Raw genomic sequence first — 144,179 nt, 5'->3', positions numbered from 1 at the left:
TCGTGTTGACTGAGCACTGCATTCTTGGAACAGATATAAAAGGCCAGTACACTCCCATAAACTTCCTAATCAATGGCCTATGACTAACTAGGGTATGGTAATAGAGTCCGATTAGTGATGGGTGGCAAGGGCTCATGACTTGAAAGGGGCAAAGAGAACTTTCTGGAGTGCTGAACATTGTGTAAACCTTGATATGCTTAGTGATCTTATGGAATACATATGTGCAAAAATTTAGGAGCTGTACACTTAAGAATTGTGCATTTTACTGTAGGCAAATTATACTTCAAATCTCTATTAGCCAAAAGAGAAAGAGAAAGAGAGAGAAAAGAAAGGAAGACTCGATTAGTTCAAAAACCTGTCAGCAGAAATTTATGTGCCATTGTTTCTATTGTGTTATGTGTTAGAATTTGCTAGCTAGCTAACATGTTTTTTGTTTGTTTGTTTGTTTGTTTTAACATAGGCTCCACACCCAATGTGGGGCTTGAATTCACAACCCTGAAATCAAGAGTTGCAGGCTGTACCAACTGAGTCTCACAGGTACCCTGCATATATTTATGTGTTTGTTTGTTACTCTAAAAAAAAAAAAAAGGATTTATGGGACACCTAAGTGGCTCAGTGGTTGAGTGCCTGTCTTCGGCCCAGGGCGTGATCCTGCAGTCCCAGGATTGAGTCTGCATCAGGCTCCCTCCCTGCATGGAGCCTGCTTCTGTCTCTGCCTATGTCTCTGCCTCTCTGTGTCTCTCATGAATAAATAAATAAAATCTTTTTTTTTTTTAATTTTTATTTATTTATGATAGTCACAGAGAGAGAGAGAGAGAGGCAGAGACATAGGCAGAGGGAGAAGCAGGCTCCATGCACCGGGAGTCTGATGTGGGATTCGATCCCGGGTCTCCAGGATCGTGCCCTGGGCCAAAGGCAAGCGCCAAACCACTGCGCCACCCAGGGATCCCCAATAAAATCATTTGTAAAAGGATTTATTTATTTATTTATTTGAGAAAGAGAAAGAGTGCATGTGAGCAGGGGGAGGTACAGAGGGAGAGGGAGTGAAAGAATCCCAAGTAGACTCCTCACTGATCATAGAGCCAGAAGCAGGACTTGATCTCATGACCTAAACCCAAATCGAGTTGGATGCTTAACTGAGCCACCCAGGTGCCATCTGTTGTGTTTTTCATTATAGTTTTTAAAAATAGTTTAAATGTATTTTTATTTTTATAAGATTTTATTTATTCATGAGAAACACAGAGAGAGGCATATACACAGGCAGGGGGAGAAGCAGGCTCCATGCAGGGAGCCCAATGTGGGACTTGATCCCAGGACTCCAGGATCATGCCCTGGGCCAAAGGTAGGTGCTCAACCCCTTTGCCACCCAGGCATCCCTAAATGTATTTTTAAAATGAAATCCATAGTCATTGACCTGCACACAGTCCAAAATCTGACCACAAGTTTGACTCCTAAAAACTTAACCACTAATAGCTTACTGTTGACTGAAAGCCTTACTGATAATATCAACAGTTAACATATTTAGTGTGTTATATATATATTATGTACTGTATTCTTACCATAAAGTATGCTAGAGAAAAGAAAATGTCACTAAAATCATAAGGAAAATGCATTTATAGTACTGTACTGTATTTCTTGGGGAAAAAAATCTGTGAATAAGTGGACCTGCACAGCACAAGCCCATGTTGTTCAAAGACCAACTATATTTTATTTTAATTTTATTTATTTAGACCAACTATATTTTAAAAATAAAATTCAAATAAAATATATTTAAAAGACGGAAGCTAAATCATGGCCTGACAATCATTCCTGGAAGTCTCTGACAAATCATGAAAGATTTAAGAAGCACAGGGGGACAAGGGATGACAGAGGACAGTACGCACGATGGAAAGTATTTGGGCATTTGTATATACCAACCTGGGCTTCAATCGTAACTCCGCCACTTACCTAAAGTCTGGTAGCTAGTACGCTATCAAAGTCACGGCCCCAGTTTCCTCATCTGTAAAATGGGTATTATGTCACCTGCCTCAGAGCTGTTGGGAGAACATAACAAAAGTGTCAGCACATGTAGCCAGCCCCCAATAAATGCTAGTTCTCATCTCTTCTGTGTCCCATAATGTGGTAAAATATACTGGACTGAGAGGGGGTGTGATTGCCTTGAGAAAGGGGCACCTCTTAACTTGTTCTTCCAGAGGCAAAGATGGACTTGGATCTGTCTGTCCACACCCACACCTGCCCTCCTTGCTGCCAGTGACACATGTGCAAGCCTGCACACAGGCCCCAGACAGAGACATTTAACACAATGGAGGTGCTGGCTGTGCTCGTTTTATTTTATTTACTTTTTAAAGATTTTATTTATTTATTTATTCATGAGAGACACAGAGAGAGAGAGGCAGAGACATAGGCAGAGGGACTCCCCTGTGGGGAGCCTAATGCGGAACTCAATCCCAGGACCGCGGGATCACGACCTGAGCCAACGGCAGATGCTCAACCACTGAACCACCCAAACGTCCCTGGCTATCCTTAGAGAGACAATGACCAGAGTGTGAGGCCCAGGCCCCCCTAAGCACAGGAGCAGAACAGAACTTTGTCAGAGAATGGGTATTTCATCTTCCTGGGTTTCTCCTTTCTTTTCTTCTCTGTCTCCCCTCAGCACAGCTCAGGAAGCAGGAGAAAAACAGCCAAAGGCAAAAAGGCAGAAAGCGTCTGTCTCCCAATACTTTGATGGTGAGAGTGAAAACAAATGTCTCATAGCTCATTAAATGTCAGGTTTAAGATGTCCCCTTGGGAATGTAGGGTGTGGCCACCACCCCAGTGCATCCGTCTGGGCATTCTTTGCTCCTTGCCGGCTCCCACCATTTGGTCTATCAGAAACATTTACTCCTAAGGTTGAACATGTAGTTTGGTCTCAGGGCCAGGTGTCTGCCTTTGGACCACTGCCTGGAAGAAATGGTCTGAGCGACGAGGAGAATTAAGGTAAACCTGCCTCAGCTTGTCAGCGTGAGCCTTCCCGTTCCAGCACACCTGCCTCTCCGCTGCTGTCGACCCCTAAGAAGATGGAACTTCGTCTCCCAGTTCAGAGCCCTGAAGCGATTATGCCCTGCAAACTGATCTCAGTTTCAAAGCACTCCTCCTCTCTGCCTGGTTTTCAGGGGTATGAAGGGCTCCGTTTGGCTTTGGTAAAGATTCTATCCAGCTAGGAGTGCAAGACGAGGAGTAGTTAAACCTGAAGACCAGAGGCTCGCAAGAGACTTGGCTCAGGTTCGAGCCCTCCATCTGCCAGGACCTGCAGGCCCCGGAAGAGGCCTCTTCCTCTGCTGTCCCCGCCAGTCACTGACTAACCTGACTTGGTGTAGTTCTAACTAGCCTGCATTTGGGGCTCTGGTTCTGCTCGCCTTTTATTTCTTTTTTTTTTTCTCTCTCTCTTTTCGCCTTTTATTTCACACTCACAGAGCTACTGAATGCCTTTGTGAACTGGCCTTGAAAAAGTTTTACAGAATCCACAATCTAGATGTTCCCTGCCTGTACTCTGTTTGTTATGTTGCAAGAATGCGGCCCAACAGCCTCCACACCCTGATGACTCAGCCTAGCTCTAGTGAGTCGTGCTTTCCAGGCCTTCCTGGGGCGGGAGGAGGGGGGCAGCGCCTCCTCTAATTTTGGCCAGGTACTGCTCCCCAGCCGTCTGGAGTGAGCCAGGATGGGAGTTAGAAACACTGCCCACAGGTGGGCAAAAGGAGAGGGAAGGTGAATTCTGGTTTGTTCCACTCCACCAAACTGCTGTCACTCTTGGCCTCTTTCCAGGCACAGCTGAGGACATAGAAATGAGAAGTTAGGAAGAACTTAGAGGGATCGATTTTGAAGGGAGCGCAGAGTGGCTACCTGTTACTTTGAGAAAAGGCAGTGGATATCCACCTATGGAGCCTGTCTTACTTTCAGAGAATTGGTCTTTGATTTGTGGGGCATTTGCTGGGGGGGTTGGGGGTGGGGAGCTCTGACTGTTAGGCTTCCGGGGACAAACCAGAGGAAATCCTATAATTAGCAATTTGGAGATTCTTAGAATCTTCCACCAAAAAAAGAAATGACAGAAAAATCACTGTGCTCTAGAGCCATGGCAAAAGGCCAAGCATTGAATAATGGCTGTGTAAAAGAGATATAAATGAATTATGTTTAAATGTATGTTTCTCTTTGGAAAGGAATTGGGTAAGTTTATGCCTTAATTACTACTCTTAGTAAATGGGAAAACCTTGATTTTAACTTAAAATCCTTGAACCTTAAACTCTCTTACCAGATTTTAAAAACTCAGGCCTCCTTACAAAAATGCAAACACATCTCTATTTCTTGATGGGCTGTAACAAAAGTAGGAGACTTGAACAACAATTCTTTTTATGAAAAGATGAAATCCGAGCACAGTTCACACATTTGCCAATGATTCTTCTCTGTTGCATGTTATCTATGAATCATCTGACACAAAACAGCTGTAAGGCCTCTCTGCTGTAAGGACAGGGTGGCCCTGCCAGGAACTGCACCCCAGCTTGTGGTCTAGTCGCTGACAGAATTTACATAATACTTTTTCCAGCTAGCTAAGCCTACTCTGCAGAGTGGCTACCCCTTACCTCCTGCAGGCCCTGGAATGGCCATTCTTGGGGCTGGCTCTTGCCCCAGCAGGAAGCACAGGCCTCCTGGCTGCCCACCACACCCATAGGTTTGTTTGCTTTGTTTTGCTTTGGGGAGGATTTTTTTATTTTGATATAACTTCAATTTTACAGAAAAAGTACAAGAACAGTACAAGGAACTTCTACAGCCTTTGATTCATTTGTTTGCATTTTTGCCTTATTTGCTGTATTATTCTCTCTCCCACTCTCCTCTCGCATTTAAGATGGAGATGTAATGCCCCTATTTGTTCCAATATTCATTTTCCAAAAAGGCATTCTCTTAATAACAACAATATAGTTACACAATCAGGCAATTAAGCATTAATACAATACTACTATCTCTTTCATTGATTGCCCCCAAAGCATCCTTATTTTCTTTCCTCCCCTGAGTCCAGGATCAAATCCAAGATCATGCACAGCACTTCGTTGTCAGGTCTGTTTATTTTCCTTTATTCTGGGACATGTTTCAGCCTTTCTTTGTGTTTCTTGACCCTAACATTTTAAAAAAGTACAGGCCAGTTATTTTGTAGAATGTCTTCCAATTTAGATTTGTCTCATATTTCCTCCTGATTAGATTCAGGTTATGCATTTTTGGCAGAAATATCACAGGTTTGAGAGTGTGCTCTTCTCCAGGCACCCTAATTGGGGGCACACAATATGGGATATTGGTTTGTACCAAGATAGTGATGTTTGGTCTGATGACTTGACATAGTGGTATCTGAAACTGTGGAGTTATGATAGTTCCCATTCAATAACTAATTGGGGGGAGGCATACTTTACATCCCTGTAATTATTTAAATTTCAGTTAGTTAACATACAGTGTTATTTTAGTTTCAGGTGTATAATACAGTGATTCCATATATACCTGGTGCTCACCACAAGTGCATTCTTAAACCCGATCAACTGTTTCACCCATCCCCCACCCACTTCCCCTCTGGTCACCATCAGTTTGTTCCCTAGAGTTAAGAGTCTGTTTTTTGGTTTGCCTCTCTCTTTTTTCCCCCCTATCATTGTTTGTTCTGTTTCTTAAATTCCACATAGGAGTGAAATCACTTGGTATTTGTCTTTCTCTGACTAACTTATTTTGTTTAGGGTAATGCACTCTAGCTCCATCCATGTTGTTGAAAATGACAAGATTTCATTCTTTTTAATGGCTGAGTAATATTATATATATATATATATATATACATATACATATATATATATATATATATATATATATTCCTTTATATACACCCAAACACACACACACATACATAATACATCTTCTTTATCCATTCATCAGTCGATGGACATTTAGGCTCATTCTGTAACTTAGCTATTGTAGATAATGCTGCTATAAGCATCAGAGTTCATGTATCCCTTCTAACTAGTTTTTTTTTTTTTTTTTAATTATATATGTATCGGGAGCAGCCCGGCTGGCTCAGCAGTTTAGCGCTGCCTTCAGCCCAGGATGTGATCCTGGAGACCCGGGATCGAGTCCCACCTCAGGCTCCCTGCATGGAGCTTGCTTCTCCCTCTGCCTGTGTCTCTGCCTCTCTCTCTCTGTCTCTCATGAATAAATAAATAAAATCTTTTAAAAAAATAAATAAATAAGTTATTTATTTTGAGAGAGAGTTGGTGGAGAGGGGGGAAGTGCAGTGGAACAGAATCTTCAAGCAGACACCCCACCGAGCTTGGAGTCCAATACAGGGCTTAATCTCACATCCCATGAGATCATGATCTGAACTGAAATCATGAATTGGATGCTCAACCGAGCAACCCAGGTACTCAAATTAGTATTTTTGTAATCTTTGGGTAAACACCTAGTAGTGCAATTGCATATCCTTTTATTTTTTTTTTAAGTAGGCTCCATGTCCAACATGGAGCTTGAACTCACAACCCTGAGGTCAAGGTTCACGTGCTCCACCTCCTGAGCCAGCCAGGCACCCCAGCAATTATCCTATTTTTCCTTTTTTTTTTTGTTTACATAATTATCCTATTTTTAATGAAACTTTTACCCATCAATTTTAGCATCTAATGATGATTTTCTATGTCTCTCATTTTGGGATTCCACTGTAATGAAGAGGTTTCCCTTCATCTCATTAATTGGTTCCCCTGCTTCTGAACACCCATCTTCAACTTGGACCCTACTCTGTGCTCTCCCCCTCAAGGTTTGTGCCACCTCAGTGCCTGGCCTTAGATTTTGTTTTGTCTGCTCTTCCTTAGCAATTCCAGATTTGATTTCCAGTTCTGCTTCCAGTCTTTCCTAATCCCTGGTGCCAATGAGTCTGCCACTCTTCTGGGCTAGATACTGATTTGTTCTTGCATTAGTCTACATTCCTTATTCTTCCTTGTCTTTTGATCTAGCCCCAGAGGACCTCTACTTGGAATGTGCTTCCAGGATAACACAATTTACCAGATTGTTTCATAAAAAGATGCATAATTACATGAAAAGGATCCTTAAGACTTGGTGATATCAACCCTGTCAGATCTTGCCTGGATTCTTAGCCACACTTATTCTCCTGTTTCTTTCTTTCTTTCTGTTTACTTAAATATTTATTTTGAGAGAGAGAGAAAATCTTAAGCAGGCACCACGCCCAGGGTGGAACCCAACATGGGGGTCGATATATCACAACCCTGAGTCAAAATCAAGAGTTGGATACTTAACTGCCTGAGCCACCTAGGCACCTCTGTTCTTCTGTTTCTAAATCTTGCTTCCTTACCCTACTTGGATGTCTGTCACAATCCTCCCTTTCCTAAGACAGCTGGAGCCAGAAGCTGGTGAGTCTTTTCTCACAAGGATGCCTTGTGAGCATGACTATGATAAATAGAAACCATGCAACTTGTGGGCATTTAGTACATGTGAAACCACTCAGCCCACCACCAAGATATGGCAAATGGCCAGAATTGGGGACATAGACAGAAAGGTGGGTGGATACCTATGCACCCTGTCAATGCTTAATGAATAACTCCCTTTCAGTAGTGCCCAGCCTAGCCAGATCTATAGCGTGTAGGGTAGAAACTAAGGTGAGGTCTCAGAACCAGGAAGTCACACCCTTGTTAATATTTAGAAAACAGTGGGATTATAATAGCTTCTTTTCTAGGCTCCCTAATGAAAAGGGGGTAGTGTGGTTCAATCATGAAAGCTTCTGAAAAGACTCTTTGACATGAAGGCTCTTAGCTCCACTCTTCATGTTGGCCCTTGATTATATCAGTGGTTTAATAAGTAATTGCTTGTTCTTCTGCCTGTTGTGTGCTTGTCCACCCCCTCACCCCCCTGCAAGGCTAAGGGCTCCTTGAGGGAAGTGACAGCGTTGTACATTTTTTTGTTTTCCTCCTGTCTCAGCACCAGCTCCCTGTCAGGTGACAGGAAGTGTTCAGTAGATACTTCTGAATTGAACGGAGTCTCCTTAGTCACTTTAATGGGGTCATCCCTCCATAGTATCCCAATTTCTACTGCAATTCCAAGCACAGAGTATGTACTCTAATTGGATGAGTAAATCATGAACCAATTCCAGGAAATTGTTGAATCAAAGTGTGATTCCTTTCAGGAGTCTGTGTTTTAGAAGAGGGCAGCAATGAATGGACAATGCTTAATAACCCAAGTGGAATTGACCCAACTAGTGGAATTACAGGCAACAGAGAGCCAGATGAGGACATTTATGAGCAGGGGGCTCTGCGGTGCCCCATCAATCATGCCACATCATGATGTTACTCTGAGGCTCTCAGAATGTCGGGCCATAAACAGATCATCATAGTCTGCTGTTGGACCCCCTGTTGATGCTTGCTTTGGCCCAATAGCAAATCAGCTGTAGCACCTTCTTCTAAAGAGCCTGGTAGACACAGAATCTCCTAGCGGCAAACCTTTTAGGCTTTTATTGCTGCCAGCAAGACTGTAGAGATTGACAGTGGCAGGCCTGCAACCAGGGGCTCTGGAGGGCTGGATCACCTCCTCAACAGGCCACATACATTCTGGGGTTTGGCTTCAACTTTAGCTTCTCTTATTTGTTCAGGTGTCCAGTTGTATACAATCCGCCTCTGCATGCCTCCCACTACTGGGCTGACCCAGTTCAAGCCCTTGCTTGCCTCTTACCTAGATTATTTCAACCATCTACCTCTTTTTTTTTTTTAATTTTTAAAAAATTTTTATTTATTTATGATAGTCACACACAGAGAGAGAGAGAGGCAGAGACATAGGCTGAGGGAGAAGCAGGCTCCATGCACTGGGAGCCCGACGTGGGATTGATCCCGGGCCTCCAGGATCGCGCCCTGAGCCAAAGGCAGGCGCTAAACTGCTGCGCCACCCAGGGATCCCCATCTACCTCTTAATGACTCTACCTGCTGCTCATTGTGGTAAGATGGAGTGCTATTTGACCATGATCTCAAATTTATGATTAGCCTCCTACTGGGATTGCTACCTGGCAATCTCTAGTCAGGGATAAGGGGCCCGGAAAACACAAGCCGTTTAGTACCATCCAGGGGAGCTGGACTGGGCCACACCTGAACTGGGAAGTCTCATTTGGACCCAGGGCCAATGGTGCTCTCTCATCCTTGACTTCAGTTAGAATCATCTGCGAGGGCGGCCCCAGTGGCTTGGAAGTTTGGTGCCGCCTTCAGTCCAGGATGTGGTTCTGGGGACCTGGGATAGAGTCTTGCATCTGGCTCCCTGCGTGGAGCCTACTTCTCCCTCTGCCTGTGTCTCTGCCTCTCTCTCTCTCTCTCTCTCTGTGTCTCTCATGAATGAATAAATAAATAAATAATTTTAAAAAAATCATCTGAGGAAACAAATTTTCATGTCTAGTCCCCATCCTTTGAGCCTCCTGACTAGGATGAGGCCTGAACATGTTTATTCTTTCTTCTGAAATGAACTTTTGTGTAAGTACAAAAAGTACTTTTGTCCAAAGAAATGTTACAAGTTCATCATTAGTACATGTTTAACTTATTATTACAAATTTTCATTATGGGGCATCTGGATGGCTCAGTTAGGTGTCTGCCTTAGGCTCAGATCATGATCCCGGGGTCCTGGGTTTCTTGATGAAGTCTTTAGGGGTTTTTTTGAAAGATTTTATTTATTTATTTGAGAGAGAGAGCAGGGGGGAGGGACAGAGGGAGACAGCATGAGCAGGGGGGAGGGACAAAGGGAGACAGAGAAGCAGGTTCCCCACTGAACAAGCAGCCTGATGCAGGGCTCAATCCTAGGACCCTGGGATCGTGACCTGAGCCAAAGGCAGATACTTAATCAACTGAGCCACCCACATGCCCCCCAAAAGTAAAATCTTTAAAAAGAATAGAAAAGAAAGTTTAAAAAAAATTTTCATTACAATTTTGTTATAAAACGTTCCATGGAGTACACCTATTTAACCATTCACCTGCCATTTTTTTTTTTTAAAGATTTTATTTATTTATTCATGATAGTCAGAGAGAGAGAGGCAGAGACACAGGCAGAGGGAGAAGCAGGCTCCATGCACCGGGAGCCTGACGTGGGATTCGATCCCGGGTCGTCCAGGATCGCGCCCTGGGCCAAAGGCAGGCGCCAAACCGCTGCGCCACCCAGGGATCCCTTCACCTGCCATTTATTGAAGATTTAGTTTGTTTCTGATTTTTAGCTATTACAAAAAGAAACATAATGAGATCATTCGTCACATAAATTATCCTTATTTGAGCCAGTTTGCTTTTTGCCAGGAGAAATTTCCAGAAGTTTTATTACTGGACAAAATAATATGAAAGTATTTTAGACTCTTAATATCGTCTAATTGCTTTTCAAAAGGCTCCTAACCAATTTACACACTTTTGAAAATGGATGAAAAATTCTACTTTTATCCAACATTGGTCATTTGCTAACATTTAAAAAATTGTATTCTCTATTTCAGTGTATACAACTATATTTAAGGCTTTTTTTTTAGATTTTACTTATTTATTCATGAGAGAGCCAGAGACATAGGCAGAGGGAAAAGCAGACTCCTTGCGGGGAGCCTGATGTGGGACTTGATCCCAGGGCCCCAGCATCATGACCAGGGGAGCCTGATGTGGGACTTGATCCCAGGGCCCCAGCATCATGACCAGAGCCAAGGCAGGTGCTCAACCACTGAGCCACCCAGGTGCCCCAGAGGTTTCTATTTTTTCAAAGCTCCCCAGGCAATTCTCAGGTGGAGCCTGGGTGGAGAGCAATAGTAGAGCTGTACTGAATGTTGCCAAGCGCTATGTCCCGTTTTCCTCAACCTCTGGAGATCCTTTGCTCTGATACAAATGCACATGAAAAGTGTCCCAAGGAAATGGGTACCAAGGTAAAGAGGAGGTTTTTTCCTAATTAAGGCTTAGGGCCAAGTAGGCCCAAGTCATCCTCCCTGGCTCTTCTTAGGGAGGGGCCTTTCCACTCGGTCTGCCTAGGGTTGGAAGTGACCCAATGAGAACCAAAAGTACATGGCCCCAAAGAGAGAGAACAGAAAAAAAAACAAAAAAAGGAACTGTTCTGCATCATCAGGAGCTTGGAGCCTCTCTCCAACTCTCACAGAGTCTACTTCCTGCCCTTGGGCTTGAGTCACAGAAGCCTCTGGCCATGCTGATCACCCACATCAAATGTGCCTCCTCCATACTATATCCCCATAGTCTTGGGGGTTTTTAATTGCTTTTTTATTTTTTATTTATTTTATTTTTTTTGCTTTTTTATTTTTAAAATTAATTAACTAGGGACGCCCGGGTGGCTCAGTGGTTGAGCCTCTGCCTTCGGCTCAGGGTGTGATCCTTGGGTCTTGGGATCGAGTCCCACATCGGGCTCCCTGCATGGGCCTGCTTCGCTCTCTGCCTCTCTCTCTCTCTCTGTGTATCTCATGAATAAATAAAATCTTTAAAAAAATCCTGAAAAAAAATTTAACCTAATTTAGAGGGAAAGAGAAAGAAGGAGAGCATGGGTGGGGGGACAGAGGGAGAGAGAGAATCTTAAGCAGGCTCCACGCCCAGCACAGATTCTGACTCGGGAGTCAATCTCACTACCCCAAGATCATGACCTAAGCCAAAATCAAGAGCCGGAGAGTTAATTGACCCAGCCACCCAGATGCCCCAATTGCTTTTTTTAAATTATCAAAGAGCTATTATTGGTCTAAACAAGTAATATAGACACAAATTTGGCAAAAACTGGTAGTTTTCCCTTACCTCTCTATTTGCATTCTCTTCTACAGAGGTAATCTGAGAATAGTTCAGTATGTATCTTTCTAGATCTTTTCCTAGTAGATGTGAGACTGTGTGCACACACACAGGATTTTTAAAATACAGAAATGGAATTATGCTATATAGAGTTTTCCCCAACCTGCCCGTATCATTTAACTTTATAGTATAGACCACCTTCTGTGTTAGTTAATATACAACAGGCTTCTTTTTCATGACTGCATGATAATCCATGTTATATAACGTACCGTATAATCGAACACAGTTTGTTGCTGGGTGCTTCAGTTGCCTTTCATCTTCCTCTGTAACAACAATGCTGCGATTAGTTCCTTTGTGTACATGTCTTTGTGCCATCTACCTGGCTTTGAGGATCGCCGCTGCCAGAAAAGTCCTGGTGCTAGGCTCCAGGTATGCACACTCCAGAGTATCTCTGCTACCTTCTGGACTCTTTCAGACCCTGGAAAGTCATCACCTCAGCTCAGTCCTGGCCTCTGCTCTTGCCCTGTCATTCTGTGGTTGTGTTCCCAGCATGCCTATGGGTATAAATTCTAATAACTCCACCATATCATGGAAAGGTGCAAAAAGTACCTAGTGTCCCCCCAGCCACTGGGAAGAAGGAAAGAGGAATAGCTCCTTCAAACACAATCTGGTTGGAGAAAGTATGAAAGTGGTTATCTATCAAAATGGTTTTTGGGGCACCTGGGTGGCTCAGCGGTTGAGCATCTGCCTTTGGCTCAGGTCATGATCCCGGGGTCCCAGGATCGAGTCCCACATCAGGTTCCCTGCTTCTCCCTCTGCCTGTCTCTCTGCCTCTCTGTGTCTCTCATGAATAAACGAATAAAATCTTTAAAAAAAATAGTTTTCAAGATTTTCAGTCTTTTGCTCCTGGGAGAGAATATGGGACTGAAACAGCAGTGAATCACTGAGGTAGAAGCTACAAGAGCTGCAGAGCTGGTACAAGTGCTCCAGAGCAGCAGAGAGAGTGAGCGAGTATGGTGTGCTTGCATGTGCTTAACTCTGAACCAAATGTCCTTGGCCCATGGACAAAGATTGCCAACCCTTGATCTAATATGTTGTTGTACTCTTGTCCTTTAAGATTTTCAAGCACCATGGTCCTGCAAGAAGCAATAATGGCTAATGAGAAGCAGACAGTACCCTGGGAAACAGGAAATCTGGTTCCATTTATGACTTCACCAGGGCCTGCCAGGGAATTCTGAGCAGCTTTGGTTTGCTGCTCCATGCCCTCTCTTTCAGAGGTGCCATCCGCACCTCCAGCATGCAGGGGTTAGGTTTCTTGTTTTTCCTGCAAAATAGTGCTAGTGTTAAAAATGCGACAGTCATGGTTGTTTTGGCAGCACATTTACTAAAAAAAAAAAATTGGAACGATACAGAGAAGATTAGCATGGCCCCTGTGTAAGGATGAATGCAAATTTGTGAAACATTCCATAAAAAATAAAATTAAAAAGGGAGCTTTTTCATTTCGATGAGCTGTTTTCTGTTTGGCTTATCCTGCTTGGATGTTTCCTTTTCTATGTTTCCTTTTCCATACTTTTTGGACACACAGAAAGAATACATGTTCTTAGTATTGGAGGCAAGGAATGAACTTCCTGGGGGGCAGCCCTCCTGAAATGTATTCTTGCATGCACAAATGCAAAGGCAGCTGTTGACCTGCTCTCTCTCTCTCTCTCTTTCTCTCTCTGTGCTTTGGAAATTCTTTGGGGAATGGTAATGTGGTCACTGTTAGAACAAAGCAACAAACAAATCTGCTGTAATCAGGGATAAGCTACATTTGGGCAGTTCTAAAGTTTGCTTATAAATCCAAAGTGATTTATTTAGACAAATCCGTATTTTAAAATTGTTTTCTTGAAATGTAACAGATACTGAAAAGCACATGCACTGTAACTGTACAGCTTAGTGAATTTGTACAAAGTGTACACACCTATGTTACCCTGGTAACCACTGCACAGGTCACAAAGTAGAATGTTAGAGGCACCCTAGAGGACCACTGCCCCACCCTCCACCCCTGTAACTCGTCCTTGAGATATAAGCACTAAACTGACTTTCAACACTTTATGTGTTTGCCTGTTTTTTCATATTTTGTATAGATCTTGGTCACTTACTCGGATTACTCTATGGTATTCCATGATAGAAATATGCCACAGTTTATGTTGATGAGATTTGGGGTTGTTTTCTGTTTTGGCTATTTCAAATTATGCTGGTATGAATAGTATTGCACCTATCTATTGGTGCTCATTCCCTCATTCCTGTTGCACACGTTCCTACAAGTGGAATCACTAGCTCACAGTGTTTGCATACATTCAGCTTTAATGGACCCTGGAAATAGCAGTCAATGAGAGTTAGGAATGTATTTTTGATAGGGGACAAAGCACAAAGCTAAGATCAAGCCCCAGGTTTCTTTTTTTTTTTTTTTTTAAGATTTTATTTATTTATTCACAAGAGACACAGAGAGGAAGAGACATAAGCAGAAGAAGAAGCAGGCTCCATGCAGGGAGCCCAGGTGGGATTCGATCCTCGATGCCAGGATCACGCCCTGAGTGAAAGGCAGAGGCTCAACCTCTGAGCCACTCAGGCATCCCAAGCCCCAGGTTTCTGATCTCCTCTAAGGCTTGGATTACAGGGAAGCCAGAGCAAAGCCCTTACCCGGTGTTTCCTCAGCTGTAAATAGGAAGTAATTAGTACCGGCTCTATTACTTGCTGTAGGATGGAAAAGCCCTCTGCAAAATTTCAAGCTGTACAAATGGAAGTTGTCATTAAAATGGAAGCAGGGAAGGGAGATTTTTAATTATTAATGAGAACTAAAGAATAACTATACTTATGTGGATTTCCATTCCCAATTAAGAATCCAGAGACTAGATTAACTGCGCAGCTAGACAGAGTTGTATTGCCAAAGGGGTCTGCACTATTATTCTCTCAAACCCAGACACAATAAGTAACTTCCCAAACCCATCCTCTGTATCTTGCTGAAAGATTCCTCAGCCGCCCCAGGGGTCCTCCCAGTTCTCTCTCTCAGGCGCCAAATGCCCTAGCTTTTTTCTTTCCTTCCCCCTGCATCAGCCTGAGTTGGCTTACTCTAGAGAAAACTGGTTTGTTTCTGTCTGACTGAACCAGTTATAATGTACCAGGAAAGCCAAAGGACACAATCCTTCCATGTCTTCCTGCATTGTTGAACGTAAAATGTGAGTATTGTCAATGAGGTTATTTGGTCTCCCAGTACAACTAAAAGCTCACAGCATTTATTTTACCAAAGGCTATGCTAAGCTAAATCAGGGACTGTAAAAAATAACAGTTGAAAGTGGTGTCAACATTTTTTTCCATCCTACTGGTTCCCTTGCAGATGGTTATACAAGTAGAAGGCAGTGCCCTCTTCTGGCCAACCCCACACTTGCATGGCTGTGGCTAAGGGGATTGCCAGTTCCTGGGACTGGTTTTTAACTTGGGAGGGAGCTGGCTCAAATGTGAGCAAATCACATTTGGAGATCCACCTTCTCTTTCTTCAAAAGAGAAAACTCAGAACTGTGATGGTTGCATTGTATGTGTGATTAACATTTAAATCGATAGACTTTTTTTTTTTTTTTTACCTCCATAATGCAAAAACTAGGTTTCTTGAAGAATAAAGAAAGTCTGCTTCATGACTGCAGAAATAGAAACCTGGCTAAGTGTTTAGCCTTCAGATTTTAAATACAAGGCTACAACATCAACTCTTCCCTGAATTTCTAGCTTGCCAGCCTGCTCTGCAAATTCCAAACTTGTCAGCCCCCACAATCCTGTGAGCCAATTCTTTAAAATAAATCTGTGTGTGTGTGTGTGTGTGTGTGTGTGTGTGTGTATCTTTTAGTTTTGTTTCCCTGGAAAACCCTAATACAAAACCTAACTCCAAAGCCCATTTTTATCAGTGACATCTCATTTGGATAAATATAAGGGTACACAAAGTATTGACCTTCTGAGTTCAGGTTCAAGTCCCAGTACCATATCATTTACTAGTTTCATAAACTAGCTACTTAATTATTCTTCACCTTGGTATCTTCATTTGTATAAAGGAAGAAATAGTAACATTTACTGAAGAGACTGTTTGAAGATTAAGAGAAAATATGTGCTTAGAAGAGAGGGACACCTGGGTGGCTCAGCGGTTGAGCATCTGCCTTTGGCCCAGGGTGTGATCCTGGAGTCCTGGGATTGAGTCCCACATTGGGTTCCCTGCGTGGACCCTGCTTCTCCCTCTCCCTCTGCCTGTGTCTGTGTCTCTCATGAATAAATAAACGAAATCTTAAAGAAAAAGAAAAGAAATTGGCTCAGAATAAGTACTCAACAGGTGTTAGTAATTATTATTATTACTAAGGTCATGAAAACTGTCAAAGAAGGATGACTTACAAGATGAGGGGTACATGGAAGAATAGCTAGTCTCATTCACTCCCCCACCCCTTTTCCCCCAGACCCTCAAGTATAGTCTCTGCTTTTCACTATCTGTTCCTGGGTGATATTATAAAGCCATTTCTTGTAAAGTGTCCTGTCTTGGGCAGCCCGGGTGGCTCAGCGGTTTAGAGCCACCTTCAGCCCAGGGCGTGATCCTGGAGACCTGGGATCGAGTCCCACCTCGGGCTCCCTGCATGGACCCCGCTTCTCCCTCTGCCTGCCTCTCTCTCTCTCTGTGTGTGTGTGTGTGTGTGTGTCTCATGAATAAATAAATAAAATCTTAAAAAAAAAAAAAGTGTCCTGTCTCTTCCTATAGGAACCCAATCAGTATTAAAAGTTGGATTCCACCTTTCACGAAGGCGAAGAAGGAAGCCTCTGCCCCTCCCAAAGCCGAAGCCAAAGCCAAGAAAGCGGTGCTGAAAGACGTGCACAGTCACAAAAAAAAGAAGATCCGCACGTCACTTACATTCCAACGACCCAAGACCCTGCTCTCTGAAGGCAGCCCAAATATTCTCGAAAGAGCGTCCCCAGGAGAAACAAGCTTGATCACTATGCCATCATCAAGTTCCCCCTGACTACTGAGTCAGCCATGAAGAAAATAGAAGACAACAGCACACTTGTGTTCATTGTGGATGTCTAGGCCAATAAGCACGAGATCAAACAGGCTGTGAAGAAGCTCTATGACATTGATGTGGCCAAGGTCAACACCTTGATCAGGCCTGATGGAGAGAAGAAAGCATATGTTCGACTGGCTCCTGACTATGATGCTTTGGATGTTGCCAACAAAATTGGGATCATCTAAACTGAGTCCAGCCGGCTATAAATCTAAATATAAATTTTTTCACCATTTAAAAAAAAAAGTTGGATTCCAAATAAAGGGCTAAGTCATAGATTAAACCATTATTATTTTACAAAAGCAAACTTCAGTAAATCTTGATAATCATTTAACACAATAAAATTATTCTAAGTCCTAACACGAGGCTTCCATAAATTTTAATTTTCACTCCATGACACAATTTACCATTTAATTAGCAGTTTTGTTTGCCTCCCCACAATTTAAAAGGTCTTCTGTGAGATGATTTGATTGGTCAAAAACTTGTTTTTAAAGTTAGCCAAGTAGTTATCTCCAGGTATAAGGATTTTGGTTAATTTGTATATATCAACATATATATTTTTATATATTTATCTGTGTATTATTCAGTGATTCACCAGAAGGACCCACAGGACTCGATGAGATTTATTATAGCAAAGGATACAAAGCAAAAGTGGCAGGAAAATGATAAGCATACATGAGGTCCAGAGATATTCAACACAAACTTGCAATGTCTTTCCTGGTCCAAATATTCCTTATCTGAGGCCAGACGGGAGTACTCTTTTTATCTTGCCATTAACTCTGGGACATGTGTTAATGTCCCTCAGAATGTCTGGCCAGAGAGGTTTATTTGTCTCAGAGTTTAAAGGTTTTATTGGGGGCTGGTCACATAAGTATATTCTGCTATGTATGCAACCAACTATGGTGATCAAAATTCAACCCAAACAATGAAACTAGGTACATGTTATTGATCTTGATGTTTATGCAAAGCAACCTTAGAAGCACTTATGGTATGGTCCATTGGCCAGGAATATATATCAAATCCATCAACTACTAACACAGAGAGCACTCTTAAGGGCTGCCAAGAGTTAATCATGAGTCCTTTGGAAAAAAAAAAGACATGTAAAGAGCAAGCAACCATACCTGCTGTGTTAACTCTTTCCTCACAGTCTGTATTTTCTAAAATGCCTATAATTAACCTCTATTACTTCTATAATGAAAAAAGTAATTATTAATATAAAGGCATCCAAAGTTAATGATATTCCTTTTTAGTTAATGATGTTGTTTTATAATCTCAGTACATTTCCCTGTAGTCAGCAGAGCTGCTGAGAGAAGTCAAGTCATCCTACTAGACATTTCATGAATGGCCTTCATACTCTCTTTGGGAAAACCATAAAAACAGGCTAGAATAAAGCATGTGAGACATAGTAGGAACAATGGCAACACCCAGTTCAACTTCCCCAGATGAGGAAGCGGAAATACTGAGCAATGAAAGGACTCATCTAAGGTTCTAAATCTTAGAACTTTCCATTAAAAACCTCTCTTGGAACTCCTGAAATGGGACAAGGCAATGTCTGCTCAGTTGCTTCTGTTTGTCTTTAACATAGCAGAAACTGGAGAAGCCCTGACTGGTGGGGCTGTCCGAACTGAGTGTGCATGTTCCAATCTCCTTTAGTCTAGACAGAGGCTTCCCATCCCTCCTCAATCCCCCCCTTGTCAAGTGGCCTGACAGAAGCACCAGGACTCTATATCCAGAACCTATGCCACTGGGTCAACGGTCTAGTTTGGAGCCTTGCAAGAATTAGTTTCGTTTTCACCAAATTTCTGCCTTTTCTCCCCTTCATTTACTCTCTTATAGGTTGGAGGGTGGTGTCTCTCTACTGGACTGCAAATTCCTTGAGGGCCTCCTTGAACCAGGTTAATAAGAGGTTATGATTGTGGGTACTGTGGGACCCAGGAAATTTAACAAAAATCCCCTACCCCTGGACAAGCAGAGCAGGACTAACTCCATTTTGTGCTACACCGGCCACCTCCTGTATGACCCCCACATGACCTGCTTATTGCTTAAGGTGCTGCCCCACCCTAGTCAAGCCGCTGGGCACACCCTTACCGGAAATCGGCTCATAACAATGTAACCCTGCCTTGTGCCCGCCAAAACTGCCCGCCAATTCTGACCAGAGCGAGAGGCCAGTTCAAATGGTCACTATAGGGTGAATCGTGATTCAGTTGGCCACCTGTGTGTGGACCGACATGACTGTGCAACTTTCTGTGTATGTTACAATCCCACAGGCCCCCATAAAGCTGCTACGCCTCTTAGCCTCGGGGTCCAAGTCCCTGCTCCGCTGTGTCGGGCACACTTGGACCCAAGCTCGAACTTATAAATAAACTCTCGTGTGTTTGCATCGGTGTCGGCTCCATGGTGGTTTCTCAGATTCACAATCTTGGGCACAACATTTGGGGGCTCGTCCGGGATCCAAGAGACCTCCAGGACCCCATCCGGAGGGTTTCACGTGTGGTGAGTGCACTCAACTTTTTCTACCTTTTGCGCGCATATTCTCTGAGAGCTCTAAACTGTACTTTTATCTGTAGGAATTCCAATCTGTATTGGGTCGGCATTGGCTTAGGCGGACACGCCGGCGGGGCCATCGACTGGGGGTCTTAAGGAGACGTCCCTTGCCCCCGCCTGGAGGACAGGGTCCTCATCTGTAAGGAGGGCGGAGGTCCTCATCTGTAGGAGGACAGGAGTCCTCGTCTGTAAGGAGGACGGGGATCCTCATCTGTAAGTAGGGCCGGCTGCCAGCCCTTCAGGTTACTTTCTGTTTTGTCTCCACGGCGGCACTGGAACGTTGGTCTGTGTTACTATGTCCTTGTTAACTGTTTGTGCATTTGTCTGTGTTGTTGGGTCCTTGTTAATCATCTTTACTGTCTGTGTCTTGGTGTGGATTGGGGACATAATGGGAGACAGAAACCACTCCCCTGTCTCTTATGCTCTCCCACTTCTCAGATGTTAGGGAAAGAGCTCATATTCTGAGCATAGACATACAGAGAGAGAGATTCCAAATTTATTGCATATCAGAATGGCCAACCTTTGACGTGGGATGGCCCCGAGAAGGAACTTTCCACCTACCTATTATCTTACAGGTTAAGGCCGTGATCTTCAGGGACAAACCGGATGGCCACCCTGACCAGGTGCTCTACATCCTGATCTGGCAGGACATGATCGAGAATCCCCCTCCTTGGCTAAAACCATTTTTACCCCCCAAAGCACACAACTCGGCTGAAGGTAAGGAGAGATGCCAGGTCCACTGCCAGACTCTAGGGGCAGGTCTCCAGGCTGCCGTGCGCAAGCCTCCCAATCTGGCCAAGGTCTATGATGTGAGACAGGGTAAGGATGAGAGTCCAGCAGCCTTCTTAGAGAGAGTCATAGAGGCTTTTAGGCAGTACACCCCTATGAACCAGAAGCCCCGGAAACAAAGGCCGCAATTATCATGGCTTTTGTTAGGCCGCTCCAGACATTAAAAAGAAATTGCAAAGAGTAGAGAGACTGGGAGAGAAGAGCTTGCAGGACTTAGTGATAGTAGCAGAATGAGTCTATAATAATAGAGAAAGTCTGGAAGAACAACAAACCAAACTAAGTGACCGGGAGACCCGAAACCTGGCCAAGATCCTGCTGGCCACAACCATGGATGACCCACAGGACAGATGGAGGCACCTCAAGAAGCTGGCTTCAGGGACAGGTAAGGAGGATGGCCCTGGTCCCCTTTGGGAGCTCCCAAGCTGAACAAAAACCAATGTGCTTATTGCAAAGAAGAGGGCCAATGGGTGAAAAGCTGCCCTAACAAAAGATCTAAGGCCCCTGCCAAGAACTTGGAAATGGAGGACCTGGACGATTAGGGGAGTCGGGGTTCGACACCCCTCCCCGAGCCCAGGGTAACTCTCAGAGTGGAGGGGCAACCTGTTGAATTCCTAGTGGACACTGGGGCACAACATTCGGTTTTATTACAACCCCAAGGGAAATTGGCAAACAAGACTTCACAGGTGCAAGGGGCCACGGGCACCAAACAGTACTCATGGACTACCTGAAGAACTGTGGATCTCGGCATGGGCAGGGTATCCCACTCCTTCATGGTCATCCCTGAGTGCCCCTACCCGTTGTTAGGTCGGGATTTGCTCACCAAGATGGGGGCACAAATTTGCTTCTACCCCGAAGGGGCAAAAGTCCTAAACAAGGAAGGGCACCCGATTCAGGTGCTTGTTCTGAGTTTAGAAGACGAATATCGCCTCCACCAACAACCCTAAATCTGGCAATGCTACTCCCTAACCCAGACTGGGACCCCCCTCTGCATGACTGTCAAGAAATTTTGACACAGGTGCACGGAATCAGAGCTGATCTCCAGGACCAGCCACTGCCCAATGCGGATGCCACTTGGTACACTGAGGGCGGCAGTTTTGTCCGAGGAGTCAGATATGTGGGGGCAGCCCTAACCACGGAGAGGGAGACCCTCTGGGCGGAGCCACTGGCAGCCAGATCGTGGGCTCAACGGACAGAACTGACCGCACTGGCCAAGCCGCTGACCATGGGGGAAGGTAAACGAATAAACATCTACACCGACAGCAGGTCCGCCTTCGCCACCGCTCACATCCACGGAGCCCTTTACAGAGAGAGGGCTTCTGACCGCAGAGGGAAGGACTGTGAAAAACGAAACGGAGATTCCTGAACTCCTGAGGGCCCTCTGGCTGCCCAAGGCCCTAGCCGTCATCCACTGTCCGGGGCACCAAAAGGCAGACGCGCCAGTAGCCAGGGGAAACCGGCGAGCCGATTTAAAAGCAAAGGAGGCGGCCCTTTTGGTGACCCAGGTCTTAGCAACCACGCTACCCGATCGGGGGGCACGGACCCTGCCGGACACCCCCAGCTATACTGATGCTGACTTACACTGGATCAAACGCTTGCCTATGACCCAGTGCTTGCGTGGCTGGTGGAGGGCCGCAGACTCCAGCATCATCTTGCCAGAGGAACTAGGACGGCGAGTCCTATCCAGAATGCATCGGAGTACTCACATGGGAACAAGGAAGATGGAAGACCTCATACGACATGCAAAGATCACTCTTAAAGACTCTCGAGCAAAGATCGAGCAGATTGTGGCAAGCTGCCATGCATGCCAGTTAACTAATGCCACCGCCCATGGATCTAATCTAGGCACCCGGCTCCTGGGGGTACTGCCCAGGAGCCTACTGGGAAGTGGACTTCACTGAGGTAAAACCTGGAAAATGTGGGTACAAGTATTTACTAGTGTTTGTAGATACTTTTTCAGGATGGACAGAGGCATTTCCTACCAAACATGAAACAGCACAGACCATGACCAAGAAACTGCTGGAAGACATCTTACCGAGGTATGGTTTTCCTGTTAGGATTGGATCAGACAACGGCCCAGGATTCGTCTCTAAGGTAACACGGGGAGCGGCACTAGTACTTGGGGCAGATTGGAAGTTACATTGTGCATATAGGCCCCAGAGCTCAGGACAGGTAGAGAGGATGAACAGAACATTAAAGGAGACCTTAACTAAATTAGCCCTGGAGACTGGCGGGGACTGGGTGACTCTCCTCCCCTTCACCCTATATAGGGTGAGGAATTCCCCATATAAGATGGGACTGACTCCCTACGAGATCGTGTTCGGTCTTCCTCCACCTATAATCCCCAATTTAAAACCTGAGGTGCTTGCTGAATTTGATGATCACCAACTTCTTTTCTCCCTCCAAATGTTACAATGAACCCATGAGCAGGTGTGGCCTAAGCTGAGGGCCCTCTACGAGACTGGGCCATCCCCGAACCCCCATCGATACCGGCCAGGTGACTGGGTGTACCTGCGGAGATACCAACACCAGACACTTCAACCTCGCTGGAAGGGACCTTACATTGTGATCCTGACCACTCCCACCGCTCTCAAGGTCGACAGGATTACTCCCTGGGTCCACTACACCCACGTCCAGCCAGCTGACCCACACGCCGTTCTCAAGGACTTTGTTCCAGAATGGAAAGGCCAACCGGACAAGGACAATCCCCTAAAGCTAAGACTGTGCTGTTCTCACTTATTTCCCACCTCCAAGACTCCCTAGTCTGAGGTTGTCCTTCAAAATAAAAGGGGATTATACTTAGTCTTCTTACAACAAAGAGGGGGGGGAGGTTATGTGCTGCCTTAAACGTAGGATGTTGCTTCTTTGCTGAAATGTAAATGGGAGTGAGAGCAGCAACAAGGTTGGTTCGAATCCTGGTTTAATCATTCCCCCTGGCTGACTACCATGTTATCCTCCCTGGCCGGCCCACTCGTCATCCGCCTCCTCTTTCCAACCTTTGGACCCTGCCTCATTAATAGACCAGTAGCGTTTGTCAAGGATCAAGTCAATACAGTCCGACTCATGGTACTCAGGCAACAGTGCCAACCACTGCCTCTTTCGACAGAAACCCAGAACCATGATTGGGTCCTGCATAGGATCCTCTGAAAAAGGGGGGAATGTGGGACCCAGGAAATTTAACAAAAATCCCCTACCCCTGGACAAGCAGAGCTGGACTAACTCCATTTTGTGCTGCACCCGCCACCTCCTGTATGACCCCCACATGACCTGCTTATTGCTTAAGGCGCTGCCCCACCCTAGTCAAGCCGCTGGGCACACCCTTACCGGAAATCGGCTCATAACAATGTAACCCTGCCTTGTGCCCGCCAAAACTGCCCGCCAATTCTGACCAGAGCGAGAGGCCAGTTCAAATGGTCACTATAGGGTGAATCGTGATTCAGTTGGCCACCTGCGTGTGGACCGACATGACTGTGCAGCTTTCTGTGTATCCCATTGGCCACTGGCCCCTATAAAGCTGCTATGCCTCTTAGCCTCGGGGTCCAAGTCCCTGCTCCACTGTGTCGGGTACACTTGGACCCAAGCTCGAGCTTGTAATAAACCCTCGTGTGTTTGCATCGGTGTCGGCTCCTTGGTAGTTTCTCGGATTCGCAATCTTGGGCACAAGAGGTACCAAAGTCAAATGGTCCAAGTTTTGAATTCTGGCTTAGCATCTCATTGGCTTGTGTAATTTGAGTGAGTAACTTAACGGAAATCATAATACCTCCTTCATAAGGTTGTTGGGAAGATGAAAGGAAGTAATAACTTAAAAAAAAAAAAAAGTTCCAAGGGATCCCTGGGTGGCTCAGGGGATCCCTGGGTGGCTCAGCGGTGTAGGACCTGGTTTGGCCCAGGGTGTGATCCTGGAGTCCCAGGATCGAGTCCCACATCAGGCTCCCAGCATGGAGCCTGCTTCTCCCTCTGCCTGTGTCTCTGCCTCTCTCTCTCTGTGTCTCCCATGAATAAATAAATAAAATCTTAAAAAAAAAAAAAAAGAGTTCCAGCTGCTCCACATCCTTGATAACAGTTAGTGTAGTCAGTCTTCCAAAAGGTATCTCTATGTGATTTTAATTTTAATTTCCCTAATGACATTTTATTTATTTGTTTGTTTATCTGAGGAGTGTGCAGAGGGCTTAAGCAGGCTCCATGCCTAGCACAGAGCCTGATACAGGGCTCAATATCACAAACCTCAGATCATGATTTGAGCCAAAATCAAGAGTCAGACGATTAACCAACTGAGGTGCCACCGAGGTGCCCCATCTAATGACATGGTAAATGTTTTTTGTTTTGTTTTGTTTTTGCCACTTATGTGGCAAAATTCATCTTTTTGATGAATTGTCTGTTCAAATCATTTGTCTATTTTATCTGGGGATTTGTTTTTTGTTTTTTTAAAGATTTTATTTATTCATGAGACACACACACACACACACACACAAACACACACAGAGAGAGAGAGAGAGAGAGAGAGAGAGGCAGAGACACAGGCAGACAGAGAAGCAGGCTCCATGCAGGGAGCCTGATGTGGGACTCGATCCTGAGACTCCAGGATCATGCCCTGGGCCAAAGGCAGGAGCTAAACCGCTACCCAGGGATCCCGGGATTTGTTTTCTTATTGCTGAATTTATAAGTCCTTTATGTGATTTACAAATATTTTCTTGAAGTCTGTAACTACTCTTACCATTTTCTTAGCAGTATCTCAAAGAACAGAACTCCTTAATTGTAAAGAAATAAGATTTGTCAATTTTTTTCTTTTATGGATTGTGCTTTTGGTATCCTAATCCAAGGATCTTTTCTATAATAAATCACTTTACATGTTTGTTGGAAATCAATTTACCATGTATATCTAGGCCTGTTTCCACACTCAGTTTTTTTCCTAGAGATTTATTTTTATGCCAATACCATACTATCTTGATTACTGTAGCTTTCCTAAATTTGTTTAGCTATTTTATTTATTTATTTAGCTATTTATTTATTCATTTCCAAATGAATTTTAGAATTATCTTGTCAATTTTTACACAAAAAAATGCTGGGGTTTTAATTAGGATAGCATTGAATCTATGTGAAAATTTAGAGAGAACTATCTTCTTAACAATTTGAGTCCAAAATTAAGTCTTCTGGTCCATGAATATAGAATATTTCTTCATTTATTGAGGTTTCTTTAATTTCTCTCAGTTATCTTTAGTAGATTTCAGGGTACAGGACTTACACATCTTTGTCAATTTATTGCTATTCATTTGATATTTTTCGTAGTAGGGTAAATGGTATGTTTTCAATTTCTTTTTTTTTTTTTTTTTAAGATTTTATTTATTTGTTCATGAGACACACAGAAAGAGAGAGGCAGAGACATAGGCAGAGGGAGAAGCAGGCTCCATGAAAGGAGCCTGATGTGGGACTCAATCCCAGGACTCCAGGATCATGCTCTGGACTCCAGGATCATGCTCTGGGCCAAAGGCAGACACTCAACCTCTGAGCCACCCAGGGATCCCTGTTTTCTTTTCTTTCTTTTTTTTTTTATTATTTATTTATGATAGTCATATATATAGAGAGAGGCAGAGACAAGGCAGAGATAAAGGCAGAGGGAGAAGCAGTCTCCATGTACCGGGAGCCCGACATGGGATTCGATCCCGGGTCTCCAGGATCGCGCCCTGGGCCAAAGGCAGGCGCCAAACCGCTGCGCCACCCAGGGATCCTGGGATCCCTGTTTTCAATTTCAATTTCCAATTGTTCACTAGGATACAGAAATACACTTTATTTTTATATATTGAAGTTGCATCCAGCAACCTTACTAAACTCACTAGTTTTAATAGCTATTTTTATAGACTTGATAGGATTTTCTGCATTGACAATTATGTCATCTATGAATAGACAGTTTTATTTCTTCATTTCCGATCTGCTTGTCTTTTATTTCTTTTTCTTGCCCTGTTGCATTGGCTTGAACCAGTACAATTCAAGTAGAAGTGGTGAGAACAGATGTCTTTGCCTTGTTTCTAATTTTAGAGGGAAAGCACTCAGACTTCCGCCATTTAGTATGTTAGCTGTAGATGACCTATAACCAGTTGAGGAAGTTTCTTTCTATTCCTAGTTGGCTAAGTTTTTTTTTTTTTTTTTTTGAGACATTTATTTTAGAGAGAGGGCAAGCACGCACATGATCAGGGGGAGGGGCAGAAGAAGAGGGAGAGAGAGAGAAAGAGAATCTCCACCAGACTTGCCACTGAATGTGAAACCCAGCTGAGATCATGACCCGAGCTGAAGTCAAGTCACATGCTTAACTGAGTGAGCTACCCAATGTTGGATTTTGTCACATATTTTTCTGCATCTATTTATTTGATTTTTATTTTTGTCTCTCATATTATGGTAAATTACAAAGATTGACTTAAGGATAGCTTTATTGAGAGATAACTCATATAGCATAAAGTTAACCCATTTGGAGTATGCAATTCAGTGGTTTTTACTATATTTGCAGAGTTTTGCATCCATCACTACAGCCAGATCCCATAACATTTTCATTACTCCAAAGAGAAACTCCATTCCTATCAGAAGTCAGTCCCAATTTCACCCTTTCTCCCCAGGCCTTGGTGACCACAAGTCTATCTTTATGGATCTGCACATTCATATAAATGGAATCATACTCAATCATCTGTGACTACATCTGTAGTCATCTGTGACTGGCTTCTTTCACTTGGCATAATGTTTTTAAGTTTCCTCTAAGTTACAATACATATCAGTATTTTGTTCATTTTCATGGCTGAATGATATTCCACAGTGTGGATATACCACATTTTGTTTATCCATTGATCAGTTAATGGACATTTGGTTTGTTTCCACTTTTTAGCTATTATGAATCATGCTGTTGTGAAAATTTATTACAAGTGTTTGTGTCAACATATGTTTTCATTTCTCTTGAATATACACCTAGGAATATAAGGGTCATATGTTTAACCCTTTAGAGAATTGCCCTACTGTTTTCCAAAGTGGCTGTAATATTGTGAGGAAGATTTAAACTACCACTTCAATTTAACAGATATGGGCTATTTAGATTATTTATTTCATTTCTTTATTTCTTTATTTCTTTATTTCTTCTTGGGTGAATATTGATAGTTTATGTCTTCCACAGAATTTGTTCCTTTCATCAAAGTTGTTGAATTTATCAGCATATAGTGGTTAATATTTCCTTAGTCTTCTTTTAGTATCTTTATAATGTGTAGTAATATCTTTCTTGACATTGATAATTTTTTCCCTGATCAATGTACTCCAAGTTTATCAGTGTCATATATATATCAGATGTTTTAAAAATCTTTGTGTCACTCTGTCATGTGGAAAATTACCTTTATTCAATAGTAGGCTCCAAGTACACTGTGAGGGAAGCTATCTCAGAGTTCATGGAATATAAAGGCTCACACACTAAAGTAAAACGTTTGGATCACATTGTTTATTAAATCAATGCAAAACACACTGAAGGAAGCAAGGGGCAGGGGGAGATTGGCTAAATTAAATATTTAGGATAGGGGGACGACTGGGTGGTTCAGCAGTTGAGCATCTGCCTTTGGCTCAGGGCGTGATCCTGGAGTCCTGGGATCGAGTCCCACATCGGGCTCCCTACATGGATCCTGCTTCTCCCTCTGCGTGTGTCTCTGCCTCTCTGTCTCTCATGAATAAATAAATAAAATCTTTTTTAAAAAAGAAGTAAATACTTCGGATAGGGAACAAGTGGTATTGATAGGAGGAGGATGCTGAAATCCTGAGGTATGTGATGTTTTCTCTCTCTGCTGCATCAGCTTTTCCTGCTGCAGATATGAAGACAAGAATTGAGGTTCCAGCAAGGGGGTCCTGGATCAATGTTACTTCTTCTGTTGGAGAGATGCAATTAGCTACAGTTGTAGCTTGTCAAGTAGTCTGTTGAACAGCCATGGAAGCCTCATGGAACCAAACTAGGTATAGCTAGTGGGTTGTTGAATTAAGGATTCATGAATATTGATATTTAATATATAGTGAATATATAGTGCCTAGGTGCCCCTCATGTGTGTTTATTACTTCAGGTACTCTTGGATCTGTAGCCCTTTTCATTGATGTTTAACCCACACATGCTCTAATTACTAATTACTGATCTATACTTGATGCATCTTGTGAGTTCATCCACCCATTTCTTATTTTCCATAGAACTGAATATTTTGCAACTATACATCAAATGTACTAAGCCCTCCCCCATTAGTGCTGCTTCTTTCTGTGACACACTTACTCTGCACATAGTATCCACTAAATAAATGTTAAATAAAAAATAAGCAATGCCCTCAGGTAGTCTTGCCTTAGAGACACACTTACTCAAACAGAGTTCCTGTAGTTACATATGTGTGGGAAATATTGGGTTTCTTTGCCATAGGATTTGTTAGTGCCTTAACACACTACTGTGGTGGTATCTTTCTATAAGTGGATGTCACATGTGACTGACAGACCCCTTACTTCGGGTGCATCCCTAATGATAGTGTTCTACAGAACAGATCTTGGGAAGTGCTGCCTTGGGAACTGCTCTGTGCTGGGAAATTCGATGTTTACTATAGTAGGTGTAGGCCAAGAAGTTGATCTGAAATTACCTCGTATACTTTATAAACATTCTGTTTTTCTGGGTTAGATAGAAAACTATGACAAGAAGCAAGATAGGGAAATTGAAGTTACTGGGGGTATGAGCTGACTAAACTATTCAATCAAGGGTTTCTCTAATTTCCCCTTTGGCATAAATCCAGGGATGATGCCCCCTCCCCCAATCAGCACAGTGCTGACAATATTTTTTCACAAATGGCTTATAGACTGGTGCTTTGGCATTAGGCGGGCACTTTGAAAGATATTAAGATTATAAAAAAGAGACTTCCTCTTCCACCAGGATGGGAAAATATGCCTATTGAGACTTCAGGGAACCCAGATCTCTATGCAGAGGATCTCCTTGGTTATTATTCTGGGTGGTCAAGGGATTCTTAAGACTTGAAACTGAGTTTATTGGAGCACATTTATCAATGGGAAGATAGCTTGCTTCATTTAGTACAACACAGAGGAAAAGTAGAGCCCATCATGTCTTCTACCCTATTTGGCTCCATTTCACATCCTCTGACCCAACAACATCAACGTGTAGGCAGGTACTCCCACTTCTGGCCCCTCCTTCCCTTCCTGCACACAAGGGTGGCCTTCGTGCCACTCTTGTATTCTCTTCCCGGCACCCTCTCCCAATTTATTGCCTGCCTAAATCTTGCTTATCCCTCATGCTGCAGCTCAGATGTTTCCTCTGGTGAGCTTTACTCGACTCCTACCTACTAAGTTATGCTTTTTCCTCCTGTCACTTATCACGAGTGTAGTTAACATTATTTAATGATTGTCTTTCCCACCAGGTTGTGAGGGGCCTGAGGGCAGAAATTGTTTTGACTAGTTTACTATTGAATTACTAGATATGGCAGAGAGTAAGTGGTTAATAAACCCAGCTGAATGATCAAAAACATCAGTGCTGATATATTTTGGAGTTAATTTAGGGCTGTTCAGTTTTCCTTTGTCTTAGGTCAAAGGCTTCTCAATTCCCTTTGTCTAGGGCTTGGATCCTCCTAAGATTCATCTTAGATACTCATTCCCAGAAATGCCTCTCTTATCTATTCCCTGATCAGAGTAGCGGTTGACATCGGTGAATACAGGTAAAGTCTTTTACGTAATCTGGAGCAAAGGAGCTTCAGAAAAGCAATGATTTTCCTTTTAAGTATGAGGTGTTCAGAGTTTCCAGTGAGCTTGAGACTCTGCAGTGAATAGTTTGTGGATTCTCCCAAAACCCAGCATGAAGGAAGTATAGCTGCGGGCAGCCATGAAGCAAGTCATATTTGCAGTTATGCTGCTGATGTCACTAGAAGAATGCAAGAAAAACCGTTCCAGTGTGGGGACATTCTCTGGAATATTGGGAACACAGCTCCTTACAGGTACAGCAGTTCCACTTGACCTACTTCCATCAGTTCTTCCCCAGGGTACTGACCTGCCTCGCATCTCTCCCTCAAACTCACTCACATACCCACGTCTGGGGCTTGCGATTTCCCTCACTCACCCCAAATGGATAGATGTGATTAGGCAAAAATGGCCTGGGGCAAAGTGGCAGAAGGTGAGGACAAGTCTCTTGTGCTTTCTCTTGGACTTTTTCTGGGGTGCAAGTTTTCTTGAAGCACTAACAAAGACCTGCATCACAAAGGGGAAGGAACCTAGCTCTGCACTGGATGGAGCGGACTTAACCCTTATTGTGAGGACTCATGATAATGTGATTAAAGCCCTTAGGAGACTGGCTCCCACAATAGTGCTTAAGACATGGTAGCCATTTAATTCTTAGGTGCTCATTGGGTATTCGCAGAGGAATCTGTGGCTCCTGCCTCAGTAACATCACACTGGATGGAAATGGCTCGCTCAACTTTTCTCTTTCCTCTGTAACATCCTTGCAGGCCCAAAACCTAGAAAAATGCTTTCCAGGTCCCATGATAAGCTCACATTTGTTGAGTGCTTCCGATGTCAAGCACTAAATGCTTAACATGGATGACTTCATTTAATTCTCAAGACCCAATGGAGTTAGTAACTACTGTTTTCTGCATTTATAGCTGAAGATATGTAGACACCAAAAGGTTAAGTAACTCACTCAATGTGATGTATCTAGTAAGTGGTGGAGATAGTATTTAAATACAGCTTGATCACGTTCCAGAACCTGGATTCTTTACTGTTGCATTTACACTGCCTCAATGCTTACTCTCATTATATTTTCTTCATTTTTCTCTACCTACACTAATTATCATCATGGAACATATCATCCCTATTGTCTCCTACTATGTTTGTGGGGCTCTATTTATTCTGTGATTCTCTTTGTGCTAGCCCCACACAATGTCTCATGTAATCCCGTGCTTTACGATTGCTTCTCCATTTGTCTATTGCTGGCTTTGGCATATGAGGTTTATGTACCAATTATGCTTTCACAAAACATCTCTTGGTTCCATTGTCAGACTGGACCCTAGACTGAGCAGATCACTGGGCAGACCCTTTATGCTTTTGTGTTCTTAATGACAACCATCTGTTTCCTAAAGCAATTGAAACCTTCAGTTATTAGGGTAAAGGAAAAACATTCACTCTAGGCATAGGCACAGCCTCACACTGCTGTTAAATGGTCGGAGAAATCAGCTACCACTCAGGTTAGGCCTGGTACCTGTCTCGGAATCTGGGTGACACTAGGATTTCAACATTAGATGCATAAGCCCCATATGCTTTTAAAAAGAAGATCTAAGTTGTACATAGAAAAGACTATTATATATCTTTGGAGTTACATAGAATACTCATATATATCTATTGCCCCATTCAATAGAGTATTATCAGTTCTATCAAGTCCTCCATGTACCTCCCTCCCCAGCTGCAACCCTCTCCTGACCCTCCCCCAGTAATGCCAACACGCTCTTCATTACATAAAGAATAGGAGTTGAGAGCAATACGTTTTGGATGAGTAAGTCGGATGTGATTCCCAGGTACTTTGTTGTGAAAGGGGCTGGCAGCAAATGGATATTCAAACTTAGTAGTATTTTGAGGTTTCACATCCTGTTCAAACTGATGCTTTCAGTGAGCTGTTTCTAACTTTACGACCACTGCAGCATAATAGTGTGCTGAGAACAAATGTGTCAGCAAATTGTGGTCAATGTGCAAAATTAATTTTTGCCACAATTAGGGACTTGAGGACTTCTAGGGCAATGGCTGTCAGAACATTAATTTGGCGGCGTTGCAGATGGCGAAGAGCAGGATTCAAACTGCAGGGGGAAAGAGGGCATACACCATGAAGCCAATGTCAAAGAAAAATCTTTTCTGACAACGTGCAAGAACTCTGTTGTGAAGCTATGTGAGAGAACTTGGTCATGGCCACAGACATTCTACTCAAATAGGAATATTAGTGGAATATTAGCATGCCAACCCCTGAAGAATTCACTCCTTACAGGAGAGCCACAATGGACCTTTTGAAAAAAATTTCAGTCTGCTCCTTCCTACCATTACTGTGAATTAGAAACACTCATGTCAGCCCAGGGCTGGAGGAAATGAAATACAATTCCACGACAGATTTGGTCATGTTTGTAGGCAGCAGCTAAAAGATTGCAAAAATTGGGACATAATTTTCAGTGCTATTCAGTGTGTGAGAAGTTCAACAACAACAAAAAAAAAAACCAAAGAAACTTGGAACTTAAAGGGAAATTGCTTTAAGAAGTAGGGGGAAAAAGACACATTTGAGGCCATGAGGCAGAAACCCTTGGAGAGATGCCCAGAAAAGTAGTACCCCCATCACTCCTTCTCTGTCCACCTTCTTTAGCCTAAAAAAGGCATGGTTTCCTATTCTAGAAGTTGAATGTGTGTTCTTCTTGCTTTTGGGACTGGCTGAAGACAATGTGCAATCTACAGACCAAACCGTTTGTATCTGGCATCACTTACTAACACATGCCCTGTGGCTTTTTCTGCGTCACCTGCAAGGACAGTTGAGAATGTCGGTATACCGGTATAAGAGAAGGAGTAGAAAGTTGATACTGTTTTAAATAATCTGTAATTTTTTTTTTTTTTTGCTGAAATACATTATATTGTATGTTTGAGATAATTCTAGTACAAAGTATAATAAAACTAGATGTATAATAAACCCTTTAAATCACTGGTAAGTGTACAAGTGGAACTGAAGCATTTACTGGACAAAGTCATGTTACTATAATGGTTACTTGCTCGTGCGTTGCCACACTGTGTTATATTTGATTCATTACCTTGCTCTTTGATACATAGTGTGCATTTCTTTGTCACTGTAACGATTGTAATGACAAAATTTTCATCTTACTGCACAATCAAAATGGCATTGATAGGAATGAACTCCAGAGGCCGGGCCTGAGCCGAGAAGTGGTCGCTCCGGCCTGGCGCTCAGTCGTCCGACCTGTACCTCTCAACTTTTGTCCTGTTAAATATATGCTATGTCATTAAATGCTTTTAAATCTAAAAAAAAAAAAAAAAAAAAAAAAAAAAAAAGTGACTGGATAAAAAAAATTTAAGTGACTTGGATATTTTTCTTCACTCTTATAAAATGCAGTATGAATCGCAGCCCAAATGATACATGACTCAAAGATTAACTTCTATGTTAAAACATGTTCTTTAGGATTGGTTTGTATCTCGGGAAACAGATACGGAAAATCTTCACTTGCATTCTTTTTTGTTATAGTTAGGATAGCCATATAATAATTTATCCTCAAAGCCAGGACACTTGAGAATGTAAGGAGGGTGCTATTAATTACACCTGGACAACATAAACCAGAACTGTTTCAGGCAAACTGGGATATATGACCATTTACAGTACAACCTTAGTGTTCAATTGTTCAGTAAGTATGTTATCACACTGAGTAACTTTTAGCTCTCAAACATGATAATCTAATTTAAGGTACATTCAACTAGATAGTATATATATATATTTTTTTCATCTAGATATTATGTATTAGAGCTACAATCTTTTAGTTATGCTACTACCCCAAATAGATTTCTATTTTTTTTAAAGATTTATTTATTTATTCATGAGAGGCAGAGACACGGGCAGAAGGAGAAGCAGGCTCTCTGCAGGGAGTCCGATGCAGGGCTCAATCCCAGAATCTCGGGATCAGGCCCTGAGCCAAAGGCAGATGCTCAACCATGAGCCATCCAGGTGCCCCTAGATCCCTTTGGCTAGGAGGAAGGAAAAGTGTTCCTTTTTTTCCTTCATGGTACTTTGAGCATTATGATCTGTTTTACGGTAAGGTTAAGTGAGCACAGGGAGCTAATCAATTGCAACAAATCACACCACAGAGCTGAGCTCAAAGCTCAAAACTCTGCTCCCTGAATCCCCAGCAGTTGTGTTGCTCACTGAAACCATAGAGGGTCGCCTTCTAGAATTTGATCAGATTTCTATTGCAGATTCACCAGAGGTGGAGGCTTATTACTGCCTTTCAAATAAGAAATCCTGTAGTTTGTAAAGAGGCCTTTCCTAGTCTGCATTAATCCTCCTCATCCCACTTCCATAAAAAGCCTGGGTGCCAGTCCTAATCATTAGTCATGTACTTTTGGTCTTTTTTTGTAAAGATTTCTTTGGGCATTCAAGAAAGGATCCAGGTATTCATTAAGTTTAGTCCTTGGGATTTTTGTGTGTTGCAGTAACTAGGCAACGGTTAAGATGTTTTAACTTAGCATGTCCTGTACTGGCAAGTTTAAAAAAAGAACTGTCAAGCCATACTTGGCAGAACCTTCCTTGGACTCTCCCACCCTCTGTACGGTTCTCCTGAACATCTTGGCTGCTCCTCCACTGCTAACAGAGACCTCTTCTGTCTCAGCCATTCCGACGGGCTTCTCCAAGTCTTCCCCACTACAGGGCAGCTGGATATCCAGTGTCCTCAATAATCGGTAGGACTACAACTAGTGGTTTGGTGATCCAGGACCTTTCCTGACAACTCTCACAACCACATCTTAAACCTACTCTTAACTGCGACACCTTTGAACATAATTGACCTTTGCTTATGAAAATCTAGGTAGGTTTTAGGTTCGTAGTTTAAGAACTGTGCTTATTCATCAACTACTATAAGGATGTACATTTCAGACACAAACTCTAGCTCTTTAAAGTGACACCCAATGCAAACTCCTTCAGTGACATGAAACACGTGAAAGGCCTGCCTAACGTTCATGTTAGATGGATTGGACTTTCTAGGTATACAATTTTGGAAGCAGAACCACTGCCGAACTACTGCCCACCTGGGCACCCAGGACAGGCCCATGTAGGATGCCGTTCTTAGAAAGCAGCACACTGTAGTACAGTGCTATGGAGCAACATCTTTGGGAATAATCACAGCTATGAATCTAATCTCGGTTCCTTACAGTTTCACTAGCCTTAGTTTCATCATCTATAAAATGGGGATGAGAACTGACCTTGTCCTAGAGGTTTGTGAGGCTTAATTGTTCAGGTCCACTGTTTAGTAGTGTCAGCTACTTGTTTTTGTCTCCTCCTAGTTTTTATGTATCTCAAAAGTGGGAGATAACGAATCGAATGAGCCTAAGTATGTAAAATGTACATAAAAGCTATCATTAGCTCCCTGGAAATTAAGCTAAGTAGGAAAATACATGAAGTTCAATTTAACACCACTTCATTAAAAAATTAACCAGTTCAGTGTATTCACCAGAGTTTTCCCATAGTTTGGGACCCTACCAGTGACAATTTAAGGGGACATGGACAAATCAGGATGTCTTGTGGAAGAGAAAAGGCAAAGGTCTAGGCTGGTAAGCAAGCAACTGCATAAACAGGTTATTGGATGCCTGAGCATGAAACAGTGGACAAACCCTAAGCTTGAAGACAGAACTGGCATCATCCTTTTTACTGTGGCAATTTACTTAACCTCTTCATCTCTCTAAAAAAAAAAAAAAAAAAAAGGCTCTTTTTAATCTGCCTCCTAATCTTTTAAGGAATGCTCGTCTAAATGACCATTTAAAAAATGAGGCTTGGGGGATCTCTGGGTGGCTCAGCGGTTTAGCGCCTGCCTTTGGCCCAGGGTGCAATCCTGGAGTTCCAGGATCGAGTCCCGCGTCGGGCTCCCAGCATGGAGCCTGCTTCTCCCTCCTCCTGTGTCTCTGCCTCTCTATGTCTATCATAAATGAATAAGTCTTTAAAAAAAATCATCTTTAAAAAATAATATAAAATAAAAAATGAGGTTTGGGATGCTTTGGTGGCTCAGCAGTTGAGCACCTGCCTTTGGCTCAGGGTGTGATCCCAAGGTTCTGGGATCGAGTCCCACATCAGGCTCCCTGCATGGAGCCTGCTTCTCCCTCTGCCTACGTCTCTGCCTCTCTGTGTCTCCCATGAATAAATAAAATCTTAAAAAAAAAAAAAAGAGGCTTGACATAAAATAGGAATGAAGCAAAAACTGAACAAAGTGTTTCTTTTATATGCCACGAACACTTCAAGCATAGCTTAGAATTCTAGGTGGACTAAGATTGCCTTATACTTGTGAATGTAGGACCATAATTTTGGCAAACCTCAACTAGGAGAGAGTCATCCACAACTGTTTTTGAAATTTAAAAGCAGGGATCCCTGGGTGGCGCCTGCCTTTGGCCCGGGGTGTGGTCCTGGAGACCCGGGATCGAATCCCACGTCGGGCTCCCAGTGCATGGCGCCTGCTTCTCCCTCTGCCTATGTCTCTGCCTCTCTCTCTCTATCATAAATTAAAATAAAATAAAATAAAAATTGAAATTTAAAAGCAGCAAAATATTTTGTTCCCCCAACAATGTACTTGTTAAGAGCTATGAACCAATCTGTTTTCCCCAAAATGAGCATCAAACCCCTAAACATGGATGTGATGATATTTAGGCATGGAGCCTTTGGGAGAATTCATTTAGAAGAGGTCACGAGGATGAAGCCTCACAATGGGATTAGTGTCTAAGAGACAAACACAGCTTGCTTCTCCTTCTCCACCATGAGAAGATGGCCATTCACAAGCCACAAAGCACCCCTAGTGGGGAACTGAGCAGGGCAGCACCTTGACTGTGGACCTCCTAGTCTCCGAACTGTGAGAAATTAATCCCTGTTGGTTAAACTACCCAGTCTATGATGTTTTTGTCATGGCAGCCCAAGCTGATAAAGTAAAATGGAAGAAAAGTAAAGTGGAAGACTGCAATTGCTTGAGAGAAAGCCCGGAGGAGGGAGGGCCTAAGTTCTACCTGCTTTGTCTCTTTCTCATCCCGGGAACCCCTGGATACCACTATACAGAGTGAAAGTAACTGTCTAATGCCCACATGAGAACCGTGTTCACGTGCTGACAAACTATGGCATGACCTCAATTCTGATAGTAGAATGCTACTGTATTGTCTTACTGAAAATAAATGCATGAAGAGGATTCTATGTTGCTTTAGAAATCTGTTGCAGAAGGATTGGTGCCAAGTTTTAACATGCTGGTAAAGAACCTGCTTGGGTCAGGTACCCAGGAAAGAATGTGTCTGCTGCTGAAGCAGTGTCATTTCATGATGGGGGAAAAAACCCCCTAGCCCTGCTCCAGAATGATCTTCTATTTCACTACCTATTTCAGAGCTCCATTTTTGGCGGGTACCTTTACGGGATAGGAAGTTATCAAATGCAACTTAAAAATTTACAGTTATACTTTGTCCAATTATAAGGCAAAAAGTGGAAGTCTCTTTCAAAAGCTGATGTATTACGAGTGACTCATTTTACAGCCTCACTCACAACAAGGTTCAAGACAGGCTAGCAAACCCCCTGTGGTAATGGAATGGCAAACTGTACTGAGTTTAATACCGTAACCCTCACCACAGGCATACCAGTTATGACAAGAATAGAACCACCTTTCATAAAAGAAAGCGGGGGTGGTGGCAGCTGGGGCAGAGAGGGAGGGTTCCCTAACTCTGCATATACAGATAATGTGGTTACAAAGAACGATGTCGCAGCCTTGAAAGGAGAAGAAACCCAGAGTGGACAGCATGTTGCCTAGAGAGGGTCTGTGGAGGGTTTTTCCCAGGCACCCTATTTAAATGCCTTTGTGAATTCAGGTCACACACCAGGGAGTGTCTCAGGCCCCTTTTTTCTTTTTGACAACAGTTTTGCAGTAATCAGGCTTTGGACTTCTCAGGGAAGCCCAGAACTGGGCCTAAAGAATAAGATACATGGAAAAACTGTGAAACCATGAAAATACATTTTTTTAAAAAGTTTTCAGGTATAATACACAAAAGCAAACAAGTTTATCTTAAAAAATATCAAGTATCACATCCATAGACTATTCCTAATTATAATTACTTCTTAAAGCAACATATGTCTTTGTTTACAAATACAGCAGCAGGTGATAAAACCTAACGTCTCCAACAGATTGCTTACAGTTCATAATACAAACAAATGTCTATGTCTCAAATCACATTTTAGGCAGTTTAACTTAAAATGCATAGACAATTACATACATTAAATTTGTCATTATTAGGTCAATTTAAAAAATCACAATATTAAGAAAAAATACAAAAACCCTTTATAGAGCACGCATAAGAAGTCAAGTTTACTTAATGGCAACAAATCAGTATCTGCTAACCAGTGACAGGCAGTTTAAGTGCCTTCATCCAGGGAAGAGGAAAAAATCCCGTTACTTTGCACACATGAACAGTTGCACTGACAAACACTACAATCTTGAGAAGCATTAATTTCTTACTTTGAAAAAAAGTATACCAAACTTTGCTCCTTAAAATGTCCAAAGGCTGGCCTCTAATTTCCACCAACAGCACACTAAAATGTTTATCTAGGTAAACCAAAAATGGGTGTACTAATGAATTCTGTAATGCCACCCCCTAGACTGTAAGCATCCGCGGGACAGGCATTCTCTTTCATCTCTGTAGCTCTGGAATCTGGCAAAGCACTGGGATCAGACACTTAAGTGTCTGTTGAATGAATATAGTTCTCCTGTTTTCTACAGCCAGAAGCTTGCATGGCATTTCTTTAATACTGATTATTTTGTTGGCAATTTTAAGTTTACTTGGCAGAATTCTGAAAATAAAAAGTGTCTGCCTTCAGTACTAAATATTGCTTTATTGAGATTAAATTTTAGTCCTCCTGAAAGCTACCCATCACTTTCTTTCTATGCATAGTACCTATAACAGTATGATTTATCTGAATTTAACCTTATGTTTTTCAAAAACATCTGAAGGTCTGTGTTTAGGTTTAATTTCTAGGGTTTATAACCGTGGCATTTTATAAAGCTAGCACTGGATTATTCAGGGTGAGGAAGACATTGGCACTAATCGTTTCAAAGTACAGGCAACTGACTGACACGCAAATGAGTCACCGTTTTTAATTGAACTGTGACTAGAGTTTAGTTCTTTATTAATTATTTATTTTTTTGGTTCTTTATTTTTTTTTTTTAATTTATTTATGAGAGACACAGAGAGAGAAGGAGAGAGACACAGGCAGAGGGAGAAGCAGGCTCCATGAAGGGAGCCCAATGCGGGACTTGATCCTGGGTCTCCAGGATCTGGCCTAGGGCCAGGATCTGGCCTAGGGCCGAAGGTGGCGCTAAACCGCTGAGCCACCTGGGCTGCCCGAGTTTAGTTCTTCTATACAAATAATTTCAAAAGCTGTCCAGCTGAGTACAATAGGTAGCACTTATTATTTGTGAGGTAAAATTTTATGGCAAAACAGGCTTTCTTTCCTAGAAAATATGCCAATATTCTGTTGTAGTGGTGTGCCAGATGAAGGCCAAAAATTCACCCCCTTTCTTCTCTCCTCTTTTATTATTCTCTAATGAAAACAGGAAAACTGACAAGGAAGGAGGACCTTGGGTAATTAAACAAATATATTGCCTATTCCTGAATACTCAATGTATTACTTTATACCAAACAGGGTTGTGGAGTTCGAGCTATAAACAGCCATCTTTTGTTCAAAAGCATGAAAAGGCGTCAGGCCGAGTCCAGCATAGACAAGCCAAGGGATTTCAAGCACTCCTTTAAGGAGCCTTGATTCTTGAGAACTGCGTGTGTGATGAGGACGTAAAGTCTTTATTTTCATTTTTCCTTGTCATTTTTTGGTTTAACATGTCAAAACCTAAGACTCCAACTCCAGAAACACTAATCCTCAAATACATCTCAATTCTCTCCACCAAATTTGTCTTTAAGTTCTTGTTCTGAGAGAGTCCAAGTATCAGCATATTCTACACGATCTTCTCTTCTAAGACCAGACAAACTTTCTAGGAAACAAGCTCTTCCCTAAACTGATGCCAGCCTAATAGGACTGGTTTCAAAAGCAACACCGTTCCCTTGTAAACAGACAAACCTTCCCCCATGCTTTTCCCCATTACTCCACCAGAAAACTTCTGCTTTTAACTTTACCCTGAACCTAAAAAGACATTTTGTCCCGGAGTACTCACAAGAATCGAGACTTCCCCTGCAAGTTGAGAAATAATGCTCTAAGAAACTAAATGGAATATAAAAGCAAATTCTAGTCCCTTTGATTTCCATTCTTATATATATATATAAAAAAAAAACCTCACAACTATCATTTGGAAAGTCCTTGAAAAGCAAAGAAAAGGGTACACTGGGCAGTATGGGTCACTAGTTAAGTTTATATACTTATTGGGAATAGTAATTCCAAATCTCAGATACATGGTCCTTCAAATTCTTCAGCAGATTTTCTCATCTCATAAATGGACTCCACAATTAGATTCCCAAACGTGCTATTTCTCTTAATCAAACACTATTCTCTAGTGTTACATTAAATATTGTATCTAAAGCCAGAGTTGTGAACTTGTCCCAATGTAACACAACCAAAATAACCACAAAGAATATCTTTGCTATCTCACTTTTCCTCTTAATCCCTCCAGTTAGCTGAAATTGCCTGATAATTTAAGCTAAAATACCTTCTAAGGCTACTTACTACTTTGTAAATGGGAGGCTACTCTGACAAAAGATTCCAAGAGTGTCATAGATCGTTGGGGCTTGTCCTTGCAAGGAAGCAAAAGAAAAAAAGACCGCTTGTGCCACTAAGTAAGAGCTGTCTAACAACATTCCCCAGTCTCAAAGTATCTAAACAAATCAGTTTCAATTCTGAAAGCCTGACTCTATCATCTACTTAAAAGGGAGCTTAAACACTGAATGTTCTTCTCAAAGATGACCATCTTGCGTTCTTAAAAAGAGGTAGCTATCAAACCATTAAATTGGCAGCATTTGGCATTCCTGACATTTTAACTGTAAGAGAAACAAACTACTAAATATTTCTCTAAGCAAAAACAAGAGCTCTAGCATAAGTCTCTCCTATACTAGTCAAGAAATTCACAACTTACTTTAGTAACCCAATGGATACATTCAAAGTTTCAAAATGTTATTAACAAATAACATCGTCAGTTCTAAGAATCTAAGAGTCTGATTTAAAGGTAAGGTGCCAAGAAGCTACTCAGGCTATTTTGGTGGATACAAACAACACTAATTTAAGCAACAGTCACACTGCCTTCAACGCAATTGCAGAGATCTACACCTTATTATTATTTTCAGTGTTAGAGCTAGAGGATAATTTTTAAGGATGGCACTCGAATTCTACCTATTTACCTGTCAACAAACAGAACTGAACTGTTAGCCATAGCACTTTACAACAGATGTAGGAAACTATGCAAAAGACAATGACACAGCTTAATCAGACTCTGAAGACATACACACTTGATCGCACTTGTATAGAGAAGAGGTGTGCCTAAATGACTACAGTTCTTGAAACATAACTGCTATATGTGTTTACAACAACCCCTACAGTGTGCCAGTTTTCCATATCAGGGAGAAACTAAGGGATGTGCTCCTTCTAAAGAACTGAAGGAGAGGGATCTACACGGAAGGATCTGGGCAGAAGAGGATTTTGTGGGGAATGCAAGTTACTTGTCACTATGAAGCAATTTCCAGGGTTTCCTCTGGCTTGAGGTTCAAGACAAAGGAGAGAATTATTTCCTTCTTCGAGTTCTTCCCAAAGCAATACTGACACCTCAAAATCTATTCCAAAGCAATACAGAGATGACCAATTCTCTAATAATTTACACATATGTTGGCCTGCCATTAAAAAGAAAAAAGTTTTCATAAATGGCAGATTTTAGAGCTGTGTGACCATCTAGCTAAAAATAAAAGCAAATCAGGTAAAACTCAAAATCAAAGAAAAGTTTTTACTAAAAGCTCAAGGATAAAAATGAACACTGCCTGGCTAATGAGCTCAACATCTGACAATAATTACCAACAGCTTTAAAATATATATCCAAACTACAACTTCAAGAGGACCAGGTTTATTTATCCTATAGACAGAGCAGTTCAAGATGTTGAGAGGCATCATTTGTTTAAATTATGACAATGTGATTGTTTTCAAAGTGTGTTTATTTAGGGGAAAAAGTGATTATAGAAAAATACTTGAAATAATTTGCCAATGAGGTTGCAGATTCTAACAATAACCCACATTTTAGGTTTTTAAGTGTGTGGTTTCATAATTTAAACAAATCGAAAACTTTTTTAAACAAATTATATCAAAGAGCTATCAATATACTTCACGTTAACGTTCAATAAAAACCGAATAAAAATCACATTTGAATGATTTACTTTTACATTTTTATCTGATTGTATCCATCAGATGTACTATACATCCAAGTACAAGAGGCAGATATCTTCTCTGAGAGGTGCAAGAGTTGTTCTTTCATGAATGCCCTCTAAGAATAATGAAACCAGCAATTTTTATATATGCATTCATGTGCATATATATGTACTTCAAAAAGCAAAGCGTCCTCTCTTCATCCATTAACTTAATGGTAAGACTGCAATAGAAAAAAGAAAAAGTAAACCTCCAGTTTTTCTAAGTGGAGTTTATTAACTCCTTGCTGCGGTTTAAAATAAACTTATTATTTAACAAATCCAAACACCAAGTCATCCCATTTATTTTGGCATACAATTTGCAAAAAATTTAAATAAAATATGTATAGCAAGAAGTTATACTAATGAAAGTAAGTTTAGGGGGCATTTTATTAAGATTCTTTCTCCTTTACAGTTAAGGTAGACATCTGATTAATCTAGTCGGAGATCTGATTATTTTGTTAAGTCATTTTTTCCTTCAAGGAGAAACATGACTATTGGAAGACTCACTTGACTTACTTCTGGGGGGAAGTGGGATGCTTTTCTATTTGGTCAAATGCCCCCAACAGGTTCTCCAACTAAAATGTCAACCCTATCACTCTGGCTTGGCTGACAGTAAAGCATCACATGGCATGCTTTCTGCATGACAATGCAGAATAGTGGTATAACCTGGAGCTCAATGGTGCTGAGGATCTAACAAAACTTTGGCTGAGAATTATAGAAAGGACAGGCAATGCTACATACATATTCACTGTCCTAGATTTTCTAAAAATCTACCTTGGTAGATCACACAGGCAGAGACTGTTTTTACTGAACTGTGCTTTGATGTGATGTCATAAAATGTGGTATTAAAAGAAAGTTAAGTCCAATGAACTGCAACTGAGTTTACCTCAAAGATGTTATTGAAAACATTGCTTACTACATTTCAAAGTCTTTGGGGATCTCTGGGAAATTTTTCTATTTTTAGTACCAGGAATAACTATTGTCACCCTTCTAAATGGTTTTATCTGAAGCTTGAAATGTACTCTTCTCTTATATACACATAAGCCCCTCTTTTTAAAAGTTTAAAATGCTTTCTAATCTTCTATCTAAAACTGGAGGCAAATAATCTTTCAGTTGTGCTCATGTGACTATTAGTGCATTTTAAATAACAAATTTAACACTCACATGGGGGCCACCAGGCATCGGTGGAGCACCAGAAGGTCCTGAAGGCACTTGAAAAGGATTGTTGGGAGTGGGATAGAGTCCTGGTGTGGGATATGATCCTGCAGGGGCAGGATATGGTGCTGGTGGTCCCCAGGCTCCTGGTGGAACAGTGCCCCATGGAACAGGTGGCGCTGCCCCTGGTGCTTGGGGAGGGGGTGCAGGATATGGCCCTGGAGATGGATATGGCATATTAGGGGTAGGATACTGCCCTCCCATTCCAGGCGCCCAAGGTCCAGAAGACATGGATCCCCATGGACCTAAAGGACCAGCAGCAGCTGGATCTGTGGGTGCACCATATGGTCTTGGAAGCTCTGGAAAGGGCATATTTGGTGTAGGATATGGCCCCGTGGGGCCAGGGCCTGGCACGGTTGGGGCTGGATAAGGACCACCAGGTGGGGGACATGATGGTCCAGAAGGAGGAAAGGGTGCTGGGGGTCCTGGAGGTGGTCCGGTGGGAGGCACAGAGGGATACATTCCTGTTGGTGCTGGTCCAAAAGGCACAGTGGAGGGTGTTGCACTTGGTGGGAGTCCAGATGGCACAGAAGGTGGAGCACTTGGGTTATTCCAAGGGTTGGAACTTGGCCAGCCTTGAGGAGGTTGGCCAGGTTTTGTATTGCTCACAGCAGACGTTTTGGCAGGGGAGTGTTCAGGTAGTGCATCTGCCAACTGGAATACAAAACAGGCATGTTTTATCAATCTTATTTAAAGACAAATCATGTCAAACATGATTATAAACCCATAAAGAATAGTAAGCTACAGAGGGATTATAAACTCCTAGAAAATCTTCAAAAGCTAAATCGCTCAGTTTAAGAACAATCCATGTAACATAAAAATCAACTTTACATCAACATTACAATGCAAACTCATTAGAGCCGACCAAATTTCCTAAATACAACTACTCAAAATACTGTGGATCTGAATCCTGGCTTTACCTCAAACAAGCAACATACCCTCTCTGAGCTTTAGTTTCCTCATTAAAAAAAGAAAAAAAAAAAAAAAAGTTCAGCATTAAGTTGAGGTTTAAAGGAGATAGTTCATGTAATGCTGGCCATTATTAACACTGCCTGGTTAAAAGAGAATAGGAGTAACTTTACACTTTAATGTCATTTTCTTTTTTTTTTTTTTAAGATTTTATTTATTTATTCATGAGAGACACATAAAGAGAGAGGCAGAGACAGGCAAAGGGAGAAGCAGGCTCCATGCAGGGAGCACGATGTGGGACTAGATCCTGGAACTCCAGGATCACGCTCTGAGCGGAAGGCAGGTGCTCAACCACTGAGCCACCCTAGGCATCCCTGTGTCATTTTTTAAAAATTTTTTTTTTTCCTGTGTCATTTTCTTAAGAGCCAAAATACTTATGAAGGATAAATGCATCAACTTACCGAAAATTCATCAGACATTTTCCTAAAAAGCAGAAAGAAAGAAAAAAGAATACTTCAAAACCAGTGCTTACCATTTCTCATATATTCCTTAAAGAACTTTGTGTACACCATTTTTTACCTAACCATATATGCAGGGTTTTTTCTTTATATACGGAAAACTTCTATAGTAGTTATATAGTTCTACAAATGTCATCCCTTTTCACTAGCTGCACATTATATAAAAGTGATCCACAATATAGTTCACTCTCAATTTTGATGGTAGTTTGTTTGCATTTTGAGCTGTTTTAAACAATGATACAGTCAACACTTCTGAACACATATGCTTGTGAATGTGTCATCAGGAAAAAGTCCTGGAAGTAAAATTTACAGAACAGGTAAGGCTATCTACAATCCATCTTAAAAGTCCATGCCACAGGGGATCGGTGGGTGGCTCAGTGGTTTAGTGCCTCCCCCCTTCGGCCCAGGACATGATCCTAGGCTCCCTGCATGGAGTCTGCTTCTCCCTCTGCCTGTGTCTCTGCCTCTCTCTCTCTCTCTCTCTCTCATGAATAAAAAAGTCCTTTGCCAATTTACATGATCTTTTATTTTATTTTATTTTAAAGATTTTATTTATTCATGAGAGACACACACAGAGAGAGGCAGAAACACAGGCAGAGGAAGAAGCAGGCTCCATGCAGCAAGCCCAACACGGGACTCAATCCCTGGTCCCCAGGATCACACCCCCGGCCGAAGGCGGCGCTAAACCTCTGAGCCACCCAGAGTGCCCAACTTTTACATTTTTAAAATTAAGTGGAAACTAGAGCATCTTTTAAATCCCATATTCAATTTAGAATAAACTTTTGTGAACTTGCTCATAAATCTTTGTACCACTTTTGTCAAATTCTAAAAGTGAAGCATAATTAATACTCAATAAAATGCACAGATGTGAGGTGTTCAGGTCAACAATTTCTGACAACTGTATATGCCACTAACCAAAATACAGAACATTTTCCTTCACTCCAGGTTTACTGATGCTTTCCAATCAACTCCCCTTTCACTCAGCAATCATTTCCTCAGTTTTTGCTTATTCTGTGACTTCATATAAATGCAGTTAAGACAGTATGTACTCCTTTTGCCTTTGATAATTTTACTTGTTAGTAGTACATTTTTTAAAGGCTTTATAAAATTGTAAGGAGATTAATCCTGAAGTATACGAGACAAAATATTCACCTATGCTTTCTAACAATGCAGGTTTTAACTTAAAAGATGTATTTTAAAAAATACTTAGAGAGAGAACATGAGCAGGGGGAGGGGCAGAGGGACAAGCAGACTCCCTCCCTGCTCAGCAAGGAACCCCATGGGGTTTGATTCCAGGACCCTGGGATCATGACCAGAGCTGAAGTCAAACACTTAAGCAACTGAGCCATCCAGGTGCCCCCAACTTAAAATATTTGTTTTTCTTTCAAACAATAATTACTGTATAATCTATCTTTTCTCAATGGATATGACAAGCTACCCTTAACACATTCTACTGCCACTATTGACAACAAATATTTCTTTTTTTTTTAATTTTTTTATTATTATTTATTTATGATAGTCACAGAGAGACAGAGAGAGAGAGAGAGGCAGAGACACAGGCAGAGGGAGAAGCAGGCTCCATGCACCGGGAGCCTGATGTGGGATTCGATCCCGGGTCTCCAGGATTGCGCCCTGGGCCAAAGGCAGGCGCCGAACCGCTGCACCACCCAGGGATCCCGACAACAAATATTTCTGACAACAAATACTTAACGAATATTTGCCACAAAAGAGGTACTGTGCTGTAAATGTTTTAGGCAGGTAATCTCACGGAATAAATGCAAATTTTTCACTCAGTTTACAGCTTGAGAAAAGGAGGCTCATCAAGTTAACTTGTTTAAGGGTACACAACAAATGTGACAAACAGAAAAGTTCAAATTCAGGTATGGTCTGATTCCAGAACCAAGGCTCTTAACCACCAGGCTAGAGACCTCTGTTCTTTTCCACTGATCTGCACCACAACATTCCATCTTAATTTCGGTAGCTTTATATTTTAAATAAATTTTAATATCAGTTGATCTATTACTGTTGTCTTTTTCCCCTGGACTCCTGAATATTATTTTTTTCCAGATCATTTTATAAAAAAAATAATCTGTTGGTGTTCTGGTTGGGATTGCATTAAATTTACAGATTAGAGAACATGGAACATTCAAAATATCGAATCTTCTCATTCAAGAACAAAGTATATCTTCCTGGTTTCCATCATTGTCATTTATCACCCAATAGTTTATTTTTTTAAAGTAAACTCTAGCCAAAAAAAATAAACTCTAGCCTTAACGTGGGGTTCAAACTCATGACCCTGAGATCAAGAGCCACACATTCTGACTGAGCCAACCAGGCACCCCTAAGTGAAAGGCTTTTTAAATTTTAGTGAATTACTTTTGTAAACAGTGATGTTATTAAATTATTTTATTCCTGAAAGTGTCACAGTTGATTCTCTGGGATTTCAGGTAACGAATTCTATCATTTGCAATAAACAAATATGCAAGTTTATTTTACATTCTCTCTCTTTTTAAAAGATTTTATTTATTTATTCATGAAAGACACACACAGAGAGAGAGAGAGAGAGAGGCAGAGACACAAGCAGAGGGAGAAGCAGGCTCCATGCAGGGAGCCCAATGTGGGACTCGATCCTAGGTCTCTCCAGGATCAGGCCCTGGGCCGAAGGCGGCACTAAACCGCTGAGCCACCTGGGCTGCCCTACATTTTCTTTTCAATATTTACACCTCTTTTCTCCTTTGCGTCAGCTAAACTTTACAATGAAACGTTAGTGATAGTGAGCACAATGGTCTTGTTCCAACTCTCCTGGAAATGCTTCTAACGTTTACATAAAATTCCCATTTTTTAGGGGCACCTGGGTGGCTCCATAGGTTAAGCGTCTGCCTTCAGCTCCGGCCATGATCTCCATGTTGTGGGATGGAGCCCCACATTAAGCTCCCTGCTTAGCGGGAATCTGCTTCTCCCTCTGCCCCTCATCCTGCTCATGCTCTTTTTTGCTCTCTCAAATAAAATCCTAAAAGCATTCCCATTTTTAGTTTAAGATGGAAAAAATTACATTAAAGATGTCTATTTATGCCTATGTTGCTATATTTATTTATTCCTAGTTTGCTAGTTAAAAAACATTCGAGAAGACACTGCATTTCTTTTGATCTTTTTGACATCTAATGAGCTGATCACAGTTTTTCTCCTTTGATCCATGAATAGTTAATTACACATGAAAACTGCTTAATACTGAGCCATCCTTGCAGTCTTAGTTTTATTTTCAAGTACAATTGGCTAACAGGAATGATAAAGACAAAGTGTGGAGCCTACAACTGCCATAATCTTGCTATTTATTCAGAATATCAAAAAACACATTCTGAATATATAGTATATACAACTATCCATTCATTCCCACATTAAGGTTTTGTACTAAAACCTTACATCACACAAGAGTAAATTCTTAGGATGAACACCTGAAGAAACTTTATCAGTGCATGACAAGTTTAAAGTCTACATAAGACAGTAACATGCTTTTCAAACAGGGTGAACCTTTCTGAAACAGAAAATGGTTCTGTATCAAAGTTCACATTAATTCTGGAGTGGAGAACTAACAAAGCAATCCATTCAAATTCATGTGCTCTTGCTTGCTGTTCAGGTTTTCAGAATTACTCTTTTCCCTCTTAGTTAAAAAAATATATATATACACAAACACTATATAAAGTTAACTAGTTGTAAAATTACATTAGAATGTAAGTTATTCCGTAAGTTAATAATATTAAACTGACTCACAACTCTGGCTTTCAAAATTTGAAGTTAAAAATAAAATCCTGAAAGTCAAAGGAGGTATTAGAATCTTATGATTAAGTAATGAAGCCCTCACTAAAGGGATTAGAGGTAGATCATTTCTTGTTCTATAGGAACTTTTAGTAAAGTGACCTTCTCTCCATTGTCTAGAATATGCAGTGTCATATTAATGGGAAACATTCTAATTTACTTACTTGCATCATAAAAGGTAAAAAGGAGAGCTGGACAGCAGTGTTTCTTTTTAAGAGTTTATTTATTTATTCATGAGACAGAGGCAGAGACCCAGGCAGAGGGAGAAGCAGGTTCCCTGCAGGGAGCAGGGAGCTCAATGCAGGACTCGATCCCAGGACCCCAGGATCACCACCTGAGCCAAAGGCAGACGCTCAACCACTAAGTCACCCAGGTGCTCTGACAGCAGTGTTTCAATGTAAGAAGACTTGCGTAATTTTTTAAAATTGAGACTTTTCTAAAAAACTATTCCAAAATACCTAGAATATGCTATTTGGGGAGGGTAGGGGTAGAGGCAGAGGGATAAAGAAAGACTCTTGAGCAGGCTCCACGCCAAATGTGGATGGATCCCTACGTGGGGGTCCATCTCAGGATTCTGAGGCCATGACTTGAGCCAAAATCAAGAGTCAGACACTTAACCAACTGATCCACCTAGGCATCCTGGATTATGCTAATTAAGATGAGGCCAAAGTAACCCTGAACGCCCCCTCCCCCAGTTTATAATCATAATCAAGATTTTCATTTTTTCTTTTTGGAATACAGTAAAGCTATTATTTCTAAAACTTTCCATTACTACTTTATGGCAGGATCTATGATGTATCCACTGAAAGTCATTCTATTTTCTGAGCAGTAAAAACAGAAACTTAAAAGCAGAACAAAATTTCTTTTGACATACCTTAGAAAAGTAAAACATTTCTGTAATTCTTATGGCTTTTTTTTTTTTTTTAAAGATTTTATTTATTTATTCATGAGAGACCCAGAGAGAGGCAGAGACACAGGCAGAGGGAGAAGCAGCCTCCACACAGGGAAGCCCATGTGGGTGGGACTCGATCCTGGAGACCCCGGATCATGCCCTGGGTCAAAGGCAGGTGCTAAACCGCTGAGCCACCCAGGGATCCCCACTCTTATGGCTTTTAAAGTCAAATGGAAATCCAATTACCAGTAGATTTTATTTATTTTTTATTATTCATTTTTAAAGATCTTATTTATTCATAAGACACAGAGAGAGAGGCAGAGACATAGAGAGAGCAGCAGGCTCCTCACAGGGATCACACCCTCAGACAAAGGAAGATGCTCAACCCCTAAACCACCCAGGCATCCGACCAGGAGGTTCTAAAAACAAGTTAAACTCTGTAAATTACTAGTGACTACCCATCAAGGAATATTTCAAAGGGCCATCACAATTTGTGGTGGAGTGTCAAGAGCACAGGACTAGACAGTTATGAAATGTGGAAATCAATCCTTTGACTCTTTTGACTAAGGCAAGCTTAACCATAGATCACCGCTCATCTGCAAAAGTTTTAATTCCTGACTACTTCACAGATAAATTAAAAGTAACATGTTTAATAATCTATAAAGTACTACAGACAAGTAAGATGTTTATTAAGAGAAACTAAGAAGGATGTCTGGGTGGCTCAGTTAAGTTGATCATCCCACTCTTGGTTTTGGCTCAGGTCATAATCTCAGGGTCATGGGGTCAAGCTCCCAGTCGGGCTGGGTGCTCTAGGAGAGGAGTCTGCTTGAGATTCTCTCTTCCCCTCTGCTCTCACCCCGCCCACTCTCTCTAAATAAGATCTAAAAACAACCCCCGTCCCCACGAAACCTCTCCTTTTGGCCCTCCCCACCTCTAAAAAAAAAAAAAAAAAAAAAAGAAACTATGAGAAATCAAGACTTTGGCATTGATTTGTTTAGTATGGGGGAAGATGAAGGTAACATATTGAAAATATAAATTTCTGATTAGAATATTTGATTATGGGCACCTGGGTGGCTCAGGGCACAATCAAAAAGGGTCCTGGGTTCAAATCCCACATCCGGCTCCTGACAAGGAGCCTGCTTCTCTCTCTGCCTACGTCTCTGCCTCTCTCATGAATAAATAAAATCTTAAAAAAAAAAAAAAAAGAATATTTGATCATTTTTATTATTGGCTCTTTTATCAGATACATTCCATTTTATATTTGGACAACTCAAGGAACTGAGGACTTAGTAAAGTTTTTGAATATTTTTAAGCTTTTGAAAGACATAATTTTTATTTTTTTAAAAGATTTATTCATACATGAGAGACACAGAGAGAGGCAGACACAAATAGAGGGAGAAGCAGGCTCCCCGCGGGGAGCCCGATGTGGGGACTTGATCCCAGGACCCTGAGATCACAACTGGAGCTGAAGGCAGATGCTCAACTGCTGAGCCACTCAGGCGTCCCAAAAGACAATTTTTTAAAGTATCTTTTTTTTATACTTATGCCTGGAATATACACACCAGGCACTGTGTTGTTAGGCTTTGGGGAAATGAAGAGTACTACACAGAATAGACATTTAAGGAATTCACAATCTGGTGAACTACCCTTTATTTATTTTTTTTTAAGGTTATTTATTTATTTATTCATTCATTCATTCATTCATTCATTCATGACAGGAAGAGAGAGAGAGGCAGAGACACAGGCAAAGGGAGAAGCAGGCCCCAGGCAGGGAGCCCGATGCGGGACTCCATTCTGGGACTCCAGGATCACACCCTGAGCCAAAGGCAGGAGGTAAACCGCTGAGCCACCCAGGGATCCCCCTGGACTATCCTTTAAATAGTAACTACCTTACTTTGGGTAAGCCCAGGGCACCAAGTTGAGTACCTAAAGGGCACCTAAAGGAATCAAGGAAAGGAGAATAAGGGGAGGAACCCTGAGAAGAGGTTCCTTTGCTGTCTGGGAGAACAATGAAGAGCTGGCAGTAGGGGATGATGGGACAGGCCCCAGGAAAGAGCAGATTGTGCAAAAGCTAAAGCAGGCAAGAATACGCAATGGGAAATATAAGCAGTTCGAATTGGTTGGAATACAGAGAGGGGAGGCATAGAAGTTTTAGCAGAGAGCCTTTAGACTGAGGTTTGAATGTCTCAATCAGATTCAGCTCACCCCAGTGACTCCGTTTCTTCAACTATAAAAGGGCTAGTGATGTGAAAGACTAAATGGTATTCATAAATTAAGTGTCTATAATAACAGTGCTCTAAAAAATAGTGGATGGGCAACAGATATATTCCCTTGTCTTTCTTCCTACATGGGCATGGCAGCAGAGCTTAAAAGAATGACCCTGAAAGTTATGGCTGCGTAGATAAAACCCTAGCTCTTCACTGGCTGGCGATGGACAGGTTGAATTCTTCAAACTCCAGAGGTTTAAGTACACAGGAGTAGTATCCACCTTGCAGACTGGCCCTGAGACTGACAAAATAAACAAATCTCCTGGTCTCTCTCTGGCACTCAAGGAAAACTCAACAAATGTTAACTTTTACAATTGCGGTCACAGGCATGCAAACCTTTATCTGCAGTTCTCGATGCGGAAACTTCTGAAAAGAAAAGGAAAATTCCAGAATTTGGCATAAAACTTAGTTGGTGGCGAAACGTGACCTGAGGATATTTACAGTTTCCATGAAGTCACACCTATCCCTGCACCATTATTACCGTAGTCTCAGGGATGCTGCTGGGACCTTGTGAGGGTGATACCTCTGGTCTACACATCTTACTCTTTCTAAAATCTGAAGACACAATTCGAAGATTGCTGAATTCCAAAACATACCGGCCCCGAGCCTTGCAGTTAAGGAATGGGTCTCTCTCTGTTCCTTCTGGAGAGAAGAAAAGAACATTCTCACACACACAACCCAACTCAAGTTGCTGAGACAAACTAGTTTTAAATAGGAGGTTCAGAGACGCCAGTACCAGAAAAATCCCTGTTGCTGCCCAGTGAATACAGCCGAACAAAGAACTTCTCAAAGCTCTCCGAAGGCTACCTTGGCCTGTAAAAGGAGGCTCCTTTACAGAACATGCCTTCACAACCATCAGGTGTGCAAGAGTGTGTATTTCTTCAGCAGTAAGTTTTTTTTCCCCCGTCAGGGGAATATGGTCTGATGCCTCAACATTAGAAATTTTTAACCAGTAAAAGCACTGCTTTTGGTTTTCGAAGAGGAAACGGTTCAGCTATTTATAAGCTTCCATGCGTAACGTAAGCCCCCAAATCCTAAGAAGGAGAGTATCGCCGAGCTCACGGCTTCTGTCATGTGTATTCATCGAGTATGATCTGTGTAGCAACTCCGTCGGCAACTAACGACCGGAACGTTGTCACACGGCGGACAACCTTATTAAACAAGTGCCAGATTCCTCCAAGGCTGTTCAGGCCCCTCTCTCCCGTTTTATTAGAAATTAATGAATGGGGGAGGGGACCGAGGGGGCGCGAGCCGGGAACCCTTCAGGGCCCAACGAACAAAGGGAGTCCGGGATCAACCGGAGCGAACCGGCCGCCGAGCGGGTCGCGCCGCCCGGAAAGGGGTGGGGGTGGGGGTGGGGAGGGTGGGGGAGGGGCCGGGCCCTCTCGCCGCCCCGCCCCCAAACCCGGCCTGACGTCAAGTGCGGAGAAACCCGTCCGGCGCGACGTCAGCCGCCTCCGACGCCTCCTCCCCGGGGGGCGATCGGGGGGCACCTCGCAGCCTGAGGGAAGATGGCGGGGGCCGACGTTTAGTCCCGGCCCCTGAAGAGGCGACTCGAGGTTCCTCTGTTACCGCGCCCGTCTCCCGCTTGGGCGTGCTCCCCTGCCCCCCTCCACGATACCCACTAGCGCCGAGGCAGCCTCACCCGGCAAGATCCGAGCCCGCAGCAAAGTCTAGAAGCGGCGATGGGTCCGGGGGAATCGGGTGCTGAAGAACCGAACGCGGACTGACTGACGGCGGCGGCGGCGGCAGCAGCGGCGGCGGCGGCGGCGGAGGCGGCGGCGGCGGCAGCGGCAGCACTAACAGCGCGCGGCTCCTCCTGGCGCCGGAACAGGAAGCGCCGAGCGCGCCGCCCCCGCGCGCTCCCCCCCTCCTCCCCGGGCCGGGTGCGGCCGCGGGCGCCCCCCGCAGGCTTCGCGCGGCACTGCGGCCTGCCCGGCGGGGCGGGGCGGGGCCGGGCGGCTGCTCCTGCGGCTCGCCCCGGGGCGGCTGTTTTCCTCCCGTGGGAGGGAGGAAAGCTCCCCGGTTTTCCGGAATTCTGAGCGCTCGGAGGAAATGCCTGTAGCCAGTGACGTTCTGGGCACCCCGGCGGAAACTGCTAACTTGTTTCCTGGACTGGTTGAGGACTGCTTCTGGATTTCCTACGCTTAGAGATTTTTACAGCCGGGCTTGGATGCCGGCTGCCTGTGAATGCGGCCAACCAGTGAATCCGGGCCCTCGGGCCGAAATTGGGGAGCGCTACAGGCGCGATACGGGGAAGGGGACCCCACATGTTCATCTTTGAAAGAACCTTTACCTACTTTGGGTCAGGTCTGTAGGATGATGGACACATTCCCCCGGCTGTCAAGGAATCTGCCGTAATGATATAGTGTGCAAAATGTATATACATACAGTATGTACATAGATTTTTATATGTAAAACTACACTAGAAATATGCGGTATCAGTACATTTGCTTCTTTGGGTAACCCCTTAGTGGGTCACTGGGCAGGGGCATTTTATTAGAAATGTCTTAAAGGAAGACTTATTCCTGGGTATGCTCCCAGAACCCACACTTCTCATACTGGAAAAGAGGCAATAGAGAAAATGCAAATACCCAAGCCTGGGGAAGACCTATTTTTGGACAGGGAAATGGTCTATGGAAAATGACATTAGTGTGAACAACTTACCCTGCCGTCAGGAGGCAGTGAATCTGTAATACCTTACGGAGCTATAAGGAATCCTGAGTCAGCAGACGTCAGTAAAACTACATTTAAAATCTTGACCTGGGACGCCTGGGTGGTTCAGCAGTTGAGCGGCTGCCTTGGGCCTGAGCGGTGATCCTGGAATTCTGGGATCCAGTCCCACATCGGGCTCCTGTATGGAGCCTGCTGCTTCTCCTTCTGCCTATATCTCTGCCTCTTTCTGTGTCTCTCATGAATAAATAAAATCCTAAAAAATAAAATCTTGACCTTTTTTCATTAGGTTGTTTTAATTCTGATTTTTTTTTTTAATTTATTCATGAGACACAGGCAGAGAAAATGGCAGAGGGAGAAGCAGGCTCCCCGCTGAGCTGGGATTCCCAATGTAGAACTTGATCCCAGGACTCCAGACCCCAGGATGACGACTTGAACCAAAGGCAGATGCTCAACCACTGAGTTGCCTGTGCCCCTGATTTTATTTTTTAAGATTTTATTTGAAAGAGAGCGGCAGAGAAAGGGGATCATGACCTGAGCCCTAAGGTGGAAGGTGCTTAACTGACTGAGCCACCCTCGGTCCCCTTCTGATTTTAAAATGTATTGTTATATTGCTTTTCATTGCTGAGATTTTGGGTAAAAAAAATTTTGCGCTCAAATTGTCTCATTCACTTCACCTAGTCCAGGTCAGACATATCAGGGTGACTGCCTCGTTTTCCCATATTTTCAGCCAGTAGTAGCATGCTGAGTTCTAGAGCTAGGCCATTCCTGTCCCACGTGGGCTGCCCTTGTCAACCTTTGCTTGGTAACTAAATCCCCACCTAGCTTTTCATAACTGCACTGCAGTCTGAAGCCCACCCTACCTAATCTTTGCATTTTTCATGTAGGTCAGACTTGCAAAGTGACAGGAAGGCTTCCACATCTTCTTCCTTCAGTCTCTTGCACATTTAATCACATCTTGCATCTGCTTTTGGAAGACCTAAACTGACACACTAAACGGACATAAAATGTATTATAAATTAGAAAACGTGTAATTTAGATTTTTAAAAATTTTCAGTTTTTTTTTTAAAAGATTTGAAAGAGTGTGAAAATGAAGGGGTTGGGGGGAAGGAAGGGCAAAGGGAAAGGGAAAGAAACCCAAGTAGAGTCTGTTTGGTGGGGCTTTTAGGACCCTGAGATCATGACCTGAGCTGAAACCAAGTCCGATGCTTAACTGATGTCCCCACCTTTTTTAGATTCTAAGTTGAATGTGCGAAGTCTGGATATAGTGTTTTTTGTTTCTAGAGAGAGCAAGTGTGCACAGAGAGGATGAGATAGAATCTTCAGCAGGCTCCACCCCAAGTGCAGAACCAGAGGCAGAGGTTGATCTCATAACCCAGAGATCATGACCTGAGAATTCATTCAGATGCTTAACTGACTGAGCCACCCAGCAGCCCTAGGGCACACAATGTTTTATCTTTTTTTAAAAAATATTTTATTTATTTATTCTTGAGAGAGAGAGTCAGAGACACAGGCAGAGGGAGAAGCAGGCTCCATGCAGGGAGCCCAACGTGGGACTCAATTCTCGGACTCCAGGATCAGGCCCTGGGCTGAAGGTGGCACTAAACCGCTGAGCCACCCGGGGTGCCCATGTTTTAAAAACAATATACAAAGCCTTTGGATTTTATGTATGAAGTTTTAATTAAGAAGTGAAAATTTATTCAGATCAATTTATTTGAACTCACATCCAAGAAGAAACATTCAACTTCAGGATTAGAAATAAAAATGCAAACAGTCTACTTTTTGGGTAAGAGGAGGATTCATACAAGCCCAACTGACAAGAGTACTAACAGCTTTGTGAAATTACTACTTAAACTGTATATTCAAGTATATATCAAGTTCATACTTGGCTTACATAGAATTGAGTCACTCACTCCTAGCAAAGTCAGCATAATTTAAGTAAACCCCCGTGAGTTTTACTTTAAGTCTGAAAGCTTAGATTTGATTATAACCACAGCAAAAGTGATTATCTTTACTTCCTGCAAATGTAATCAACTTTAAAATAACAGGCAAACATCAATTTTACTAAACCTTATTAAGGGTAGGAGGAAACTAAAATTGTTCATCCAATTCCAGAGTCTAAACTATAAATCCAAATTGTACTGTTATCTCTATCGTCAAATCAAGCCAAGAAAGCCTATTACAGACTATCAGAAGTGAATGTGAATTTGCAGGGTCTACTTTGAAAATCTATCATCACATTATTTTTAAGAAATTACAGAAATTACTTTAAAAGTATGCTTTAATAGTCACCTCTTAAGTGGAGAATTAGCCTTCAGGAAATCAAGTCACAAGTATTATTTATCTACATTTTATATGCTAGGAGATGAAGATCAAGATTTAGGATTATCTATTCAAAATTAAACAAAAATAGATTGCTTATATTTGAAATAGGATTCATGTGCCCCAAATCCCTTTCCATTGGGCTTTATTCATTAGTCTACATTTCTACATAGAAGCCAATCCATTAAAAAGTTACCTCCATTGTGCCCAATATGTTAATGTATTAGAATGGTATAGGCAGACTCTTGTAGCATTGCTTACCTCTAGCAGGTCATTAAAAAAAAGAACTTTGTGCTTTCTGTTCATTCTTTAGAAATAAAATTTGAAACTGATTATGGTTAAAGCAACCAAGATATTTTACAAAAATATCTTGTAAAGATATTTTTTTTTCCAAAATAGAAACAATAGTCTGCTTGACTTAAAATCTTTTATTCATTTAGGTATTACTTAACACACAGGTTTTTGTAGATTTAAACATTGTTCTCCCTGTGCTGTCTCCAGAAATAATTGTCTACTTTCCTGTGAAATTTACTAAAATTAATATATAATCTGACTCATTATAGCTAAAAGTGACAAAAGTTTTTAAATGAAAACTTAGAGTATATTTATGAATTAGGTTTCAAGGTTTTTGTTTCATAGGAAGAAACCTATTACATAGGCCTATAAAATGATCCAAACTTCAAAGAGACAGGAAGCTGGTAACTTGATTTGTCTTCTTAATGGCTTTGGCTCATGAATAAATGATAATGGTTTGTGTTTTTCTTATAAAAAGGAATGGAATTTGTATGAGTTCTATTGGCCACATTTACTCTACTTTTTAAAGGATTTCTAATTACTAAGACATTCTTTGTATTATTTATAATAAGTCACAACTTTAACTGAAAGCCATTCTTTGACCATTAGCTGAAATTCAGGAAAGAACACAGTTCTGTTCACCAAATCAATAAATCTAACCACAGGCTGACTAAAAGCTTCCTTTAATCTTCTTCCTATTAGGTCTTCCTTTAAATTAAACCATTCTCTCTATGAATTATTTAAGTGAATGGCTTGGCTATAGAAAGATCACATAGGATTCTTCATACAAAAATGCTCAAGGAATCTAAAAAAAGAAATCTATTCAGCATATTTCAAGAATTGGAGTATGAATCAAGATGCTATAGCTTAAAAAAAAAAAAAAAAAAGCATAGTGGTGGTGGTGGGGTTGTTCCAAAAAGCTTAAGAAAAAGAAAAGTCAAGTTTATTTCCTGATTAGTGCAGGATGATTCCCAAAGCGCAGTTAAGTGTCTGGTCCAGACCAGCTATTAGCAATTAAGTAGTTCCCTTTCACTGTCAAGGCTCTTCCCTGAGGTGATGCCTAAATTCTTAATTTTAATATTTTATCTTGTTTCTTTTAGCTTCATCCTCTCTCACCAATAAGCTCTACACATTTCCACCATGCTGATGCTTTCTCAACTCTGGAATTTATACTTTTCAAATGCCCACAAACATTAAGTTACAAAATTTATAGATCTATTTGAATCTTTCCTCATGTTCCTCTCAAAACTTAGTCACTTTAGTTATATATTCCAATAATTACATATTTTACATTTTTAAAATTAGTTTGTGAATTCTGGAGGCTCTTCCAAATGTGTCCTCACAAAGTCAGAGAAAGGGATTAACCTTTCTAAATTCCAATCTTTTAATGCCTTAAAAATTAATTTATTATTACTCTTTTCTTTTTCCTTCATGGTAAACAATTCCATTCTCAAGTCTTTATGCTTCTACTTTCAGATTTCTTTTCACTGTAGCAAATATGAAAGGAAAAATACAAACCATTTCAGAATAAATGAGTCTCTTCCCTGCTCTCATTTATTAGATCATCTACTTCAAGGATATATATGGCAGTATTTTGAAAATGTTAACAGCTATTAATACCTTGAAGTTGAAAAAATAAGAAAGCCAGAGAAAATATACCACAAGCAACCAGTTTGAATATATGAAAAGCTACTTATATCTTGATTTTCATATAAACATTTTTACCATTATAAAAGACAACATAATTATATTTCATTTTTCTTTATAAAATTACTCTTTAACAGAATATTTGTTAGCTAGTCATCCCTTAGGTTTTTCTGTACTGATAAAAAGTTACTTTTAAAAGAAAAATATTTAAAACAATAATTGTTTCACAGAAACAGAAAGTCTCATTATCAAATTCTGATAAAAAACTATAATCATGGGTAGAGTCTTACTATACTATTAATGTTCTTTCACCAAAAAAATGCATATTTAGGAAGTGTTTTATTGGTAAATAAGACAAGCTTCTCAGTGATCTACAAAAGTGTCACAATAAAGATGAGGTAGTATGAGACTTTTCCACTTTTGTAAAAGGGAAATATCATCTATAGAAGAGATATTTATCCTGATATCGGTGTTAGTGATATCCTGAGCCTCATTACTCCACAGATAGGTGCCATAATTAGTAGTTACCCTTCACTGGAACCAAGACAATCTTGAGATCACTGAGAAAAAAAATCCTAGAAAATGGTTAACAGATTTTCTTGGTTTAATTTTGTTGTAATTGCTAAAAATTTATTTTAAAGCTATTACTGAAAAGTTCCATCTTTATGCTACCAACAGAACTGCAGGAAAGGGAAATGCTACTTCAACATAAAAGCAATGATACTTAAGAAACATCTATTCTAACTTGGAAAGTTGAGTCAAATTTCTTTCAATCCAGGCAGAAGCAGCTTCCTACTGGACCTAAATTAGCAGCAAGAAATCAATTACTATGATATTGAAAATGCCAATTTGTACAACGGGTTAGATAGCTCACCAGAAGAAACTGTCTAGGAAATTTATTATGCACGGACCCTTTAAAAAAGCGGAGTTTGATAGGATACCACTCCATTTACCCTTATTATACAGGGATAATGACGTTTCTAAAAATGCTTCTGTGCTGGGATCGTAAATTTAAAATATTACTCCTAGTGCCCAGTATTGTTCGGTATGGCATTAAAGCATGTAGCTTTCAAAATGTTTTCCCTTTTTAGAAGCTACAGTAAAGACATGCTAATTCTGAAGATAGGAGTAATTATTTGAAACCTGAAAATCAAAACCAACATTAAGTTTTTCAGAAAACAGCTCCATGTTTACTTCTTGAATCTTTAGTGAAGCTCACTTTAAAATAATGAAGACTACTTAGGTCCTCTTTGGTTACCAATGGAAATTTGTGGCTGATTATAAAACTGTGGCATCTCCCCAAGATAACAGGCTCAGAGTTTCTATAAAAAGGCTAATTAGAAGCAACAGTTCATAAGTAAATACAGAAAAACACCATAGTTGCTTTAATACGTTAGTAACTACTAGTTACTAATAGTGTTATATTTTTAAAGCTTCCAGTGAGAAAGAACAATATTTGTTCTGAAGATAGCAACTCATCTAGGTTGAGTAAAAGACTTATTCAAAAAGAACAAGTGACCATGCTACAGTGTAGAAAATAAATTCACCTCCAAAAAGTCATGTTCTCATTTGATTCTTCCTCATCAGATTAATCAAACTGAGTAATACTGCTTTATAGTTAGTATTTAAAATGAAAACACTTCAAGTTTAGTTTCAAACCACCCTGTTACCTTTAGCATCCCTATTTGTTACAAAACTCAACTACACTGGCATGTATTGTGAATTACAACACACTCCACTTTACTGATCAGCTTCTGAAAAGGGGGATGGAGAAACTGTATTTTACGTACAGGAATGCCAATGGCAATAACGAGGATTGTACATGTAGGAAAGGACAGATTATTTTTAAAGAAAAGTATGAAATATGGATTTAACTGTGTTGGTAATGCCTACCAAATTTCAAATATCCCTGGATTTTAAGCAAATTACAGTTAAGAAAAAAAAGTAAGTATATGATCTATTTGGTAAAAACAAAAAACAAACACCTGGTCAAAAATATTCATTAACCCCTAGTATATAACTCTAAACAACTGATGTATCATAGGAAAAATAAACTGATCTAGACGTAAACTTTAGGGCAGAGATTTATTTTGGATTTCAACTGTCCTTGTAGAAAAATTCAAAGTGACATAAGAAAAATAAAATATTAAATGAAAATATGTATATAATCATTCCCATATTCCTACACTTTTCCTAGCATTGTTCTGGTGCATCAATCCTGAGTACTCTAACTTTTGATTTATAGTGATATTCCTTCAGATATAATTTCATAGAAGGAGGAATTGGAAGGGCATCAATGCCATCATAAGTTGTACAGTTACAAATAACTGTTCTGCATATATGCTGCAGGGTAAAGGGGAAAGTCCGAATTAAAGGAGTGGATAAAAGGGGTTCGAAAAACATACAGGCACTCGGGTCCTTATAATGTTCTAGGAGCCCTGTAATGTCAGGAGAATGGAAGACACAAGGATCATGTGCATCAAAGCTAAAGTTGTGATTCCACTGTTCAATTCTAGCATGAAGAGAACGACTATAGCGTCTAAAACTAACTGAGAATAAATAGTCTTCCTGTGCTGAGTCTCGAAGTAAAAAGGTACCCTCTGGTTTTCCCTCTAGTAGAGCTTCAGCTGCATATTTATCCATAACTCCCCAGTAACATGGATTATTATTGATCTGAAGGAGGTCTGGTACAAGACAGTGGACATAATCAATCTGGGTATGGTACTTAGGAGGTGTTTCCAACTGCAGGATTTCTTCATCCATTTCCCATTTGGGTTTGTTTCTTTTCCTGGAACTTGTGCAAAGTGTTATAATTTCATCATCTGAATCCATATCACTATCTTCTATACTGTTATTTGAAACCAGGTTCATCACAGAGCCAGTCACAGGACCACTTCTACATGAAGCACTGTTGGTGGTTATGACACAGGGCTGAACATTGGTATGTGTGAAGCAGTTTACCTCTTCTTCTGCATTTCTTCGTTTTAGATGACCATCCCTCAATTCATTCTGAGACAAGTCTGTGCTTACCCATTCATTGGATTTGGGATTTATAGGAGCAGTGTGTCGTTTAATAAAATGCCACCTAAAGGCTAAATCTGATCGAGGTGGGAAAGGACACTTATCTAACATGAGTTCACTGATATGAATTTTCCTTTTAGATGGAAGCCCTGAAGAGTGCCGACCACTACAATTCTTTATTGGAAAACACTGCCCCACAGCATCTTGCAGTTTCTGTTTAAGAGATCGGCCTAAAAATCTATGCCCACAGGAATGATCTAAATCCAACTCAATGGATGAACAGCTGTGCTTCCTTTCTTGGCTCCTTAAAGGAACTTCAGTTTTCTCTATAGCATTCACTGCTTCAGCATCTGAACAACTTTCACTCTTTTTTGACCAAGATAATTTCTTTCCACTCCACACATAACCGTCCTTTCTGTCAGCACTTCTACTTCGACTAGTTTTGGGCCTTACATCTACATTTTTGCTATTACTTTCACTATTTTCTGCCATTTTAACAAATTATCCGCAAATTCCAGTGTTATAAATACTGCTTTTTCAGTTTTTCCAGCAGGAAGATTCTTCTGGGCACTCTCTGGATGTATCTAAAAAAACAAAACAAAACAAAACACACTAGTCATTTGTCATTCACTTTTTTTTTTTTTAAAGAGAGAAGAGAAAGAGAGTGTGTGAGCAGGGGAAGGGAAGAGGAAGAGAGAAAATCCCAAGCAGACTCCATGCCCAGTGTGGATCTGCGCTTGATCTCATGACCCTGAGACCATGTTCTGAGCCAAAAATCAAGAGTCAGATGCTTGGGATGCCTGGATGGCTCAGCAGTTGAGCATCTGCCTTTGGCTCAGGTCCTGATCCAGGGGTCCAGGATCGAGTCCCACATTGGACTCTTTTCGGGGAGCCTGCTTCTCCCTCTGCCTGTGTCTCTGCCTCTCTCTCTCTCATGAATAAATAAATAAAATATTAAAAAAAAAAAAGTCAGATGGTTAACCAAATGAGCCACCCAGGTGTCCAACTGTCATTCATTTTGCACATATAGTTTTACATAGTAAGCCCCAATCAGACATAAGATGAAAAAGCATAATTAGCATATGAACAAGATAAGAGTATTGGATATGTTGGAAGGCAGTTCCAAGATATTTTGTTTTCACTTAAATGATCTGCTTTACTACATACTAATAATTTCATAGTACCCGGGAGTCAAGAATCTGAATTCTTTCCCACAGTTAATTTTTTTTTTTTTTAAATTTTTTTTTTATTATTTATTTATGATAGTCATACAGAGAATGAGAGAGAGAGGCAGAGACACAGGCAGAGGGAGAAGCAGGCTCCATGCACCGGGAGCCCGAGGGAGCCTGACGTGGGATTCGATCCCGGGTCTCCAAGATCGCGCCCTGGACCAAAGGCAGGCGCCAAACCGCTGCGCCACCCAGGGATCCCTCCCACAGTTAATTTTCAATGTAGATTAGAAAGCGAGGCCTCCTCTCTTAGCCCAACTGTATGCTCAAAATGTAAACAATTTCTAGTCTTGAGGTGTATCTTCTTACTAATCTCTCCTTTCTTTATTTTTATTTCACAGCAGACCAGTGAATTGTTGTAAGAGACAGTGAGAAATATATGACTTGGTGTTTGAGAACTACTACCCTGTAGTGGTTCCTTACTTCCCTCTCCTTGCTTTGTTTTCTATTGATTGAAAATATAAACTTTTTTTTTTTGAAAATATAAACTTTTAAGTTACAAAAGCTGTTAAGAATTTATTAAATAATAAAAAAAGAGTATTTATTAAATAATCACCACTGAACAGCAGGAATGCCATGCAAAAATTCCCAATGCAGTTCTGACAACTCATTTCAGTAATTGGTCAACTTCACTATCAGTTTATGCAGTTTTTAGAAAACATGGAATTGAATAAAAATTTGTTATTTCACATACACACTCTTGTGTTTTTCTTGGTAATTTTGAGAAACAAGCAAATAAATTTCTATAGAGCAATGACTTTCCTTTGAAATTGGCTAGATATGCTAGAATTTACAATGTGAAATAGAGTTTTATTAAGACGAATAGTGATAATAGGTTGTAAATGGGATTAACTTAACTATTCTTAGGTGGAGTAAGATTTAAGCCCAGAATTGGGGGTTAGGATTTTATAACCTCAAACATTTTACAAATGAAACTTGAATTTGGAGACTGAGAAAATCAGTCTCACTCAGCATGCTGATTATGATTAAGTTTCTGATTATGTCAGAGGAACATTACAATCCTAAAAGTCAAGTAAATGTTTAGAGCCATCTGAATGCATTTTCAAAGCAACAGGATTTGAAACAAGCAACTGTAGTAGCAAATGATTGGCAAGTACTTAAAAGTGTGAACTAATTAATTAGACTTGCCAAATAAAATATTCCATTTCTAAAACTGAATAGCACCTGGCGATTATACAGATTATTTTGATTTAGTGAGCTCACTAGTATATACTCATTTAAAATCCATAGGGAAAAATCTTTTTAAATATAATTTTGGAAAACATATCATTACTTATTATACCAAAATTATATTCAACATTATGCTTTGGCTGTTTGTTGACCAAGTTCTACTGAGCAAAAATAAACAAGAAACAACAAAGCAGGCTGAAGAATACTACACTTTCTACTTTTTTTATTCAGTTGTGAAAAATATATAAGATTTGAAATGCCTGGTGATTTACTAAAAAAAAAAAGCAAAATAACAGTTTGTTAAACTCTATGACCAACTTTACTCCACTGGATATGAGCTCCCTCATCTCGCTTATTACCTCTACATTGTATCATTTCTTCCTTCACTTCTATTATCAGAGATAAGCTCTCTCTCTCTCTCTCTGTTCCTGATGACATTCCCACCTTTAACAGGGCCTGCTTCAGTTTTTCTTTCAAATGCTCTCTGCCTTCAATAACAAATCTCCTATAAAATCCTTTAGTGCTTCTAATGCTTCCTTTAGCCACTACACCTGCTACTTCCCATTACTAAATTTCTTAGTATTATAACTTCATTTCCCCTTAAAATGAAAATAGCTTTTTTTTTTTTTGAAAGTAGCTTTTTTATTCTGATTATAAAATAAATAATTGACTGGTTTGAAATGGCCAAGTGAAAATCTTTTTGTTCTATCCTCCCAAAAAGTCAACCCAGAACAAGGAAAAATGAGAAATAAAAACACAATCATAACATCCATGAGACTAGGAGGTGTCTATAATCTAAATCACAAAATATGAAAACAGAGTACGAATGGAGGAGCAGTAAATAACTCAGCATCAGAGAGGAGGGTAACACTAGGCACAGAGGTGACATGGATGAGAAGCAAGCCAACAGAGTATGCAAAGTCCAGGACCCAAAGGTACCAGATGATACAGAAAATGTGGGTGGAGAACAGGGTGGAAAATGGAGAAGCAGGTTGAAAATATGCATAAGTACAGCTGGATTTCTCCAGTTCTTATTCCTACACTTAGAGGAGATGGGATATTTATCAGTTGGAGAAACTAAACTGAGAGGCTAGGACTTTGAATACCAGACATAGAGAGAGGGTAGAAGAGAGATTTGGGACTAAAATCGTGAAAGTTCTTACTTCCTTCTCCCAGCCAGCTCCCAGAACTCTGGTAGCCATATTTATAGCTCTTAATAAGGGACTAAAAGATACTTTGGTGAAAAAAATAGAATGGTCAAAGAGAAAAGAACTCTAGATACTAACAGTTGGGACTCCTACAATAGAAAGCTGGGAGGGAGGGCCTGGGTGCCTCAGTTGGTTGAGCGATCCACTCTTGATTGAGCGTCTGACTCTTGATTTTGACTCAGGTCATGATCTCAGAGTTGTGAGATCAAGCCCTTCACTAGGCTCCACGCTCAGTGGGGAGTCTACTTGAGATTCTCTATCTCCCTCTGCCCCTCCCCTGCATGAGCTCTCTCTCTCAAAATAAATGAATGAATAAAAACACCAATAACCCACAAACCTGGAATAATCACCCAAGCATGCAGAAAAGCTTGCCAGCCACAAGCCCCACCTACTCACACACAGCTGTCAGGCAGCATTGTTGTGCTTTATTCACTCCAGAATATGAATGGTCATAGGTCATCAGACTTTTGAGGAAAGTGTCTAATATAAACAACAGCAGAGGCCAAAACATAAAAAAAAAAAATACTTTAGAGAAAAACAAGAGCCACAAAAAGAGCAGAAAATAAACCGATTTCTTCCAAGTTAAGAGAAGATATTACACCTATGAATGAGTAAGAGGAGTTTGGGACAATCAGAGATTAAGAAAGTTTTATAAATTAAAAATATGGGATGCTTGGGTGGTTCAGCGGTTGAGCGTCTGCCTTTGGCTCAGGGCGTGATCCTGGTATCAGGATCAAATCCCACATCGGGCTCCCTACGGGCAGCCTGCTTCTCCCTCTGCCTATATGTCTCTTCCTCTCTCTCGGTGTGTATCTCATGAATAAATAAAACCTTAAAAAAATAAAAATATGGTCACAGAAATAAAATATTCAACAGGAAAGTTGGAGAAGAAATTGAGGAAATAACAGGAAATAGGAAAAAAATGGTTAATTAGACAGAAAAGGTAAGAAAACTAGATGATCAATACAGACATTTCATAGAAAATAATAAAATGAAGGGGAGAAATTAAAAAAGAAACTATATTAGAAAATTTCCCAGAAAAAAGAAAAGAAAAGAAAAAAAAAATTTCCTAGAACTGAAGGACATGAGCTTCTATACTGAAAGAGTCCAAGGAGTACCCAGCACAATGGGGGAAAAAATATAGTTACATTGTTCTAAAATTTTAGAACCGTAGAGATAAAGGGGAGATACTTAAGAGAGTAGATGTTGTGCTATCCAAGTCAAAAAATATGTGAAAATTAAAAAAAATCTTCCCGACGGAATAAAAGTCATAAAGGACTACAAATAAATGGCATCTGGTTTCTCAACACTAACTATGGAAGCTAGAGGCTAGTTTTGGAAGCTAGAGGCTAGTTCCAACTTTGAAGAAATAATCAGCCAAATTATCATTCAAATATGAAGATAAAGAAATTTTCACACATGCAAAGCATCAACAACTTTACCTCATACTAGAAGATATATAGTCTTCTATTTTTTTTTTTTTAAGATTTTATTTATTTATTCATGAGAGACAGAGAGAGGCAGAGACACAGGCAGAGGGAGAAGCAGGCTCCATGCAGGGAGCCCGACATGGGACCCGATCCCGGGTCTCCAGGATCACGCCCTGGGCTGAAGGCAGCACCAAACCACTGAGCCACCCGGGCTGCCCGATATATAGTCTTCTAAAATTAAAGTGTACTCACAGCAAAAGACATAATGCAGAAAATAAGATATTTAACACAATAGAGAGGAAATGTGAATTCTTAAGATGTCAAAGAAGAAAAGTTTCTAGACAACATGGTATTCAGAGCAACTAGTCCATTCCATATAACCATACAGGGCCATTGGCTCCAAGGTGGAAGTTCTTGAAGAAAAAAAAAAAAAAAGAAAAGAAAAAAAGAACTGACTTCTGGAAAATTCAATTGAGAAGAATGAGAAAAGAGAATCAGGTAATTCTTAATTACACAAAAATTCAAGAGTTAGACAAGAAAGAAAATAAAGTTGTAAAATACTTGGCTCAGCAATGAATGATATTTACATATTCACCAAAACTGTGATACAAATGCAATAAGAAAATGGAAAGAAAGGAAGGAGACTAAAAGATAACTTCTCATCTATCATAAAAGGAACTCAAGTGATAATAATGTCTGGTAATCGACGAATCAAGAAAGAATAAGCATATGATTTAGAAATATAAAGGTAAATATCGGAAAAACAGTTAAAAGATTCGACGTAGATGCCTTTGTAATTGGTAGGACTGTAGAATTTATCTTCCCTAAGCTTTCAACTTAATTTTTAACTTGGGTGCATATATCATTTTGATGAACATAAACAACAGTAATTCATACTAATCATGATTAATTCAAACTAAGCTTAAGTTATGGAAAAAAAACCCCAAACTATGCATAATCCTACCATCCAGCTGTAACCATTTTAACATTTTTAGTATCTCTATGCATGTATATGACAAGGATGCAGTTTCACAGCACAATAATGGCAGCCATTAAGCAGTATATCGTTGTTTTTTGTTGTTGTTGTTAAGATTTTATTTATTTATTCATGAGAGACACAGAGAGAGAGGCAGAGACACAGGCAGAGGGAGAAGCAGGCTCCCTATGGAGAGCCTGATGCAGACTTGATCCCGGGACCTTGGGATCATACCCTGAGCTGAAGGCAGATGCTCAACCACTGAACCACTCAGGCACCCCTGCAGTACAGTTTGAGTCCAGTTTATCTGATACTCGCCATTTGATGTGAAACCTCAGTTTTTTTTTTCATCTGTAAAAACAGAGATATTGATGCTATCTATTTCATTTGGCTGTTGAGGATTAAATGAAATAATGTATGTAAAGTACTCAGTTCAGAGCCCAAATGTATTAAGTAATCAATAAATTAAAAAAAAAAGAAACATATTAGATATAATTTTATTAAGCACATAAGACAGTTTATTTTATTATTTTTTTAAAAGATTATTTATTTATTCATGAGACACGCAGACTGAGAGAGAAAGGCAGAGACATAGGCAGAGGGAGAAGCAGGCTCCTTCCAGGGAGCCCAATGCCAGACTCGATCCCAGATCCTAGGATCACGACCTGGGCCAAAGGCAGGTGCCCAACCACTGAGCCACCCAGGCGTCCCAAGCCAGTTTACTAGAAATGGTTCATGGGGAGCCTGGGTGGTGCAGTAATTTGATCATTCAGTTATTGGTTTCTGCTCAGGTCCTGATCTCAGGTTTGTGGGATCGAGCCCCATGTCGGGCTCTACACTCAGTGCAGTGTCTGCTTGAGATTCTTTCTCCCTCTCCCTGCCCCACTTGTTCTTTCTCTCTCAAATAAATCAATAAATCTTTAAGAAAATAAAAAGAAAGTTTGTAAGACAACATCACAGAATACTTCTATCTCTAGTCCAATCCTAACTACAAAGTTTATGAGCAAATATAATTTTCAGGGGGATAATGGTTCAGTAAAAAGGATCAATATTCCAGATATCGCTGGAACTCAAAGAGACCATGAAGCTAGAAAACAATTTAACACTTTCCCCCAGAGATCTAATTTCCAACCTTATCCTGTGTAAGTTTTTTTTTAATTTAATTTAATTTTATTTTTTTTAAAGATTTTATTTATTTATTCATGATAGAGAGAGGCAGAGACACAGGCAGAGGGAGAAGCAGGCTCCATGCAGCGAGCCTGATGTGGGACTCGATCCCGGGAATCCAGGATCATGCCTGGGCCAAAGCAGGCGCCAAACTGCTGAGCCACCCAGAGATCCCCCTTGTGTAAGTTTAGATGCAAACATAACAGATATACTTGGCAAGGCTTACCAACTTGTATATAGTAAGTACTAATCATTTAGGTATCTCCGGATTTTAGGTTAACTGTTCTTACATGTGCTAATGCTGCAGATGTCCATAAAATCAAGTGACATACCATTGCCCTAGATGAATGTTCCATACATTTATTTGTACTTAGTGAATGCACAGAAAATCTTGACTTATTTTTGTATGTATCTTAGAATTAGTGTTATATAAATTTCACATAGCTATTGTTTTTTTTTTTTTTTTTTTACATAGCTATTGTTTTGCTACAAAACTAAGTTCATGCCTCAGAAGTCCCTTCCACTTTTATAAATTATGGCAAAAAAACTGATTTAGTAAAACATATCATATCAATATATGGTCCAAAATGCCATTTAATGTTGTAGTCTTCAAAATAGTAAGAAAATTTAACTTCTATTTATATTTGTATAGACTTTAGAAAAGTGAAAACTCATTGATATTGAATACATGGTTGGCAATGTTCCCATCACTCATTGTCAAATAGTTACTTGTTGGATGCTGTGCTGCTCCTAAAGGAAGAGTGTGAGTTCCAAAAAGCTGGAGACTTAATGGCAGCCCTCTCCATTTCTTTATTTACCTTTAGTGGACTGCACCTACTTCCATGTTTGTGGATTATATTACCTTAAACAAGAGAATCTTTAGAATACTTTGCAAATAGACATGATCATAGATATTTTATAACATACTAGATCTCTAGTTAACTCAGAGCAAAGTACTGAAGCTGTTGAAATTTAAGGTGTTCTAAAATTGATTATCTTTACTGGGATAAGTGGCTCTCTAAAACTATTTAGCGGATAAATTAAGAAGGAAAGGCAAAACAAAACATTTAACTGGTCACTTCATGGTATAGGTAACATCTTAATTACAAGAAAGTAACTGCTTAAAAAAATCTGTGCTATGGAGAGATCTTTTTAGAAAAAGATATTCAGAATTTCCTTCACTATTACATGATTTCTTTACAAATATGATAAAAATTCATCCTGTATATAAACTGTCTCATCTTTATGGTTAAATACACGGAAAAATAATTTTCTGATCTGTTCCACAAGTTTCATTAAATCTTAAAATTAAACAAATCTTAAAAAAAATTTTTTTTTGAGTGTGTGAAAGCAGTAAGGAATAGAGCGGGGGGGGGGGGAATCTTAAGCAAGCTTCTCGTCTGCCATGGTGCTCAATCTCACCACCCTGAGATCAGGATCTGAGTTGAAATCAAGAGTTGGGTGCCTAAGCTTAACCGATAGGGCCACCAAGGTGACCCAACCTTAAAAGTCTTAGAAATAAAAAAAATCCAATCACACTATTCTCAATTAAAATAACATTTCTAGTGAATACCCAATTACTTTTATTATTATATTTTTAATGACTAAAAATGAGTTTTAGAAAAGTGCTTTAGTGTCTTGCCTATACAGGTAAAATCTCAATTAGGGCAGCCCAGGTGGCTCAGTGGTTTAGCGCCGCCTGCAGCCCAGGGCTTGATCCTGGAGTCCCGGGATTGAGTCCCACATTGGCTCCCTGCATGGATCCTGCTTCTCCCTCTGCCTGTGTCTCTGCCTCTCTCTCTCTCTCTCTCTCTGTCTCATGAATAAATAAATAAAATCTTTAAAATAAATAAATAAATAAATAAATAAAATCTCAATAAAAAAAAAGTGTTAAGTTCTGAATCTGAATGAATCCTTTCAAATAGCCTATCATTAGTTCTTGGAGTTTTACAAACTTTATAAATGAGGAAGAAAAAAATACAAAGTGATAAGAAAGTGGCTTTACTATTATTTTTATGTAGTATAGAAATCTAAGATGATACTTTAAAAGGTGCTGACAAATCAAAGATCTTTGCCAGTAACTACAAAGCTTTTTTTTTTTTTTTTTTTTTTTTTAAAAGGGGGGAACACATCACTTGGGAGAAGGTTGCTTTGGCTCTTGATTCAATAATTAATTTTTTATGAAGGCAGCTAAATTACATTGCTCTGGGGAGTAAACAGTGACATCTTTTAAAAAAATTATTTCTTACTGAGCAAGAGGCAAATATCTCAAAAGCAAATTTATATAAAAGCTATTTTCAAGAAAGCAAGTTCCCAGATTCCCAGTAGCTATCTCATCCCAGATTCTACCACCAATTGCCAAGGACAGTGAACTGAGAATGAATATCCAACATGGCCATTCTACTAACAAAAGATTTAAATAACATTTAATTAGTTCTACTGTTTTTTTTTTTTTAAATATTTTACTTATTTATTCATGAGAGACACAGAGAGAGGCAGAGACATAGGCAGAGGGAGAAGCAGGCCCCATGCAGGGAGCCCAATGTGGGATTGGTTCCCAGACTCCAGGATGACTCCAGGCCGAAGGCAGGCGCTAAACCCTTGAACCACCCGGGCGTCCCTAGTTAGTTCTGTTGCATAAAGCCAGATAGGTGATGTTAATTCAAGATTCCTAGAGAAAACTATTAAAAAGCCAATAATGAGGGATGCCCAGCTGGCTCAGTAGGTAAACATGGAACTCTCAATCTCAGAGTCATGAGTTTAAGGCCCATGTCGGGCATGGAGCCTAGAAAAAAAAAAAAAAAGGCCAAAAATTAAACTTCATCTATCTGGAAAATTCACTGTATTCTCTATGAGGTTGGGTAATTCTTTAGTAATTCTCTACCAGAGCATTACTGTATATATTAATTATTCATTGAACGACTACTTTATCTAAATTGCTGATGCATATCTAAGACCAGAATTCATGTAAATACCAAATTAAAATACATTTGATACATTTTAAAATAATTATTTATTACACTACATAAATAATTTATAAGTAAATTATTACTCCTAGGAATTTCCTGACCAAATCCACAATTCCAAAGTTTACCTGCTATTATGTGTCCCAAAACTCCCTGAAAGCACTCTGATCATAGTTTGTGATATTTGAATTGGATTCTATGGGTCATAGTCCTTAACATTTGATCATAGTCTGATACTTGAGGAGAATTCTGTGGAGACATTTAGAGCCCACGAATGGAATATACTGGATATTGGCAGATGAATTCCTTGAAATGTTAAGGAAAAATATAAAACCGGGTTTGATCATATGAAAAGAACCTCTGAACTAAAAACATGTTGTTTTTTCCCCCTCATAACCAGAGCAATACAGTTTCATTTTCCAGTAAATATGTTAGTATCTCCTATTTTCACGCTACCACGTCAGGGCTCGTGGGACTTAACTGGATTAAAAAACAAACATAAAAAGGAATTACTGATTAGTACCACTACATCCTCCTTCTCCCCACACTCTCCACTTACTTTTCCAATTATAGTTTGCTTATGCCAGTGGGCACTAGTTCTAAAAGGTGTTAATACATATTCTAGAGAGATAGGGGTTTCCTTATTAAACAAATATAGGAATGGTTTCCCTCTGAAATATTACAATGCATATTTTGCAAAAGGTTCTGAGAGGTTCTTCAGTTAAGAAGCCTGCTTAAGCCATAATTTCCTGTATTTAGCTCATAGAAATCCTTTTGGAGCAAATTTTAGGGGGAATATTAACTTGGGCTAATATTTAGATGATTGTCCATTCCGTGACCATGCCAAAGAGAAATGTTCAGGAACCTATCACCAAAGAAGGTTAATCTCGAGTGAAGAGAGAACAGAAAATAGCTGGCTTTTTAAAAATGGAAGGACCTTAAAAGAATCTTAGAAACCAGAATATTTAAGATATATGATTTTAGCTCTTAGGGAATAAACTAGATTAAGGAGATTCATTTTCTTTCCAGTTTGTAATTTTTTAATTATAAAAACAATATATGCTCAGTAAAAAATATACAGAACATTTAGAAAAGTTTAAAAGGGAGGGGGAAAACTGTAGTTCATTTACCTAAAGGCAATCAATTTAGACATTTTGGTCTATTTCCCTGTAGTCTTTTTCCTTGTAAGAGTAATTTAGTCTAAAGAGAAAATTTTAATGTTTTAAACAACTATAAAAATTAACAATCTATAGTTTTTTACTACACTATATTTAAAAATGAAGCATGGTGAAGATGAAATAGCATGAAAGGTTAAATCATCAAACATGGGCTAAAATTCAGACTTTGTCACGTACTAATCATATCACCTGATTTTAAAATTTCATTTAGCTTCAGTTTTCACATTGTAAAATCTGGATAATGCCAGCTGCCTTATGTTTTAGTTCCAGGATTAAGATGTATGAAAATAGCATATATTAATGAAAATGCGTATTAGCTACTTTCTAGGAGTACCCAGAACTTTTCATGTAGAAATTTCTAAAAATGAGAGGTGGAAAGTAGCAAAAATTTTTAAAAAAGGAACAAGAGGAAACAAAGGCCACATACAAGGCTTGAAAATCTGAGGCTGAGGAGGCTTCATATCATAAAGCACTTTGTATTACTCCTGATATTAAACACTGTCTTTTTAAAAGGTTAAAAAAATTTAAATTCTTTTTTTTTTTTTTTAATTTTTATTTATTTATGATAGTCACACAGAGAGAGAGAGAGGCAGAGACAAGGGCAGAGGGAGAAGCAGGCTCCATGCACCGGGAGCCCGATGTGGGATTCGATCCCGGGTTTCCAGGATCGCGCCCTGGGCCAAAGACAGGCGCTAAACCGCTGCGCCACCCAGGGATCCCAAAAATTTAAATTCTTTACAAATATTATGGGTGTAAATAACCAAACCTCTAATTATTAAAATATGTAGTTTCTTGCAAGCTAACTTAGTAAATACAGATTTCAACAGAAAGAGTAGGTAAAGTTTTTTTTAACTGATTATAGATTATTTTTTCTATTGCTTTTTTTAAAATTTTTTTAAATTTTTATTTATTTATGATAGTCACACAGAGAGAGAGGCAGAGACACAGGCAGAGGGAGAAGCAGGGTCCATGCACCGGGAGCCCGACGTGGGATTCAATCCTGGGTCTCCAAGATCGCGCCCTGGGCCAAAGGCAGGCGCCAAACCGCTGCGCCACCCAGGGATCCCTCTATTGCTTTATAATAATTACACATGCTTATATTTAAGCTTGGGTGACAAGTTTTACCTATTCAAGTTTTAACACACTAGTATAAGGGGATTCTAGACTTAAAAAGCTTTAATGTCCTGATGTGTTTTACTAAATTTCTAGTTTTATGGCAACAGTTATGAAATGGAACAGCAGTATGGTAGACTACCTAGAATCAGATGGTAAAAGACCTGTGCTCTACTTTTCATTTTGACAGTTGGTAGGAGTGTGATCGGACAAACTACAACCTCTTTGAGTCTTGGTTTCTTTATCAGTAAAAGAGTGATTATATCTCTCTTGCTGTGTAAGGATCCACTATCTATGTAACAACACAATCAAATACTGTGGCTGTCTTTAGCCACAAGAACTGGATAACTGGGAATAGAACTTTATCGCCTTTTACACCTTGAGAAGTTTACATATATGCAAGTATTATTTACTCCAAAAATAAACAGTAATTCTCAAGGCACTTTCAGAGATACACAAATTTTCAGATTTCTAAACTGCCTTCAATATTATTTTCTTCAATACCCTGTTCTCCTCAGTTATATTCTATTCTTATTTTTTTAGAGAGAGGGAGAACACACACATGCCTAAGACAGACAAGGGTGGGGAAGGCAGTGGGAGAGAGAGAGAATCCTTTTTTTTTTTTGGAGAGAGAGAATCTTAAGCAGGCTCCATGCCCAGTGAGGAGCTCACCTGGGGCGCAGTCTCATGACTCATGAGATCACAAACAGAGCCGAAATCAGGACACTTAACTGATAAGCCACCCAGGTGTCCCTCTTGGTCTTTTTACCTCTCTTCCACCCTTATCTTTCAGATAATTAGTGATTTTTACGTCAAGTACACATTTCATTGAAAAAGTATTTTTTAAACTCCTTCCATAGGCAATACTGATATGCTTCTTAAACTGCATCTCTAAGAGTATACGATGTAGATAATACTCATCACCAAAATGGTAATCATGTTTTCTCACCCTATTGCCCTTGAGAACAGTATTTGTGAGCGTAAGCATCCTATAAATGGTTGCAACAGAGCAGAGCTAACTAATCTTCATGGCAATTTAAACTGTGACCTTGCTGTCATTTTCAGTGAGTTCATTCAGCTACCCACTCCTATGAGATACACACTGTTAATGATAAAGAAATCCATTTGGAAAATTTTGACAGCCAGAACAGTAACAGCTGCAATGGAGTTTTTTTTTAAGGCTATGCTATTCTAAATAACCATATAATTTTGCTAACATTTAAGTTACATGCATTTCATTACCACACTATCTTGTACATGTTGTTTGAATGTCTGTTTCCATCAAGACCATGAACTCATTGACATTAAAATTTATCGGCATTTGACTGAAAGAGAAATATAATTGTGAAAACATACTAGCAAAAGTAAGACTATATCTTTTAATACTTGAAAACTTTTACAGGATAATGATAAAAAAAAAACAAAACCTCTATTTTAAACAAAAGCACTAAGTATCCACCCAAAGTACCCTGTTAATAACACAGGATATTAGTAACAATCAGTTTTATACATCCATGAGTTTCTCCTATATACCATAACTAATAATTGATGGAAGTAGGTATCTCCATTTTAGAGATAAGGAATCTGATATCCAGAAAAAGTAAAGCATAGTCAAGGTCATATAATGAATAACTGTCAGAGCGAAAAATAAAACCTAGGGCTGTTCAACTCTAAGGCCCAAGCTCTTTCCATACGTTTAATTTGTAAAGGGAATTTTTCTTTAACCTGTGGATCAAACGGCTTGATTGCTAAGGCAGAGTTAAGGGAGAGAAATATAGAGACCATTCATAGTTTTAAGGCATATTGTGTTATAGATGTCACAGGGCATTTAATGTCTATAACTCTTGTTCCAATTTACAGATCCTTCTTATGCTAAGCTCTGAATAGTACTACCTTGAAATCTCATCAGGATAATAGACAAATGTTATCAGAGTTCATCTTCAATCCCATCATCTTATCCAGGGATCTTCACTCGGATTAAAAAATTACAAATCAGTCTATCTAAAAATTAATGAATGATCTTCAAATAAAATTAAATCACTCAGAAAGAATCATCTCCGGTATCTTTTGCTGTTGTGGGAAATCCACAATAGGTTGGCTATTTTTCCACAAATCCCAAGCTCATTTTCAGCCAATCATTCTTCCTCTTCATTAATGTACCAAATTTAAGTATCTAGGAAGTCTAATTGGAACCCTAGTACTCAAAACAACTTTCACACAATGCCAAGACTGTAAGAACAATAGCACCGTTTGTGTAACTGTGCAACTTTTCACAATGGGAACTAGATTGAAAAACAATGGGGAAATGTTTAGGACAGAAGAACGTCCCACTTATTCATAAACTGGTGTCTGATGCAGACTAGAAGATGGGTACCACACAAATATGTCACCGTGAAGGTATTCATCAGACACCGGTCTGCCAACATGGAAGAACATGGGGACATAAACTTAATGGCCAAGACCTTCGTTGAGATTATAAGGAGCGAACGAAGCATTCAACCATATGCTTTAGTTCTGGCTCTTCTTTTAGATCTAAATACGTACTTCAGTGAATTTTAGGTGGGGTCTGAACGGGGAAATCCAAGTTACTTTCTTCTTAAGGGATATACGTCCACCCCCAACAATCATTAACGTGCAAGCCATACCTCCAGGAACTGAGAACTGAGATTAAAGTCTTCCCTCTTTTTATCTCTATAGAAACGACAAGGTGAAGGCACGAAGGATGCCAAGATTAAAGGTTTGGGAAGGGTCTCGTTCTCCTCGAGAACAAGATGTTCAAAGACTTCATTCTGTAACAGGGCCCCAAGGAGGAGCTGGACTTGGTCAGGGACTCGGATATGGCTGCGTGTTAGGGAGCCTGGAAGGTGACAGCAGACCCTAATCCGCGAGGCCGGGAAGCAACCACCCTTCCCCCACTCACCTCTCAGAGCGCAGCTTGACTGGGGCTGTCCGAGGAACTGCCGCCATCACCATCGCCGTCACTCGGGGTGCTCGCTCTCTAAGGTGGAGAAGGGAGGCCCAGCCACTCCTGCACCTCAGGTAGGTCCTAAAAGGAGGATGTCTTTCTGCAAGCCCCCACCCCTCGCCTCAGAGTTCCCGTCTCATTCGTTGCGGTCACCGCCTCCACCTGCTCCCAAGGCGCTGCCATCACTTCCGTGTTCGACACCCTCCCTTTCTTCCTCACTCCCCCAGCAACCGGCTTTTTCCCTTGCACGCGGCGCGCGGCTGACGCCACCACCCTGCGACTTCGGTCCCGCCCGTCGCTGGGCGTGGGCGAGCGGGCGCAGGCGCAGTGCAGCGAGCACGTCGGAGCGCGGGAAGCGGCCCTGCGCGGGCGCTTGCAACGCGCCTTTCCTCAGTGGTGGAGCTCGGTGGGCTCGGTGAGTCGTCCTTGCAGGTGCCGGTGACCGCGCACTGAAGAGAAGCGTGTCCTTTTCCCGGTTTATCGTCTGACTGACCCCCTGTTGTATCTCGTTTGTGCCGCTCGGGTGGGGGAAAAGGTATCGCCGGGAGACTAACTTCCCTTCTTCCCCTTCAGCCGCCGTCTTTCCTTACCTTTAAAATAATGGTAGCTTTTATAAAACCTTTTTAGGTGGGTAGAAGAAAAGATGCCTGCCACACAGAAGCCGATGAGATTTGGACATACCGAAGGACACACAGATGTCTGCTTTGATGATTTGGGGAGGTAAGGTCCTTTGTGAAACGAAAAGATCGTTTCGGGTGTAAATATTAGAACTTTAGTTGTTATAGGTCAGCTAAGCAGTCAAGCTAATATGACTCACCCAGGTAGAGAGAAATAATAAGGCTGAAATCTAAAATGGCACATATATTTTCCTTAGGTTTGTTGTTCGGTTCGGACCGCCATTGTAGTCTTAGTGTATTGAAAAAGTTAAGGAATGTAAAATTTTATTTCCAGAGGAGTTAGAAAGATGTGAGCTTTCTCCTGTATATTCCTTTTGTTGACTTCCTCTCTGTGTCCCGCAATATTATTTTGTCAGATCTCTAGCTACCTACTTGTAAAATTCAGTGGCCCGTTCTATTTTTGGTGTAGTATTTTTCCTTGGCTTTTGTGATGCTGTTTCGTTTGATTAATTGTTGTTTTTAACTTTTTGATGGCTTTTTTTTCCAACTTAATTCCTCGCTTGATTGCTAAATTGCGATATTTCCCGGAACCCTTTTATCTTTCTAAATTCCATTCTTCTGCAGTACTATCCAGTTGTGTGGCTTCCGCTGTCACTCCTGTGTTGATTCATTCATTGAAAAAAGATTTGCGTGTCAAGTCTGGTGGAGACTACAGATACAGTAGTACAAAGCACAATCTATTTCTTCATTGACCTTAAAGTCTTTTTAGATTGACAGACCTTGAGCAAAGTAATGTATGTTTAGAAATAGTAAGTGATAGGTGCAATAATAAAAGCATGTATGAAGGAAAGTTGATATGGTTTGAGAAGGCAGTTTCCCAGAGGCATTGTTTCTTGAGATGAGATCTGAAGACTGAGTAGGCATTAGGAAGTATATAGTAAGATGGGGTGGTGGTGGCATTCCAGACAGAGGGAAGACTGCAAAATTCCATTGGTGGTAGGGACCGTGGAATGCTCATAGGACTGAAGGAAAGGTAGGGATGACAAAATGTAGAGTATGGTGCAGAGGTTCATGAGAGATGAATCTGTGAAGGTAGGCAGTGGGCAGCCTACCTAGGACCTTCTGGGCTTTATTAAGGAATCTTGTTCTTATTCTAAAAGTAGTAGGAATTTATTTAAAACTTGAAGTAGAGAGATGTGATCAGACTCTTGTTTTTGAGAAGTTACACAGAGGATGAATTGGAGAAGTAGAAGTGAATGCAGAAAGACAGGAGTTCTCTGTATTAGTCTGTAGTGGAGTGTGATGGAAGCTTAGACTAGAGAAGACCTGTATGGAAGAAAGGGGATACATTCAGGAAATACTTAAAAGGTAGAATCAATAGGATAGGTCAGACATTAAAGATGAAGGGGAGAGGGAGATGTATGGGATAACATCTATGTTTCTGGGGGATCCATGGGTGGCTCTGGTTTAGCGCCTGCCTTCGGCCCAGGGCATGATCCTGGAGTCTGGGATCAAGTCCCACATCAGGCTTCCTGCATGGAGCCTGCTTCTCCCTCTGCCTTTGTCTCTGTCTCTCTCTGTGTCTCTCACGAATAAATAAATAAAATCTTAAAAAAAAAAATCTATGTTTCTGGATGTTACATTTGAGGAAATGATGCTTGCGAGGTGCTTATTTCAGAGGTAGAATGTGGGTGGAAATTAGGAGTTTTGGAATATTTCTTTGAGATATTCAACTAGAGATGTAGACAGTTGGATAAATGGTTCTAATGCTAAGAGAAGAAATGTGTTAGAGATAGAAATGTCTATCTTGCTGATATCACCTGGAGTTCAGGATTGAGATCCTGGCTGGAAATCTAAATGTGGAAGTTGTCAATAGATATTCAGTGCTATGAATTTAAATGAAATCACCTGTGGTGGGAGTAAATGTAGTTAAGGGGTTTAAGGGCCAAACCCTGGGACACTGCAAAATATTTAGAGATTGAGTTAGAGAAGGAAGATCCACTAAGGAGACTAAGAAAAGGTGACTACAAAAGGCGAAAACCAAGAGACAAGAATGATGTCTATAAGGACAATGAAGTAAGCATTTTAAGAAGGAAATAATAAACTATGTGAAATGCTGGTGGGTAAAGTTAAGGACTGAGAATTCACCATTAGAGTTAGTGATGTAGAGGCATTGTGTGATCTTGGGCTTTTTTAATGGAGTGGTAAGAATGAAAGCCTTGTCACAGTGAATTCAAGAGAACAGAAAGGAAGGATAGGAGTTAGGATGACACACAATGAGTAAGGGTAATTGGATAGGAATGTGAGGTCAGGAAAGGTCTTTAAGGTGAAAGATACAGTGTATATATGGGTGCGGATGATTCAGCAGAGAGGGATAAATTAATGTTAGAATAGAAAGAGGGAGAATTGCTGGAGTGATGACCTTGAGTAGGTGAGAGGGGCTACAATATAGTGCACAAGGGGGAGAGAGTGGCTAAAGATAGGAGCATGGTCAAATTCACAACTAGAGGAAAGTTGCACCTAGAAGGGATGGGGAGAACATGTGGCCAATTTCTATAGACTGTTTATGTTTTCTGAGTAAAATAAGAAGCAAAGTCATTACGTAAGAGTGGGGAGGCATGGGGCCGCTGGGTGGCTCAGTACCTTTGGCTGGGGTCGTGATCTCGGCCCCTTGGTTTGAGCCCTGCATAGGGCACCTTGCTCAACGAGGAGCCTGCTTCTCCCTCTCCGGCTCTCCCTGCTCATTCTCTCTCTCTTGCTCACTCTCTCTCTCTCCCAAATAAATAAAATCTTAAAAAAAAAAAAAAAAGAGGGGAGGCAGTAGAGGTTTGAAGAAAGAGTAGATATGAGATAGGTGATTAGAAGAGTGGGAAAACTGAATGGCCTAGGGAAATGTTAGTTGGAATACTGGGCAGCACTGAAGGCCTTCTTTAGGTTAGTGATCATGAATTTAAAGTGAGACCAGATAACCTGGTTATGTGTTTTTCTCCAGCCATGTTTAGCTCTGCAAGTGCAAACTTAGTAATAGGCAGTAGAGTTGGATTTAACCAGGGTTGGGGTTTTGCCAGGTAAGTATGACAGTGAAAGCGGTTTGAGAATGAGGCAAAGGAGTGCATTTAAGGACAGACTGGAACCTAAGCCAGATTAAGAAGGATGTGAGAATTTGAAGGGAGTGAGAGACAGTAAGGAGGTAGTTTCAATAGATTGTAGAAATAAAAAATAAAAAATAGTTTTTTTTTTTTTTTATAATTTTGTTTTTTTTTTTTTTTTTTTAATTTATTTATGATAGTCACAGAGAGAGAAAGAGGCAGAGACATAGGCAGAGGGAGAAGCAGGCTCCATGCACCGGGAGCCCGACGTGGGATTCGATCCCGGGTCCCCAGGATCGCGCCCCGGGCCAAAGGCAGGCGCCAAACCGCTGCGCCACCCAGGGATCCCAATAAAAAATAGTTGAAGTTAGGATATTAAGGGTATAAGGTGAAAAGGTAAGTGATTAAGGTGATTGAAATTATGAAGCAGGGAATCCCGGGTGGCTCAGCGGTTTAGCACTGCCTTCAGCCTAGGGCGTGATCCTGGAGACCGGGGATCCCTGCATGGAGCCTGCTTCTCCTTCTGCCTGTGTCTCTGCCTCTCTCTCTCTTTCTCTCTCTCTGTCTGTCTCTCTCTCTCTCTGTGCCTCTCATGAATAAATAAATCTTAAAAAAAATAAATTATGAAGCAATATTACCAATTTAAATTTACCAATATTACAATACTGGTAAAGGCAAAATCAATGCTATGACCATGGGACTCTGAGATGAAGTAGAGGACAAGATCTGATACAAGGTTTTGTCTACATGGGTACAGAAAACTCTAAGAATTCTGATAGGAATAGTGTTAGAGAATGACAATGAACCTTGTGCTAAAAATCCTTAGGGAACATGGGAGATTTTTCTTTAGGGATTTGTAGGTATTCTGGTAGCAGTTTTTTTGCCCACCCCCCCCCCCCCCGCCCCTTTTAAAGTAGGTCGTAGCAGTAGAATTGAGAGTGGTAGTGAAGTGCAAGGAAGGCCCACCAACAGGCCCCACAGAAATGTAGAAAAGAAATCAGCCACCTTTTAAGAGGACTGAAGAGGAAGCAGTGGTCTCAGAAGAAATGTTCAGAAAACTGAAGACGTAGAGATTTTTCTGGTGCCTGACCATGAATTTCATGAGGCCCAGAGGAAGGGTCAGGGAGGGATGGTGAGATAAGGGAAAGAACATTGCTCTTGAGGATGGAGAATCCAGATGGTAAGAAATGCTTTGGTAATGGTGGCTTTTTGAGTTATGTCACAAGGAGGATAAAGATATGATAGAATTAGCTCTTACAGTGATTTTCTGCTCAGAAACTTACAACGCTTTTATCATGTAAACCAGGACAACTTTGGGAGTGGGGAGAAGAATTTCAAAGAGTTAAAATTAGTTTTTAAAATTATTTATTGATTGGCAAATTATGTTGTTTTGGTCTTAGATCTGTAATTTATTTATTTATTTATTTATTTATTTATTTAATTTTTATTTACTTATGATAGTCACAGAGAGAGAGAGAGAGGCAGAGACACAGGCGGAGGGAGAAGCAGGCTCCATGCACCGGGAGCCCGATGTGGGATTCGATCCCGGGTCTCCAGGATCGCGCCCTGGGCCAAAGGCAGGCGCCAAACCGCTGCGCCACCCAGGGGTCCCTATTTATTTTTTTTTTAAGATTTTATTTATGCATTCATGAGAGAAACAGAGAGAGAGAGGGAGAGAGAGGCAGAAACACCAGCAGAGGGAGAAGCAGTCTCCACGCAGGGAGCCTGATGCAGGTCTCCAGGATCACACCCTGGGCTGAAGGTGGCGCCAAACCGCTGAGCCACCCAGGCTGCCCAGATCTATAACATTCCTATTAAAAAATTGTTTCAAAACATTTTTTTTGTAAGAACATTTATGACTTTAAAACATTAAAAAAATTTTTTACGTTGATTTTCTAAACATTAAACATAATCTGTTTACATAAGTAGAATATTCTTGATACATATTCATGTACTTTTTTTTTTTTTTTAAGATTTTATTTATCTATTCATGAGAGGTGGATAGAGAGAGGCAGAGACACAGGCAGAGGGAGGAGCAAGCTCCCCATAGGGAGCCCAACGGAGGGACCAATCCCAGGATCCCAGGATCACACCCTGGCCTGGAGACAGGCACTCAACCGCTAAGCCACCCAGGTGTCCCATATTCATGTACTTTAGTCAGTTTTTTAGCCTATCTGAAACATGGTGTTGTTGATATTTTTCTGAAAAATATATTTTTGAATACAATCTTCTTTTTATTTTTCTTATAAAATTGGCTGCAGGGCAGCCCAGGTGGCTCAGTGGTTTAGCACCGCCTTCAGCTCAGGGTGTGATCCTGGGGACCCGGGATCAAGTCCCACGTCAGGTTCTCTGCATGGAGCCTGCTGCTCCCTCTGCCTGTGTCTGTGTCCCTCTCTCTCTCTGTGTGTCTCTCATGAATAAATAAATAAAATCTTTAAAAAAAATAAAATAAAATAAAATAAAATAAAATTGGCGGTAGTCTACCTAAGAGTTACATTTATGGTAAGACCTTGAAGTGAGACCTTCAGTTAATTCTATTTTTATTTTTATTTTTTTAATTTTAATTTAATTTAATTTAATTTTTAAATTTTATTTTTAAATCATAATATTTTTCAATAAGAAAATACTCTTTAGGGGATCCCTGGGTGGCTCAGCGGTTTAGTGTCTGCCTTTGGCCCAGGGCATGATCCTGGAGTCCTGGGATCAAGTCCCACATCAGGCTCCCTGCATGGAGCCTGCTTCTCCCTCTGCCTGTATTTCTGCCCCGCCCCCATCTCTCATGAATAAATAAATAAAATCTTAAAAAAAAAAGAAAAAGAAAATACTCTTTAGGTTTTCACATACCCAGTAAGCACATTCTACTAAATGGAAGAGTCTCAGTTTTTAAAAATTTATTTTGAATGGGTAGATCCTTCACCTTCAGTATTTTTATAGATTGTCTTTTTGCCTGCATTCAGACTATCCTTTTTCAATAGTAAGCTCTTCAGTATTTTTTAATTTTTAATTTATTTTATTTTTTTTTAATTCTTAAGACAAAAGTTCATCAAGTAAATTGTGGTTTCTTTGAATGTTTTCAAAAATTTTAAGCCTACTCAATTTCATTTTATTCTGGCACAGAACATAAATTTATACAGTTAAGGAATTCCGGGATGCCTGGGTGGCTCAGTGGTTGAGCATCTGCCTTTGACTCAAGGTGTGATCCTGGGTCCGGGGATTGAGTCTCACATTGAGCTCCCTGCGAGGAGCCTGCTTCTTCCTCTGCCTGTGTCTCTGCTCTCTCTCTGTGTCTCTCATGAATAAATAAATAAAATCTTTAAAAAATAATAAATAAATAAATAAATAAAAAGGAATTCTCTCATAAGATTCTTCTTACAGGTCAGGTTGTTCCAGGGTACAATTAGAAAATTTCAAAATTATGTCATTTACTCTTTCAGCTTTTAATATACAATTTGATCAATTCTTATTTGCTTTTTAGGGATATGTTTCAGTATCTTTCTGCATAAGCTTTGTTTTCATTAACTGCATTTTACTCAAAGCTTCAAAGGCTTAAGTTGAATGCCTAAATTGAAGATTGTTAACTGATATTGAGCAAGGTGCAAGTAAAACGTAGGAAACTTGTTTCCAGTAATAACAGTGTTGTTGTAGGACACCTAGGTGTCCTATAAAGTCATTCTTCAAAGGCTCAAGTACTTAAAAATCTTATGGATAGGCAGAAGAGAAAGCATCTCATGAAATGCTGAAGTATTTTTGTGTATTCAACATCAATTTGTTATAAAAGTTTTGTTGTCATCCTGAGTATAAATAAAATTATCTCAAACTTTGACAACTATGGCTTCCATTTTGTTTGGTTCATTATGATAGTGCATTTGGTTATGAATTAAAGTCCCAATTCCAAGTACATTTGTGTTTCATAGATTTCTTATTTCAGTAAGTACATTGTTTTTACTACAATGCTGTGCTCAACTAAAATGTGTATTACTGTAAATATTAAGAATTTTGGGTCACCTGGGTAGCTCAGTGGTTGAGTATCTGCCTTTGCCTCAGGTCTTGATTCCAGATCCTGGGATCATGTCCCACATCAGGCTCCCCAGTCTGCCTCTGCCTCTGTCCTATGTCTCTGCCTCTTTCTCTCTCTCTCTCTCTCTCTCTCTCTGTCTCTCATGAATAAATAAATAAAATCTTTTTTTAAAAAAATTAAGAATTTTATCTTTACCATTGAACTTTTCAAATGAAGTTAAGTAGAATTCCCAATAACGTTAGACGTTTCACTCTCACAGTGAAAGCTTCTAAAAACTTTACTTTGTTTCCATGAACTGAAGAGAAAATTAAACCATTAATGGAAGTAATCTGACTGATTTTCTATTTAAACCCTCTGATGACATTGATGTAAAGCTAGTATCATTTAATTGTTTGAAAAGTTATTTTACTAATGGAGACAACATATTAGCAGTGATTACTTTATACCTTGCATTAAAAAATTTAAAATGAAAACTGAACAAAATTAATTTAGAGCACTGTCATCTGTTTTAATGATGTACAGTTCAGTACAATAGCCACTAGCCACATGACTACTTCGATTTAAATTAATTAAAGTTAACTAAATTTAAAATTCAATTCCTTAGTCGTACTAGCTACATTTTATACCACATTTTAATTGCTCAGGAGCCTGACATAGACCATTTCTAGCTTCTCCAAAAGTTCTATTGAACAATATTGAATTATGAAAAATCGTGCTTGACAAAATGCAAAGTGCTTTCTGCAGCTGCCGAAGCTTGGTTTTCTGGGAGTCACAAGATAACTACTAACCTACAAAGTAGATGTTCAGGTTTCTTCAGGAATTTTGTGTCCTCTGACTTTCCTGTGGTTAGTGTTATTACTATAGCCCCCATGGTAAATATCAACTAACATTTTGTTCACGTTACATTTCCATTATCAACTTGTTGAGAAGCAGAAATTTAGTATTTAATTTTTTGCTAAACATTTACTTGATAGGGACGCCTGGGTGGCTCAGTGGTTGAACGTGCCTTCAGCTCAGGGCATGACTCCGGAGTTTCGGGATCGAGTCCTGCATTGGATTTCCTTCAGGGAACCTGCTTCTCTCTCTGCCTGTGCCTCTGCCTCTCTCTTTTGTGTCTCATGAATAAATAAAATTTTAAAAACAAACCAACGAAAAACATGTACTTGATGTATTTTTCTTTAGTTGCTACAGAAAGGTGTTTTATAAAAGGCATAATCAATAATAAAATTATTAACATTCAGTTTTATTCCTACAGTAAATGAAAACACTGTCAGAAGAATGATCAGATTATTCTAAAAGCTCTTCAAAGGACTGCTTAATTATTCTTACATGTATTTCTCATTAATTCCATTATATTTCACTATAACTTTCCATTAGTACCACCAACTGACACCTGCAACTTTACATCTCCTTTGTGGGCTGGCTGGTTGCAGCAAATATTAGGGACAGTAATATGAAATACTTACTCCATCACTACTAAAGACTGAAAGACATCACTCTATAGGGCCTCTTGCCTGACTTCGCTTTGGTTTTCATCCATCAACACCTGTTGTCTGTGAAAGGAGGTATTAGTTATGTTGCATCAAGAAAGGTTTGGGATGGCGGTTGTCTTTCAGATTTACCTATGTTATAAAGTGAGAAATCTTTTTTTAAAAAAAACTTTTAAAAAATTTATTTATTCATGAGAGACACAGAGAGAGGATGCATAAATCAGGAATGTCCTAGGCAAACAAATTAATGGTCCTCCTATTTATTTCTTAGAGAAGGGAGTCTAAGCTCCTTATTCTTGCATTGTTATTGTAAAAATAGGATGACCCCTAATCTACATTTTCATTCTCGACTTCATGTACTGTTTACTTCAAGTGAACTCCCCCACATTTTACTAACTTCATATTTTGATTCATGTGGTTTCATCTGGAACTGTTGTTTTCACCAGTTTCAGCATCCAGTTTTACTTGCCCTGCTTGCCCTTTGACTTCCCACTATAGATACCACTATAGATACTTATGAATGCCTCAGATCTTCCAAGTGGGAATTAATCTTTTTCTTAAGGACCTCTACAGTTCTTTATGTGGCTTCTCTTTGCCATTTGCCAAGTTATTTTTGTATTTTGTTTGCTTTTCTATGTCAGGACATATATAGTTAGGACACATACCAAGTGAATAAAATCAGCTGGAGGAAAAGAGATTTAAAACAAGATTTGAGAGATAGAGTTAGCTATTTGAATAATTAGTTTTGGATAATTAAACTCTTGTATCCATCCACGTATTCATTCAGCAAACATTTATCAAGGCTTTTATATGTCAGTAATTGCTTTGTATTAGAGGCACAGTGGTGCTCTGCTGTTAATAGAGATTACATACTTGTCTTTCTTACATTATTACAAATAAAGAATTTTTGTCAAGGAGGAATTGTAGGGATCATTATAAATTTACCTTTCATTTTATAGGATAGGAGATTAGCAGTCCTCATTATTTAAGGTTTATATATGTAAAATGAGAAAACATTCACTGACACCTTGATTTTATTGAAAAAAAAAAAAAAAGATAAAATAGTATTCCAGAAAAATTAATAGGCTTCAAACTGGGTGACTTTTTTCTTTTCTGAAACTTGGATGACTTTTTAATGACTGTGTTTCCTTCACAGTTATATTGTGACTTGTGGAAGTGATGGTGATGTGAGGGTTTGGGAAGACTTGGATGATGATGATCCTAAGTCCATTAACGTTGGAGAAAAGGCATATTCGTGTACTCTGAAGGTATTAAAAACAATTACAGCAACTGATGAGAAATGCTACTGCTGTGTGATTTTTTTTTTTTTTTTATGCATGGGTGAAGAATATTTTTGTTGAAGGTTTGAATGTAGATGTGCTTTTTGTTTATTTCTCTTATGAAATAATACTCAAATATGCGTAATAATGCTGTAAATTGGGGGATCCCTGGGTGGTTCAGAGGTTTAGTGCCTGCCTTTGGCCCAGGGCGTGATCCTGGAGTCCCGGGATTGAGTCCCACATCAGGCTCCCTGCATGGAACCTGCTTCTCCCTCTGCCTGTGTCTCTGCCTCTCTCTCTCTCGCTCTCTCTCTGCCTCTCATGAATAAATAAATAAAATCTTTTAAAAAAATAATACTGCCATAAATTACCTGAAATTTTTACAGAGGGAGAGAGAGAAACTCAAGATCTCTCTCTTTCAGATAAATAAATCTTAAAAAAAAAGTCATATATAATGAAAAATATAGTCCCAGAAGGAAAAATTATATGATCAATATACATTAGATACAAGGTAAAACTCACTAATAAACAAATATAAATTAAACAACTAGATTTTTTTTCTATCAGATTGGTAAGGATGAAAAATGTTGCTAATTCTAGTGGTAGTGAGGGTTTAGAGGTATTTGTAAAGGAAAAACACTCTATTTTTTTCCTTTACTCTCATACTACTACCTTGCTCATAACACTTCTAACACCAGATATGTGGGTTTTCCCCCCCATACCAAGCAATTCTCTGGCTTGCTTGTCCTACTAATACTGGCTTGAGTGTCCTACAGTTCAGTTCAATTCTGACACTAACAGGAGGGAACACAGACCATACAGGTTAGGGGCTCAGTCCCATAAGGCTGCCCCCCACTTTAAATATCAGTTTTAAGTCATAGGTCCCCAGGTTACCTACAACAGCTGTCCTATTTGGCTTCAAATAAGAGGTTCCCTTGACCCCCTTCTTTGGATTCAGTCTTTTGTCACAGCAGCTCACAGAATTGAGGGAAACACTCTCACCAATTCATTATATAGTGAAATATATAGATAAAGGATACAGGTGAAATATATAGATAAAGGATACAGGGTTTTTTTTTTTTTTTTTTTTTTACCCTAAGTTGAAAAACCATTTATTTCACTGGAAAAAAAAAAAGTTATCCAACTCTATGTGTCTACCCGCCACAAGCCTTTGGGCCAAAAAGACTCAGGAGCAGTGACACTCTCATCAAGGTCATTCCCAAGTCCAATACCTACTGGAAGCAGGAGGCGGGAGACAGCACAACCCCCACCAGTTTCTGCACACAATGAGGCCTGCTGGGAGAAGAGAACATAAATGGGAAACTACAGAAGTACTGAAGAACAGGAAGAACAGGAAAATGGGCAGGAGGGAGGAAAGGAAGAGGTGGTCTGAACTTAGCAAGGTAAATTAAGGTCCACGGTTCCTGAGGGACTGAACGTACAGAGCCGAGAACGTCCCAGAGACGGGGTACCACGAAGGGTGTATTCTCATGCACAACTGCAGCTGGATGAAGAGATACACAGGATGAAGTATGGAAGGCACTTTTCTCCCCATGGAGTTTGGGTCTCCCACCCTCCTTTTACAAGGATGTGTTCACCAATCCGGAAGCTCCTTGAACCCCATACCATTAGGATGGAGGCTTCGTTACATTGATATGATTGATTTTTAAAAAAAATTTTTTTTTTTTTTAAATTTTATTTATTTATGATAGTCATACAGAGAGAAAGAGAGAGGCAGAGACACAGGCAGAGGGAGAAGCAGGCTCCATGCGCCGGGAGCCTGATGTGGGATTCGATCCCGGGTCTCCAGGATCGCGCCCTGGGCCAAAGGCAGGCGCCAAACCGCTGCGCCACCCAGGGATCCCGATTTTTTTTTATATGATTGATTATTGATTATTAACTCCATTTCTAGCCCTTCTTCCTTTCCCAGATGATGATGGAGTAAGGCTGAAAGTTCCAAGCTTCTAATCATGGTTTGATTTTTCTGATGACTAGCTCACGTCCTGAAACTATCCAGGAGCCCACCAAGAATTGCCCTATTAAAACAAAAAACGTTTCTGTCACCTAGGAAATTTGAAGGGATTTAGGAGATTTGTGTCAGGAACTGGGGTCAAAGACCAAATATTAGAACAAAAGCTGTTTCTAATAGTCTTACTTAGGAAGTTACAAGGGTTTTAGGAAATCTGTGCCAGGAATGGGAAGCAGAGACCAATATATATTTTCTATTATTTTACATTATTGTAAATAGTTGCTGGAAGTGTAACTGGGGAGTTGTTGTTTTTTGTTTTTTTAGAGAGGGGAGGAGCAGAGTGAGAGGGAGAGAATCTTAAGCAGGCTCCATGTGGGACTCCCATCTCATGACCCAAGCTGAAATCAAGAATCAGACACTTAACCAACTGAGCCACCCAGGCACCCCTGGGGAGCTTTTTAAGAAGTAAGTTGAGGGGTCCCTGGGTGGCTCAGTTGTTGGGTAACTGACTCTTGATTTTGGCTTAAGTCGTGCTATCAGGGTCGTGGGATGGAGCCCCATGTCAGGTTCTGTGCTCAGCATGTGCTCCTCTTGTTCCTCTCCCTCTGCTTCTCACCCCCACTCCCCCTTTACTTGTACTCTCTCTCTCAAAAAAGAGTAAATTGATACTGTGTGTTAAACTTAGAATCTACCAGGTTCATTTCTGACTATTTACCCTGAGTAAATTCTTTTTTTTTTTTTTTAAGATTTTATTTGTTTATTCATCAGAGACACAGAGAGAAAGGCAGAGAGAGGCAGAGGGAGAAGCAGGCTCCCCACAGGGAGCCAGATGTGGGACTCAATCCCAGGACTCCAGGATCATGACTCAAGCCAAATGCAGATACCCAACCATTGAGCAACCCAGGTGCCCCATACCCTGAGTAAATTCTTAAACACTTTCATATTTTTTTTTTTTAACACTTTCATATTTGTGTGGTCAAGGATATTAGTGAAACTCTTGTTTATAATAGCTTAACTTAGAACTAAGGTGTCCTTCAAGAGAATTTGTTTTATAAAGTTTTTTTTAAAGATTTTATTTATTTATGTGAGAGAGAGATAGTGAGAGAAAGGTGAGCAGGGAACCTGATCCAACCTGGGGCTGGATCCCAGGACCCCAGGGATCATGACCTGAGCCCAGTGCAGATTCTTAACCGACTGAATCACCCAGGTGCCCCTGTTTTATAAATTTTGGCATACTCATGTAATGTATTACTATGCAACCACACACACACACAGAAAATGAATAAGTACTGTGTATCTTAATCTACAGAGATAGAGTGAGTTGAAAAAAAGAGTTGCAAAGTAGTCTGTATTATGTAGTCTATGTTAAAATAAAGGATATATACGTGTGTGTGTGTGTGTGGTTGCATAGTTTCTATGCAACTTTAAGAAAGTTAGAAAGACTTCACCCCAAAATGTTAATGGAAATCACTTCATAAGGGCAGGGAAATTTACTTTTTGCCCAGAATAATTTCATGTTGTTGTTATTCTTCTACAGTATATATGCACTGCATTTGTGTATGAAAAGACTATAAAGAAAAAAGTGGTCTTCTAGTAACTTCCTAGGGCAGCTGTAACAAATTTTCACAAACTTGGTGGCTTAAAACAGTGGAAAATTATTGTCTCACCATTCAGAAGGCAAGGAGCCTGAAATCAAGGTGTGAACAGGGTTAGCTCCTTTGGAGGCACTGAGGGAAAGTGCCTCTCCATGCCTCTCTCCTAGCTTCTGGTGGTTTTTGGTAATCATCAGTGTTCTTTGATTGGAAGAAACATCATCCAACCCCTTCTCCATTTTCACATTGCCTTCTTCTCTGTGTCTTTGTGTCTCAGATCTTTCTGTTTTTGTTTTTGTTTTTATTTTTATAAGGACACCAGTCACTAGATTTAGATCCTTAACTTACTACATCTGCAAAGACCCTATTTCTAAATAAGATCGTATTTACAGGTACCTGGGCTAAGGACTTAGGCATGACTTTTCGGGACCATTATTCAATCCACTACAAGTCTGATAGTCTGTGCTAAAATATTTTCTTTGGCTTTAAGAATAATTTGATACTTCATTGAAATGAGATTACCAAATAGCCATGTTAAGCTGAGAATTTTACAACAGATTTCATTTAAACATAATTGCTTATAAATATACTTTCTGTTCTTGGAGTCAGTGGTATATGGAAGTACGGTTAGATGTTTTGTTTGAGAACAAAGTAGAGAAAATCACTCTCCAAAATAGTGAAAATGAGATGAATCAACTGGTAGTAATAGTTAACATTTGCGTGGTATTTTACGTTGTCAAGGTCTTTTAACAAAGATATGGGCAAGTACTTGGAATTACCTCTGTTTTATTTTTGGGAAAGTCAAAGCTCTGAGGAAGGGCAAATGACACAGTTGGTAAGGAACACAGTGGGCTGGAGCTCAGGACAGCCTGTGCTGGGATCCATTCCTCTCAGTGCACCAGGGAGAAGAGTGATCTGACCAAATCCCTGATCCTTTGGGTGTTTTCTTTTTTTAATTTTCCTAGTTGACAAGGACCAATAGTGATTTAGTTGGAAATTAACTTCAAAGTAAGTTCTTTATTCAGGTCTTCTGGGTAAGTACAGGTACATACTTTAATATTTTCACATGAATAGAGGACCAATTAATGTGTTATTAAAGAATTACCAAAATTCTTTACTAGATCCAAATGAAGATGCTTAGATTCTACTGGGAGAGTTGTCTGCCAAGTAAAGTACAGTCAGGTTGCAAAATTCCTGTACCTGCACACAATAGTTGGTGTTTCTCCTGTTTTGCCATAGAACATGTAGCATCATCAGTGTTGTCTTGCGTTGGCTATAGTTTTTCCTTGATTCTTGTTTTCACATTTAAATTATTGTTAGTTTAGCTTACATGATAGATTTAGTGTATTTTGGATTGTTTAATTGCCTACAGTAATTACAGTAGAGGCATAAACAATTTTCCAGTAATTGAAGGTATATGTTATGGTTCAAATCTGAATCATCTATACTGTTACTTGAACTGATGTATACATCTTCCCAAATTTTTCTGTATAGTAGTAACATGTCACTGTATTACTAAGTTCTTTTTCCACTGGAGTGGGAACAGGTGCTGTAGGTAAGCAGGGAGGGTGTGTTATGTACAATATGACTGATACTGATTGCTATAGGATATTTATATATTCATTAGCAAACTTGAGTAATTTGGTTTTTTGGCAGGTATCATTTAATCTGAATTAATAAATTGACCATATGATTTATCAAAGCGTGTATGGCATTGGTAGACTATGATTTAGTCTTTCAGGACTTAGTCCCTCCTAGAGAGGTAATAAAATTAAGGTTCTAGGATAGATACTTGACCTTTTATGTTTCTTGGCCAAAATCTATGCAAAGCAATGGTATCTGCTGATCATTTTCAGATCCTAAAACTTTGTTTGTTTAGTGTTTTTATTTTATTATTTTTTAAAAAGATTCTCTGTATTTTTAATTCCAGTATAACATACAGTGTTACATTCATTTCAGGTGTACAATAATTTGACAGTTCTACAGTGCTCATCATTAAAAGTGTACCCTTTTTGGGATCCTTCTGTTTTGCCATCTTCCTGTTTAGTGTTTTTAAAAAGAAGCCATGGATTCTGCATTTAGATTTTACCTACTCCACAAGGCATCTAATGATTTTATTGTGGAAACACAGGCTATACTATAGTGCAGCCCTGCCTTCTGATGTGCTGTTCCCTTACTGAGACTAGCTATGTTTTTTCTCTGAAAAGCTCTCTTGAGTCTCTTTGTGATACTTTGGGATGCATAAAAATACTATTTAAATAATTATCTTGTCAGAAGTAAATGAAAATCCAGAGTCTAAAAATTTGGCTGGTGAAGGCAGAATTCTATAAAGATAGTAAATAAATTTTTCTTGCTAATAGACACTTCCAGGAAACTTGTACATTGAGTGTTGATTTTTCTTTTGACATTAACTACATTTGTAAGATTTTTTTGTTTTTTTAATAGGATTGTTAAGTGTGGAGAGACTCTCAATTGATTTGGACTTTTTTTTTTTTTTTTTTGGCCAATGTTTCTTTTAGAATGGGAAATTGGTCACTGCAGTATCTAATAATACTGTTCAAGTCCACACATTTCCTGAAGGAGTTCCAGAAGGTATATTGACTCGCTTCACCACAAATGCAAACCATGTGGTCTTTAATGGGAATGGTGCAAAAATCGCTGCTGGATCTAGGTAAGGCCCTTTGATACCAGAAAATAAAGTAATATTAGAACAGAATGGCGTCATTCATCGGTTTCAGGGTAACATTTTCAAGACTCTGTTCCCTCCTCCCTTTTTTTGTTACTTAATTTTTTGTGGTGGAGGGGAGGGGCAGAGAAAGAAGGAGAGAGGAAACCTTAAGTAGGCTACATGCCCAGTGCAGAGCCTGATGCAGGGCTCTATCTCATGATCCCAAGATCATGACCTAAACTGAAAGTAAGAGTCAGATGCTTAAGCAAATGAGCCACCCAGGTGCCCCACTTGGTTTTTATATTCAAGTCTTCAGTAAAGGCTTTTGAGGGCAACCTTGTGCTTTTTTGTGAATTGAGATCTATTGCTTTGCAGATAGCCTGTTCAGTAAGTGCTGGAAAGGATTAAAGAAATATGATAGTTTGATATGAAATTTAAAAAATCATTTTGGTTAGAACCTGGACTGTAACCTGGACTGTCAGGATTTTTGGTGTTGCTCTTGATGCTTATTTGTCATAGGAGAAAAGGAAAGAAACTAGTGAATTGCTGTGGTGGAGTAAAAGGCATAGTACCTTATTGTTTTTTTAGGTTTATTTTAGAGAGTGTGCATGAGCAGGGGGAGAGGGAGAGAGAAAGAAAATCTTAAGCAGACTACCTGCTGAGCATGGAGCCCAATGCGGGACTCAATCCCATGATCTGAGCTGGAGTCAAGAGCTGGCTGCTTAACCAGCTGAGCCACCCAGACACCCCTGACATAATACTTTTAAAAGTGGTTGTCCAGTGTGTCTGGGTGGCTCAGTTGGTTAAGCATCTGCCTTTGGCTCAGGTTATGATCCCGAGGTCCTGGGATTGGGCCCTGCATCAGGTTCCCTGCTCAGCAGAGAGCCTGCTTCTCCCTCTCCCTATGCTCCTCCCCCTGCTTGTGTTCTCTCGTGCTTTCTCTATCAAATAAATAAGTAAAATCTTTAAAAAAAATAAAATGTCTGACTTAAAAATGGTTGAGACATTAATTAATAAATGATAGAAACTTAAGATATGAAGCCACCTTAGAAGTGTTTGTATTTTTTTTTAAGATTTTATTTATTTATTCATGAGAGACACAGAGAGAGAAAGAGAGGCAGAGACACAGGCAAAGGGAGAAGCAGGCTCCATGCAGGAAGCCCAACGTGGGTCTCAATCTCGGGACTCAGGGATCACGCCCTGAGCCAAAGGCAGACGCCCAAAAGGCAGACGCCCAACCGCTGAACCACCCAGGCATCCCGGAAGTTTTGTATTTTAATGGGAAACCCTGAGTTGTGTTTTTAGTATCTTTACAGAGCAAGATTAAAAGGTAGGTCCTTAAATTTGGATGCCAAATTTTACAAGTTGCTATAAAGAAATTATGAATTACTCTTGTGATTTTGAAATATTTGGGTCATAGATTTTAGGAGAGGCTTTTGTATGGGCATTTATTGTCTGTTATACATTACTCTTATTGTTCATAGCGATTTTCTGGTCAAAGTTGTGGATGTGATGGATTGCGGCCAACAGAAGACATTTCGAGGACATGATGCTCCTGTTTTAAGTCTTTCCTTTGATCCTAAGGACATCTTTCTGGTAAACCCTTTTTTTTTTTTTTAATATGTTTAAAATTATAAGAGAATTAGCAGAAAATTTCACACAGTTGGTAAAAAGGCTATCTGGTATCTCTTGAGCCAGTTTCCACATAGTATGATTCTAACTGTAGAGAAATTTATTGTTTTATTCTGCAGGCATCAGCTAGCTGTGATGGATCTGTCAAAGTGTGGCAAATTTCAGATCAGGTAAACTTACCATTTTTAATTTAAAACTTTATGCTCGGGACTCCTGGGTGGCTCAGCGATTGAGTGCTTACCTTTGGCCCAGGGTGTGATTCCTGGATTCGGGGGTTTGAGTCCCACATTGGGCTCCTTGCATGGAGCCTGCTTCTCCCTCTGCCTGTGTCTCTGCCTCTCTCTGTATGTGTCTCTCATGAATAAATAAAATCTTTAAAAAAATAAAATAAAACTTTATGCTCATTTCTGTCACAATTGGGGTGTTCCATAGCATTGAGCCAAATTAATAATTCTTTTTCTTTATAGTTTGAGTAGCATTGAATACTGTTTTTGTGATCAAATCCCATAATAATCTAATGCAAAAGTATGTTGAAGATTAATTGCATTTTACCCAGTCACAAGGGGAATAATGTATATTTCACTTTCAGGTTTTGTAAATTAGTAGAGTAAAATCAGTCAGTAGTATATATTTACTCTACCATGAACTGCTATGTGTTGGGACCTCGATGTTAGGGATACAAAAATAAGACATTGGCCACACTTTATTTGGAGAGTCACATAAATGACTTATTCTAACCAACCTGATAAAAATTTTAAAGGAGGTATGAAGAATCTCCTTTAAGGGAGGTTGGCAGAGGGAACAATTAATTCTTCCTGAGGCATTCTAGAGATATATGACTGATGAGAAAAGTCCGCCCCACAGGTATGCCTCAGTAGCTACAGTTTCTTCCCTTCATGTTTGAACTGTTTACAAGGGTTGACTTTGATACCTTAACATTTTATAGAAGATCTCTTAACTTTATTTTTATAGATGCTTTAAGATTTTAATGTTTTGTTGTTTTTTAATGTGTGTTTATACGTTCATTCAGTGACTTTATTGTTTGCTTATTCTACATAGGAAATACACTTATTTCTTTAAAATTTGTGCTTTTTATATCTGAATTATTTTTAAAAATTTAGATAAATCAGATACTGTAATTAGATGAAAATGAATTAAGTTGCTTTTTTTCTTAGCTATATATTGGTTTAAAGAAAACACCTATTAAATATATTCCATTCTGCATATCTCTTTGGGAGAAGTTTCATAAAGGGAAATAAACTTTCTTTTTAAAAATATCAGACATGTGCTATTAGTTGGCCACTGCTACAAAAATGCAATGATGTGGTAAATGCAAAATCGATCTGCAGACTTGCTTGGCAGCCAAAAAGTGGGAAGGTAAGTGCTCTTGTTTTTCAAACTTTCAGTTATCTCTTCTAATTCTTATCAACTTTGAATGTGAGAGTATTAGATTTAGTTTTTTTAATTGTAACTGTTTCATTTAGGTTGTAAATTTTAGTGCCCTAAGCTAACTAATTAATATTGAAATGCTTTCAGAAACATTTTAACTTTGGGGGTGCCTGGGTGGATCAGTTGGTTAAAGTATCAGGCTCTTGGTCTGGGCTCAGGTCTTGATCTCTGGTGGTGTGGGTTCAAGCCCTGTGTTGAGCTCCACACTGGGCTTAGAAAAGGAAACATTTTAACTTTGTAAAGTTTCTTTCTGAAGAGTACATTTTGAATGAATTGATTTTTTATTCTCCTTTACTTTTATATTTATGTATGTATTTATTTAATTTAATTTAATTTTATTTTTTATTTATGATAGTCACACAGAGAGAGAGACAGAGAGAGGCAGAGACACAGGCAGAGGGAGAAGCAGGCTCCATGCACTGGGAGCCTGACGTGGGATTCGATCCCGGGTCTCCAGGATCGCGCCCTGGGCCAAAGGCAGGCGCCAAACCGCTGCGCCACCCAGGGATCCCTACTTTTATATTTAATGAAACAACTCTGGAAACAGTCTTGTTATGTCTACTCTTATTAGTAGTTACTAGTAGCTTTTAACAAGTTTGCAGGTAGTAGCTAATAGATAATAGAAAGATAGGAACAGCTTGAAAAGAGGAAGGAGAATGCTCATTATTTATAAATGAAATGCTTGAATATAAGGAGATCATAAATCAATAAAGGGAAAAATATTAGTAAGAAAATTCAGTAAAGTAGTTGGAAAAAGACTAATATACAAAGCCAGTAACAATCCTATATGTAGATAATAGCCATTTAGAAAATAAGGTGGGGGAAAAATGACGCATTTACTATGAAATCAAAAAAGATGATGTAACAACGGTAAATTTACCAAAAATGATGTGAAAGAGTTATATATGAAGAAAACTTTAACATACTATCAAGAAGAGTAAAAGAAGACTTAAATAGAAAAATATGTTCCAGGGGCACCTGGATGGCTCTATTTGGGTCATAATCCTGGGGTCTTGGGATCCAGCCCCATGTTGGTCTCTCTGCTCAGCAAGGAGTCAGCCTCTCCCACTTCTCTATGCCTCCTCCCTATTCTCTCTCTCGCTCTCTTCCCTCTCTCTCAAATAAAATCTTCAAAAACATGTATATAGTTCATTCTTTGTAAGGAATTTTCAATATCAGTTCTTTCCTAAATTAACCAATAGTTTTGAGAACATTCAAATGTAAAATGTCAGCTATTTGAAGGAAACCATAGAGTTGTTATAAAATCCATGTGGAAAACATATCTTGGAAAATAAAAGTGATGGAGTCTAACCTAGTCTGATATACAGATTATGATGCTATGAGAATTGAAGTGTGCTATTGACTCACAGATAGATAGCTATCTATTAAATAGAAATAGATTTAGTATATTAAGTATATTGAAAAGGTAGAGAAAAGAGGATTGAGTAGTTATATTGGCAGAGAGCATGAATACCAGGAGCTAAGAATCTTTGAGAACCATCTTAAAGGCTTCCTACCACATGATGAATCTCTGTAGGTATTTGCTATATAATTCTTTCAACTCTTCTGTATATGTGAAATTTTTCAGAAGAGATTAATAAACTTGTCAGTATAAAAATTAAACATTTTTGTGTGGTAAATATTTCAGAGTCAAAGAACAAATGACAAACTGGGAAAAAAATGTTTGAAACAATATGACAAAGCTGATTTTCTTAATATTCAGAAAGTTCTTATAACTCAGGGCAACTGCGTGACTCAGTTGGTTAAGTGCCTGACTTTGGCTCAGGTCATGATATTGGGGTCCTGGGATCAATCCCTGCATTGGGCTCCCTGCTCAGTGGTGAATAGGTTTTTCCCTCTGCTTTTCCCTCCACTAGTGCTCTTTCTCACATTCTTTCTCTTAAACAAATAAATAAATATTCTTTTATAAAAATTGTTTTTACAAGTCATTAAGATCTAGGGTGCCTGGCTGCCTCATTTGGAGAAGTGTTGTGTGATTCTTGATCTTGGGGTCATGAGTTTGAACCCCACGTTGGTATAGAGATTACTTAAAAATAAAATCTTTAAAAAAAACTTAAAACAAGTCAATAAGATCCTCATATAAAGATGGCCAGGGACATAAACAGAAAAGATAATACAAATGACTTTTATCATGAAAGTATATGCAGCCTTTCATACCAAAAGAAATACAAATAGAAACTATTGGGACAGCCTGTTTTTCATTTGTCCTATGGCCAGACATCAAGTTGTATATACTATGTGGAAGAGGGTGTGGCAGTTTTTATCATAATGAACAACAGTACTAGTTCTAGGCATAAATCCTATAAGCATATTTGTACAAATGTACTATAGGGTATATATAAGGAAAATGTTGCATCACTGTTTATAGTAGTAAAAGAATAAGAACATCCTAAATGTTTATTAATAGAGAACTGGTTAAATAAATCCTGGTATTCCTGGAAGTAGGGTATTCTACAACTGTTGAAATGAGGTAGATCTGTATGTCCTTATTGGGAATAGTTTTCTGATAATATTGTGGGGAAAAAAATCAAGCAATAGGGATCCCTGGGTGGCGCAGTGGTTTGGCGCCTGCCTTTGGCCCGAGGCGCGATCCTGGAGAGCCGGGATCGAATCCCATATCGGGCTCCTGGTGCATGGAGCCTGCTTCTCCCTCTGCCTGTGTCTCTGCCTCTCTCTCTCTCTCTCTCTCTCTCTCTCTCTCTCTCTCTGTGACTATCATAAATAAATAAAATTAAAAAAAAAAATCAAGCAATAGAGCAGTAGGCATGCTACTGCTTGAGATGCCTGGGTGGCTTAGCGGTTGAGCATCTGCCTTTGGCTCAGGGCGTGATCCCAGGTCCAGGATCAAGTCCCACATCAGGTTCCCTTTGAGGAGCCTGCTTCTCTCTCTGCCTGTGTCTCTGCCACTCTCTCTCTGTCTCATGAATAAATAAATCTTAAAAAAAAAAAAAAAGAATGCTACTGCTTATTGTGTGTGTACTTGTGTATATATATATATATATGTACCTATGCATTCTTGTGTAGTCTGCTTATGTGTACCTTTGGGAACTAGAAATAGGATTTTAAGGGAAGAGAGGGAGACTTTCTTTCTTTCTTTTTTTTTTTTTTTTTGTACTTATACCATCTGTAGTTTATTTTTTTCTATTTTAACATTGCTTTTATTATTATAAATTTATTTCTTATTGGTGTTCAATTTGCCAACATATAGATTAACACCCAGTTCTCATTCTATCAAGTGCCCACCTCTGTGCCCATCACCCAGTCACCCCCACCTCCCCTTCTACCACCCCTTCTACCACCCCTAGTTCGTTTCCCAGAGTTGGGAGTCTTTCATGTTCTGTCTCCCTTTCTGATATTTCCCACTCATTTTTTCTCCTTTCCCCTTTATTCCCTTTCATTATTTTTTATATTCCCCAAATGAATGAGACCATATAATGTTTGTCCTTCTCCGATTGACTTATTTCACTCAGCATAATACCCTCCACTTCCATCCATGTCGAAGCAAGTGGTGGGTATTTGTCGTTTCTAATAGCTGAGTAATGAGTAATATTCCACTGTATACATGTACCACATCTTCTTTATCCATTCATCTTTCGATGGACACCAAGGCTGGAGGGAGACTTTCTTTTAATATATGCCCTTTGTATCATGTGAACTCTTGTTTACATTCTGCATTAAAGTGAAAGTTGGGGAATTTAGTATGCATTTTTTCTTCACTCATGAAATATTAAATCTAATTTTTAAAATCAATATAATTAGAGTTTTCCTGTTCATAAATAATATAATTCTTTTCTCTTTTGGATAAATGTGGAAAGAATATACTGTTTATCTTTTCTATTAATCTGTTTCTTTGGAAGAATGTGTAAGAAGGTAAGTTTCTGTTTCTTAAGATATTTACAGCATTCTGGATCTATTTCTTTTCTTTTGGCAAATGAAATGAATGTTTAGATCCAAAGGGCTTAAATACCTGAGAAGTAGTATCAAAAATATGTAACAAGTGCTCTGGTTTTTGGTGCAAGCAATAGAGTGATCACTCATTCTTTGCTCATCAAAATTTTAAGTAATTTTCTGAGTTTTGTTAGTTACCAATTAATTTTGCTTTTATGTTTCATAGTCTTATTTGGATGAAATTTTTTGCTTTTTTTCCTCTCTAATGTAAACTTTTGTTTAAATCATTCATCTTTCCTAATAGTTACTGGCAGTTCCTGTGGAAAAATCTGTTAAGCTATATAGAAGAGAAACTTGGAATAATCAGTATGATCTTTCAGATAATTTCATCTCTCAGGTAGGTTTTGTAAATGAAACTTTAATTAGCCCACAGGAATATTTCATAGTACATTGTCTAAATACAGTTGTAGTTAAGTGTTGGAAATGGAGAACAATTCCAGATTGTTGTGCATGTATTCATCTTTTGCTGCTCAGCCTTTCTTTATCCAGTAACTATACAGTAGATAGGTCTTTGCTGGGTCCTATTTGAATTCTCTCCTTGTGAAATTTCATAAGAAAATCTGTTAATTTATAAGAAGTCAAATTTAACCCTAACATAGTATTGGAGTGTGTTATTTTCACATTATCAGTAATTAGCCTATATAGTTAAGTGAGTTTCATTGATACTTGTGATCATAGACTCTGGAATTTTAGAGCAGGAGAGGTTGTTGCTCTATATTAAATACTCTCTCTCTCTTCTCTTCTGCATTCCCATTTGGCCCTTATGGAAACAAGAGGCCCAGTAGGTCAGCAATGGCTTACTATGGTTCACTTCACTTACTGTGGTTTTCTTCATCTTGATAGTGACAGCTGAGAGGGTACCTTGTATGATCTCTCTTTCAGGATAACAGTTTTTAGATTTTGCTTTTAAAATTGTGCCAGTATAATTTTCTCATGGTAAACAAAGTAATAGCTTTCTCATGGTAAACAAAGTAATAGCTCCTACTGACAGTTGAATATTATTGAAAAAGAAAGTTAAAAAATAAGCAAACTATCTTGCCATTTATGAATCGATTTAATCAGAAGTTACACAGAATATGAATTTGATAATAAAATAAGTGTTTAGTTTCAAATTGTGCAGATTGTTATTAATTGTTTTTCCTTATAGGCTCTGAATATAGTAACCTGGTCTCCCTGTGGGCAATATTTAGCTGCAGGGAGTATTAATGGTTTAATTATAGTTTGGAATGTGGAAACCAAAGATTGCATGGAAAGGTATGATTCAACTTATCTTTTTTTTTTTTTTCCCCAAGTAATCTCTATACCCAGTGTGGGGCTCAAACTCAACAATGACCCTGAGATCAAGAGTTGGGTGTTCTGACTGAGCCAGCCAGGCACCCCTCTTTTGTCTTTTTTTGCTTATTTCTGTTAGATTTTTGTTTTATTATGAAACATTTCAAAGTTTTGCAGTTATTAGATTGTCAGAATACAAACATAGTTATTAGTTTGTCAGAAGTCATTTAACTTTTTCTAACTAAAATTTGCCTAAAGAAATGTATATTTTGTATTAGTAGTGTTTTAAGAACTCACTTTTTAATTTTTAGGGTGAAACATGAGAAAGGTTATGCAATTTGTGGCCTGGCATGGCATCCTACTTGCAGTCGAATAGCTTATACTGATGCAGAAGGAAATCTAGGGCTCCTGGAGAATGTTTGTGAACCCAGTGGAAAGACATCAAGCAGTAAGGTAATAAGTAATAGATGGGGGATCCCTGGGTGGCGCAGCGGTTTGGCGCCTGCCTTTGGCCCAGGGCGCGATCCTGGAGTCCCGGGATCGAATCCCACGTCGGGCTACCGGTGCATGGAGCCTGCTTCTCCCTCTGCATGTGTCTCTGCCTCTCTCTCACTCTCTGTGACTATCATAAATAAATAAAAATTAAAAAAAAAAAAATTTAAAAAAAAAATAAGTAATAGATGGTAGAATAGTTTCTTCAGAGTCTTGTGGGCATATGGATTTGGAAGATATCACAAAATACATTACTTTCTTGGAAAATTATAATTCATATTAGGTGCTCAGTAATGATCTATCATAAAGAAAAGTGTTTAAACTTGTTTAATGTTTCCCAAATATCTTTTACTGAGAAACTTTTCCCCTCCATATAATACCTATTAATATTCCTTGGTTTTATAAAGAATAGCATTGTGAAATACTATTTTAGTGTCCTGGCATTCTAGAGATTTAAATTTAAATAAATATAGATAAAAATTAGAGTTAATAACTATAACTTAGTTTAGCATATACACCTTTCTGCTCTGAATTAGCTTTAACTCTGAGAGCTACCTTTATATCTTTTTTTTTTTTTTTTAAGATTTATTTCTTTATTCATGAGAGACACACAACAGAGAGAGAGGCAGAGACATAGGCAGAGGGAGAAGCAGGCTCCACGCAGGGAGCCCGATGTGGGACTTGATCCTGGATCCTGCCCTGAGCCAAAGCCAGACACTCAACCACTGAGCCATCCAGGCATCCCTACCTTTATATCTCTTAATGGTTATCTATCTGGCCTTACTGAACTGCTTTAAACAGGCCGCTTTGTTTTATACAACTCCTTGGTTTTGTTTATTATTATTCTTGCCTGGCAAATACACCTAGTCATATTTTAAATCTTGGTTTAGAGTTCCAGTTAAAGATCACACACTTCACATACTCATTTATGTCTATTCAGATGCTGATACCTGGAAACCCTGGAAAATAGAAGCATGATTGGAAACTAAGTCTAGCTTCTCAAAAAGTCGAAAAATTGAGTCCTAAGATTGCAGTTGGGGGAAAGCGGAGATGCAGTTCAGCTTGCCTGACCGAATCCCCCAATGATTCAGAATTTGGTAGTACTAGGTACCTCCAAGGAGGTATTTTTCACCCTTCTGTTTTTAGCCCCTTGGTTTAATACACAAATAGACATCTCCAGGCTCAAAGTCAGTGTGCCCAGCGAGGTAACTGCCTTCCCTCATGGCCATGTGTATTCTGGCAGATTGCTGGAGATTTGTCCTCTAGAAAAGGTAAATCAAAGAAAGTACTTGGTTGGTACATGGGGTACAGTTGAGCAGCATTGGGTGGAAGAGAAATACTTTACTGAAAAGGATTAAATGGAAGTATGTATACTTGGATGTTAAAATTCCCAGCTTATTTTTCATACTTGGCTCCTAGAGCATTGTCAGCCAGTGCTTACTTAAGCTTCTTAGGCAAGAGACTAGAAGAATCATCTTTGAGGAATCTGTCCAAGAAAAAAGACTTAATTAGAGAGAAGATTCTTATCTCTAGGAAAAAGAGTTCTAAAAGGAAGGAAAAGTGATCATAATATACCACATTTATAAAACAATAATAGGAATAATGTCTACCACCTAGGGTTTTATTGTGAGGATTAAATGAATCACGTATAGAATCAGAATGGTCTCTAGAATTAGAATGGTCGCTTTATAAGTGATAATAATAAACTTATTATTTTTATTCAACCATGAATAGCATTTATATGATTATAATAATCTAAATCTTGTATTTTGATCCAACCAAAATGAGAAAATATCTATATTGGGAGGATTGAGGTAGGAGAGTAGTGTACATACATACAGGAGAGTAGAGGTGGTTGAAAATTGCACCAAATCCTCATCTATTTTTTTTTTTTTTTAAGATTTTATTTATTTATTCATGAGAGACACAGGCAGAGGGAGAAGCAGGCTCCACGCAGGGAGCCCGATGTGGGACTCGATCCCCGGTCTCCAGGATCACGCCCTGGGCTGAAAGCGGTGCTAAACTGCTGAGCCACCTGGGCTGCCCAGTCCTCATCTTAATATAAGGAAGTTAATATCTATTTAATAGATAATGATTAAAACTGAAAAATAAAAAACAAAGCACTAGGATATTTTTTAATCTCGAGGGGAAGATATTAAAAGATAACAAGATATGGAGGAAGATCTCAAAAGCAACATCTAAAAGAGCAGAAAAGTTAGTTGGAGGCTGTGCAGAGGACTGTTTTCGTTATAATAAACTTTGTAACTGACCATTTTATATGTATGAATAACATTGATAAAAACAGAAAGCAAATTATGAAAGTTTTAGTTCAAAGGTTACCTCTTCTAAAACCTTAAGCCTTATATCCAAAATTGCCCACTCTTTTCTTTTTGCTTTTATTCTTCACAGTATGTATTTCTGTCATAATACCTCTAACACTTTATACCCCTCATTAGTATAAGGCAAAAATCCTCATTTTTTAATAAGAAAATCCCCCCCAATTTTTTTTTTTTTTTTTTTAAAGATTATTTATTTATTTATTCATGAGAGACACAGAGAGAGAAGCAGAGACACAGGCAGAGGGAGAAACAGGCTCCATGCAGGGAACCTGATGTGGGACTTGATCCCAGAACTCTGGGATCATGCCCTGGACTGAAGGCAGCACTAAACTGCTGACACGGGCTACCCTCAATCTCATTTTATTAAACATTACTTTTCTAGAACGTAATTTTGTGTACTTCCATCTAAAAGATTTGTGATAAAGTCCCTTTTGAATCTGTTTAATGGTGCTCTCATTAGAATTTTATACCAAACTATAAGTTTCCATTGGCTTAACATTTATGCAGTTTTTATTTATCCTGTAGGAGTTACTTGTGAACTCTACAATGTATCTGCTTACTATTCACTTTTTAAAGTGATCTCACTGGCTGGCTGAGTCAGTAGAGCATGCAACTCTTGACCTCAGGATTGTGAGTTTGAGTCCCATGTTGAGTGTGGAGATTACCCAACAAATAAATAAAGTGTCTCAGAAACTGTTTATAGTCATATCTGGGATCTACAATGGTATGTTCATATTCCTAGGAATCAAGGATTAATTTTGAATTTCCTTGCTTGCTTTGTCTATTGGTTCTGTCCATTTACTTTTATAAGCATAAAAATAACCTCCACAAAAACTAACTTTGATTGAGATCACTGAAAGCAAACATATCCTATCGAAGCAAAATAAAATTTAAAAATAAATGAGAGAATATCTTATATTTTACAGGGACTTTAGGTGACTTCTCTGGTGAATGACTTTTGAGGAGTAAAATCTTGCCTTGTATTTGGATATATACAGTTATTTCTATACACATCTGTCTTATACTCCTATTCCATCCATAGACTATAAATACATAGGGGCATTTAAAGTAAGGATTAGGTCTCATATAAATATAAATACAATCCTCGTAAGTACATTTATTAATTATTCTAATCAGCATTTGCTTACTTGTTAGAATGTACAGATACATATTCTAGAATGGCCTTTTGAGTAATTGAGTTTATCTAAATAGATCACTAATACTTTGTAATTTGTGTTACTTTGTTCAAGGTATCTAACAGAGTGGAAAAGGATTACAATGATCTTTTCGATGGAGATGATACAAGTAATCCTGGTGATTTTCTAAATGACAATGCAGTTGAGACCTCCTCTTTTTCAAAAAGGATTATAAATGATGAGGAAGAGGATGATGACTTCATGCTGGCCTCAGGTCGTCCTAGACAGCGAAGTCACATCATAGAAGATGATGAAAACTCAGTTGGTATGTATTGACTTTGTGGATGTGATGATCCATCCTGTTGATCTTTTCAATTTTTAATAAAAACTATTATTTGAAGTCATTATTAAATTTGTGTGGCTAACACAGTATGCATAGAGGGAAATTATAGTATTAAATACTTAAGGTAAAAAAGGTTTTGAATCAATGATCTAAGCTTCTGCTTTAGCAAATTACAAAAAGAGGAAATTAAACTTCAAACTAGCAGAAGGAAGGAAATAACAGAATTCAATGATATTGACAACCAAAATACTGTAAAGAAAGTCAATAAAACCAAAAGCTAGTTCTTTGAAAAGATCAGTAAAATTGTTAAATCTCTATCCTGAGTGATCAGAAAGAAAGAGAAGGCATGAATGACTAGTATAAGTAATGAAAGTCGTGTCATCACCATGGATCCTATAGGCCTATACTATCCAGTATGTTAGCCACTAACCACCTATTGCTAGTAAGCTCCTGAAATGTGGCTAGTTCAAAATGAGATGTGGTGTAAGTGTAAAATGCAACCAGATTTTAAAGGCAGTATGAAAAGAATGTAAAATATTTTAGTCCTTTTTTTTTTTTTTACCTTGAATACATGTTGAAATTACACTATTTTAATATAGAATAATATTGAAAATAATTAGGTGTGGGGTTTTATGGCTTTTTTTTTTTTTGCTATTCAAAATATGCTACTAGAAAATTTAAAATTCTATATGCAACTTATAGTTCTGTAAGATAGAATTGCTATTAATAACAAAAGAATAAAAGAGAATGTTAGGAATAGCTTTGTGCCCATAAATATAACAACTTCGATAAAACTGATAAATTCTTTGAAAGATACAAGCTACCAAGCTAACTCAAGAAGAAGTAAGTAACCTGAATAGTATAGTATCTGTTAAAGAAATAGAGATTACCAGACACCTGGGTGGGCTCAATGGTTGAGCAGCTGCCTTCGGCTCAGGGCGTGGTCCCCAAGTTCCCAGTTCCAGTCCCACATTGGGCTCTCCTTGAGGAGCCTGCTTCTCCTTCTGCCTGTGTCTCTGCCTCTCTCATGAATAAATAAAGAATCTTAAAAAAAAATATTACAATAAAAAAAAAACCCTTTAAATAAAGTGTCTATTTGTAACAAGTTGTATGTTAAAATAGCACATTTGAACATTATCAAAAAAAATGCCAAATACCATTTTATGGTGGTTAAATTGTGGTGTATTTAAACCATATAGGGTTTTATAGGACAGAAGTCCTCAAATGTTTTATTTCAGGAGCTCATTATATTCTTAAAAACTTTTGAGGAGGGGATCCCTGGGTGGCTTAGTGGTTTGGCGCCTGCCTTTGGCCCAGGGCATGATCCTGGAGACTCAGGTTTGAGCCCCACATCGGGCTCCCTGCGTGGAGCCTGCTTCTCCCTCTGCCTGTGTCTCTGTGTGTCTTTCATGAATAAATAAATAAAATCTTAAAAAAAAAAAAAAACTTTTGAGGACCCCAAAGGAAATTATGGAGTTATATCTTCTGTTATTTAAAATGTAAGAAATTAAAAACTGAGAAATTTTAAAAATACTTTAAAATAACATTAATAAACTCATTTGTGTAAACATAACATTTCAAATGAAAAATTTCGTAAGAAATGTGACAGTATTTTACCCTTTGAAAATTTCTTTAATGTCTGGCATAGAAAATAACTTGAATTCTCTCATACCTCAGAATTCAGTCTACTACCATATGTTGTTTTTACCTGATGTATGTGTAGAATATTTAGACTCACACAAACATGTAGTTTGAAAAGGCAGGATATTGTGGATATTCTTTGCTACTGTAACAAAAACTCAACTTATTTGCAGTGTAGAATCCAGAAACTCCAGTGAACATTCTAGCTGTGTTATATTAAAATCTATTGGTCTGACTTGAATGGATCTTTTAATTTACCATGTTTGATTTTGAAATATATACATTGGTAACTTGGAAAATACTGCTTCACTACAGGTCCACAGGTCTTTTAACATTGACACATTATCCAGGATTATATTTGTTAGTATTATCGCTAATCTCAGCAGAAGTTTTTAAATATTGGGAAGTAGTAAAGCTCGTGGTGGCAGATACAAGCTTTCTGCTTTTTGCTTGAAAACTCAAATTTTATCATTGACAACAGATTCTGTCAGTTATTTTTCTTAAATGATCAGCTTACTTCATTTAGCTAAACAAATGTTTACCAAATACCAAAGTCTGCATAGCCAGTTTTTTTTTTTTTTAAAGATTTTATTTATTTATTCATGAGAGATACAAGCAGAGGGAGAAGCTCCCTGCGAGGAGCCTGATGTGGGACTCAATTCCAGGACCCCAGGATCATGACCTGAGCCGAAGGCAGACACTCAACCACAGAGCCACCCAGGTGCCCCTGTATAGCCATAGTTTATCTGGCATTCTTTCAAGTAAAAACGATGTTCTCTGAAAAAAGCAGCTAGTTGAGTTTATAACTCAGTTGCACAAATACTTTTTTTTTTGTTTGAGACAGGCATCAAACTTTATGCACAATTCCCATTTTATTTTTTATTTATTTATTTTTTAGAAGATTTTGTTTATTTATTTATGAGAGGCAGAGAGAGAGAGGCAGAGACACAGGCAGAGGGAGATACAGACTCCATGCAGGAAGCCCGACGTGGGACTCAATCCCAGGTCTCCAGGATCACGACCTGGACTGAAGGTGGCACTAAACCGCTGAGCCACCCAAGCTGCCCACAATTCCATTTTAGCACAGAGAACATTTTTTGAGAAATCTATGCCAAGATCAAGATTTAACAGAATTAATATTTTATTGCAATTGAGTGGTGGTTGACAATACATTGACTACAAATACAGATTTGGTGTCACTGCCTTGATTCATATCACAACACCAACAGTTTTTTTTTTTACCCTCCATTGTTTTCACACCATCACGGTAAAGGTAGATATAGTGGAAGAGGCCAATAGCATAGTAGTACTATTAAGTATGAATGGAAAAGGTTATTTAGATTTCCTAATGCTTTCCTTTTTCCAGGTCATTGGTATTTATGATTCTCTAATTATAATTCTTTGTTTTCTAGATGTTACAATGTTAAAAACTGGTTCTAGTCTTCTCAGAGAGGAGGAGGAAGATGAGCAGACAGACAGCATGCATAATCTACCACTGGTAACATCCCAAAGGCCATCTTATGATGGGCCAATGCCAACTCCCCGGCAAAAGCCATTCCAGTCAGGTTCTACACCCATGCATCTCACTCATAGATTCATGGTAAGCCTTGGATCTACACTTAACTTTAAAATAGTTTTATCTAATTTTTTAACTTGTAAGTATTGTATCTCACTATAGTTAATTTTGTTTGGTAAAAAGTATTTTTAAAAGCCTTAATTAACTCTCCTGTAGCACTTTGGTTCATTATGATTTTATGGTTGATTTATTTTATGGTTAACTCACAGTTTTAATCTTATTTTCAACCTTATTATTGAAAATCATCTTAAATAAGATTCTGCTTTGCAAAGTGACATATAATGAACATAGTAAGTTAATGTGACTGTATAGCTTGCAATATCTCTTGACTGTACTTCCAAACTTTATTTCTCATATTTATATAGAGGTTTATACTGATTCCAAAACACTATTCTGTTAGAAAGTGTTTTTCAGAAGGCAGCTCCTAGTATAATTTAGTAGAAGGTGGTAAGTATTATGGAAAACAAACTATCTGGGCAGCCTGGGTAGCTCGGCGGTTTAGCACCGCCGTCAGCCCAGGATCCTGGAGACCTGGGATCGAGTCCCATGTCGGGCTCGCTGCACGGAGCCTGCTTCTCCCTCTGCCTGTGTCTCTGCCTCTCTCTCTCTCTCTCGCTCTCTGTGTCTCTCAGGAATAAATAAATAAAATCTTAAAAAAAAAACAAAAAACAAACTATCTGCCTCTCTTTTTCTGCCTCACCCCACTGGACTATAAACTTCAGAAGGATAAGAGATGTTTCTGTTTTGTTTACTGATAGCACTCAGAACAAGGTATGGTACAGTAGGCATTAAGAATATATATCCTGGGGTGCCTGGGTAGCTCAGTCAGTTAAGCATATGCCTTCAGCTCAGGTTATGATCCCAGGTCCTGGGTTTGAGTTCCACATCGGGTTCCCTGCTCAGCGGGGAGTCTGCTTCTCCTTCTCCCTTTGCCCCTCCTCTCTGCTCATGCTCTCTGTCTCTCTCAAGTAAATAATTAAAATCTTTAAAAAAAAAATATATATATATATATATATATATATATTTCCTGAATGAGTGAATGAATATATTAGCTTTTTTGGCTTGATAACTAAAAAGTTTAATATTTTTATTTGTTGGTTATTTGAGATTTTCCATTGAGGACTTTGCTTCTTGTCTTTTTTTTTTTTTTTTTTTTTTAAGATTTTATTTATTTATTCATGAGACACAGAGAGAGAGAGAGAGGCACAGACACAGGCAGAGGGAGAAGTAGGCTCCATGCAGGGAGCCCGACGTGGGACTTGATCCAGGTCTCTAGGATCACACCCTGGGCTGAAGGCGGTGGTGCTAAACTGCTGAGCCACCTGGGCTGCCCGCTTCTTGTCCTTTTTGAAAGGCATAGACTGCATAAATTTGTATGTAAATATTAAAAGTGATGTTTTATTTTAATAAAACTTTTTATTGCTGTTCATAATCATCAAGTAATAGGTCTTAAGTTTTTATTGTCAACTATTTATAGTTATTGTGGTTGAGGAAAGGAAACAGTAGGGCCTAGTGTGAGCCTGTAGTATACATGGGTGTAAGGTAAGTTTTTCTAAATGGTATTCATTTATGTTTCTTTAAAATGTGTGTATTTATTCCTACAATATGAACTAGTTAGTTGAAACCGGAAATATGTTGTCACATATCTATATTTCTGAGTAAACAAATTTTTGATTTATTTCCTTTGGGGAATATAATGGCTTGGTTGTTCAAAATGATGATGTTTTTTAATGGTAGTAATGTAATTATTAAATATTAAATGAAATATTCCATTTGCTAATAAATATTTATGTGCCTTTTCATGAAGAGTAGATAGTAATTGTAGTTCTGATGTCACTACTCATACTTGAAACTATTTAAAGGTAGATGAGCTATGGTTGCTCCCATAACGTCAATTTTGATACAGACTGAATTATAATATTTATTAATTTGTACCACTTTAGTCTACTGATTCTAGGACCTTTAATTTTTCTCAGACTTATACTTTAATGTTTATAGGTGTGGAACTCTATTGGAATTATTCGCTGCTATAATGATGAGCAAGACAATGCCATAGATGTGGAGTTCCACGATACCTCCATACACCATGCAACACACTTATCAAACACTTTGAATTACACAATAGCAGATCTTTCTCATGAAGCTGTTTTGTTGGCATGTGAAAGCACTGATGAACTAGCAAGGTAAATTCAAGATTGTTAGGAAGAATTTGTCACTGCTGAATTGTTTAGATATGGCAGTTTCATACATAATATCTCAGAACATGTCTGTTTTTGCCTAATTGTCCTCTCCTTTACATTCTCTAAGTACAAATTTGGGTGACCTGGGGCATTTGGGTGACTCAGTCATTTAGGCATCTGACTCTTGATCTCAGCTCAGGTCTTAATCTCAGGGTTGTGAATTCAAGCCCTGCATTAAAAAAAAAAAAAAAAAAAATGATGACATGACATAGTTCACAATTGTAAATGCCAGAGAAAGGCTATTCTTTACCTTTTTACTCTGTTTCATTAGTTTTGTAAGAAATGTATATATAGATGCAGATATATATAAATTGTAAACTAACACAAGCAGTACAGAATTTTTAGGAAATAAGAATTCTCCCCCAGAATTCTACTCTTAGATATAACCACTGTTAACAATTTGGTATGTATCATTCTAGATTTCTTTTTGTATAAGCCTCTGACCCCTTTTTAAATTTACTTTATTAGTGTAATTCATGTACACTAAAATGTACCTTGGTTTTACAGTTTGGTGAGTTTAAAAATGTGTGTATATTCAGGTAACCACTGTCACAATAAAAAAAATTTAAGTAATCCCTACACCCAAAGTAGAGCTTGAACCCACGACCTTGAGACCAAGAGTCACACACTCTACTGACTGAGCCAATGAGGCGCCCCTCAAAATATTTTTTATCATTTAAAAATATTCCCTTGTGGCAGCCCGGGTGGCTCAGCGGTTTAGCGCCACCTTCAGCCCAGGACCTCATCCTGGAGACCCGGGATCCAGTCCCATGCATGGATCCAGTCTCCCTGCATGGAGCCTGCTTCTCCCTCTGCCTGTGTCTCTCTGCCTCTCTCTCTCTCTCTCTCTCTCTCTCTCATGAGTAAATAAATAAAATCTTAAAAAAATAATAAAATAAAAATGTTCCCTTGCATCCCTTTGCAGTTAATATCAGCCTTGGACAACTACTGACCTAGGCTGGGTTTCTTTGTATTTTTGTTTTTGTTGGGTTTTTTCGTTGTTTTGTTTTTTGTTTTGGGTGTTTTTTGTTTTTGTTTTTTTCTTACTGTAGATTAGAATTGAAACTTCTTTTAAAAAAGGGAGGGGGAAGGGGTCGCCTGGGTGGCTCAGTGGTTGAGCATCTGCCTTCAGCTCAGGTCGTGATCCCAGGGTCCTGGGATCAAGTCCCGCGGTGGGGTCCCTGCGGGGAGCCTGCTTCTCCCTCTGCCTAGGTCTCTGCCTCTCTCTCTGTCTCTCATGGATGAATGGATGAAGTCTTTTAAAAAAGGCGGGGGGAGAACAATATTTGGTATGTAGATAGATAGACCAAAAAATTATGATGGAAAAGCAGTATAATGCTGAATCCATATTTTTTTAAAGAAGAAAAAATATTTTTATTCAACTTTTTGTTAGTTCCGCTAGATTGCCTTCTCTTGATCTCTATTCTTCAGCTGATTTTACTGCTTATACACTTGATCATGGATTTTACCAACTCTGAGGTGATTTGAAATTAACATCCTTTGGTTTAGATACATTGGCTTCTTAAAGTATGGTCCACAAACTAGGGGCATGGGTCAGTCACCTGGAAGCTTTTTTTTTTTTGGTCCTGGAAGCTTTTTGAAAACAGAATCTCAGACCCCACTACAGAACTAAATCAAAATCTGCATTTTAATGAGATCCGCAAGTGATTGAGTATGCATTAGAGTCTGAGAAACACATTTTAACATTTTAATTGGTTTTCTAACTTACACATTGTAAAATCCACTTAATACTTCATTATTGAATTAAATTAGTTCACTAAAATAAACCATTGTTGCCTCAATGTCTCCAACTCAGAATCTTACATAATTAGAACATTTGTTTCCTTACGCAATTTTGATTTCAGATATCTTTCTCTTTGTTTTCCTGGATATGTTATTTCACAGCTATATACAATGTTACTTTTTACTTTAAAATTGAATTTAGGAGCTCCTCGGTGGCTCAATTGGTTAAGCATCTCCTTTGGCTCCAGTTGTGATCTCAGGACCCTGGGATGGAGGCTGGAGTCAAGTTCCCTTCTCAGCAGGGCAGTCTGTTTCTCCATCTCCCTCTCTGCCCTTCACTCCCACTCATTCATGCTTTCTCTTTCTCTCTCTCTCACACACAAATAAATAAATCTTCTTAAAACATAAAATAAAATTGAATTTAAAATTACTCTTCAGGGGCTCCTGGGTGGCTCAGTTGCCTGTGGCTCAGGTCAGGATCCTAAGGTCCTGAGATACAGTCCCGCATCGGGCTCCCTGCTCAGCCGGAAGTGTGCTCCCTCTACCTGCCACTCCTCCTGCTTGTGCGCGCTTGCTCACTCTCTCTCTCTCAAATAAATAAATAAAATGTTAAAAAATAAAATAAAATTACTCTTCAGAAAATCAGAACTACCTCTGGTTCCAAATTCTATAGTATCTGCATTCCCAGGTTTATCTTTAATAACTTACATGTATGTATAGATGCAAATAAGACTGGAAACATACCAAATTGGTGATCTCACTGGTGGGATTATGTGTGATTGTTTTTCCTTTTTTCTTTTGTTTTCCTGTATTATATTTTTTTGGTAGTGAAAGAACTCATTTAACCTTTTTTTTTTTAATTTTTTAATTTATGGTAGTCACAGAGAGAGAGAGAGAGGCAGAGACATAGGCAGAGGGAGAAGCAGACTCCATGCACCGGGAGCCCGACGCGGGATTCGATCCCGGGTCTCCAGGATCGCGCCCTGGGCCAAAGGCAGGCGCCAAACCGCTGCGCCACCCAGGGATCCCTCGTTTAACATTTTGATGCTTCTTCCCTTTTTAAAAATTTAGTTGTGATTATTCTGTATATGTGCAACCTAGGATTGTATGCTGCAGATTTTAGTCTGCCTGCTTTTTTTTTTTTTTTTTAAGATTTTATTTATTTATTCATGAGAGACACAGAAAGAGAGAGGCAGAGGGAGAAGCGGACTCCACGCAAGGAGCCTGATGTGGGATACAATCCCAGAATTCCCGGATCACACCCTGAGCCGAAGGCAGCCATTCAACTACTGAGCCACCCAGGCATCCCAAGTCTGTCTGTTTTCGTTTAACATTAAATTATGAGTATTTTCCTGTATTGTTGAATATTCTTCAGTAACATGACTATTAATGGTTTTAATATAGTCCATTTAAAGAATGTTTCATAATTACTTTCTTAAAGCTATTTTTGTACTATTTATGTTTAATGGAAAAATTAACTTTGGTTTTGTCTCTGGGTATCATGATTAGTTTTATATGTGTAAGATATCAAATATGAAAGTTTTATTGTTTCTGTCTTGTTTTAATTTTTTTTTGTTTTTTGTTTTTTTTTTTTTTGTTTTAATTTTTAGCAAGCTTCACTGCCTGCATTTTAGTTCTTGGGATTCAAGCAAAGAGTGGATAGTAGACATGCCTCAGAATGAAGATATTGAAGCCGTATGTCTTGGTCTGGGGTGGGCAGCTGCTGCCACCAGTGCAATGCTCCTTCGATTGTTCACTATTGGAGGTGTTCAGAAAGAGGTCTTCTGTCTTCCTGGGCCTATAGTATCAATGGCAGGACATGGAGAACAGCTTTTCATTATTTATCATAGAGGTAGATTTTTTCCTAGTCTTTTATAATTTTACCATGATCTGAAGTAAAATGAAAATTACTTGAGTTTTTTTTTTTTTTTTTCTCTTTCCCTTATTTTGTTTTGGGTTGTATACCTCCTTTTACATTCCTTTTAGTATTTGAATCAGTGTAATCTTTGTACAGAATTTTGTTGTATTCACTGATAGCAATGAAAATGAAAATATTTTATTTGTAGGAAAGTTGTATTCTAGAAAGAATTCCAAGATTAGTTACTTCTATGTCTATATCTTATAAAATTTTCAGAGTTTAAATGCCTCAAAAAATAAACTAACTTCTAGTGTGCAGGACCAAGACAGTTTGAATATGACTTAAAAAGTTGCTGCTTCCTTTTCATCTCATTGTATCAAGACTGATTTAATCGGGATCCCTGGGTGGCTCAGCAGTTTAGCACCTGCCTTTGGCCCAGGGCATGATCCTGAGGTCCCAGGATCGAGTTCTGCATCAGGCTCCCTGCATGGTGCCTGCTTCTACCTCTGCCTGTGTCTCTGCCTCTCTCTCTCTGTGTCTCTCATTAATACATAAATAAAATCTTGGAAAAAAAAAAAAAGACTGATTTTATCAAGATTTTTGATATGGGGCAGGCAACCTTCATCTTAGGGCTATGAATTCAAGCCCCATGTTGGGGTTAGAGCTTACTTTAAAAAAAAAATTACTAAAAAAAAAAAGAAAAATTACTGATAATCTTTTTATCTTTATTTTTTTGGTAATTCCATTAAAAACTCTCTGTTTTTTAAAAAATTTTATTTAAAATTCAAGTTAGTTAATATAGAGTATAGTATTGGTTTCCGGAGTAGAATATAGTGATTCATCACTTACATATAACACCCAGTGCTCATCCCAATAAGTGCCCTCTTTAATACCCATCACTCACTTAACCCATCCCTTCCTACCTCCCTTCCATCAACCCTCACTTTGTTCTCTTAACTATAGAGTTTCTTAAGGTTTGCCTCCCTCTCTGTTTTAATCTTACTTTATTTTTCCTTCCCTCCTCCTATGTTCATCTGTTTCTTAAATTCCACATAGGGGTGAAACTATATGGTATTTGTCTTTCTCTGATTGATTTATTTCACTTAGCATAATACACTCTAGTTCCATCTTTCTCTTTTCTTAAATTTTAATTCCAGCATAGTTATATTAGTTTCAGGTATACAATATAGTTAGTAATTCAGCAGTTCCTTATATCACCCAGTGCTCATCACAAATACACTTCTTAATCCTTAATCCCCATCACATATTTTACGTATCCCCCTGCCAGCACTTTTCTTGGATTCTGTGGCATGTCTCCCAGTGTTTTTCTTACTGATAACCTCCTTCAGCTCTTCTGTTGGATGCTCTTCTTATACCAGCCTCTTAGCTGGATTGCTCCAGGACTCTGTCACAGCCCATTTACTCTATTAGCCTCTCTAGTTGACGAACTTTCAGTCTTTTGACTGCTTAGCCCTAGTAAGAAGTACATTCTATATTGCTATTCTATGTCTATCTGTAATGGAACTGAAAAGTCTCATGGACAATATTTACTCTCTTATTTCAGTTTTCTTTAAATGCTGTTTACAACTTTTTAAAAAATATTTTATTTATTTATTCATGAGAGACACGGAGAGAGAGGCAGAGACACAGGCAGAGGGAGAAGCAGGCTCCATGCAGGGAGCCTGATGTGGGACTCAATCCCAGGACTCCAGGATCACGCCCTGGGCCAAAGGCAGGCGCTAAACCGCTGAGCCACCCAGGGATCCCTTGCTGTTTACAACTTTAAATTGGTTTCATGACTCATAGTTTAAAAATGCAGTTTGAGAAACTTCCTGGGATATCTCCTCAAGGCCTATGGCTTTAAATACATTTGTGTGTCCATGACTTATAAATTAGTATCACCAGTCCCTCTCTTTGTATCTACAGATTTATATATCCAGTGGTTACTTGAAATCTTTCTATAGTTTTGATACTCATTTCAAACTTGAGTAGGTCATAATAAATAAAACCTTTTATTTTTTTTTTTACCTTCCACCTTGCCTTTTTTTTTTTTTTTTTTAAGATTTTGTTTATTCATGAGAGACACAGAAAGGCAGAGACATAGGCAGAGGGAGAAGCAGGTTCCCTGTGGAGAGCCCCATGCAGCACTCTATCCCAGGGTCCTGGGATCTCACCCTGAGCCGAAGGCAGGCGTTCAACCACTGAGCCACTCAGGTGTCCCTTGTCTTTTACTTAGTTTTCCCCATCTGAGTAAATGGCATACTATTAACCCAGCCACTCAGGGCCAGAAATGTAAGAATTATTATGAATTTGCTTTCCCTCCCTTCCTCCCCCATCAACCCTATCAGTGAAGTTGTATCATCATATCAGTTCTTTTGAATAACATATTCCAAACCATCTCTTTTCATCTCCTCCACTAAAACTCCAGTCCAACCTAGATGTCTTTTCTTAGACTACTAGTAGCCCTGTAACTGGCTTGTCAGCCTCAGTCCTTGCTTCCACAGTCCATTCTCCACATAGCAGCCTGAGTGATCTTTTAAAAACATAAATCAGAACACGTCCGTCTTCTGCTCAAATTCCTCTAATGACTTCCCATTGCTTTAGAATAAAAATCAAACTTTTTATCACAGCTATCAAGGTCCTACATGATCTGACCTTTGCCTGCCTCTTCAGCCTCATCTCTTGCCATTTTTGCTTGTTACTCATTCTAGCCTTACTAGCTTTTTTGTGTTCTTCAAATTTACCAAGCTTGTTCCCATCTTAGGACCTTTTCATTAGCTGTTCCTTTTGTTTACTATATTATACCTCTTTCCCCTAACTTGCAGTTTGTATCTCAGCTAAATTTCACTTTCTCAAAGACGCCACCTCTGACTGTCCAATCTGAGGTGACCATATAGTCTGACACTCTCTATCATGTTATTATTTTAACTCTTAATAACATTTTGCATTTTTTTCTTTTTAAAAATTAGTCTTTTCCTACTTGAATATAAATGTCTTGAGAACAGTGACTTTTTCTTCTTTACCGTTATAGCCCTGTTACCTGGCACATATTAATCTCTTTGTAAATATTTCTTGAGTGAATGAATTACCACTTAATACCACTTCATATAAATAGTCCCTGTAACAGAGTATTCTGCTTCTAATACCTGGCTGGTACCTCAATCAGGTGGGTTATCCATAAAAAGTACTGCTACTTTATATAAGAATTTGTCACAAAATCAATTCACAGAAAGTACTCTAGACTGCATTATAGCTAAATAGCCTTTGATATCTGATTTCTATTTATATTTTCTCACTAGGTACAGGATTTGATGGTGATCAGTGCCTTGGAGTTCAACTGCTAGAGTTGGGGAAGAAGAAAAAACAAATTTTACATGGTGATCCTCTTCCTCTTACAAGGAAATCCTACCTAGTGTGGGTTGGATTTTCAGCTGAAGGCAAGATAAACTCATTTGTTTATATTAAAGACATTTTTCAAGTAGAAATTATTCCATTGTTTTATTCCTAATTAATTTTATAAGATAAGTTGTCTATATGTATGCTTAAATTACTACATTGGCAGTGGGAAACTGGAATTGTTAGGCAAGGTAGCCATTGTTTCATGTATGACATCTGTTGTTCATGTGAATTCTGGTTAGAAAACATACAAAGAGAGAAATACATTTCCTTAAAAGTTTGTTATAGATACCAAGGAGATACAAATAGTGGTGAAGTTGTGGCTTTTCCAGCAGATTCTGTACAAAAAATAGGAAATTTCAATAGCTGCACTGTCTACTACAGTCACCACTAGTCACATGTGGCTATTGAGCACTTGAAATGTGGCTAATCTGAATTGAGATGTACTATAAGTAAAAATACTCTGAATTTTGAAGGCTTTATAAAAAAAAATCTCAATAATTCTTTTATGTTGATTACATGTTAAAATGATAATATTTTAGATATATTGGATTTAATAAAATCTATTGTTAAAATTAACTTCACTTTCCCCCCCTTTCCTCATATGGCATTAAGAAAAATTAGATTTATGGGCACATTTAATAGTGGCTTATGACTAATGATGATTTGAAGTACCTCATTTTAAGGTACCTGTTGGCCCTATTTCCTAATTCAAATGTTTCCATTGGAGATTCATGCCCTTCAGGTATCTTATTGGAAACTCCAGATTGTCTTTTAAAAAGTCAGCCATTTCTAGATGTGTTTTCTAGTTGGGTATTATTGGCCATTTATGTTCTTTTTTTTTTATTTTAAAGATTTTTATTTATTTATTCATGAGAGACAGAGAGAGAGGCATAGACACAGGCAAAGAGAGAAGTAGCATCTCCACAGGGAGCCCAATGCAGGACTTGATCCCAGGACCCTGGAATCACAACCTTGAGCGAAAGGCAGAACACTCAACCACCGAGCCACCCAGGCATCCTGCCATTTATGTTCTAATAATGTGATCATCAATAACTTCCATTCAAATAGCTTGATTTTATCCCCAGTTACCACTCAGATCTAGACTTGAGGAAAATACAGTGTGAGAGGTGTGTAAAGTCACAGATAAAGGGGCAGTTAGGGAATATGCTATGTACTTCCTGAGATGAGAACAGAATAAGTGAGAAACAGGGAGGCTTGTTTTCTAGTTAAGAGTTGCTTACCTCAGAGTTGGGGAACACAAGGGACAAGGCCAAGAAGGCAAAGGAAGAAGAATAGTAAAGACAGATTTCTCTAGATCATCACTATGCATCTGGTTCTGGCCATTTTTCCAAGTCTTTCTTAACTAGTGAAACTTCGGGTTCAGGTTTAACTTTTTTACTGAAATTGGCTTTTAAAAATACTGCTGTATTCCAGCAGGTGGCATAGTTCTCACTGAAAGTATCAGCTTTCCTCTTGGGTAAATTTTGGTCATATCACATGCAAATTTTTTTTTCTTTTATTCAGTTAGATCTTACTCTGTGGTTAATGAAATTTTGTGGGAAATAATCTTGAATTATTCACCTTTTTGCTTTTGAATTGACAGTTGAATCAATGGTATATATTTTTGAAATAGGATTTATTTCACAACTATGTAGCTTTTCTCCAAGTGATTTCTTTTTCAATTGGTGTGTAGGTACCCCCTGTTATGTGGATTCAGAAGGCATTGTTCGAATGCTTAACAGAAGGCTTGGTAATACATGGACTCCTGTATGTAACACAAGAGAACACTGCAAAGGAAAATCTGATCACTACTGGGTGGTTGGTATCCATGAAAATCCCCAGCAACTGAGGTGGGCTATTAGAAAGTGCTTAGTTGATTCTTTCTAAAAAGCACTTTGAAATTTCTCATTTTGTACTTTAAAGGTATTTTTAAAAATTTCTTTTTGTCCTTCATCTTCATTCATTTATTTGCCTTCTATATTCAATAACTTAGAAATTTGTTTATATTCATTTGGAAGTTTTCAACTGATTGTTTGACTTAGAACTAACTTACTTAACAAAATAGAAATTAAGTTTATTAGTGTAATTATAGTATTGTTTCAGCCAGACAGGGAAGGGATTTCTGGTTAAGTATGGCATTTCATCTTTTATTACAGCCTTTTATTTTAAGCTATGATTTAGAATGGAATAATTTAGTGGCTTTTGAGATTTTTAGAAGACTCAATAATTGTAACAAGGGAGAGGACTAGTAGAAATTTAGTAGTTGACTCCAAGTATAAAACTCTGAATTCATTTAGTCTATATTCAATATTGTATTAAATATTTAACTCTTTTTCTTGACACTTGAAATCTTGATCTAAACAACTGGCAGTGACATTGTGTTGGTGAACAAAGAGGTCTCTGCTTTCATGGAGCTAATAGACTGATTCAGGGGACAGATAACAGAAATAAATAAATGATATAATTACTACTTGGGATAGGGATCCCCGGGTGGCGCAGCGGTTTAGCACCTGCCTTTGGCCCAGGGCGCGATCCTGGAGGCCCGGGATCGAATCCCACATCGGGCTCCCGGTGCATGGAGCCTGCTCCTCCCTCTGCCTGTGTCTCTGCCTCTCTCTCTCTCTCTCTGTGACTATCATAAAAAAACAAAAACAAAAACTTAGGAGTTTAAAAAAAAAAATTACTACTTGGGATAAATGCCAGAAAGTAATCTGAAGAGACCCATGATGGAGAATAATAGAAGGGCACATTCTAGGTAGCATGGTCACATAAGACTCTTAATAGAGATAGTATTAAAATGAGACCCAAGGCCAAGAAGTCTGTTAGGCAAAAATGGAGTGAAAAATGATTCATGAAGAATAGACAGCATGTATAAAGGTCCTCAGGTCAGAAAGAGCTAGATATGTTTAAAGAATTGAAAGGATGTAAATGTGGCTGGCATACCAGAAGCGAGAGTTGGTGGAAGGCATAAGTCCATGATGAAATCAGAAAGACCCACAGGCTGCATTATAGACCATATAGAGAAGTTAATATTTCATTTAGTTATATCATGAAGCCATTCAACAGTTCTATCTAGGGAATGATGTAATCTGATTTATGCTATAAAAAAATACATGTGGTAAATGGATTTGCAGAGATAAGGCTGAAAGAAGGAGCCCAGTTTTCAGTCAGGGGATTTTTCCTGCTTTCTGGGGATGTTTGGAGATGCGGGATAGAATCTTTAGCTATCACAATGATTAGGAGTTATCCTGGAATTTAGAGAGCTATAGCCAGTTAGCTGTGGAATTTAGAGAGCTGTTGAACATCTTTAGTGTGCAGGATGGTCCTGTTCAACTACAGATTGTCCTTCACCAAGTGCCTTCAGTGCTTCCATTGAGAAGCACTGAGGACGATTTTGGAGTCACCTAGCTGAGCTATAAGTATGACAGAACAAGTGTGGGGGCAGTAGAAATTAAAGGAACCATATTTTGAGACAGAAACAGTAGGATTTACTGATAGATTGGGAGTTGGGAGTGAGAAGACTCAATAATGACACCCATGTTTTCAATTTAAGAAACTAGATGGATAGTTGTACAATTTATAGAAATAAGAGATGAAAATGAATTCTCACTTGGGTGTGTTAAGTTTGAAATGACTCCAAAATATCCAAATAGAGATATTAAGAAGGTGTTGTAATACATGATTGTAAGATAAATTTGGGAATCACCAAAATATAGGAGGTACTTAAAGTCATAGTAATAAATGAGATCCCTTAGAAGAAAGAAACAAGAAAGGCCACAGAATGCAATCATTAAAATTCCAACATTTAGAGATCAGATTTTGGGAGATGGAGCTTTTGAATAAGGAAAAGGAATATTAGCTAAGCAAATAGAAAAAAAAAATCACTTGAAGAGGGTCATATCACAAAAGCTGTAAGTAGAGACTATTTCAAGAAGACCATAGTTAGGTAAATAAAAAGTCTCTTGAATATATGAAAAGATGATTGATATCAAAATAAGATAAATACAATCAAGAATTTTCATTTTACTTATCGAATGAAGAAAATCTGAAAATTTGAAAACACTCTTAGTTGGTGAGGCTGGAGGGAAAGAATCAAGCTTATAATTGCTGATAGTATAAATTGGTTACAATCCCTATGGAAGGCAATTTGTCAAGAACTTCCAGAATTAGAAATCATGTGCTCTTTTATCTGCCTTAGGATCTGTCCTCCAGATACATTACTTCCTGTTTACTTTTTTTTTTTTTTTTAATTTATTTATCCATGAGAGACACAGACAGAGGCAGGGACACAGGCAGAGAGAGAAGCAGGCTCCATGCAGGGAGCCCAATGTGGGACTTGATCCCAGGACTCCAGGATCATGCCCTGAGCCAAAGGCAGAATGCTTTAACCACCAAATCACCCAGGCGTCCCAGTTACTTGTTGTTTAAAGTACGTTCTATGGACCATAGTTCTATGTTCTATGGACCAGCAGCATCAGCATCACCAGGGCCTTATTAGAAATGCCGAATTTCAGGTGGCTCAGTCAATTAAACATCTGCCTTCAGCTCACGTCATGAACCCAGGATCCTGGGATGAATCCCCACATCAGGCTCCCTGTTCAGTGGGAAGTCTGCTTCTCCCTTTACCTTTGTCCGCCTGCTTCACTCATGCATGCACACGCGTTCTTTCTCTCAAATAAAATCTTAAAAAAAAAAATGCCGAATCTCAGGCATCACTTCAGACCTGAATCAGAACCTGCATTTTAACAAGATCTTCAGGTGGTTTTTGTGCACGTTAAACGTTAGGAAGTACTACTGCTAGCACATGTGGGAATGATACATGTAAAATATATCCTACCTTGTAGGATTGTTGATACTATCAAAAGATTGTAACCCTAAATTTCCATTAGTAGAAGAATAGGGTAATAATGTATGTACAAGTGTACACTAGAATACTATGTAGACTTTTTAAAAGGTAAAGCACCATCATTTATGTGATAAGAGATGTGTATCAATATATAAAGAAGTCTTGTAACTCAAAAAATATATAAATCAATTAAATAAGCATAATGTTTGAATGTTTCTTGAAAACACATGTGGCATGAAAAGATATTCATTAGTTATTAAGGATATGTAAATCAATGCCACAGAGATACCACTGCATTCCCTCTAGGATGGTTAGTCTCCAAAAATGGACAATAACAAGTACTGTTGAGCATGTGGAGACATTGGAACCCTAAACAGCGCTAGGTGGGGATATAAACTGATAACAGTTTGGCACTTCCTCAAGCGGTTAAACATAAAATTAGCATATGACCTACCTGTTCAACTTCTAGGGATACAAATAAAAGAAATAAAAACATGTCATTTAAGTCCATACAAAACGCCTGCTTTTAATGATGAATATGAGTAATTATTCATCTGTAGAGTTACCACTCCTACCTCCATTTTTTTTTTAATGTATTCTTACTGTCTTTTTTTTTAGATTTTATTTATTCATGAGAGACATAGAGATAGAGAGGCAGAGACACAGGCAGAGGGGGAAGCAGACTCCACAGGAAGAGCCCAGTGTGGGACTCGATCCTGGGACCCCAGGATATCTCCCTGAGCTGAAGGCAGGCGCTAAACTGCTGAGGCACTCTCCTACCTCCATTTGAAACAAACTTCAGTATAGTAAAAACTGTTTTTATTTGCTCTGAAGATTTTTTTTTTCATGATCACTACTGGTTAATATATAACTGAGAGTTTAATTCAGTGTGCTACAGTCTAATTTGCTCTCTACAAACATCAACCTTCCTTTTCTCTTTATCTTTTATTAAATAAAGCTCTTACGGTTTATTTAACATGCTTGAAAATGAATTTTTTTTTTGTATTCGTTTAACAAGCATTTGTTATAGTACTGTCTATATGTAGTACACTACATAAAGCTAAGTAAGGCCAGCAGGCTGGAAGAGTTGGCTGGTAAAACCATTACTCCTGAGTAAGTGCTTTAAACAATTTATGAACAAAGTCTCCTCCATGCAACCCAGAACACAAAGCAAAACTGGTTGCCTGGGGGAAGCTTAATCTGGACATTGGCCCAAATTTTCTCTAGTCTGATATTTTTTCAACTCTTCCTTTAATAAGAGAACAAGCTTTATGATTTATTTGAAAAGGAATTGAAGTAATTTTGTCTTCTTAGTAAGCCATAGTTTATTTTTTCACATTTTGTCCTCCAGATGATTTAGCCACATAGTTTCCAGGAAGCTCATTCATTGTAGGCAAAACCCACCAAATTAGCAGTCAAATGAATTTGTTTTTCCTCTTCTTCCATGAAAGGGATGTTTAATGGAGAACAAGTTTTTTTACTTCCAGTCTTTAAAGCTAAAAGGATAAGAAGTGTGAATTAGTACTCTGCTTTGATGTAAATACGGCTTTAAAAAAACTATTAATAAATCCTAATTTTTCTTTGTGATAATTGCTATGACTAAGTCAAAAACTATTTGAGCTATAAAATGTTTTTAAAAAGAGAGTATAAGCTTTTTATAGAAAAAATAATGTTAAGGCGATTAAGATTATTCCCAATGTTCCTTGTGATTTTTCACACATATATACATATATAACTGGACTTGTTCCTTTCTGAATGCACATGTTCTTTTTTATTTTGTAAGACTAATAAACCACTGCCTTTTTTGAGTGACAGAATTGCTACAAGAGATTTTTTCAAATTCAGGTATTCACACTGCCACCTCATGTTGTATGGTGAAAACCACTGATTTATTAGAAATCATAAAAGAGGAGGAAGAAGAAAAGACATATGTTCAAAAATATTAGAACTCTAAAAACATGTTTGTATTTTTATTGTATGGTCACAAAAAGAAGAAAGTGTATTCAAATCTTACTAGGAGGGGGGAGCTATGTACTTTGAAAATAATTCCTGAGTATTGCCACCTATTTAATTTTTAACTACTCTGGTGGGCATTTGATAATACTAAGTTAAAAGGGTATTCCATATGCATGTATCATTCTGTGATTAATGAATGCTTTTTAATTAATAAATTGCATTAGTATTCATACTGATGGGCATCTTTATTATTATTATTTTTTGATGGGCATCTTTAAATACCTTATATATCCTAATCAGAAAAGGTTTAGACAAAGTACTTGCTCACTGAGCTATTACCACATAAGGCAACCATTGATTTAGCAGAGCAGATATATATGATAACCAGGTATATGTTGGATTTTCTGCTTCACTTTCACCAATATCTAGTAAAACATTTACCTGTATTGGACATATCACCATCTTTTTTTCTTATTTGACACTTTTTACCAGCGACACCAAGTATTCCCAAACTGACAGTTAAAAGTGAATATGCTTCATCAGCACTTTATCTTGGGTGATTTATTTTATAAAATAAATCCCTTGACAACTCTTTATGGCATAGCTGCTATATTTTAAAAGTGGGCAGTTTGCTAAGGAAAAACTGATGTGAGGAGGGATTTTTAAAATCTTGAAATGCATGGGGAGGGATGGGAAGTGTGAAGTTTTAAAAAAAAAAGTGTATATTATTAAGCCAGCTATTAGAATAATATTCCAAGTTATTGGATTTTAGAAATTTTATATTTTAACAGTTTTTATGATTTTGGGGGAAATTTTTGTGGTGAGACACTTTTTTTTTTTACTGACAGGTGCATTCCTTGCAAAGGTTCTCGGTTTCCTCCTACCCTTCCTCGCCCTGCTGTAGCTATATTGTCCTTTAAGCTTCCTTATTGTCAGATTGCAACAGAGAAAGGACAAATGGAGGTATGTAGAAGTCTTACCTTGACACTCTGAATTTGATAATAATTGCCTTTGGACAGCCTGGGTGGCTGGCTCACCAGTTTAGCGCCGCCTTCATCCCAGGGCGTGATCCTGGAGACCAGGGATCGATTCCCATGTCAGGTTCCCTGCATGGAGCCTGCTTCTCCCTCTGCCTGTGCCTCTGCCTTTCTCTTCCTCTCTCTCTGTCTCTCGTGAATAAATAAAATCTTAAAAAAAAAAAAAAAGATAATACATTACTTTTGTAGACATTTAAAAATTTCCCTGATGACCAGAATTGAATACTCATTACGTTGTAATTAAATAAATAGTGTACAGGGAAGGAGAATGACTGCTTATGATCACCAGGGTACCTAATTGCCATCACTGCTTCCAGGGATTTTGTCTATGAGGTAAATGGGTATGACCATCAGGGACTCACTAGGGGTAAGGCTCTCATTTTCAGAGTTGAGTGAGTGCCTAAGAGGGCAGGCCTCCATAAATACTGTGTCTTAGGCAGAAGCTTGCTTCACTCTAGTCCTGGCCCTTGCCATCAAAAGTCATTTGAAGTCTTGCAATTAGTTACTCTAACCAGGAAACAAACCAGTCTCTTAAAAAATAGTTTACCAAGTTTTCTGAGCATTAACTATGATAGCAAAGAAACTGTTTAAAATGCTATATTTCAGGGGTCCCTGGGTGGCTCAGGGGTTTAGCGCCTGCCTTCGACCCAGGGCATGATCCTGGAGTCCCAGGATCGAGTCCCACATCAGGCTTCCTGCAGGGAGCCTGCTTCTCCCTCTGCCTGTGTCTCTGCCTCTTTCTCTCTCTCTCTCTCTCTCTGCGTGTCTCTCCTGAATAAATAAAGTCTTAAAAAATAATAAAAAGAAAATGCTAAATTTCCTTTTCTTTGAGGACAAAAAATGAAGTTAAGCTTTGGTATCATATTAAAATTTGAATTATAAAATAAGCTATAGAAAGTATTTCAAAAATTATTTTATTCAGAATCTGTTATCTTAAGATAAATATTTAACACTTGCCTGGTATTAAGCTGATTGTTTTCTCTAAGCAGTTTTTTCCACTTTTGTAGGAACAATTTTGGCGTTCCGTTGTGTTTCATAATCACCTTGATTATTTAGCTAAAAATGGTTATGAATATGAAGAAAGCACTAAAAATCAAGCAGTAAAAGAACAACAGGAGCTTTTAATGAAAATGCTTGCGGTGAGTAAAATAAATATGCTAGAAAAATTGAAGTTACACTTTTCTATAGATTGGATTTCTTAAAAGTGTGCATTAGTACCAAGTTCCACAACCTCAAAATCTTTTTTTTAATTTTTAAAATTTTAAATCCAGTATAATCAACAGTGTTATATTAGTTTCAGGTGTTACAGTACAGTGATTCAACAATTCTCTATATTACTCAGCTCTGTTTCCCATTGATGTTGCAGTTGAAATATTTAAGACATTAACCTTGTAACTAACATCATAGGGAGATAACACCTTAACCTATTTCACCTATCTCCCTACTCACATCTCCTCTGGTAACTATCAGTTCTCTATACTTAAGAGGCTGGTTTTTTTGTTTGTCTCTTTTTCCTTTGTTTGCTTTGTTTTTTAAATTATATATATGAGTGAAATCGTATGGTATTTGTGTTTCTCTGATTTTACTTAGCATTATACTTTCTAGATCCATCATGTTGCAAAAGGTGGTCTTCACTGTTGTCACCACTATGCAACACTGCCTTGAGTTTAGTATTAATTAAAGGAATTTAATTAGTTTATTGTAGAATAAGTTGTGTTCTTTTATAAAATGTCATATGTGGTCTAGGAACTAGGAGCCTTTTTACTTCCCACAGCACATCTAAGAAAATCTGGTTTGTTTACAAAGTAGCATTATAGGAACTGTTCCTCTGGAACAGTGTTTCTCAGCAGGGTATCATATCAGTAGCTTGAGGACTGGTCAGTTCTTTAGTATTCCTGTCTCCCTGGCAAATGCCGGAAGTTCAACCTAATTGAACTCCTTCATTGAATCTAAGCTAATATTGATTGTAAAATGCACCATTACTTTACCTAAGCCAAAAAAATACTGAAAATTAAACTCTGACCCACCATCAATTGTGAGATGCTTCCCACTTTTAGAGATGTTAAAATGTGTAAAAGTAGGCATCTTAGAGTCAGATACGTTATCTAGAAAAGTGCTTTCTCGATTTTACTACTAGTTATCATTCTTTTATTTTTAAAAAGTTTCACCTGAGGGATGCCTGGGTAGCTCAGCAGTTGAGTGTCTGTGTCTCTGCTTCTCTCTCTGTGTCTCCCATGAATGAATAAATGAATAAATAAATATCTTTTTAAAAAATTAAAATTTTCACTTGACATGATTTTTTTTTCCCCATTTTTGGGTTAGCTTTCTTGTAAACTGGATCGGGAATTCCGTTGTGTGGAACTAGCTGATTTAATGACTCAAAATGCTGTGAACTTAGCCATTAAGTATGCTTCTCGTTCCCGGAGATTAATGTTGGCCCAAAGACTTAGTGAACTGGCTGTAGAGAAGGCAGCAGAATTGGCAGCAACTCAGGTAGAAGAAAAAGAAGAGGAAGATTTCAGAAAAGAGCTGAATGCTGGGTAAGAAATAATTAGTTGCTAAATTTTTCTTTACCATTCTGAATATTAAATTGGTCTTTGCATAGCCCTTTATTTTTTTTATTTTTTATTTTTTTGCATAGCCCTTTATTGAATAATATATTGTCTTTTAGTTACAGTAATATTGCTGCAGAGTGGAGCCAGTCAAGGCTCAAAAACCAAGTTGAAGAAGATACAGAGGACAGTGGAGAAGCTGATGATAAAGAAGAAAAAACAGAAATACATAAGCATGGCAAGATACATTTTTTAAAAAAGATTTATTTATTTATTTTGGAGAGGGAGCATGTTTGTGAGTGGGGGGAGGGGCAGAGGGAAAGGGAGAGAGAGAGAAGCAGACTCCTTACTGAGTGCAGAGCCCAACTGGTCCAGGGGCTCGATCTCACAACCCAAGAGATTTTTACCTGACCTGAAAATCAAGAGTTGGGTGCTTAACTGACCAAGCCACCCAGGTGCCCCGTAAGATACATACTTAGGGCAATTTTTTTTTCTTTTTAAGATTTCATTTATTTTATTTATTCATGAGAGACACACACAAAGAGAGAGAGGCAGAGACACCGGCAGAAGGAGAAGCAGGCTCCATGCAGGGAGCCCAATGCGGGACTCAATCCCGGGACTCCAGGATCACGCCCTGGGCTGAAGATGGCGCTAAACCGCTGAGCCACCTGGGCTGTAAGGCAATTTAAAGATGAGAAATGTTATTATATGACTTTCCCCATTTTACTTAGCTGTGGAAAATTGAATACTTGTACTTTGTCAAGGCATCTTTGTTGATTGTTAATTATAGAGAGTAACTTTATCTTCACATCTACATTATATTGTTTTATCTTAATTATTTTATAGGACAGAATCCATTCTCCAAAAATGCAGATTCCTCTGATGTGCCAGCTATTAAGTCAGGTAAGAAATGTGATTTTGAAAAAAAAAAAAAAAGAAATGTGATTTTGTAATATCAAGAAAATTGTGCCAGTACTCTTTAAAATGATCTATCTATTCAAATAGACCCCATACCCCCCACCCCCACCCCCACCCCTCTGCCCTTGGTTTGTTTTTATTAGAAATGTTTGTGAAACTGCTAATTTTACAAATATTTATTAAATGCCTATTGTATTTCAGGTATTTGACTAGGTGGGAGATACAAAAGTCCATGTAGACATGCATGGTTGATTCCTGCATAACTCTTATATAGTACCAACTGACTTTAAGCCATGTGTATATATCCCTTTGATTTTTAAAAATTACCTATAAATACATGTATAGAGTATTACAAAAGCATATAACCATGTGCTGTAATCTAGTTAGAGGTAAGAGATTGGTTGGAACCCCAAGGGAGGTGTCATGGAATGTTTAAAGCACAGACCTGCAGCTAGGCAAAGGTGGGTGAGAGCAGAAGCAAGGGAAATGTGACTTAAGGAACAGCATGTATGAAGCTATAAGAGTTGTGTGAACAGCACAGAGGCAGAGAAAAGTGGTGTTGAGTGGTTTTAGAGTGATGGGTGGGAGCTAAATCATGCAGATCCATATAGGCCACAGTAAGGATTTTGATCTTTATTCTGAGGTGCTGGCAGGCTGTTGTAGGTTTCAAGCAGAGGCATATTATGCACATTGGCAGAGGAGGAATGCACATAAGGAAACTACTGAGGCAGTCCAAATGACATTGAATAGTGGCTTAGACTAGTGTGGTGGTGACTAATGGGAGAAAGAATGAGAATTGATGAGGTATTTTTGAAGAAAAGGTAGAATATGGAAGTTCAGGGTGTAAAGAATGATTCAGTTTTGAATATTTGAATGATTGATGGTACTGTTTACTGAGAAAACACTTGAGAAACTCAGGTTTAGATAGAAGGGTGGAAAAACTACTACTGAATATCTGGGTTAGGAGCTCAGTAAAGTAGTCTGGGAGGGAGATATAAAGTGAAAATTGTTGGCATAACCATAGCAGTTTAAATCATGGGCATGGGTGAGTGAGCATTGGAGAGGAATATAAAGGGAGAGGAAAAGTGAGCTGAGGGATAGGGAATCCCCAGCATTTAAACGTTAGGCAGAAGAGGTTAAGGAGGAGAACCATCAAAAGAGAATGAAATAAGAGAGGAAGGAGGTAGGAATGTGGAATCTCAGAAGTCAAGAGGATGAGACCATATCAAGAAGAAAAGAAACTTCATCTATATTACATGCTGTTGAGGGGGTCAAATGAGATGATGACTGAAAACTATGCACCAGATTTGGCCAAATGGAGTCTCTTGGGTCCTTAGCAAGAGCAGATTCTATAGGGTTGTAGGGCTGGAAGCCCATATTATTTTGGATGTTGGAATGTATGAACAGCAAGGAACTGGGAATAGCTGTGTAGACAACTCTTGAGAATTTGGTTGTATAAGGGAATTAAAAATGATGACCAGAGGGCATGTGGGGTTGAGCGGGTTTGTTGTTTGTTTAAGTTGAGAGAAAAGATGGTGTATCCATTGATCGGACAAATGTCCTGACAAAGCAAGAGGGGATGAGATCTAGAGCACAAATAGAGGAGTTATTAACCTTAGCTACAAGACACCATTCTTCCATGGTAATAGGAGAAAAGGCTAGGTCTATACATATTGGGTTGGTAAATTTCATAGTGATAAGTTGGGATAGTTCCCATGTAATAGCTTTTATTTTGTCTTAGAAATAGATCATATATAGTTGTTAATAATTTTAAAGTTGCAAAAGTACATTTGTTTTTGTGTAATACAGATTGAAATATTCCATCTGTTATTACAGATGTCAGAAGTCTTCTATGTTTTACCACTATTAAGTGAGGGTTTCTTTCTTATGAAAGGTGCAGTTACCTCTAGCAACCAAGGACGAGTAAACCCCTTCAAGGTAAACTCTTTGCAGTGATATTTAAAATGTATTTCAATACATTTTTATACAGAGAAGTATTTCCAAACCACCAGATTACCCTCCCTAGACTTGGAGGCATTAAACACTAAAGCAGATTTTATGAAAACAGATGAAAACAGCACTAACTAGTTCACTTGGCTAAGACTTATATGTTCTACTTATCTTCTAAATACCGATGGTTTTGAAAGATATTCCATTTTCCTTGGGGATGTGGTATATTTAATGTATGTATTAGTCTTAATTTGGATTATACAAAATGTATTCAATTCCAAAGTGAGACTACAGTATAGACTTAACAGAAATTTAAAGGAAAAATGAATCTCTTGGTATTTTATTTTCTTTAAACATAAAATGCTAATAGTAGTTTGCTCTTTAGGTATCAGCCAGTTCCAAAGAGCCAGCCACTTCAGTGAATTCAGCACGTTCAACTAATATTTTAGACAGTATGAACAAATCGTCCAAGAAATCTATTGCACTTAATCGAGCTACAAATAATGAAAAGTCTCCAGTTATAAAGCCTCTAGTTCCAAAGCCAAAGTCTAAGCAGGTACTATTTCAACTAACCACATCAGTAATAAGCAGTGTATGATCTGTTTTTGTTTACTCTTTGAGATATGGAACAAAGAGGCTCCATTTGTGTATCATTGATTGTCTAATGAGGGTAGTGGTTCTCAAATCTGATTTTGCTTCTGAATCACTTTTTGAGGGGTGCCCGAGTGGCTCAGTGGTTGAGCATCTGCCTTTGGCTCAGGTCGTGAATCCTGGGGTCCTGGGATCAAGTCCCTCATCGGGCTTCTTGTGAGGAACCTGCTTCTGCTTCTGCCTGTGTCTCTACCTCTCTGTCTGTGTCTCTCATAAATAAATAAATAAAATCTTAAAAATAAAAAAAAAATCACTTTTTGAAACATAAATGTACTCAGGGCCCAGGGACTCAGACATCCATCTGTTTTGAAAAAATTTTCCAGATGATTCTGATGTATATCTTTGTTTAATGATGATGCTATGGTACTTGGCCCTGAGCTTTCTTTGTTCTTTATTCTGATTTTGCCTTCTAGTTTCATCTCAGATTTGGTATTTCATCCCAGATTTGTCATTAGTACAGTAGATCTTTTATCTTTTCCATTTCATGTAATAAAATGCAGCATTTAGAAAATGTGGAATTTAAAGTACAGTCTTTGTGGATTTTGTGTCTATAGTCATGTTTATGTTCAGCTGAGAACCTCAGGACTTCAGATGTTGGCATAAGAATTCTAAATATAAATATTTCTCCATATTTTTCAAAAGTTAATTGTAGTATATAAAATTGTACTAGATTTTGTTGCAGTTATTCATTATATTTGTTTTTACAGGCATCTGCAGCATCCTATTTCCAAAAAAGAACCTCCCAAGTTGATAAGACTGAGGATGTAAAAGAAGAAAATCCTCAAAATTCGTCATCTGAAACCCCAGCTATGTGTCCTCAGAACACTGAAAACCAAAGGTCAGTACATAGACAAATTTATTATTCTTAAGATGTAATATCCCAATAAAACTCATAGAGAAACAGCAATGCAGAATTATGCAACTCTCTTGTTCATTATTACAAATAATACATTGGCACTGGTGGTGGGCATTCTGAACACGTGACTTTAACGAAGCCATAAATATTGATTAATGTCTATTTATATTACTAAGGTATGCTCTGGTAAATTGTATGTTTTAAATTATATATATTTTATATTTTATAATTCTTTTTTTATAAATTTATTTTTTATTGGTGTTCAATTTGATATAATTCTGTTTTTGTCTTAAAATAGATACAGTTATGTGAGAAAAACAGTGAAAAGATACCCAAAAAAGTGTGATAAGGAGTAAATATCTTTCCTGTCCACTCAGTTCTCCTCTTCACCAGGAGTCACTACAACAGATTTCTAACATAGCCCTCCAGAATTACTTGTACATGTTCAAACACTTAGATGTGTCTATTTTTTAATTTTTAAAATTAATTAATTTTTTTTAAAGACTTTTATTTTTTTATTCATGAGAGACACACACAGAGAAAGAGGCAGAGACACAGACAGAGGGAGAAGCAGGCTCTGTGCAGGGAGTCTGACATGGGACTTGATCCCAGGTCTCCACGATCACGCCCTGGGCTGAAGGCGGCGCTAAACCGCTGAGCCACCCAGGTTGCCCTATTATTTTATTTTTACAGAAATGATAGCATACACATTATTCTGTACCTTCCTTTTTTTTTTTTTCCACTTTAGCAGCTTTTGTAGATCATTTCATATTACTACATAAAGAGTTTCTTTATCTTTTCACATCCACTGAATGGATATGCCGTAATTTATTCAATTCTCCTCTGGTGGACAGAAGGTGGTTGTTAGTCTTTCGCCAGTACAAACAGTACTGCAATGAATAACATGTAATCAATGAATGTCATTTCTCACATATACATATAGTTATAAGATGGATTCCTGTTCAAGTTAATGTGCACTTGTAATTCCAATAGATACTAACAAATTTTTCTCCATTGGTATTATATCATTTTCTATACCTCCAGCAATATGAGCACTCCTATTTGCCCGTATCCTATTTGTCTGTCATTACAATATGTTACCACATTTCTTGAGCTTTTTTTTTTTTTTAAGATTTTATTTATTCATGAGAGACACACACAGAGAGAGGCAGAGACACAGGCAGAGGGAGAAGCAGGCCCCATGCAAGGAGCCGACATGGGACTCGATCCCGGGTCTCCAGGATCACGCCCTGGGCTGAAAGCGGCGGTAAACCGCTGAGCCACCCAGGCTGCCTGAGCTCTCTTTTTAAAAAAATTTTTTTAAAGATTTTATTTGAGGGATCCCTGGGTGGTGCAGTGGTTTGGCGCCTGCCTTTGGCCTAGGGCACGATCCTGGAGACCCGGGATCGAATCCCACGTCAGGCTTCCGGTTCATGGAGCCTGCTTCTCCCTCTGCCTGTGTCTCTGCCTCTCTCTCTCACTCTGTGTGACTATCATAAATAAAAAAAAATAAAAAGAAAGTTTAAAAAAAAAAATAAAGATTTTATTTGAGAGAGAGCTCAAGCACGAACAGGGAGGAGGGGCAGAAGGAGAGGGAAAAGCAGACTCCCTGCTGAGCAGGGAGCCTGATGTGGGGCTCAGTCCCAGTGCCCCTGAGATCATGACCTGAGCCCAAGGCAGACACTTAACGGACTGAGCCCTTTAAGCACCCCAAAATGTTTTACTTTTAAGTGATCTCTATACCCTACATTGGGTTCAAGATCAGGACCTCAAGATCAAGCACTGTATCCTCTACCAACTGAGCCAGCCAGGCTCCCCTCATGTTAATTAATTTAAGAGGTAGCTATGGTTTTTTTTTTCCTATTTTGTACTGAATTCAAATTAGAGATTAAATAGTGAAGATTATATTTAAGAAGATTCAGTTTTTTTACTATCAACAACTGGCTATACAGAAAACTTACTTAAGGGGCACCTAGGTGGTTAAGTCGGTTAAGCATCTGCCCTCCGCTCAGGTCATGATCCTGGGATCGAGCCTCGCATTGGGCTCTCTGCTCAACAGGGAGTCTGCTTCTCCCTCTGCCCCTCCCCCAGCTTATGCTCTTACTTGCTCACTCTCAAATAAATAAAATCTTTTTAAAAATTAAAAAAAAGAAAACTTACTTACATGATAGTTCATTAAAAAATTAAGGCAGCCTGGGTAGCTCAGCAGTTTAGTGACACCTTTAGCCCAGGGTGATCCTGGAAACCCAAGATCAAGTCCCACATCAGCCTCCCTGCATGGAGCCTGCTTCTCCCTCTGCCTGTGTCTGTGCCTCTCTTTCTCTCTGTGTCTCTCATGAATAAATAAATAAAAATATTTTTAAAAAATTATCACCACTTAACCAAGTATTTTGTCACAAATGTTGATATACTAAATCAGAAGAGAAATGTTTAATTTTTTCTTTTCAAAAACAACTGTTTAGGGCCAGGGAGATTACATGCTATTAGCTAGACTTGTGACGTTGCCCCAGGTTTGAGTAAAATGAATATATATTAATTTCTGGAGATTCATGAACTTTTGTTTAGTATTGCTATTTGTTTTGATTTGTTCTATTATTTTTCTGGAAGTAGAATTATATTCTATGTCTAGCTATACTAGTAATATTTTTTGAAAAGCTTGTTTTTCTAAAAATTAAAAAGTTTAGATAAAATCCCTGAATTACTCATAAAGGTAATTCTTTCCTTCTAATCTTTTTTTAGTAAGGTAAGATTAAGATGTTATATTTAATGAGATTTGTATCAGATGTAATGTTATATCCTTTTTGTTTCCATTTAAAATTTTATCATAAACATTTTTCTCTGGTATTTTTGCCTCTATTTTTTGCTATGTCCTTAAGTTTTTATTCAGGTTCCATTTGGTTACAGAGTAGTGAGGGGCAGTATAGCTGGTGTGTTAAGTGTGGGGACTCTGTAGTCAAATTGCCAATCTGTTGAATCCCAGATCTGACTGGTGCTATCTGTGTAACCTGGAATAAGTTAATTCACATTTCTGAGCCTCAATTTCTTCATCTGTGGAATGGAGATAGCAATTGTACCTACCTCATTAGGGTTATTAAAGATGAGATGAGGTAATACATAGCATTTAATACAATGCCTAGCAGATAGTGTGTGCTCAGTAAATATTAAATATTTATGTTAAACCTTTGTGACCTAAAGACAATCTAAGTGTAGAGTCTAATAAAATTGACAAGTGTGCTGTGTTTATGCTTTACATAATAATTACACAAGAAAGGACCCACATTCTAGGTTAGCTGTGAGAGCAAGGATGAGGGGATGTAAGGATCTTGAGAGAAATAAAAATTTCAAATAGCTGGTTTGGAAAATGGAGAAAGAACCCACCAAGGCTACTTGGAAAAATTTTCCTGGCCCAGAGTGGCTGAGTGAAAATAGAGACCTTGAGCCTGTCAGCATTCTAAAAAGAGCTGAAAATACAAATGTGAGTAAAATTGGGATTTTTTCAGTTCATTATTCCTGTGGTCTTCAGGCAGTTTTAAGTGATATGTAGTATGAATATTAGCAAGTATAGTGAATTGTGTCTCTCTTACTTTATATAGGTTTGCAAAGACTAATAGTTAATTACTAATCTGAAAAATCATAAAGTACTTTACATTTTAAGCATAAATTTTTTTCACATAATTGCTATTTTAGGCCAAAGACTGGGTTCCAGATGTGGCTGGAAGAAAACAGAAGTAGCATTTTGTCTGACAATCCTGACTTTTCAGATGAAGCAGACATAATAAAAGAAGGAATGATTCGATTTAGAGTATTGTCAGCTGAAGAAAGGAAGGTAAGAATAATTTTGCTGAGATTGAGATCTTAGTAAATTCCCAGGTTTTAAAAATTCTTACAGGGCAGCCCCAGTGCTCCTCTGCCTGTGTCTCTGCCTCTCTCTCTCTCTCTCTCACGCGCGCGTGTGCGCGCTCTGTCTCTGAATAAATAAAATAAAATCTTAAAAAAAAAATTAAAAAAAAAATTAAAATTAACAGAAACTCTTGCTGGAGAGGAAATTAAATAACTGAAATGTCAGCTTTGAACATATAGATGTGTAATGATTACTATTTAGTGCTGATGGTTAAATTTTGGGCAGATACTACTGTTTATAGCTGTATATAAGTTCCTATATAAGTTGGAGGGGATACCCCAAGAAAAAGTATTACTTCTAAATCAAAAGCAAATAAAGTTAATAAGTAAAAATGAAATTAACTTACATATTTGGACTACTACTTTAGAGTTCTTACAAGCAGAGTTTTCTGGGATCCCTGGGTGGCGCAGCGGTTTGGCGCCTGCCTTTGGCCCAGGGCGCGATCCTGGAGACCCAGGATCGAGTCCCACGTCAGGCTCCCGGTGCATGGAGCCTGTTCTCCCTCTGCCTGTGTCTCTGCCTCTCTCTCTCTGTGTGTCTCTCATGAATAAATAAATAAAATATTTAAAAAAAAAAAAAAAAAAGCAGAGTTTTCTAAAATGCTGTGTACTTCCACAGTGAATACAAAATGAGAATACTGTGCTGCCTGGCTGGTTCAGTCGGTAGAGCATGTGACTCTTGATCTCAGGGTCCTGAGTTTAAGTCCCAAGGTGGCTGTAGAGCTTATTTAAAAACAAAACCAAAAACACCAAAATGAGAATACTACTTTTAAGTAAATAAAAAAAAAAAGGTGGTATTCTGTTATAACCATTCAGTTGGGAATTAGGACAGGTGATTAGTACCTATTGTTCCTCATGTAAATTTCTTCCATGTGAGGGAGGGCTGGGAGCAGCTTTCTGTTGAAAGGGGAAGGAATGTGTTTGGTATATCAATTAAATCCTCAGATTTCACTTCTCCAGGGATGATCATATGCAGCATGGGCACCTGGGCACCTGGTGAAATAGATACTTGCCTTGATAAACTGGGTTTTAAGAGTAAAGGTGTTACAAAATGAGGAAGCTAGGAACTGGTTTAACCACCTCTAGCCTCATTTAGAATTTCACTGGCAACTTTGTGCTTCTCATTTTTTATAAGAATTTATAAGAGCATACAAATTCTAAAGAATTAGATAAAATGGCATCTGAATGGTCTTATGCAGCAAAAGAGGAAGAGACTTGGTAAAAGTTGTGATTGTGTTTTTGAATACTGAAAAATATAATCAGTATTTTTAAGGTAAACCTTAAACATTTGCTTAAATCCAGTCTGTTAATATGAGAAATTTTGCAGCTCCAAAGGATTCCTTTCTACAGTAAAGAAATGGGAAAGGAAATAAGTGGAAGGAGCTATTACATATTAAAATAGATTTAAAAGACTGATGCATGGGCACTTGGGTGGCTTAGTCAGTTAAGCATCTAACTCAATCTCAGCTCAGGTCTTGATCTCAGGGTTGAGTTCAAGCCCCACATTGTGCTCCACGGTACGTATGGAGCGTACTTAATAAAATGAATGAATGATCTCAAAATAAAAGGTTTCATTTTTTAAAAATTACCTACAGTTATAGTATTTTGCACTTAATATGGTTAAATACTAGCAGAGTTTAGGTTGAAATATTAGAGGTAGAATATAGATTTGTTAATATTGCTCTGAAATTAAGTATTAAGAGATTTGTTAACAATGAGAACCCTTAATGATTAGATTAACAATTCAGGTGCTAATTATGCTGCTTTTTTTTTTAATGCTAGTTTTTATATATGGGATTGTTACCTGGAAAAGTAAGGAAATCATTTCCTTTCTATTTCTTAGTTATTGTCTATAAATCTTTTCTCTTCCCATATTTTTATAAAGGCATGGGCTTCTAAGGCCAAAGGAGGAACTACAAGTGATGGAGCTGAAGCAAAGAAGCGAAAACGTGTGGTTGATGAAAGTCATCAAACTGAAAATCAGAAAGAAAAAGCAAAAGAGAATCTGAATTTGCCTAAAAAACAAAAACCTTTAGATCTTTCTACCAATCAGAAACTGTCAGCTTTTGCATTTAAACAGGAATAGAGTTAAGAAAAGTAGGAAAGGTAATGGATTTTTTACTCATCGTTAATGAACCTGGACTTAAAATCCTTAGAAAACTCATTATGTATTTTTAAGTGTTTAATGCCAACTATTTGTCTTTATAAGATAACATAGTAATTATATTGGTGTAGGAAACGCCATATGTAGAAACCATCATCTCTGCAGATTGCTCTGCCTCCCAAATGGAGGGCCATTCAGAAACATTGTGATTACAGTCACTGACTTGAAGCCCCTGGCATGTTCCAATGGAAGCCAGTTTGATTTTGTTTCTTGCCTTCAAAATCATCAAAGCAAAGGTCTTCAAACCTCTGAGCATTGAAGTATCTTCAGTGGGTTTCCTTGTTTGATTTATGTCATGTACTGGGAAGTACTACAGAAGTTCTCTTCCAAGTTTGTTCCTGTAGACTCTTCTCTATGTCTGTACTGGACTAGGGGCCATGTTTTTTAATATGGGGCCTAAACATGTAAATTTTGTAGATGAGATTTTTTTCTATTGTTTGTTTTGGAAATTTTTTCGTATGTGTCTTTCAATTGTCTTTTGTATTACCGGGTTTTTAAAAAATAAATAAGACTTTCACATTTCCATATTTAGCTTACTATGGTCTTAACATTATATTTCTATGAAATGAAAATGTTTCTAGAAAATATATTTTATATATATTGCTGTAATTTCACCACCACCCCTATCCTGTTACACATCATACACATGGAAAAGAAGATTGAGAATACTGTTTTTATAGTATTTCAGCCTAGGGCATAACGTGTTCCTGGTAAGATACTCTGGTTATCATCATCAGCAGTACTTTCCTGAGCAAGTCTTTGAAGCTGTGATAAGAGAGTAAAGAGTTAGGGAAAGTGTTTAATTCCTCTTTAATTTTGAACAAACAAGATTTAATTGTTTCATATATATATTTGGTTATATATGTATATTTGGTTAGAATAAGCAGAGCTTAATACAAATGCAACCACTTACTGAGAGCAGAGTACACAGGGGTGGGCATGGAGAGGGGGTTGTAGTAAAATAAAATCAGGTGGCTCAGAATTGAGGATGCTTTTGTATTTTGGAAGGAACATAATTGTTGAAAATTCAGATGTGTAAAAGCCAGAGATATTCCTTATCTCGTGACTAAGGTTAGGAACAAATACATTTCTGATTTTTTTAATTAATAGCTGCTTAGAGAGACACAGTGCAGTGGTTAGGAGTACAGATTTCAAAGCCAAACAGCCTTGGTCCATAGACTTACTCTAGTACCCACCAGCTGAATAAACCTTGGACAAGTTTCTAGTCTTTGACCACTTATCTGTAAAACAGGAATAATAATAGTACCTACTTAAGGGTTGGTATGAGAATTAAATGAGATAGCACTTAGTTCCTGGTACATAGTAATGCTTTTTACAAATGTTAGCTATTATTAGTTATGCTGTTGGTTATTTCATCTTGCTTCATCACTAGGTTTCATTCTGAATACTGTATGAATTTTTATTTCAAGATTCTGAGGTAAAAGTTTATTTATAATGGGGCGCATGGGTGGCTCATTTGGTTAAGTGTCTGCCTTCAGCTCAGGTCATGATCTCAGGGTCCTGGTATCGAGCCCTTCGTTGGGCTCCCTGCTCAGTGGGAAGTCTGCTTCTCCCTCTCCCTCTGATGATCCTCCACACTTGTGCTCTTTGTCTCAAAAAAATAAAGAAAACCTTGGGGGGAAAGTTTATTTATAATGCTAAGGAAAATATGTTTGTAGACAGACATGTATTTGTTTTTATGTCCTCAACTTACTGTACATAGGATCTAATCCTTCAGTGTTATATTACAGTTCCATAGGAACCTGATAGTACCAAGGATTTGCAAAAAAAGAAAAAAAAAAAAAGGCGTTTCTAATCCCTTTTAATTGATTTAAGGAACATTTTTATATTGACTTGGTTTAAATTATAAATCAGAACTTGGAAACCAAGAAACCTTATCTTCATTCCTTTGCTATATAAGATTAAACCCTTAAAAAGAATTTTTTTTTTCCAGAGAATTGGGACTTAAGGGTGGGAAAATGGAAATGGAAATAAATGAATGTATTAACCATCATAATGACATCAATAATATTGTCTATTCGGGGGATCCCTGGGTGGCGCAGCGGTTTGGCGCCTGCCTTTGGCCCAGGGTGCGATCCTGGAGACCCGGGATCGAATCCCACGTCAGGCTCCGGTGCATGGAGCCTGCTTCTCCCTCTGCCTGTGTCTCTGCCTCTCTCTCTCTCTCTGTGACTATCATAAATAAATAAAAATTAAAAAAAAATAATATTGTCTATTCTGAGCTTCTTATGTGCTGTAGAATATAGCCATTTGCTTAATTTCATTCTCTAGTAGTAAAAACGTCTCGAAGTTCTTTTAATACTTTATATTCATCAAAAGAGCATCATCTGATTATTTCAGAGAGCAAGTGAGTGAGCACTGAGTTAGTGCCTGAGAACTCTGGAGGCTGTGGTAATCTGTAGCCTGTGGTGAACCACGGCTGCTAACATGGAACAGATCTTCTAGACAAAAGGATGAGACCAATCCATGTAGAAATTAAAAAGTATCTTAATCAGTGACTGGTTGTCTAATGTGTCTTTTTGTTTTCCAATTGCTTTATTATAGAAGTATGTAATTTTCTGCCAGGTTTTATTTTGAAAATTTTCAGACCTACAGAAAATTTCAAGTAGTACAGTGAACATACATATACCCTTTATCTAGATTGACTTACTGTTGACATTTTGCAATATATGCTTTATAAATAGGGTTTTTCCAAGCCAACTGAAATATGCATCATGATATTTCACTCCTTAATACCTCAACAGGTGTCCCCTAAGAACAAAGACATTCTTCTACATAACCACAATATCATTATTATACCAAAGAAATTTAACAGGAGAATATTATTGCCTAACATGCATTTCATATTATATTTTCCCCCAAAGTACACTTTAGCCTCCCCCCGCCCCCGACCCAATCTAGGGTCAAACAAGAATCCTGCATTGAAAAAATTTAAATCCTACATTGCATTGAATTAGAAGTACATACCACTTTTATAGTTGAAGAATAGTTGACATGCAGTATTATATTAGTTTCAGGTGTATAACAGTGATTATGTATATACACATTATGATAGAAGTACATACTTTTTATTTTTAAGATTTTATTTATTAGAAAGACAACTCTAGCATGGAGAGAGGCAGAGGGAGGGAGAGAAGCAGGCTCTCTGATGAGTAGGGAGCCCAACATGGGGCTCAATCCCAGGACCCTGGGATCGTGACCTGAGCCAAAGTCAAAGGCTTAACCAACTGAGCTACCCTCAGAAGTACATACTTTTTAATACAGGAAGAATGAGGGCAGCCCTGGTGGCACAGCGGTTTAGCGCTGCCTGCAGCCCAGGGCGTGATCCTGGAGACCCTGGATCGAGTCTTGTGTCGGGCTCCCTGCATGGAGCCTGCTTCTCCCTCTGCCTGTGTCTCTGCCTCTCTCTCTCTCTGTGTGTCTCTATGAATAAATAAATAAAATCTTAAAAAAAAAAAAAAAAGGAAGAATGAAGAGGAACATCACCTCCAATCCTAATACCCAAGATAACCCACTGTTAACATTTTGGTTTATGTCATTAGGCTTCTTTCTGTGCATGTGTTTTTTCTTCCATATTGATATGCTATCCACATTCATGGTCCCAAGAGCTGTAGGAGAAAAAAAAAAAAACTTCCCCCAAATCCAAAAGAAAATAAAACAATTTAAACCTAAAATTTAAAGTGTTGCCTTTTGCTGGTAATGGTCCTGTGGTTGATACTAATTTCTATCTTCTCTGGAACTGTATCATAAAGGGTAAAACCATAGAACTGAAAATAAACAATGGAATCAGAAAGTCAAAAGTTGGTTCTTCGAAAGACATAAATTAGAGAATTATCTGGCTAGATTAATCATAAGAGGAAAAGGGTGATAAGTGACACTAGGAATAAAAAGAAATGTATAACTACAAATGATACAGATTTTTGAAAGAGGCGTGTCATGATCAGTTTTATGTGTCAGTTGGCTAGGCCACCATTGCCAGTTATTCAATGAAACGCTAATCTGTGTATTGCTATGAAGGTATTTTATAGATTCTATTAAAGTCCATAACCCAGTGACTTTTAAGTAAATGAGGTAATCCTAGATAATCTGGGTGGGTCTGTTTCAATCAGTTGAAAGACTTTAAAGAGCAGAACTGGGGCTTTCTGAGGGAGGAGAAATTATACTTGTAGACAG

General features: G+C 38.9%; 3 protein-coding genes, 1 long non-coding RNA gene and 1 other non-coding gene across 6 annotated transcripts in view; 2 read left to right on the top strand and 3 right to left on the bottom strand.

Annotated features, from left to right (window-relative positions):
• LOC140599371 (uncharacterized) overlaps positions 1-2,033 on the bottom strand; it is a 10,102-nt gene extending 8,069 nt beyond the window's left edge. The window contains exon 1 of the long non-coding RNA XR_012002186.1: positions 1,948-2,033. This is a non-coding gene — a long non-coding RNA (uncharacterized lncRNA). The remainder of the gene's footprint in view (positions 1-1,947) is intronic.
• Positions 2,034-13,144: 11,111 nt separating this feature from the next.
• On the top strand, positions 13,145-13,248 carry LOC112921487 (U6 spliceosomal RNA). The gene has a single exon (XR_003235248.1). It is a non-coding gene; the product is annotated as a U6 spliceosomal RNA (small nuclear RNA).
• A 24,652-nt stretch (positions 13,249-37,900) lies between these two features.
• Positions 37,901-53,829, bottom strand: MAPK1IP1L (mitogen-activated protein kinase 1 interacting protein 1 like). Its single transcript, XM_026000653.2, has 4 exons — positions 53,609-53,829; positions 44,935-44,956; positions 43,514-44,218; positions 37,901-42,531 (listed from the first exon to the last, which is right to left on the bottom strand). The coding sequence occupies exons 2-4, from the start codon at positions 44,950-44,952 to the stop codon at positions 42,520-42,522; spliced, it is 735 nt and encodes a 244-aa protein (XP_025856438.1). The 5' UTR covers positions 44,953-44,956; positions 53,609-53,829; the 3' UTR covers positions 37,901-42,519.
• A 2,468-nt stretch (positions 53,830-56,297) lies between these two features.
• Positions 56,298-77,437, bottom strand: SOCS4 (suppressor of cytokine signaling 4). Its single transcript, XM_026000654.2, has 2 exons — positions 77,299-77,437; positions 56,298-62,504 (listed from the first exon to the last, which is right to left on the bottom strand). Exon 2 carries the CDS (start codon positions 62,410-62,412, stop codon positions 61,093-61,095), a length of 1,320 nt encoding a protein of 439 aa, XP_025856439.1. The 5' UTR covers positions 62,413-62,504; positions 77,299-77,437; the 3' UTR covers positions 56,298-61,092.
• A 201-nt stretch (positions 77,438-77,638) lies between these two features.
• WDHD1 (WD repeat and HMG-box DNA binding protein 1) lies at positions 77,639-140,510 on the top strand. 2 transcript variants are annotated; one of them, XM_026000655.2, is made up of 26 exons: positions 77,639-77,758; positions 77,971-78,063; positions 87,714-87,825; positions 93,918-94,069; positions 95,551-95,662; positions 95,818-95,868; positions 96,980-97,075; positions 101,361-101,453; positions 102,264-102,370; positions 102,700-102,841; positions 106,470-106,680; positions 109,752-109,939; positions 111,914-112,098; positions 115,509-115,750; positions 119,056-119,193; positions 120,849-121,005; positions 126,806-126,920; positions 128,002-128,133; positions 129,317-129,534; positions 129,666-129,784; positions 130,393-130,449; positions 132,359-132,402; positions 132,800-132,970; positions 133,773-133,903; positions 137,609-137,747; positions 139,707-140,510. In XM_026000655.2, exons 2-26 carry the CDS (start codon positions 77,987-77,989, stop codon positions 139,905-139,907), a joined length of 3,390 nt encoding a protein of 1,129 aa, XP_025856440.2. In that variant the 5' UTR covers positions 77,639-77,758; positions 77,971-77,986; the 3' UTR covers positions 139,908-140,510. The 2 variants fall into 2 exon arrangements, with proteins under 2 accessions (XP_025856440.2, XP_025856441.2); XM_026000656.2 differs by having other exon boundaries at positions 77,641-77,878.
• Positions 140,511-144,179: the final 3,669 nt, after the last annotated feature.

Source organism: Vulpes vulpes, chromosome 6, assembly GCF_048418805.1.
Source record: "Vulpes vulpes isolate BD-2025 chromosome 6, VulVul3, whole genome shotgun sequence".
NCBI lineage: Eukaryota > Metazoa > Chordata > Mammalia > Carnivora > Canidae > Vulpes > Vulpes vulpes.
Note: the sequence above shows the minus strand (reverse complement) of the source record. Positions and strands in the feature narration are given on the sequence as shown.

Excerpts from the sequence above, each read along its gene's own strand:
- SOCS4 (XM_026000654.2), bottom strand. The coding sequence starts at position 62,412 with ATGGCAGAAAATAGTGAAAGTAATAGCAAAAATGTAGATGTAAGGCCC.
- WDHD1 (XM_026000655.2), top strand. The coding sequence starts at position 77,987 with ATGCCTGCCACACAGAAGCCGATGAGATTTGGACATACCGAAGGACAC. Across the intron at positions 102,842-106,469 it reads GAAAGACATCAAGCAGTAAG|GTATCTAACAGAGTGGAAAA; the intron begins GTAATAAGTAAT and ends ACTTTGTTCAAG. Across the intron at positions 106,681-109,751 it reads AGATGATGAAAACTCAGTTG|ATGTTACAATGTTAAAAACT; the intron begins GTATGTATTGAC and ends TTTGTTTTCTAG.